This window comes from Mytilus galloprovincialis, chromosome 1 (genome assembly GCF_965363235.1).
Source record: "Mytilus galloprovincialis chromosome 1, xbMytGall1.hap1.1, whole genome shotgun sequence".
NCBI classification, from domain to species: Eukaryota; Metazoa; Mollusca; class Bivalvia; order Mytilida; family Mytilidae; genus Mytilus; species Mytilus galloprovincialis.
The window spans coordinates 56509293-56627972 of NC_134838.1; the positions used below are offsets into that span (position 1 = coordinate 56509293).

A 118680-nucleotide genomic window follows, 5' to 3' on the forward strand; every position below is an offset into this window, starting at 1 on the left:
AAGACTCCATTTCGCCTGAAGGGATGTTCTACGATGTGATACTAGTACTACATTTATCTTAATTTAAATGATGCATTATCATGCATATGATTTAAAATTATGTAACAACAATAACCCTCAATAGCAGACATACATAGAAAGGATCCCATGAGTTATGAATTAATTAATTGAGTGGGGAACAGTGGCGGATCCAGAAATTTTCATAAGTGGGGACCCACTGACTGACCTAAGAGGGGGCCCGCTCCAGTCAATCTTCAGTGATTCCCTATATAAGCAACCAAATTTTTTTCCAAAAAGGGGCGCCCCCCTCTAAATCCGCCTCTGGGGAATCCAGAGCAACCATTCAATCTAAAACCCCTTGAAGTCAAGAAAACTATACGCATGCGCATACTTTCCAAAGCAAGAACGTATATTAAATGTTTATTAAACGACCTAGATGGTTCTCTATTTCTTTATGGAAGTACAATCTCAAATATCAGTTTCGTGGTAACATATAAGAAAACTCCACTTACACTTGAATTTGGTAAAACAATATTTTCATCTAGATATTATTAAAAGAATTGGTTAACAGTACATCAACCTCCTAAGACTTTCTTCAATTGCTTGTAATTTCGAATAAAAATGACAAAATTGGTGTCATATTTATATATTTGTTCATTTTCTGTCAAAGTCTAAATCTACCGTGATTTCTATACTCGCTTTCCTATTTTAAAACAATTCCTTATGTACTTAGATTCGAAATGTGGTTTGCATTTTTTTTTATTATAACTGTGTAGATGTAGGTTCAGTATGTGGTTAAAGTTTTAATATATCAATAACTAAGTTTATGTCAAACTATCGTATAATTTTACGATAGCTGGACACAAACTGTTTATGGTCAAAAGAGCATCCAGTGCATCATGACGAAATTATATATGATTTATTTTCTCGTAATTTATGGATGTTTAAAAGGAATTTCTGGACGTATCTACATTCTGAGGTTAAAATTTGGTGCATATAAATTATTTGTAAACCCGTGGTCAAAGTTAATGAAACTTTCTTGGAGGAAAACGCGTATAGCGCAAGAATAAAATTCCATCCTGGTAATTATGATGTCGAGTTAATTTACATGATTAATTTATAAACCTCCATATTTTGTAATGAAACTTGTGCAGAAATTAAATGAAAATATTTGATTTGTTTAAATCCTGTAATGGACTGATATTGAATAAACATAAAAAAAATTACTATCTTGAATCTAAAGAATGTTGTTATTGATATGAGTTTTCAATATTAAACAGGAATGGTATGGCATTCTCAATAACTTTAAATCTTCAGAAGGCTTAGCACCCGCTCATCTACTACCAGCTGGTATGATTGGCCTGGATCCAATAGGGCCTTTACCGAGGTACGGGCGTACACTTGAAAATGACCTAGCTACGCCACTGGGCAATAACTCCAATAGAGTCGACTAACGATTTCTAGAACTTAAAAACTGTCCTGCTAATCATTTATACTTATTTAAGTTTCTATACCAAAATGTACACTTAATCTGTATTTTGTGGTTAATAAGCATTGTGTTTATTAAGTTTCATAACATTTGGTTCAGGCTTACCAAAGTAAGGGGAGGGATATAACTTTGGGACGAACAAGGGTTAAACTTTATGCTTCCTTTGTTATGGCAGGAGCATAAAGATACTCACATTTTACGCGTGTATGTATATAGATGAGTATATAGACGCCAGGGGCGGATCCAGTCATTTTAAAAGGGGGGGGGGGGGGGGGTTCCAACTATAATTCCCCATTCAAATGCATTGATCGTCAAAAGAAAAGGGCCGTTCCAACCCCTGGAACCCTCCCCCTGGATCCGCCACTGGACGCAAAGTTGAAAAGAGCTCATGTGGCCCCAGGTGAGCTAATAAAAAAGAATATTGATATTCGAACTTTTAATAATAATCCAAAATATTCTTCTCAAATAGTTTAACTGTTTATAATCAATCACTTTTAACATCCATACACCATACAATTCCCCTTTCACACTGTTAATGACCATCAATGAATTATTTTGAACAAAATATTGGACACAACTTTCTTAAAGTATTACACCATTAAACATGAACTGACAAGTGAATTATTATTAAAGAACACTTCTCAAACATTTACTGCATGATAGACTGTAGTCATAATATAAATGGGGGAAATGTATATAGATGAGTGCAACAAAATAAATAAAAACAGATCATACACATTAAACAACTGTAAAAACAAAAAAAAACAAAAGTGCTCAGTACCAACAGGAACTTATTTACACTGTTCCCAGATACCAATGAACATAGTGGCAGTCTCTAAATACAAAAGATGTTTCCTGCTTATTCATATGTATATATCACATCAATAAACATATAATTTGCATTTGTTTATATCTTTTTCTGGACATTCTCGTGTTTTGTCAAAGTAATAAAAACAACCATCTTTTCTCTGAAGTTTCTTAACGTATCCATTGTGAGGCCATCTGTCAATCTGAAAAAGAAATAACAATTGATAAATGGTAATATATAAGTGTGTATTTTCGTCAAAAGTGATAATTTACACCCAGTAGTGCGCTGCTCGATTATAACAACCACAGAGGTCCGTTTGGACATAATTCAAGCTTGCTACAGCCCTGAATTTGATTGTGATTTTGGAGATAGTGGTCTATGGCATGTAAATAATGTGACATCCTGATGTCAAACATAAACACTAGACATATAATTTTGTACGCTACTGAATGGATTTATTATTCACATAGGCGGATCCTGGGGGGCCCCGGGCCCCCCCTTTCGTGGGAAAAATTTGGTTGATTATATAGGGAATCAATCCGAATCATTGAAGCATGACTGGAGCGGGACCCCCCTTAGGTCAGTCAGCGGGCCCCCCCTTAGGAAAAGTTCTGGATCCGCCACTGATTCAAACCACTGAGGCACAAAATATGACTTTATATGTTTAATTTTTTTTAAATAAATTTAATAACCAGAATAAAATGATGTGATCAAATTTTTTCATAACATAGGTTTCTTATACAAAAAAATGTGGTTAAAGATCTTAACAAGAGTGCACACAATGAATCTTTACCAATCTTTGATATTATATTGATAGTCCTAAATATAAAGCTTTATTTCAACTGTCATATAAACTTAACATTAACCAAGGAAACTAAACATTGACCAATTAACCATGAAAACCAGGTCAAGGTCAGATGAACCATGCCAGGCAGGCATGTACAGCTAACTATTCTTCCATACAACAAATATAGGGAGGGTTGTTCCCAACCTGATAATAACAGACACAAGTCAAATTACGGCCTTCTACACAGGGCTTTGATCCAGACCAAACAGCAAGCTATCAGGGATCCCAAAATTATTAGTGTACACAATTCGAGCAGGAAATCCAACTATCTAATTTATATATCCAAACGGAAAAAATTATACCAATGACCCACATCAAAAAACGATAACTGCTGAACGACAGGCCCCTGAATCAATCAGGACAGGTGCATAAACATGCAGCGGCTATGGATAATTTTGTTTTGTCAGTATACAATATAATTGCAGTTGAAGGCAACTTCTTCAGAAGTTCTTTGTACTTTATTCTAACAACGAACATTTTTTGATAGGGAATATAAGTAAGGGGGAAAGTAACCAATGTTTTGTTCTGTACAGGTATTTCCGCTGTTATATATTTATATCAATTATCAGAGCACTCCCACGTGGGATAAATTGCTTTTATGCTGAAACAAATATTCTCACAGATATTTACACAGTGTAATCGGGTGCTTATAGGTTTAAAATCGTTATATACAGTTTAGACTGATTTAAAAAAAACAAATGTTGATATCTTTTAATAATATTTACAAAAAAACGGTGAGGGAAATAGACATGATTACATTTCTGGATGCGGGAAGCGGGAATATAAAAAAAATTAAAAAAAATATGTTTTGACAAAAATAGGTGCGGGCGGGTCCGTTGAACAAGGAATTTAATTGGTGTGGCCTTATAGTTTAAGAAAAACTGACAAAACACAAAAACTTAATACTGAGCAATGAACCGTGAAAATGAGGTCAAGGTCAAACAAAACCTGCGCAACTGACACATAGATCATAAAATATTTCCATAAACCAAATATAGTTGACCTATGGCATATTGTATTAGATAAAAAGACCAAAACACAAAACCTTAACTATAACCACTGAACCATGAAAATGAGGTCAAGGTCAGATGACACCTGCCAGTTGAACATGTACACCTTACAGTCCTTCCATACACCGAATATATAAGACCTATTGCTTATAGTATCTGAGATATGGACTTGACCACCAAAACTTAACCTTGTTCATTGATCCATGAAACGAGGTCGAGGTCAAGTGAAATTTGTCTGACGGGCAAGAGGACCTTGCAAGGTACACACATACCAAATATAGTTATCCTATTACTTATAATTAGAGAGAACTTAACATTACAAAAAATCTTAACTTTTTTTCAAGTGATCACTGAACCATAAAAATGAGGTCAAGGACATTGTACATGTGACTGACGGAAAGTTCATAACATGAGGCATCTGTATACAAAGTATGAAGCATCCAGTTCTTGCACCTTTTAAAATATAAAGCTTCTAAGAAGTTAGCTAATGCCGCCATAGCCGTAGGATCACTATCCCTATGTCGAGCTTTCTGCAACAAAAGTTGCAGGCTTGACAAAAAAATGGCTAAGTAATGTCCCTTAGACATTCAGATTTTTATACCAGCCCATAATTTTAATGGTATAATGGTATGATGTCGTCATCATCTGGTCGTCCGAAGACACATTTGGTGTCTGGACAATAACTTTAGTTTAAGTCAATGGATCACAATGAAATTTAAGAAGACGGTTTAATACCACAAAAGGAAGGTTGGGATTGATTGGGGATGAGGGTCCCAACCGTTTGGAATTAGGGACCCAAAAAGGGCCAAAACAAGCATTTTTCTACTTTCAGGTTAATTACTTGTGTATAAGTATTTTAATTGCTCAGAAATTGTACCACAATGTTTAATACTGTACCACAAGTAGAAGGTTGGGATTAATTTTTGGGGGTTGTGGTGCCAATAGTTTAGGAATTAAGGACTAAAAAAGGGCCAAAAACAAGCATTTTTGTAGTTTCTGGACAATAACTTGTTTGTAACTGAAAGTTTATGGATCTCCCTGGCATTGTAGTTTGTACCATAAGGTTCCATATCGCAAAAGGAAGGCTGGGATTGAGTTTGGGGGTAATTGCTCCAAGGGTGGGTTCAGTTTGGGGGGTTATAATTTTTTTAAAGGGTTCAAATTTTTTTTTCAAAATTTTTCAAAGGACTTGGGTTCAGTAAGACCCCTTTTTGGCCCCAAAATATAGCAGTTTTAGATACCTTAAGTTATATTTTTGAAAGTAAAATGCTTCTGCTACATAAATATGAGCTGTTTTTGACAAGACAATGCACAAATATTGCGTTCTAGCATCATTATGTTATGCTAAATTACTGAAATCTTCAAAATTTAAGCATTTTGGTTAATTTTTAGATGGTTTCCGTCTAAAATTAAAGTGGCCGCATTCGTGTTCATTCATAATATTGAAATATAAGTTGTATTTGATGATAATACAAAACATATATAAAGGTTGATGAACACGGATGCGGCCACTTTCATTTTTGACAAAAACCATCTGAAAAGTGACGTTTTTTGGCATATTTGATAGATTTTTCATATTTAAGCCTGAATCAGAGCGTTTTTAATGACTAAATCAGTTAAAATCTTTCACATAAACTAATCGAATCAATTGAAACAGACACTAAAGTGTTTAAAAAGTGTCCAAAAACTTTCGTTAGATGAACCTGAAATTTGAGTCCAAAATCGGCCCTTTCCCGAAGCTACTCCTTTCAAATTTTCAAGAAAATTGCATAGTATTGTGCAATAATTGCACAGAATAGGGCAAAAAACTTGTAAGATCTTGACATCTATTTTGTGTCAGAAAACTATACTATGTCAAAAATTTGATTACAATCCAAATGTTTTTACTAATCATTTAAGTGGAATTTCATGGACAATGAAAATCACATTTGTCTGTTATCTTCAGAACAATGCTCATTTAGCTCCCTAAGGAGCAATTTTTGAAGGCCTTGCGCAAATACTTTTAAGAGATCTTTGCGCAAACAGTTTCTTTGTGGAACTAATGAGTTGAAACATTGAACTCTAATAAAAAATTATGAGCTAGCCTGGGAAAAATCATTAAAGGCATGATATTACATTTCAAAACTTGAGAATTTTTGTGGGATTGTAAGAAAAAGGAGTATGTTCAGTAAGGTCCTAAAATGGCCCCCATTTTTAGCGTCAATTTCAAATTTGGATTTATTGACCAATATCACAATAAATTATAGCTTATACAGTGACTAGATAGGAAATAAGCCATTTTGTTGAAAATTTTACGTTTTAGCGTTTCATTATGACATCACAAGTTACTCATATTGATTATTCACGAAAAAATCAATGAAAATGGGTAAATTTACCATAGATTAATAGACAGGAAACATAGAGCTCATAAGTCGACAATAAAGATCTTTTAATATAATGTTTGTGAAGACATTTCACATGTTTTATTTGAATATTAAGTTTGTCGACGCCTGCGCTCTATCTTTCCTGGTCCTTAAATTGGTTGAAATCTAGCTGTTTTTGTCAAATTTCACCAAAGCCCTTTATTTTGACCTATTTGGGATGTAAAAATCAACGTGTTAGAATAAAATTTTGACAAAAACAGTTCTGTTAAACTTTCTCACATATCTTTAAGGCAACTTAAAACATTCATTGTCTTGTTACTTTGAACTTTATAATTGGGGCCAAATATGGCCCTTACCGAACTTACTCCTTTACTTATACAAGTGATTTTTTGAGAAAATTAAGGGGAGATTATTCAAACATTATAAATTAGTGTAATTTTGTTCTTCTTCTTCAAGTAAATAAAAATTACTTGTACAAGTAGTACCCTTGACTGTACTACCGAGATTCATATTGGAGTATTTGTGTACTCATTGACGTTCCTAAATGTTACTCGTACATCTTTTTTCTGTATTATCTGATATTCTATTGCATCTCTGTATCCAGCAAGCTGAAATCGATATGCTTCTTCCACTTCATCTGACCACTGTTTTGCACGAGTCATTGACTTTGGTTCTGCAATAGCAGCCATACCAACACCTACAAAATACCAATTTCTAGTTTTAAACATGTTTTTAAAATAATTAAAATAAACTTTTACAGGTAGCTGTAAATTTTAGTTATAAAAGAAACAAAAACACAGACTTTAACTTGTCCACTAAATTTAAACTTCATGGCTTTCTTTAAAGTTCTTGTCTCATTTTCAAGGCAATAGGGTTAGGATCTGTAATTGTTCATTTGGCTATCGTACCATATCATTTTCATATTAATAATAACATTTGCAAAAGCTATTTTCTATAATTATTGTAACCATTTTAAAGGGAGTGGGTACCACCCTCTGGCTCTGCTGTTGCATACAGGAAATTTGATCATTCAAACGATAATTTTTTGTAAATATTTTGTCTGTTGTGGTATGTAAGGAATAAAAGTATCTGTGTACATTAAATGCATTTGATTCTGTTATTAAGAAGGTCAACTACAAGAATCAAAATAACTGACAAGTCTTTATTCATCATGTTCATAAATATATCAAAATACCCTTTTCATATCTTTTTGACAGAAGACACCTTTAAGTAGCATAATCAGTAAACATTTGGTATAAACATGATAAAATGTAATTTGTCCATGTTATGTTCATACGGTATATCACAAACAAATGGTTTGGGTCCAGAAATAAAAATTTGAAATAAATTGTTATACATATAAATTATAAGTACATGGCATGCAAATTCTCTATGACTTTACCCGAAAAGTCTGTGTGATTGACATATGCCTTACACATTTAGGGCAAGACACGAAAGTTTATCTTGCAAAAATCACTGTCAACAAAAGTGTCACTGTATGCATCCTCTACTGGTCTTACAAGCCTATTCCATGATTATGGAACACGAAGCCCCCTTTGCATAATACATAAAGTTGTCAATACTTGGCAGAAAGGAGGTTTTACAAAATTTCTCAAAGTTGCCCTTTTGAGTCATTGTTATAAAAGTCAAGTATGCCCTGTCTACCAAGACTGTAGCGAGATATGGTTTATGTGTCATTTAAATTGTTCATGATTTCAATCCTTTCCCTAAAAACCCTTTGTCGTCTAAAGGTTCCACATTGGTTGTGCCTCAAAGTATGCAAGGCAACAGCCGTCTTTTATGTAACATGCTTCGCGACAGGATTACACGTAAATAATGTTTGTGATTCACACACTATGTACGACAATCTCAAAGTACAATTGTTGTATGAAACAGAATTATCATGTAACGTTTGGTTAACGATCGAACGTACACTAACAATTGTTTTATGAAACGGGAGCCAGATACCTAAAAACATTTTGACAGAACATGCTTTTAAAACTTGAGTACACAACTGAATAAAAACTCAACAGTGAAAAACGTTAAGCAGTAAAAATTGTTATTACGAAAGCACATCACATGGGATATATCCCTTACTGTCAGCTGGCGCAAAAAGGTATGCGTCAAAAAACTTTCAACTTGTACAAAAAAAACCTGTATAATTTATAATTTGTACAAACTTACATCTTGTATACAACATATATATATTTCCATGCCTATATGCATTGTTTCAATTTATTTATTATTGTTGCTCAGCTCTGGGTCTATTATACTTATAAATATAATTAGTCCCAGCATAACTTTTATAGATTTATATATCTGTTTCTGGTTCATCATAACAAACAAACAAATATGACCTTGTTTTCACCTCAAAACTACTCTGTGTAGACTTACCTACACTTTTGTATGCAGTTTGGAAAGTTTTAAGGCCTAGCATCAACTAGATATATAAAAGTTTTTTTTGCATATCAGAAATATAAAATCTTTATTGGTTTGTGATGGGCATTTTTTCCCTTTCTGTTGGGAAAGAGGTTTGAGAACTTCCCCACTGGTAATAATGGAAGTGAGCTGTTATAATTAATTGACATGGAAAATAGATGGACAATAGATACCCAACAGTAATTGGTGATTTAAACTGTGTACCTGAGTAGTCCAAATAATTATCATTATCTCTTGGAAGGCTATTTTAAATTTTTGCTTTGACACCTTCCTATCGATGTAAGGCATCAAAGAAAACTCAACTGTTAGTTTATTTTATCATCTTCTGCAGGGACAAAAAAGGGCACTGCAAAATCCAGTTAAGTTTTCATTTTTCTAAAACATACAAAGCATTTAAATTTTAATTATCTAAGGCATGTAAGGCATGCCATGCCTTAAAACATTTCCATATGCACATGCAGGTTTGTCTGTACTCTGAGTAAATTTTTAGGTGACTTTAATGAGAAACAATGAGTTTTATAACAGAGTATTTTTTAATTGAATCTTAATTTATATAACAAATTTCTTCCAAACAAGCACTTCTCTATAAAACCCGATATTTTTCTGTCTGCTTTGTCCATATATTTTCAACCTTCCCGTATTTTATTTTCCTCATTTTGACTTTTTTTTTTTAATTATTGGAGGGGGGGCGAAAATTCCAAATGATCAATAGGAAATATGAAGTGTATAAAAAAAATAAACACGAAGAGACAGCTGCAGATTTTTCGGTCTAAGGAAAGTCATAGTTTAATGACTACATGACACGTGTGTAGTAGAACATGTCGACTTGTTTTAATTGTGTGATGTTATGGGACACTTACTCAAGGTACTGTAATGAGAGTTTCGGACAACTAGGTTAAATGTTAGTTTCAACGATTTGTTATAAAATATAAAACACAATGTCAGGTTCGCTGTTGCTAGTTAACAATAAACGAATATTACCCTTACTGTGATTGGCTATGAGACTGAAGAGTGAACAGCGGAATCATCGCTGAGCACATTGATCCACGAAGGACGAAAGGAGAGAAAACTGTGTTATGTCTCAGGACCATCATATATGAGTATTAATTTGGACTGTCACCATACTTACATATTCAGTCATTTGTACTCAAAGATCTTCAAATAAATAAATATATTTCTCAAAACAACTGTAAAAACTAAGAGTTAATGTTATTCAATCAAACGTGTTTTAAAAAATAGAGAATTTTAAAAAACAGAAAACCGATAACTTACAGAGGCGGATCCTGGGCGTGGTCACCCGGTGCCATTGAACACCTGTCATAAAGTTGTCATTATACTTACCGGCCTTAATTAAGGCGAAATACATGTACCTTAATTATGTCACTTAGGTGAGTTTTTGAAACAAGTGTCAAATGTTCGGAATCCTTGGTGTTTTTCCATACAATGCAAGGAAAATATTTTGCCCCATAACACCTATTTATTTTTCAACATAAAATATATAAAAGGTCATTTTACAAAATTTAAGCAGATTCTTAATTTTCTTTCTTTTGATTTGAGACCCAAATAATACCAATGCAAATATAAGGTAAAGGTCCGAGTCAGCCTTTTCCCCGCCATGTTTTATAAATGAAATATGTCGAAAAGAAACTCCATGACCATCATTATTTTTAGCGTATTATTATCCTTAACTAATACTCTTCCAGCTTAAAGTATTAATTTTGATTTCTTAATTTCTTAAATTTTGAGGCCCCTCATGGGGGGGTCCTAGTAATCACATAATCACCATTTTTTTTGCCAATATAATCACATAATCATTAAATATTTGCTTATCTTTAGTAATCAAATAATCATAAACTAAAAATACAGTCCTAGGTAATCAAATAATCATGAAATATTTGGCTTAATAATCAAATAATCATTAAAAAAACGGCCAAGTAATCACATAATCAAAAACCCCATGAGGGCCCTCAATTTTAACTTAGACCACCTATAAAGTACATCCTTAACATGTATATTTATACAATGAACATGTGAATCTATAAAAGGGAATATCCGCCAAAATTATACAATTCTTAATTTGTGAAATGCAATTTCTTAATTTGTAAAATGTAATTAATTCTTAATTTGTAACATGTATTATTTAGAAAAAATACACAAGACGTAACAAATCAACATGTTACAATTTTTAACTAAAAAGGGGGATCAACCCACGGAACATCTCACCCCTTCCCGGCCGCCACTGACTAATGATCACTGATTAGATTATATTATATTATGTTTTAATATTATAGAAAAGAATATAACAACTTTAATGGATAGAAATCGTAAAATATTGGGTGTGAGTTGGTAGAAATACGAGTTACAATAGTCAGACCAAAACTAGAATACTGCTGTACAGTTTGGGATCCATACACCTCAGAAAATATATATATAAATTGGAACAAGTACAAAGAAGAGCTGCAAGATATACTTGCAACAGATATCACAATACCAGCAGTGTATCTGAAATGATAGAACATCTAAAATGGCAATCCTTACAAGAACGCAGACTAAAAACCAGACTCCAAATGTTGCACAAAGTCATCAACAATGAAATTGAGGTGCTCCTTAAAACATACTCTCATCTGAACCAAATGTGCTTATTGTTTTTTATCTTATAGATATAAAAAAAATATATATAAAAAATGTAAAAATTGAAACTTAAAAAATTGTAAATTTCATAAATAAATAAAAGTAATAAAAAAAATTAAATTAACTTAAATTAACTTAGTCCTCATACAGGCATGCGCCGGAAAGTAATCCTCAAAAAGTTGATGGTATTCCGTAAGGCAACAACCATTTTCTTATCTGGGGGGGGGGGGGGGGGGGCTGGGATTTTTTTGAAAAAAATATTTTGATGGCCTAGCTGAACGAAAAAAAAATTATGTTTTGCACTGTAGCTGAAAAAAAATTATGCTGTCACCTGCTTGAAAAAAAAATTTGCACTGCTGAATTTGAGAATAGTGAAAATAACAACAGTTGAGACAGTTGAACAGCAGATTATAAACATCTGTCCAGTCTACAGATTAAGCTAAGATTTATATTTATACCTTATTACTTTTTGTATTTTCCTGTAATAGTGTTTGATCCGGAAATATTTAAAAGCATTCCAAATCTCCCACATGTACTAGTATTCTACTACATTAAGACATACTTAAAACTGCAACTATTATAAAGATGATATGGTCATTTTATAACAGGGATAGATATGGTATCATATTAAAACAGTCTTTTAAAGTAGCCCTGATTGTGTATGACACAGACTTGTATACTGGTAGTATTTTCCTTTGTATCATTCTGTATCATTCTTTATACCTTTTTTTTCAGTGGAATGTCAATTATCATAGTTGGAAACAGTGGATGTTTATAATTTGGAGCTACTCACTCTTTGCCATTACATATGTCAATGGTGGCCACTTCAATTGCAGTATTAAAATTCAAGGACTGTGGTACCTGTGTGACGGACTCAGAGAATATCATAATGTAGAAAGTGGGCTAAAAAAACAACAGAGACTACAGCCAATGCCAGGATACAGACCGAGCCATGCACTTTACATTTTACATCAATTAAAAAATTAAAATGAGTTTTATGTAAATTTTATGGTTTTGAGAAAAAAAAATGTATTTCTGTTCCATATTATAGGAACAAAATTTTTGCTTTCCTTCTCATAAGAAAAAAAAAATTTATCGGAGGAAGGTTCTGAAAAAAAATTTATGAACATAATAAAAATCCCAGGCCCCCCCCCCCCCCCCCAGATAAGAAAATGGTTGTTGCCTAACTAAAGAAGAAGAGTTGGTAAATATTGGGTACGAGTTTTCGAAGGTACGAGTTGACATAGTTCCACATAGTTCCACAGCGACCTCGTGTGGAACTATTTTATTCTAGATTTGTAAAACTTCTAGACTTGTCAAACTTCTTAACATTTTGACTTGTAACTTGTATTTTTTCTTTAGAAACGGAACTTCTCATTGGCTGGCAGCGGTAACAATAACTCAGACGCGATCTCACAAAACGTGACTCAAGCAAAGTAACTACATTTTACCAGAGACATAGTATTATATCATGTATATGTCTCTGATTTTACAAATTAAGAAATGTATACGTAGAAATTCATGTAAAGAATGATCGAAGAAACTACGTTAACAAATTAAGAAATTGTGTTTACACATTAAGAATTTACATCACAAATCAAGAAATGTAGAAATTCATGTAACGGATGGAAAACATACATGTTAGCCCCACAGGACGCAATTACGGAATCCGGGTCCGTTCGCGCCCATTCACGTTCGCACCCACTCATGTTCGCCCCCTTTCACTTTCGCACCCTACATGTTCGCACCCAAAGTCTGTTCGCACCCTACATGTTCGCGCCCAATTTAATTTTTAATTAGGGCCCCGCCAAAGGCGGGTCGCCCTATAGTGATCAGTCTGTCCATCCGTCCGTCCGTCCGTCCGTCCGTCTGTCCGTCCGTAACACTTTGTGTCCGCTCCATATCTAGAGAACCATTATGATTTCATACTTTATACTTTACATGTTTATTAACCACCACCAGAGGGCGTGTCATGATGTATGTACAACTTCCTAGGTCAAAGGTCAAGGTAAAAAAACTTTGGTTTCAGTTGACAACCCTGTGTCCTGTGGTGAAGATCGTGTCCGCTCTATATCTTGAGAACCGTTATGATTTCAAAGTTTATACTTGATATGTATATGAACCAACACCAGAGGGTGTGTCATAATTTATGAACGACTGCCTAGGGCAAAGTTCAAGGTCAAAAACTTTGGTTTCAGTTGACAACCCCATGTCCTATGGTAAAGATTGTGTCCGGTCTATATCTTGAGAACCGTTATCATTTCAAAGTTTATACTTGACATGTTTATAAACCAACACCAAAGGGTGTGTCATAATTTATTTACAACTTCCTAGGTCAAAGGTCAAGGTCAAAAACTTTGATTTCAGTTGACAAACCCATGTCTTATGGTAAAGATACAATTTTTTAATGCACATTATTCACAGCGGGGCCCACAGAGATGGCTCCCATCTCAATGATATCTAGTTGGTTTTGTGTTTGATAACTTTGTAATCAAATTTTTGTCAAGTGTATTCTAATAAGTTAAATTGTTGTCATCGTCTCAAAAGAAAGTGAGACAGCATTTTTTTTGTGTTGAACAAATCTTAATCATGTTTTGGATAGTGTATTGTTAAAAAAATTAATAATCCTTTCTAAATAAAGTGGGATTCTGTCAACGTTTTATTTTGTGCTGAATAACTCTTAATCATGTTTTGGTTAGTGTATTCAGTGCTATAACTTTTGTTTCATTGACTTGTTTTAAAATGAAAGGAGATTCTGACTACGTTTTTTTCTTCTGTGTTGAATAAATGTTATCAAGTTTTGGTTATAATAGTGTATTGCTATATTTAATTGTGTTATTGTTTCAGGTCACAGGGACCAAGCTGTTAAAAACAATTATCCGGTTTTGTGTTTTTCATTTAAAATCTTCAAAGTTTTACTCATATTAAGCTATAAATACTTTCAGTATTTACACTAAAGCAATTTTAAACAACAATCATAATTTTCCAATTATTCAACTGGAATGTGAATTAAAATTGGGCGCGAATGTGTAGAGTGCGAACGGACCTTGGGTGCGAACGTGAAGGATGCGAAAGTGTTTTGGGCGCGAACAGACCTGATACCGCAATTACGACTGGACACAATATTACGAACGATTTCCAATGTTTGCCCTCTGAGATCATATTTATTGATATTTATCAATAAATGTTTTTATAAATAAAAACCCTATTAAAATTCCCTTGTTTTCATGATAATAAAAAATGGTGAAAGTTGATGACGATGACAAAATCATTCCGAGTGAAAATATTATAAGAACGGCAATCTGGCCTGCAAGTTATATAAAAAAAAATTAAAGGTAAGAGCATATTGCCTTCTATTGTTAATATCAGAGACATATAATACAATTGTATTATATGTCTTGGTTAATATATAGAAAGAAAAATATCTCCTAATTCTCTTCAATTGCGTGATGCCTTTTATCTTGCCCTAATAACCCCACAATTGACGTTTTTTAGACTCTTGTGACCATATTTATGGTCAAAAGAAAATATGTTAATTTTATTGAAAAGTGCAGAGAACTCCGAAAGAAATGTTGACCTATTTAAAAAAATCAATCATAGATGAATGATAAGTACACCACCGAAATGGATAGACTTGAATTTAGTGCTCCTTTAAAGGAGGAACTTACATAAAAACAATAAAATCAGAAATCGTTCCCTTACACATGACCGACATTTCGTCTGCAACCACTGCTGAAGTAATTGAAGTAAAAACAAACTTTTGCATCTTATTTTCCTATGAAAATGTGTTTGAGATAAAGATTAATGTATGCTTTATCAATCTAGACTGTTGTCATTGATTTCTTCTGCAAGATATATCAATATAATGCTGTTCAGAATTGCGTCCATATGTGGCTCTCTTGACCCTTAAAACGAGGTCACGCAAATCTTACTAAAGTATCCTAACGTGAATAAAAATTTATGTGGGATATGATGAAAAATGGAAAGCCTTCATACATCTTAAATTATATGGTATAAACAATTCAAGAAAAGTAGTCTACATAAAAAAAAATATTCATCACAGTTCAAAAATCGTTCGTAATTGTGTCCGGTGAGGCTACAAATAAAGAAATTACATTCTTATTAAGAAATTGCATTTGAGATCATTTCACAAATTAAGAATTTTATACTTATGGCGGATATTCCCTTCCATAGTAATCAACGATCGATATAATTATTTGGTATGCATTGTATTAGCATTGGCAAATGTCATTAAGGAAATGATTTACAGATTCCATCCCAGCTCCTTTGTTCTTCCAGGGTTGACCTGAGCCGGATCATCCCTAGTAGATCACCCCAGCTTGAGTTTTTTGTTTTGTTATATTTTGGCGAAACAATTCATTCTGACTGGAAGAGTTGTATATTGTCATAAAAGGCGTTGAAATGAACAGTGGTATAGCAAACATCGAATTCTCTCACACAATGTCATCACACACTTGCACAGCTGTTTCTCAAACCACGCCTCTTTTGGGGAGATATAAAATATTTTCATAAATATGTTAATTTGTTAACGTACTCGTTCCTATTTATGATCTCTGTGTTTCATCTCATAGAGACATCACGTACTAGGGAATGTAACCAGTATAGAAAATCATGGCTCGGTCTATATTTTAATTCTTAAGTGGTCCAAAATTGGAGGTAAGGGTAGTTTTAGTGTGAGTTTCTTAGTCATGTTAGTCTAAGAAGTCCACGGCAAGTATATTGAAAATATGCCGCACAGCCGTATATTTTGACCTATTAATAAAATAGTAGTGCGTATATATACTTTCTGTTCAGGTATATTATTTTTACGAAACTTCATAGTAAAAGTGTCACAGTTTTAGCTGCAAAGGGAGTTCCGATTAGAAAATGAATTGTCTGTATTTACAGAATTGCAACCTATAACTGTTTTTATGCGACCGCAAAATATTTTTTTTTGCGTCGTACAAGGTAGCACTCCACAGTTAGAAAATAGAATTAAAAATGAGCCACAAAATCTTTTATCATCTCCTATTCCTGGATTTCTTATACATTAACCTAACTGTTTGTGTTGTACATGTGCATTTTTATGTAATTAGTATCTTCCATAGATTTGATTTTCAAAAGTTAAAAGGGTGAAATTTTAAAATAATTCCTTTTATGTGTATCCATAGATATCTGCATTGATTTACCATAAAATATTGCAAAAAAGGGTGAACATGTCAAATACCCCCACACATTTGGATCAAACTAGAATTTCAATGCCTTTGAGTGATACCTTTTTATAAACTGTTGACATTAATCTTCCTAATGATCAAATAAAAAAATTGGTGTCTTTCGCCTCATTTTTTTTGTAAATTCTAATCACAAAGGTCGAGCGGCAAATAGTTGGAAAAAAACATTACAATAATTGCCGGACCAATGTCATATGATGGTATTGTCGTGAAAATCCATGGATGGTACCAGCAGGATTCGAACACTCAATCTCGGGATCAGCGCTCTAACCAATTGAGCCAAACAAGATCTTCCCTAACTCAACTAGTTAGACTACCTTTATATCTCCAAGTCTACAACACTCTTCCCCTATTTCTTCTTTTTCGGGCTGCGTACCATCCATCCGAGCAACCGGTCACAGGTCCACTGCTGTACAACCCTGAGACTTCTACTCGGAAACCCTCTGGCCAATTTCTTACATGTCACCTAGAATTGTTATGGTATCCTATGACCGGCTGGTCAAACCTCATGACCAAATCTAACAGCCAGGCAATATTCTATATACAATGTGTGTACCAGTAACGCTCGTAGCGCCATTGTTGTGAAATTCCATGGATGGTACCAGCGGTAGTCGAACCCTCAATCTCGGGATCTAATGGCAGCGCTTTTTTTCTCTTGATAATATTTTATTCAAATTTTATATGTACAATGAAACATTCACCAGACAGACAGTTACATATAGTCAGTTACAAACATATAGAAATTCAATGCATAAGTTCAGATACTAGTATGTTTATGGGTCATTATAAAAAAAAGTGCAAATTTCGACGAGGTAATATTTTGAAAAATGATGTCATTGTTTAAAACTTTTAAATGTGTCCCGCTATTCTATAGTATGGTAGCAACGATATTCAGAAATATGCAAAGGGGAAAATGAAGAGTTTCTTCAATTTTAACAATTTTAGGTCATCCTTTGAAAGAATCGTGTCAATGGTGTTACCAATTTAAAGCATACATTTAGGTACTAAATATTATTGATTAACATCAAACAACTGTTCCAATTTGTTGTTTAGGTTTAAATTACGACTTATTGACATTATTCATATAGCTGTGCATTCTATTTGAACATAAATTTCAGAATACATTGTCGTAAAAAAGTTGGCTGTCCTAATTATGGCCGTTGTAAATACTAAAAAATACACTTAAACTGAATATCTGTGAATTGTATAAGATTAAAGGATAATAATATACCTAATCCTTCGTACACGACCTAAAAACACTTTCATTTATGAATAAAGATAAAAAAAAAATGTCGCATTTTTATATAGTAACACCACTGACCCTTCAGTAACTCCAATGACACAAAAGTACCACCAATGACATCACATTTTAAATTTTACCTTAATCAAGTACTGAACACAAAGCCAAGATCACCGAGATGAAAAAGTAATTCTTAGGCTTAAAAAAATCAAATTATATAACATAACATCCATTACTAAAAATGTCAATAGTGAATACATCAGTTTGTGAAAACTGTGTAATACATGATATTGTTAAAACATTGTTAAATAAGTATTCTATATACAATGTGTGTACCAGTAGCGCTCGTAGCGCCATTGTTGTGAAATTCCATGGATGGTACCAGCGGTAGTCGAACCCTCAATCTCGGGATCTAAAGGCAACGCTCTTTTTTTCTCTTGATAAAATTTTATTCAAATATGTACAATGAAACATTCACCAGACAGTACCTGATGTCACAAACAGACAGTTACATATAGTCAGTTACAAACATATAGAAATTCAATCTATAAATTCAGATACTAGTATGTTTATAATTAATATAATATTTCTGTATGGTTATCTGTTACTTTGATAACGAGATTGTCAAATATAAATATTTTTCTAGTAAGAAATGTTCTTTTCTCTGATTTAAAAGATAAAAATAGTGAGAGATGTATTTTTCTAATAATGTTTTAAAATAGTCTACTAAATTGAGTTTAGCTTGAGGATTCAACAATATGAAATATCTTCTTTTATAGATACTAAATCTTGCTATACTCATAAAAAAATTAGCGAAATAAAAATTAAACTTCTCTTAAAAAAACCCATAAGCATCTCTTTGTCAAAATCAAGCGTTTTTACAAAGTAATCATCAACATTGCACATAAAATTTAATAAGAAATCCTTAAAAAAATCAGTAATTTGTGACAAATTGACACAATTAATAAACATGTGTTCTAAATCTTCTCTAGATTGTGCACACACTGGACAAGTGTCATTATCAGTCATGTTACATTTTAAAAGTTTAACTTTAGTAAACAAAGTTCTATGAAGTACTTGAAAATTAAGTGTCCTGCATTCACCAGGCAAGAAAATAAATTTTGAAAAAATACAATATTTTGAAAGTTCTAATTCTAGATACTTTTCGATCCAATAAGATTCTGATACAGGCGATTTTCCAACAAGTTGTATAAAGGCAGCGCCCTAACCAATTGAGCCAAAGAAGATCTTCCCTAACTCAACTAGTTAGACTACTTTTATATCTCCAGGTCTACAACAGTATGGACATGCAAATACGGACTGCCATACAGAAAACAGCCTATATTACATACATTACATAATCTTGATGTTCATATAAACCCAATACGAAGGCTATTTGAGTACTCAGCTATTCAAAAATGAGTTTTATTGCACACTAGCTCTCATATTTGAAAAATCCACAGGGACCAAAATGCAAAACTAAACACCTAAATGTGGAGTGCTACCTTAGGTATCACGTTGTCGTCGGCTGCGTCGTCAACGTCGTCGTCCGAAGACGCATGGTTTCCGGATAATAACTTTAGTATAACTGAAGAGACATGTATTGTCGAAATGCGTATCTGGTGCAAGAAAATTGGTACCGTTAATTTTATTACTACCACTGGGTTGATGCCTCTGGTGGTGGACTATTAGTCCCCGAGGGTATCACCAACCCAGTAACCAGTACTTCGGTACTGGCATGAAAATACGGATTTTTTGTGTTATTAAAATTTGCTGTTACAAAATGATAGAAATTATTATAAATTAAGGAATGTATCTCCCTCATGCAAAGCTCTGATTCCTTTCACGGATTTGGCTATACTTTTTGGACCTTTTGGATAATAGCTCTTCATCTTTTATATAAGCTTTGGATTTCAAATATTTTGGCCACGACCATCACTGAAGAGACATGTATTGTCGAAATGCGCATCTGTATAAGTTAATAGAAACCAATGAAATTTTAACACAATGTTTAAAACCACAATAGGAAGGTATTGATAAATTTTGGGGGTTATGGTCACAATGGCGTAGGAATAAGGGGCCAAAAAAGGGCCCAAACAAGCATTTTTGTAGTTTTCAGTCAATAACTTGTGTTTAGTGTATAAATATGTCTGAAATTATACCACAAATTCCATACTATAAAGGGAGGGTTATTTGGGCGTTATTGCTCAAATCTTTTAGCAATTAGGGGCATAAAAGGGAGGAACACGGGTTTTTTTTCTAGTTAAAGGACAATTTTGACAATTTAAAAGCAGTGTAACCTCTATTCCATTTAAAGAATACTGTTCTATAAAATGAACATGTTTTATTACCTCCCTTACACTGCTTGAAAATTATATATATTAAGAAATGATGATTGTCTGGAGATGATTACCTATAGCTGTAAAATTATTTTTAAAAGTTACTACATGTATTAATCAATATTAATTTTAATCATGACTGTATGCCATTTTATATTTAATAGTGTATGATGTTTTTAAATTAGTAGTAATTGTTGCATACTCCATTAGAAATTTGAATTGAGATTATTGTTGGAATAAGGGAAAGGGTAGATGAAAAAAATGGGGGGGGGGTAAGTTTTTTCACATTTGAGATTTCAGAAGTTAGAATGAAAGTTTCTTCATTAATATTTTTTCAGGGGATTAATATAACGCTAAAGAGCAAAAAAAATTATTTTTAAGTTCATTAGACCATATTCAATCTGTGTCAGAAACCTATGCTGTGTCATTTAATCACGATCCAACGCTGTATCAAGCTTGAATGTTGTGTCCATACTTGCTCCAACTGTTCTGGTTCGACCTCTGCGATGACCGTAGTATAAAGCTGCGCCCTGCGGAGCATCTGGTTAAAGCTTTTCAGCGTTTCGTTTAAAGTGTGTGTTGTAAAAGAAAATTCTAAAAAGATATTTAAAATTATTTCGATAGTTTAAATCGTCTGTGTACTGAAACTTAAAGACACCGTGACTTCTATTTACAAGATCATGTGCAGTATATACATAACAAAATTCATTGTTAATTCACTAATGAATTCATTGACAAACAAAGAACTTCAATGTTGCGTTACACGTTGGTTTTAGTTTTTTTATATTGATCTACTAGCTAAATCGAATGATTTCATTGAATACAATTTTAAAACATGGCCGGTGTTTTAAGGTATGCAGGTCCGCAATCGACACCGAATAAGGCTCTATCAGAACAAACATTGCCGTTTCTAAAAGAAGATCAATTCACAGATACCGTTTTAGTGGTGGAAGGTAGAAAAATGTACATTAATCGGGCTCTCTTGGGGTACGCTTCACCTTACTTTCAGAAAATGTTGGAAAATGCTCATAGATCGGTTTCCTCAGAGAAAAAGTCCAAAGCAGAGATTCGAATAAGTGAGAAGAATTTTCCTGACTTTGTAGACATGCTGGCTTTTCTGCACCCAGGGATATGTCGCGATTTGACAGGTAAGTTATTATCGGGATCCCCCCCATCAAGAAATTTTCTCAGTATTTCACCAGATTGACATTTACACAAAACATGGTAAAATTGCCACAACCATCAAGCAGTTATTTGATTTATCGAGATGATTGATCGTGATCGTGAATAAATTTGTAATATGGCGATGACATATTGCAATTGCTACGCTTCATATGAGTAACTTGTTTTTCAAGATTGTATTAATCACTCTGCCAGCATACGCTGAAACATCAGGCAAGCATATATATGCAATGCTTAAATGACAAACAAGACAAAGTGGGTGTACACGCCTAACGGACGAAAATAGATGTTGTCCGTTGACAAAATTGTTATCCGTTGGGAGTCCGTTGATGTACTGACCAAAATAAAACAAATTCACAACGGACACACACCGGATATGCAACGTACGAGCGGGAACGAAACGGACAGATTTAGGATTTCGAACGTACATGTCCAACGGAAGAGTATCGCATAAAGCGGACACCTAACGGAGGCGTACCGGATAAAACGGATATATATACGAGAAAATTAAAGGCGAAAATGATAGAGGGTAGTAATATGGATACCTTCATGACGTATAACGGTAAAAATTCTTGCCAAATGGCGTAAACAGTAATTTTTAGTGCATGACGATTGAAATGTACACTTTCTTTTAGACGAAAAAAAAAAACCAGCTGAATTTGACGAATCACGCCATTTTGTTTCCAAAAACAACGGTAACGATAATTATTTGACACATCTGACGAATCACGATAAGGATATTTTGACGAATCACAGTAAAATGTTAACCAATTAGACGCCTGACGGTAAAGGGCATTTAAAATTTTACCACCCTCGTGATAATACATGTAAATTGCATAAATATTCAAATGTTTCTGTGTAACTGGTTTTGGTTTGTTCTTTAAAATGCCGCCAAGGGCAGTGTCTGGCCTTGATAAGAGCTGCTTGATTGTGAAGACGTGTTCTTACTCTAAGACCGATTATGAATAAAAAGAATTCATAAACCTTTCAGAAATCTGACATACCAATAATTGGCATTTCTGACACGAAATTTTCAATAGGCATTTATCCGTTTCAGATCCGTTCATCATCCGGTAGAAATAAAAAAAAAAGATGTGGTATGATTGCCAATGAGAAAACTGTCACAAGAGACTAAAATGACACAGATATAAACAACTATAGATCACCATACGGCCTTCAACAGTGAGCAAAGCCCATACCGCATAGTCAGCTATAATAGGCCCCGATATGACAATGTAAAACAATTCAAACAAGAAAACTAACGGCCTTATTCATATAAAAAAATGAACGAAAAACAAATATGTATCACATAAACAAACGACAACCACTGAATTACAGGCTCCTGACTTGGGACAAGCACATACATAAATAATGTGGCGGGGTCAAACATGTTAGAGGGATCCTAACCCTCCCCCTAACCTGGGACAAGTGGTATAACAGTACAACATAAGAACGAACTATAAAAATCAGTTGAAAAAGGCTCAACTCATCAGATGGACAAACATACAATTGGACGTGGCCGGTTACTTGTAAATCCCGACAACAAAAAGACACTAGGAACATAGGGTGCTATAAACAGTTTCGTATAAAAAAAAAACAAACTAGGGGTTATTCCTCGACTAAAATTAACCATGGAGGGAAACCCCTGTTTATTTACTCAATTGGTGAAAAAGTATCATGTTTTTTGTATTTGATTGTAAAAATAAGTTAATAAGCTTTCAATTAAAACAGGTTGAATGATTGAAATAATTTAAAAAATTATAGTAACTTTACATGTATTGAGGGGAGACAACACTGTAAACATCCTGTTTTTTTGGCAGTGAAAATTAAAAACTTATTTGCAGCCACTGTAGCTCTTTTCGGAGCAGGAAACCGTACCCTGAAACAAGATTTTTTTGAAAGGCCAGGTAAAAACCTACAAATTTCATACAGTTTTGATTATGTAAAATGTGCATGGATCATGTCTTCATGGGTGTGCACATGACCTGGTTTCAAGTTTTTTATGTTCAAATTAGACCTTTTTTCCCCCATGTTCATTGGATGGAATATTTTTAATATATTAAAAGTACACATTATTTTTATTTCATTATAAACTAGAGAACATTCTGATTCCAGTGATATCTAGTTTTATACAAGTATCTTTATTAATCAGTCCACCACTAAGGGTCACTTATGCATGGTCCCTCAAAATGTGACGTCATAGAAAAAACTGTTGATTGCACCCATATCTGAGAGCACTCGCAGTTATCTGACAGCTAGTTCAAAGCCACTAACAACTAATAAAGAATCATGCATCTAAGACTAAACTATCAATCCGTACACATCCAACATCCAATGGATTTAGTGAAAAGACGTCATAAACAGTCAGAGAAAAACATGACCTTGTGCAATGCTAAGTTACAGGTATCGCCAGATTGCAGATCCATGAATGTGTATATGTATATAACATACTAGTAATATTTAGTTTGCTTTTAATTTACTGATAACAAAATCAATATTTATACCAATAAAAACAATATTCAATGATCTTATTACAGTGTTGAATTGGTAACCTTTTAGAATAAGTTTATTTAAAGGAGCGATAAGTTTACAAGGATCATTTCTAAATTTCCGGGCACGGTTAACAACCTTTCCGTAAAAACGAGGATGTGCTATCCCGTTTGAAATAAGTTTTCTACAGGTACAAAAATTTCAAAATCAAATTTTTATATCTATGGAAAAATTCAGTAAAGGTTTTAAGTAATTTATGGTAACGATATCCCTGGTTTAATAATTTACCAGTAATACATGGATTGCGTTCGTTGAAATTAAAAACGTCACAACAGACACGGGCATAGCGAACGAGCTGTGAAATATAAACACCGTAAGATGGTGCAAAAGGAACATCACCATCTAAAAATGGAAAATTAATAATAGGGAACGAAAACTCGTCCCTTTTGTCGTAAATTTTAGTGTGGAGTTTCCCGTTTAAAACCGAAATATCTAAATCCAGGAAAGGACGGTTATTACCGTATAAATTTGATTTATTTAAAGTAAGTTCCTTGGGGTAAATTTCAGTATATAGAGTAAATAACAGTATATAGAGATTATTTTTGATTATTTAACGAAAAAATATCATCACGATAACGGTAAGTGTTGTTGAATTTATTAATTAAATGCAATTTTGACGGGTCTTTACTGAGTTTAGTCATACACTGTGATTCGTAACAGTACAGAAACAAGTCTGCTATTAAAGGGGCACAATTAGTGCCCATGGGGATACCTACAACCTATCTATAATATTGTTGCCGAAACGTACATAATATTATCAAGGAGAAAATTAACAGCTTCAATCATCTCATCACACCTCCAGTAAGTATATCTAGCATATTTACCTTTCTCATTAGAGAAGAAGGCTTTAAATGAGTTGCAGCAAATATATTTGCATTCAGCTTTACCAAACGACCATTGGAAACTTTTGTTTTATAAGATAGTGTGGAAGTGTAGTGTAAAGAGTAGAAAAATCAAAACTGTTAACAGAATGAAAAGGACCATCAAAAGCACGTTATTTATCTAAAACATCCACAGAATTTTTTACACTCCAAAAAATGGTTTATACCGCTATGTTCATATATTTTATTACAATAGTTTATGATAAGATCTTTAATAGTAGTTAATGAACTTGTTAAAAGCACTGAAAGATTAGTTGAAAGATTAGTTGTAGAACACTTACTAAAGGCCGAGATGAAACGATATTTAAAATTGCTTTTTGTGTAGTTTAGGTACCCAATACATAGTAGGGACCTTCACATGCAGAAGAAGCCTTAAACTTTGATGTGGATGTGATATGTTTGTTTACTATATGACTCTCTGTGGAGCGGATGGACTTGAATGTAGATGAATTTAAAATTTCATTCTTAAGAACGTCCGTGTAGTATTTACGGCATACCACCACCACATTGTTGGACGTCTAACGGACATGATCGGATTGAACAAAAGTTATCCGTTATAAGCATCCGTTCGAGCTATCCGTTATGGTGTGACCGAGGCTTAAGGATTTAAGGATTATGTGCCCTTGTGTTGCTTCAATGCTAAATATGGAAATTTCGTCTGTACTTCTGCAAGGAGGTATAAAACATTGGTACCAAAGAAACAATCAATCAATCGCAAAGGTCTAACAGACACAGCCATAGTGAAAAACAAAAGCCGACGAGAGACAAACAGAAGTCTACATAACACAACATAAAAAAATAAAAACTTAGCAACACGAAACCCAATAAAACCTGGGATAATCGCAGGTGTTTCGGAAGGGAAGTAGTTCTGCATTTAAACCCCGCAGGATTTTTCAAATATGAAAGTAATTGTGCATGAAAATTCATTATATTTTTAGACAGCTGATGACTGTTGTAGCCTTCAAAGTTTGTTTTTAAGAACATCAATATTATATTTTAGCTGTTTAATGGGCTATTTTTGTTTGACTGTCCATATTTTCCGTATGTCCAGAAATTTTTGTAGTAAAAAAATAAGAAGCTGTGGTATAATTGCCAATGAGACATTGACAAATGACATTGAAATTAACAACTGTATGTCACCGCACGGTTGAATGTTAACAAACCTTTTTTTTCAGACGCTTTTTGATACAATTTTTTTTTTAAATGAGACGAAAGGCAAATGATTTTTATTTGAATTCGTGATATATATATGTAAACAGTTTCAGAAAAGGTATATTTTGCCAAATTTTTAGAAAAATATATGACGTCTTTACCCCCTTTTTGCAATATTATTAGTTAAAATGGCAGGTTGCTGCCATGGATACACAAAAAAGAAATATCTTGAACCATTTAACTACCGGGCATCAGATCTATGGAAAATACTAATTGCATGAACATACATATGCACATATATGACACAAACAGTAGACCTAATTTGTACGAAAGCAAGGAAAAGGGGATGGTAATATTTGTGCATATTGCTATCTAACATAAGTACTAATCTAGTGACAAATCTCATTTTGAAGAGCAGTAAAACTCCTATAACAAATCAGCGTCCTACTTTACTTTGAGAAAGTTTTTATAACCATTTGGGTCCTCTTTCTTCAGCTCCTGCAAGTCTCTCATACTTTTGATTTTTCCCATTTGAGTAGGGACTTTCTGTTTGAAATTTTCCTCGGAGTTGAGTATTTTTGTGATTTCTATTTATACTGCCCACACAGTGGTCGCTTTTAACCACTGCATTATCTAGATTTTTTCGGCACCCTTTGCTGTCTATCCCTTTTTGTTTGTTTTCTACGCTCCCTTGAAGCTCCGTCACAGCTATTAACCTGTCTTTCTAAGCTCTAACCAACTTGCCAAACAGTCCAACTGCTTTATTTCCATGTAGATAGTTAAAATGTATAATTTTACTCAGTCCTTCTGTGAACTACTAATTCTAACCAAAGAAACGGGGAACGTGTCCTCTTCAACTTTGTATTTATTTGGCTTTTTAACTATTTTGATCTGAGCGTCACTGATGAGTCTTAGGTAGACGAAACGCGCGTCTGGCGTATAAAATTATAATCCTGGTACTTTTGATAACTATTGGACACAGATAATGCCCCAGCTTGCATATAACGTTATAAAGCGTCATTACTCAACAACGGTAACAGCGACACTACCCAAATTCGCACTTGATCTGTGTTTTATGGAATTGCGTTTCATAAAATTTGGTTGAGGCAAAATAAAATTAGAGAACGGAAACTAATTGTTAGGACGTACGTATACGTACGTACTTACGGATGGACAAGGGTAACACTTAATGCCTCCTCCGGAGCAGCGGGTGATATAAAAATATTCAAATGTTTTATACTGAAATTGTTTATATCCAACCAATGCCCGACTATCACTACGACCCCTGTACGATTGAGTCGATCTGATCTAGCAGAGATCAGGGTGAGATAGAGTATAGTTGATTTAGTCTATCTAGTCGAGTAAAGACCGTATAGAGATCGTCAATTGGTCGTAATTATCGAATATGTATTCAATTAGTGGTCGAGTTTGAGTCGTGATGGAGTCATAAATGGTCGGGTTAAGGTCGCGTACAGTTGGACAGAAGTCGGGTAGAAGTCGTAAACAGGCCCGATCAAGAATTTGGTCACGCTTGGTCGTGGAAATTTGGACAATCGGGATCATTGAGGTGATCTGATCGGCAGTATGAACCTAGCTTTATTGGCATACGTTACAGTTTTGATCACATATTGAAATTTTTCTGACAATTTCCATAAATAGATATAGGAATATGTGGTGTGAGTGCCAATGAGACAACTCTCCATCCAAATAACAATTTATAAAAGTAAACCATTATAGGTCAATGTACGGCCTTCAACACGGAGCCTTGGCTCACACCGAACATAAAGCTATAAAGGGCCCCAAAATTACTAGTGTAAAACCATTCAAATGGGAAAACCCACGGTCTAATCTATATAAAAAACGAGAAACGAGAAACACGTACAAATTACATAAACAAACGATAAAGGCTATTTTTTGCCTTATTTATTTAAAAATCAAATAGCGACACCAGCATATGGAGTATATGTGTCTCAAGTGATACGTTACTCTAGAGCTAGCACAAAGTACGTTGATTTTGTTGAACGAGGAATACTGCTTTCTCAAAAGTTGCTAACACAGGGCTATGAATCAATCAAATTAAGGTCATCACTCGAGAAATTTTACGGTCGCCATCATGAGCTGATTGGCGATTATGACAAAAGTGTGTCAGAAATTATATCTGATATTCTTCCTCAGTCATAATAACCTTCCATCATTACCGAACTGAACAAAGAAATAATACGACAGGTGCCGTATACGGTTCAGGAAATGCTTACCATTCCGGAGCACCTGATTTCACTCCCGGTTTTTAGTGGAGTTCGTGTTGTTTCTTAATTATTATTTATAACTGTTGATGTAAATGTCCTTTAGTTTTTTGAGTCTTTGTTTACTCCTTGGTTTTGATTGTTATTGCCATGTAATAAAAAAATATACCTGCATGTGCCACCTTTTTTTTTTTAGTAAAATGAGGTCCAAATTTTATATATTTGCTCAAAATTCGGATTTGTGGACGTATTTTCCCTTTCGACAGAAAAACATAACTTTTTTGTTTTAAAAAATAAACACTTCTTGATATTTTTTGCTAAATTATTAGTAAATTCTGTTTTATATAAAAGTTCTCTAAATTTGTGAACTTTGTTTTTTTAAATAACTCATATTTATCAAATGTTCACGAATGTAGAAAAAATATTTATGTTTCAGTCATGAAAATTGGCAAACATGTTCTTCTTACGTTATAAAAACCAAATGACATTTAAAAAAAAAGAGGGGTCCATGAACTCGTTTTCAATTTAGATAAGTTTGAATGATAAACATCAGTCGAAAACTGAATCTTTTCCCGATAAGTCATAGTTTGACGTCGCGAAAATAGCAATCTACGTAAGAAACAATAGAGATTTCCAATAAAATGACTTTACTCGACATAACCGACCTAACTCAACGTATTTCGTCCTACTGCATTGAAGCATGACGGAGTGGAGCATACACTGCATGCATGTTTTGCTCTTTGAACACGCATTGTTTGCTGGAATATACCGTCAGTAAAAATCAACCCCAACTAATTTTTTTACTCTTTAAATATTTTCTCATTAAACTTTGAATGATTTTATTGACACAAATAATATAATGGAACAAGTAAATTAGCAACTTGTAATCAAACACACCCATCATTTCTTGTCATTTCACTTGACCCATATTTTAGTTCTTCACAATTATGAATTTTAAAAACTACCAAGACGAAAGTTAGCATGCAAATATTAAAATAACGAATTCCGAAGCGAGAAGGTTGCCTTTTTCTTGTTTTAAAAAGATTTAACGTTTGAAGTAGATTCCAACACACCCGAATGTAAAAGGTGTACTCGACTTTTAAAACAAAATAATATTTTTCTATAATTTAATTGAAGATAATTTGATATGGGCAGAAATTCATACTTTTTCGTCTTTACCTATACCAAATTATGAGGCGAGGTTTTTGTTTAAGTATTATACCTAAACTTGCATCCGAGGATACAGGGGTAGTACTAGAGGGCGTACTCCCCCTTTTCGATCGCACAATAAGTTTTAAAATCCATATCATTTTTAGCGTATAATTGTCCAAATTGTTTTTTGCATCGCTCCGCTCGTCAGTATAAATTCAATTATAGAAAACTACACCCTCTTTCAAATATCTTGGATCCGGTCATGATCACAAATTGTATTGCACGAAAAAAAAACTTAAATGATTGTCGTTTGACTTTGATAAATACTTTTTAAAAACAACAATGTCTGAACATTAGGCATCTCGCATGTGATTTAAAAGTTTAAGACTACATACTGAATTGGATTTTCCCCGTGATTTAGTAGCTCACTGAACACAGACATGTGATACTGACGTGTAATCTAATGGACACATGGGCACTACATAAAATCTCCTAAACAGTTATGACCACTAATGGTCCTACAGATACTCTGTACTTTTGACATGACAAAAGGTCTCCAGGGGCGGATGCAGGAATTTTCGAAAGGGGGGGTGCTAACCCAGGGCAAAGGGGGGGTGCAAAACATATGTCCCGATACAAATGCATTGATCGGCAAAAATAAAGGGGGGTGCACACCCCCGGAACCCCCCCCCCCCCCCTGGATCCGCCACTGGTCTCGCTTTTCTAGACTGTCTATGAATGTTTTATTCTTAATTTGTGATGTACAAAAAAAACAAGGTGTAGTATGATCGCCAATGAGACAACTCTTCACAAGAGACCAAATGACACAGAAATTTTAACAACTATAGTCCAACGAAGGGCTTTCAACAATGAGAAAAGTCCATACAGCATAGTCAGCTATAAGAGGCCACAAAATGACAAATGTAAAACAACTAAAACTAGCAGCCCAATTAATGTTAAAACAAATCAACGAAAACTCAACAACAAACGATAAGCACTGAATTAAAGGTTCCTGACTTGGGACAGTCACATCCTTACTAGGACAATGGTGTAACAGTACGACATAGTTGATCAATATTATAAACAGGATAATTATTCTTTATTTATTAGTTGTAGTTGTTTTTAAAATAGTGTTCAGCAGCTGTGGATACTATCATTTCGGTACATGAGCTGATTTGGAAATACTAGAAATGGCTAGCTGTTTTTATGCTTCGTTTCAGTCTTACGAGTCAATCCCTTTCTATCTGTTTTAATTGTGACATGATCATTTGATAAACGATCTCCATTGGCTTTAACTTGGATATTTATAAAAACTATGTATCATAGAGATGCATGCGTAAAATAAGTTCTCGACATAATCTGGCTAAAATATCAGATACGAATTAAGCCTCACGTTATACGTACGACGAAGAAGCCTACAGCTATATATAATACATGTACTTACGACGAAGATTAAGCCTCAAGCTATAGTACTTATGATGATGATGATACTGATGTATGTCTTATATCCAGCGACAAATATTACATATATATTGAGGATGATAAAAATTAATTATAATGATAAATACATATATACACCTTTTGAAACATGCCCGACAATTAAGAGTTGCATTTTCATATGCTAGGTAACAAGAGAGCGTAACCACTATAAAGACACACTAGTCTTTTTACGAGTAAACCAATACCTGCTCTTGCTCGTGAATGAATCATGCTTGGTGGAGAAGCCGAAAAATAGTTTTAAAGTCATTCGATCAGGGGGTCCAACAAAATAATTGAATTTGTATTCGAGGCTAGCCTGCTACCAGTCAATCCCATATATACAAGTATATTATTATGAATATAGAATGGTTTTTTTCAGTCGTGTAACACCTTCACTGGTGATCCTGTCATTGGATCTGTCGCATAGTTGTCACTTATATATATATATATATACCTCCAAAGCGGGACAAAAATTGAAACTTAAAATTTTCGCTAACTCAATCAATATATGCGATAGCTTTAAAATCTACTTCTAATCGGATGAATACGAGTAAAAAGAAAATTCCCGTAAAGACTGAAGTGACATTATAGTTGTCTCAAAAATGTAACAACTATGTAAATAGACATTCTCATCGACTTTTAATCAGAAATACTTGGCCTGGGTACAGGATATTTTTAGCCAATTACTATGTACTATGATAAGTTGATAGTTTACTATCCACAGTGGTCAATGCAGATTATTAGTCATCACTTGCTTATCAAGTACAACTTCCAAATTACAATCTATATAACGAATTGGTGTACACATTTATTTACACACTTTATTATCAACTACAATTTTCTTTTTTTAATGTTCGTTGACTTTCATTTGAAAGAAAAGCATATGTCAACTATTAAAATTAAAAGAAGTACATGACCTGTATTAATGTTTTTTTTTTTTAATATTCACTTCCCGTTGACGTACGTTTTCCCTGTTGATTTCTTTTTAGAAGATTGTAAATTGAGGAGATTAAGTGCAGAAGAAGAGAACGTTTAAAATAAAACTTAATAAAGTATGATGCAATCCCAGTTATCAAATTTAATAGAGACACGTTCTGATTAACATTTTGAGTTCATTTTTTTTCCTGAAATTACGACAAAATCTATATAAATTAATACCCACGGAAATTAAATATTATAAAACATTAAAAATCGAAAAGAAGAATCTATCTGATAACGACAAACAAAATCAATACAAATATCAAATAATAAAAGGTTCATTAAATTTTGCAAAGATAAGTATATCTGAAAATCAGTCATTGTCAAAGCCATGAAAGACAACTCAAATGAATCGTATGATAGGTAAAGATACGTATATATACGTGGTCTTATGACAGTGAAGATTAGGCGGGAATCTCAATAATCACGTGATATATAAAAATCATGATTTCTTTCGTTTTTCATCATCTTAGAAATATTTGATATTGATAAAATTTATTAGGAATGGATTTCATAGTTTAGGAAATCCGAATGCTTAGTTAAAACTTGAGTAACGCATTTAACAAAATTAATTGGTTAGCAATAACCGGTCCCGTTACGTGCGTACGTCGAGTTAGGTACGTATGTCATTTTATTGGAAATCTCTAATATTAAAACCTCCCCTGTAACTGTATCGTATGCCCTTAAGTTAGTACTCTTATCGACTTTTCCAAAGTGACCGCCTTTGTTATTTTATGAGAATATTAGAATTCGCCAACAAATCGATAGTATCTTTGCGTTTAATGAAAAGCTAAAAAAAAAACGTGCTGAAATTCAAGACTTGTTTTTATTGTTTCTTCAGTTCTTATGCTGAATGTCACACAAATGTCAGTTTAGGAGATGCGACTATGAACTGGTCCATCGTCTGTTATTGAGTTGATGTCGTTTTATCTTAAGCTAGGTTCACACTGCCGATCAGATCAAGTCGATCAAGCCCGGCGATCAAGGCAAATTACGTGATCGGGAGACTGGTCTGACTCAATCGACAAGCATGCTCGGGATAGTCTACCTTGCTCTTCATCGATCTGGCTTTCTACCCGAGAGTTTTTGACATGTCAAAATCATTCGAGTAAGGATCGAGAAGCAATTCACCCGAGAAGAGATCGGGAAATTGTCGAGTAACGGTCGAATTGATCGGGAAAGGATGGTATAGAGATCGAGTTTGGTGGGAATACAAAAAATTTACCAGTCAGACTCGATCATTTCGACCTTTGCTCGACTAATGTCCGATCATTTCACGGTTAACTCGACCAATGTCCGATCGCTTCCAGATCACTGCGACTTCTATATTTATTTTATCCTAGACCAATTTGACCAATACCCGATCCCTTCGCGACCACATTCGACCACTCTTCGATCTCTATTCGGCCATACACGAGAATACACGACTGCTACACGATTGTCTAAAAGTGTGTGCAGATCTGATTACCTCTTATAACTCTGCTTCCGCAAAAATATATTGGCAACATTTTTTTTTTATTGTACAAAAATTCTTCCATGCACAGTACGTGTCTTTACTTTTGCAAGGAGAGGTAACATTTTTAAAGAGAGGCAAAAGACACCAAAGGAACAATCAAACTCAAAGGTCGAAAACAAACCGACACAGCCATAGCCAAAAACGAAAACCAAGGAGAAAACAAACAGCAGTCCACATTACATAGAGACTAAAAACTTAGCAACACGTAACCCCTCAAAACCTGGGAAGATCTCAGTTGTTCCGAGAGGAAAGAAAATCCTGCAACTTTGGCACCGGCGGATTTTTCAAATATGAAAGTAATTGTGCAATAACATTCATTATTATTGAAAAATCCGCCGGTGCTAAAATTGCAGGATTTTCTTCCCTTCCGGACCACCTGAGATCTTCCCAGGTTTTGGTGGGTTTCGTGTTTCTATGTGCATGCGTTTTTGACAGTTCAAACAGGGTCAGCAAACTGTGATTAAACGATGCATTTGTTTCTGCTTCTGTAAAGTTTAACAAACTATAACAAACGGCACACAACGTTTACCAAAAATGCACTCTTGATCTCTTGATATATATAATGTCAAGTTGTAAACAGTTTCATAAAAGGTATCACTCCAGGGAATTGAAATTCTACTTTGGGTAAAATTTGGCGGAAATATGTGACATCTTTGCCCTCTTTTGCAATATTTTTTTAGCAAATACATGCAGGTTGTTGCCAACTTGTCATACAGCAAAAATAAAATGAATATCTTTAACCCTTCAACTACTGGATTTCAAATCTATGAAAAATACTTATTACATACTTATGCACAATATATGACACACACAGTACGCTTTATTTGTCAGATAGCAAGGGGTGGTAAAGTTTATGTACATTGCTGACTATCAGAAGTACTAATCCAGTGACAAATCTCATTTTGTGGTGTCATTTCCCCAAAAAGAGCAAAATAACTACCATTACATATCAGTGTCCACTATGAGTAAGTTTTTATAAGCATTGGGTTCCTCTTTGTTGAGTTAGTGCAAGTCTCTCATACTGCCCACATATGCAGTGGTCATCGTGTCAGCCACTGCCTCACCTAGATATCTCGGAGCCTGTTCCTCTCTTCATCATATTCTATGCACTCTTCAAGCTCCGTTACAGCTGTTAACCTGTTTCTCTGAGCTCTTACCACCTTGCCCACAAATCCATCTGCTTTATTTCTATGTAGATATTTTAAATGTATAATTTTACTCAGACCTTCTACTGAATATAACCAAATAAACGGAGAGTGTGTCCAGCTAGCATATATAACATTATAAAGGGTCATTACGCAAGAACGGTCAGCCAAATTCGCATATGAACTGTGTTTTATGGTAATAAGCATTGTGTATATGGCGTTTCATAAAATTTGGTTGAGGCAAAATATAATTAGAGAACGCAAACTAATATTGTTGGGACGTACGTACGGACAAGGGTAACACGTAATGCCCACTCCAACGCGGCGGGGGATAAAAATTTCCGGAAAATATGCATACCCGACCAACTCCATATTATCCCTCGACCCATATACGATCTGGTCGATCTGGTCTGGTCGAGATCAGGTTGAGACCGTGAATAGTTGATTTGGTCTAGATAGTCGAGTTAAGATCGTGTAAAGATCGTGAATTGATCGGAATTATCGTGATGGAGTCCTTAAGGAGTCGTGAATGATCGAGTTAAGGTCGTGTACAGTCGGATGACGGTCGGGAATAAGTCGTAAACAGGCCCGATCAAGAATTTGGTTGAGCTCTTGGTCGTGGAAATTTTGACAATCGGGATCATCGACCACCATCCCACTGTACACGACCTTAACTCGACTATTCACGACTCCGTAAAGACGCCATTACGACTCCATCCCGACAACAAAATAAATACTTATTCGATGATTACGATCAATTCACGATCTTTACACGATCTTTACTCGACTAGCTAGATCAAATCAACTATTCACAAATCTCAGCCTGATCTCTACCAGACCAGATCGACCTGATCATATGGGTCCTAGGGATAATCGGGACCCGGTATTGGTCGGGTGGGCACATTTTTAGTTTAAAAACGTCCGAATTGTTTTATTCCCCGCCGCTTTGGAGTGGACACTAAGTGTTACCCTTGTCCGTCTATACGCACATACGTCCAAACATGACACTTTATAATGTTATACTAGTATATGATAGCTGGGGCATTATCAGTGTCCAATGGACACATTCTGCGTTTATTTGGTTATATTTAGTAGAAGGTCCGAGTAAAATGATACATTTAAAATATCTTCATAGAAATAAACTTATTGGTTTTGTGGGCAAGGTGCATCTGATGGGACAAGGTGGTAAGAGCTTAGAGAGACAGGTTGATAGCTGAGACGGAGCTTGTAGAGTGCATAGAAGACGAACAAGATAGTGTAGACAGCAACGGGTGCCGAGAAATCTAGGTGAGGCAGTGGCTGACACGACGATAACTGTGTGGGAAGTATGAGAGACTTGCAATTACGCAACAAAGAGGAACCAAATGCTTATAAAAACTTCCTCATAGTGGACACTGATATATTATGGTAGTTTTATTGCTCTGTTTTTGGGAATTACACCACAAAATGTGATTTTTCACTGAATTAGTACTTATGTTAGATAGCCATATACATTAACTTTACCATCCCTATTTCCTTGATTTCTTACATATAAAGCGTACTTTTTGTCAAATATATTTGCATAAGTATGAAATCAGTATTTTTTCACAGATTTGATATCCAATAGTTGAATGGTTAAAGAGATTTATTTTTTCTGTATGGCAACAACCAGGCTGTATGTTATTGCCAAAAAATATTGCCAAAAGAGGGTAAAGATGTCACATATTTCCCCAAAATTTGACTGGAGGGATTACCTTTTCTGAAACAGTTTACAACTTTACATATATCTATCAAAAGATCAAGAGTGCATTTATTTCTTACCAAAGTTTGGTGAACCTTTTGTGCCATTTGTTATGGTTTGTTAAACGTTACAGAAATAGAAACAAATGCATCGTTTGGTTAAAGGGGATTGCAATTTTGAGTAATTTTAGACAATGTTTTGACAAGCAAGAACACGTTTAGATAATTCATTTAATATTAAAGCTAGAAAAAAATGCATCGTTTGAATTAACAAACGACGAACGACAAACGCATTTGCAGCGAGTGTATTTAGTTTGTCAAAGATTATGCACCAAGTGCAAAAGTATGTTAAGCCTCGGTCACACCTTACCGGATAGCACGAACGGACGCCTAACGGATGGAAATAAAAATTGTCCTTTGACAAAATTGTTTTCGGTTGGGAGTACGTTGATGTACTGACCAAATAAAACGGACGCGTAACGAATGCATAACAGACACACACCGGATATGCAACGTACGAGAAACGGAAATGTAACGGACAGAACGGATGTCGAACGTACATCCAACGGACGAGTACCGCATAAAACGGACACCTAACGGAAGCGTACCGGATAAAACGGATGAACAAGATATATGGAAAAATTAAAAGCGACAATAGTAATACATGTAAATCGCATAAATATTCAAAATGTTTCTGTGTAACTGGTTTTGGTTTGTTCTTCAAAATGCCGCCAAAGGGCAGTATCTGGCCTGAATAAGAGCTGCTTGATTGTGAAGATGTGCCCTTACTCTAAGGATCGATTATGAATAATAAGAATTCATTAACCTTACAAAATCTAATTGGCATTTCTGACGCGAAATTTTTTTATTGGCATTGATCCGTTTCAGATCCGTTCATCATCCGTTTTATCCGTTAAACGTCCGGTAGAAGTCCGTTTCGCATTCGTTCAACATCCGTTTTATCCGTTGGACGTCCGTTAGAATTCCGTTGGTGAATTATCTGCCAGACCTCCATCGGATATATATCGGACACGTAATGGATACAAAACGGAAACGAAACGGACAAGTACCGTACAAAACGGACGCCTACCGGACGTTCAACGGACATTTCATCTCATTTCATGCTCAAAATTTTCCACCGGACAAAACGGACGTCAACGGATAGAACGTACGCTACAAGGACATGCAACGGATATGGACGGACGTCTAACGGACATGAACGGGTTGAATAAAAGTTATCCGTTAGACATCCGTTCGAGCTATCCGTTAAGGTGTGACCGAGGCTTTAGAAAAATTTGATCAAAACATGTGCTCGCTGAACAGTTTTTATCATTATTGTTAAAAAGAAATTGGCACCAAATAAAAAAAAATATTTGTCTTTCGTCTCATTTTTGTGTGGAATTACGTCAAAAAGTTTCATTGGCAATTGTAACACATCTTCTTTTTTTTATGCTACAAACATTTCTGGACAAATGGAAAATACGGACAGACAAAACAGAAAATAGCCCATAAAACAGGTAAAATATAATCTTGATGTTCTTATACACCAACTTTGAAAGATAACTTAGTCATCAACAGTCTAACAATGAATATTATTGCACAATTACTTAAATATTCGCCGGTGCCAAAATTGCAGGATTTTCTTCCCTTCCGGAACATCTGAGATCATCCCAGATTTTGTTGGGTTACATTTGCTAAGTTTTTAGTTTTCTATGTTATGTGGACTGCTGTTTGTCTTCTCGTCGGTTACCGTTTTTGCTAAGGCTGTGTCGGTTTTTTTTTCGACCTTTGAGTTTGATTGTTCCCTTGGTGTTTTTTGCCTCTCTTTTAAAATGTTACCTCTCCTTGCAAAAATAAAGACACGTACGTAGTTGTTATTGGAGGAATTTTTGTACAGTTAAAAATAATGTTGCCAACATATTTTGCGGAAGCAAAGTAATAATAGTTAATCAGATCTGCACACACTTTTAGAGAATAGTGTAGCAGTCGTGTGTTCTCGTGTATGGCCGATTAGAGATCGAAGAGTGGACGAATGTGGTCGCGAAGGGATCGGGTATTGGTCGATTTGGTCTGGGATAAAATAAATATGCAAGTCGCAGTTATCTGGAAGCGAACAGGCATTGGTCAAGTTAATCTGGAAATGATCGGACCTTAGTCGAGTACAGATCGAAATGATCGAGTAGTGATCGGTAAAAGTTTTGTATTCCGACCAAACTCGATCTCTACACGATCCTTTCCCGATCGATTCGACCGCTACTCGACGAATTCTCGATCTCTTCTCGAGTGAATTACTTCTCGATCCTTACTCTAATGTTTTTGACATGTCAAAAACTCTCGATAGAAAGTCAGATCGATGACGAGTTAGGTACTAGACTATCCCGAACATTATTGTCGATTGAGTCATACCAGTCTCCAGATCATGTAATTTGGCTTCATCGGGCTTGGTCGAATTGATCTGATCGGCAGTGTGAATTTAGCTTTATATATTAATTGTTAAATGTCTCTCAAATATGCTACATACCTTTTATTGACGATTGTACGGTATGGGTTTTCATCAATTCATTGTTGGAGGCCGTACGATCGCCTATATTTGCTTACATCTACTTTACTTAATCTTTGATTAAAAGCTGTCTCATTGGCAATAATTCCATATCTCCTTATCTCCTTGTCGCTTATATATTGGTCTCGTAAGTCTCGTCATAAAAGGACCCCACTGGAAATAAGTTTCAATAACGTTTGTGGGTCCATCCTAAGGTATTTCTTATTTTCAAAAGTTTATAAAAACCGTGACTGGAACATACTCTAAACAGAACCAATTTATATATAAAGATATGTAGATATAAAAAGATACTATGAGTAAATTGTTGTACGCAAAACGCGAGTTAAGTCTGCAAAGAATCACCATTGATGCTCGAATAAAAAAAGTTTAAAAGGAAAATAAGGTACGAAGTTAAGTAATCTATTCCTTGGGTAGAAAATATTTAGCATTTCGAAAAGTATGGTCCAAGTTCTTGATAGGACAGTGACCCAAAGAAGAAAACAAAAAAGAAACAGCTAGAGGTCAGAATATTGAAGTTACATGTATAATGACAGTGTATAAAGTCGCATGTCAAGTTCTTACTGCCGTGCTCTGAATTTAGATAAGAAAAGCTAAAAATCGCATTCAAGAGTGAAATTAATATGTATGCACGTTGTATTTTTGCGCAAGACATTGTAGTAAGCATACGCACTGGTACTCTGTTTAAAAATACGAATTTACATCATCACATATATTAATTAAAAAGTTGAATTCGGATGTCAAACTACCTAGCTACCTCGAGTGTACTCTGGATTCGTTGACATTTTATCCGGATTTTTTGTGAATGAAAACCGATAGTATGCGAGTGAACAGAGTGATGTATAATGTAAAAGTATCAAGAGATGTAGAATATCTGGTCAACACAATGAATACAATTAGAACCGTACCATAGTACAAATATTCAAATCCTATAAGGTTGAAAGTCTACTATTCAATATGAAACCATTGCTATACAAAATATAAGCAGAGATTTATAAATCCATTCCAAGACAGTATAAAATAATTAACAGACCCATGTCGAATTTACCTTTTATTTCAAAAACTCTAGAAAAGGTGGTTGATATTGGACTCATTGTGTGATCCACTTTAGTCAGCATAAAGACCACGCCATTCAACTAAAACTGCATTATAGCTAGGGTACATCATGATATAAATGAGGCTTTTGATAAAGTCATAAGTGTTAATATTGCTCTTGAGCCTTTTCGGTACATTCGATGTCATAGATCACAGAATTCTTCTTAAACGTCTGTCACTTGCGTATGGCACAACTGATTTCGCTCCGAATAGATCAAGTCGTATTTGATGGATAGACATCAGCGTGTCGTGGTTGGAACAACATTTCAAAGAAATGTCATCATACATTCGGTGTTCCACAAGGTTCCGTGCTAGGCCCGACATTGTCTTATCTCGAAGCAAATAGGTAAAATATGCCGTCTTCATTGCATTACATGCCACTGCTATGCGGACGATACACAAGTGTACATGCATGGTTATCAAGCCGCTAGACAACTGGGAGAACTGCTTTTCAAAACTTGAACTGTGTCTTTCCGACATTAGTTTATGGTTGTCAACAAATATATTAATAAACATTATCAAAGGGAAATTCCGCGATTTTTTACTTATCATCTAAATATGTTCATCTTAACATAAAAATCACATTCACAAAGTTTTAAGTAAGCAAGTAAGTAAGTAGTAAGTAAGTAAATTTTATTTAGAGTCGGCATCTTCTATACTATAAAACGAGAAGACCTCATTTTGTGTGTCGCTTCTCTTCTTTCCACAATAAATTAATCAACACGTCTCTGTGTCCTATAGGTACAGTGCATAGTCGCATTTGTCATTCATTTATGTGATTATTCAGAATGAGTTATTTTTGGGAGAAAAACGAGAAAAAAGGCATCCGGATATTGTCCCGTCATTGGACGAAATTTTAAGTCAGATCGGTTTGCGTTTTTCTGTATACTTTGAAAACATACATATACTACGAATAAAGTGTATTTTAATTCTATCTGCTATCATTTTCAAGTTTACTATCCACGGCGGTCACAGAGTTTATTAAATGGAGAGGGTATGTATACTATATCAATTGACCACCATGGATCGATTAGTAAACTTGGAATTGAAAGTAAATACACTTTATTTATATAGTAATGAATGTTCATAATATACAGATAAGCGCTAAAATTATTCATGTAAACTTTTGATACCTTTTCTGAAATTCTCAAGTCATTAAATATTTTTGTTATATTCAATAAATGCATAAAAAGCAGAGCAAAAAGCCATTATAAAAAGAAAGAAAGAAATTTCAGCTTTGAGACAGCACTGGGTGGAAACGACATGAACTGCAGTAGCATTTTTGACCCCCACACCAGGAATTTATATAATTCCTAAACTGGTCAAAAGAAGTCATGAGTCTAGCCTCATTAGGAAGTGAGTTCCATACTTGTGCTGCCTCAAATATAAAGGATCTTTTACCATAACTTGAGGTTCTATAGGTATAGGTACCTCAGCAGTGTTTACATACCTGAAATTATATGAATTGTTTTTTATTACGACTAAATCTTGATAAATAAAGATTTGTTGAATTCTGGGATAAAACAAATCTGTCAAATTCTTATTGCGTATCGACAATTTACGTATTTAAAAGTGCATAGATGACGGATGGTCGTACATGTAGTTATTTACCACACTATAAGAATGAAAGAAAATGAAATGCGTGTACCCTTTTGTATTGATCGAATTAAACTTCTTATACGAAATTATCTAAATGTAAATATTTTAGACTTGATTTCATAAATTATTGCTGTTGATTTTTTACATAAAATACCTATTAAACATTTTTACTGATATTGAACTGAAAATATTTCCGTTTTATATTTTGATAACAATTTCAATGTAAATTATGTGTGAGCAGAGTGTGTTTATTATACAAATATATCATGCTTACAAGGGGTATTTGCCAAAAATACCGGTTGAGAGGTAAACAAATTTCCAGAGCCGTTAGGCGAGGGAAATTTGTTTACCTCGAAACCGGTATTTTTGGCAAATACCCCTTGTCAGCATGATATAATTGTTTAATTCCACCGAATGTCCTTTGTTTCTATTTTGACCTCAGAATTGACCTCGAAACCGGTGTTTCTTAAAACTACCCCTCGTAAGCATGATATAATTGTTTAATTCCACCAAATGCTTTTTTTGTATCAGTATCAGTCTTGACTTCAGATTTTTTTTGTAATCAGGTCCTGCTTGACTGTTTAATATTTGCTACACCAAATGCTTTTTTGTATCAGTATCAGTCTTGACTGCAGTTTTTTTTTTTGTAATCAGGTCCTGCTTGACTGTTTAATATTTGCTACTTGTATATGTATGTATAGTAATCAGTTGTTCCGTGTTCCTCACTGTACAATAATCCTGTTTCTAAACTAAACTGTTAATAGCCTGGTAGCAAGTTTTAATTGTATTACATAATGGATTTTTAGTGGGGCAAACTTATGACAAAGCCGGACAACAATCGTGACTTAAACAAATTAAACTTACTAACTACTGTGTGACAGGCTCAAATGACACAAAATCCTACCAACACAAAATGTGATTCAAGATGAAGAATAGCAAAAAAAAACCTTTAAAAACAATATTTTCAATGCACATGCTGGGGATACTATCTTGAAATTTTTGTTGGATATAGGTACTCCAAACTAACAGTGACATCTGGATGAAGAACAGCAATAAAAGATACATTCATGACTTTCTTTGTATATGTTTTATAAGTAAATTCGAGTTGCAAAAGACGAAATTTGGACTTTCTGATTTCGAATTCATATCTTGACACTTAGGCACAATATAACACAAATCATAATATATGTTTGATAATTGATATTAAATATTTCAAAATATTTTCAAAATATTTTCAACAAATTAAAATACATGTAACGAGTCAGTAACTTGTAAATGTAAAATTTAAAATTCCAACGATTTCATCAATAATTTCATCAGTTTGTGAAGCGGAAAGAACCAATTCATCCTCCGTCACACTGTTGTCGAATTCTACAGTCAGATTTTCACTTTGAGTTTCAGTAACGGTGGTAAATTCAGACACAAATTTAGACATTTCTCGTTTCTGTTTGTTTGTTGTGTCACGGCAATAAGATTTGATACTTTCCTCACTACGGTGGCCAGATATAGTGATAATGTGACGTCCTTCAAATCCTGCTTCATTCAAAAGCGTAATGCAAGTTGCACGAATACAATGGTTACTATAGACTTTGGACAAACTGGCAGCTTTAGAAATAGAAGTCATCATATCACCAAGTGTGTTTTTTTACCCAATGGCTTGTTTTGGAACCAACTATTACCACCCTCATCAAATTCACCCTTAGGTCTTTGCAATAGCGCAGAACAATTTGGGTTTCTTTTCTCTAAATATTTAACAAAGGATGCCAGTGGGCACATAGCAGTTTTTGTTTCATACATCCTACCACCTTCGGGTTCAAATTCCTCAGTTTGGTCACCCTGATGATTTTTAGTTAACTCTGATGTAACTTTACTAACATAGCGCTTACCAGAATCATCGGTTAAAATGTCAAAATCGGACACTTTCAGGTCTCTCAAGTTTTCTTGTCCACTACGACCTACGACAAAAATACAAAATGAGTTCAAAGAACACCTTGTTAAGAAGTCCAGTAGGTATGTTGGGATTAAATACACGAGGATGATTGTAAAGTTTGACTATATCACCTTTCTGTATACATGGTTTATGTTGAATCTTTCCCTTTCTTTCTTGTCTCATTTTTTTACACATGGCTTTGAATGCATTGTAAGCTTTCTCAAAACTTACCGTGGCGATCTTGCAAGTATACACTACTTTGGCACTATTTGGGAATCGGCTAGAAATCAGCGTTGCTTCACGTTCTGGTTCTAGGTTACGACTGCCGGCAGATCCGAAACGAGGCTCTCTCGTCTTCCGGATCTGCCTCCCCATCAGTGGAGCACCACCGATGACCCTGAGGTACTACACTCCCCCCAACTTTATACAAAAGGAGTAACCCCCGGGTAAAAACAAAAGATCATGCTAGGCAAATCAGTATGGGATATAATAAAAACATAGGATCAGAAACACAGTAGACCCGCCCCCTACCCATGCCCTAGGGAGACTGAACTACAGTTGCCCCCCCCTTTTTCCTCCAACACCCCCGGGATCCCCATGACACACACCCCCGGACTACACATATAGTCATATATACATCATTCCCTTTTGGCCAACGGGCCCTAAAATGCAATACTAGGAGCCAACTGGCTATAACTACGATTAATTCAGAAGCCAACGGGCTGTAAATTCATTTGCTAGAAGCCAACTGGCTATAACTTAAATTCAATCAAACATCTGTAACTGGCCAACGGGCCTTTATGTTGCTATTTACATTGAGAGTTGCCCACCTACGGGTTAACTCCGTACAGACGGCTACCATTGAGGTGGGCCACCCGTACAATTTCCCTCGGTGATGCTGCCCTCACTGTCCCCACCACCTTTGCCACCTCATAAAGGTAATGAGGGTGGCCATGCCGTGCATTTGATGAGGGAAAGTAAGGGGCATCACTCTCCAAGAGAATCCTGTAGGGGGGCACCGACCTTAAGGCCTCCTTCTGCTCGGAGTTGAAGGACCTGACACCCATCCCAAACCCGAAGTAGGCGTTGCAGTACGAGTCCTGCCACTCCCGCATCTGAGCAATCCCCCCTGGAAACAGTGGAGATGAATCAGCTGTAATGGATTAACTGCCACGCTCTTCAGGACCTCCAAAACCTCGCGATGGGCTCGGGCGTGAACCCTATCCAGTCTGCCACCCCGAATGTGCAGGACCACAGGCTGGTCAAAACGGCAGGACTGGAGTGCCCATCGCAAGGTCGATATCTGACGGGCGTGCAGTTTTTCCTCCACAGTGAAATCCACTCCCACCTCTCCAAGGGCGGACACACTCGGGTGGGACACCAGTTGGTGGAATCTGTGCTGAGTGGCATCCTCAAACTGCCCAGCACTCTTCGGGTGGATCCCCACTGCCCCGACCCACCCCGGTTCCAGCCTCAAAGGCACACGGGGCCAAGTCTTCGGGTCACAGAAAACTGCAACCCCTCCAGCCAGCTTGACTGGGTCCACAGGGACAGGGTCCAACCGCACCCTTAGAAAATCACCCAGAGATGTCCGAGAAGGCAGCCCCATCTTGGTCAGGGACCTATCCAGATGCATATGACTGTCAAATGCCTCTGGAAGATCCCTGCACAATTGGGACTCCACTCCCCTACTCCCTGAGGGATTCCCCTGGTGCTTTGATCCCTGTGCCCCACAGACGAGGGTGAGCCTCGTGACCCTAGACTCAAAAGTGACCTGCTGGGACTGGGAGAGACATGAGGTAGCACTCCACAGTTAGGTGTGTAGTTTCGCATTTTGGCCCCTGTGGATTTTTCAAATATGAGAGCTAGTGTGCAATGAAATTCATTTTTGGATAGCTGAGTATTAAAATAGCCTTTGTATTGGGTTTATATGAACATCAAGATTATGTAATGTATGTAATATAGGCTGTTTTCTGTATGACAGTCCGTATTTGCATGTCCCTACCATACCTTGGTCCGGCAATTATTGCAATGTTTTTTTCCAACTTTTTATCGCACGAACTTTGTGATTAGATTTTACGAAAAAATGAGGCGAAAGACACCCATTTTTTATTTGATCATTAGGAAGATTTATGAAAACAGTTTCTAAAAAGGTATCACTCAAAGGCATTGAAATTCTAGTTTGATCAACATTTTGGGGGGGGGATATGTGACATGTCCACCCCCCCCTTTTTGCAATATTTTATGGTAAATAAATGCAGAATGTTGCCATGGATACACATAAAAGAAATTAATTTTCACTCTTTTAACTTTTGAAAATCAAATCTATGGAATATACTGATTACATACATATGCACATGTACAACACAAACAGTTAGGTTAATGTATTAGAAATCCAGGAATAGGAGATGATAAAACATTTTGTGGCTCATTTTTAATTTTATTTTCTAACTGTGGAGTGCTACCTTATGGCACATCAGAAAGCACAGAAATGCACTTTTTAAGATAAAATTTACCACAAATCTTTAGTCTTTTATGTTCTTGTTTTAGTTCTAAAGGTAAAAAATCTGCTAGGAATGCAATTTATGTTTACTTTATTGTTTACTGTCCTTAGCAACCAAATATACACATTTTAACACTTAGACATGTTGCGGTCTTAAATTTGTACTCAATTAGCTTCACCATTGTAACAAAAGATTGCGCTTGATATGATATCCTCAGAATGTATCGCTTTATATTTTTGAATGCGAATAAGTCAAATAAACATTTTTAGCAGGATTTTATATTATAATTTGGCATTAATTAAATTTAATGATGCCAGTACTGCTAGAAATTTATACCCTGCTTGAGAGCTTCTAAACCAAGGTTAGGTATGCTATTTACAGCAAAATTGACCTATAAGTGCTTTCAAATACCTAAAAATTGTACAATTTGTCCTCTTTGAGGGTAATTTTATGATTTTAAATAAGATAATGGGAAAAGTTTTAGAAATTTACCCCAAAAATGAGACAGACTTGAAGTTTTTCATTATGATCCAGCATTTATTTTTAAATCACTTTTTGTCGTGTTTCAACATCAACTGCTAACCTTCATAAAATCTTTATTACTGAACCAATTTTAAAAACTAAGGTACCATTTTCATCGTAACAGCTAGTAGAACACAGAAAATATAATAAAAATTGAGGCAGGAGGGGAAAAATTTCACCTTAAGGTAGCACTCCACACCTTCATAAAATCTTTATTACTGAACCAATTTTAAAAACTAAGGTACCATTTTCATCGTAACAGCTATTAGAACACAGAAAATATAATAAAAATTGAGGCAGGAGGGGAAAAATTTCACCTTAAGGTAGCACTCCACAGTTAGGTGTGTAGTTTCGCATTTTGGCCCCTGTGGATTTTTCAAATATGAGAGCTAGTGTGCAATGAAATTCATTTTTGGATAGCTGAGTATTAAAATAGCCTTTGTATTGGGTTTATATGAACATCAAGATTATGTAATGTATGTAATATAGGCTGTTTTCTGTATGACAGTCCGTATTTGCATGTCCCTACCATACCTTGGTCCGGCAATTATTGCAATGTTTTTTTCCAACTTTTTATCGCACGAACTTTGTGATTAGATTTTACGAAAAAATGAGGCGAAAGACACCCATTTTTTATTTGATCATTAGGAAGATTTATGAAAACAGTTTCTAAAAAGGTATCACTCAAAGGCATTGAAATTCTAGTTTGATCAACATTTGGGGGGGGGGATATGTGACATGTCCACCCCCCCCTTTTTGCAATATTTTATGGTAAATAAATGCAGAATGTTGCCATGGATACACATAAAAGAAATTAATTTTCACTCTTTTAACTTTTGAAAATCAAATCTATGGAATATACTGATTACATACATATGCACATGTACAACACAAACAGTTAGGTTAATGTATTAGAAATCCAGGAATAGGAGATGATAAAACATTTTGTGGCTCATTTTTAATTTTATTTTCTAACTGTGGAGTGCTACCTTATGGCACATCAGAAAGCACAGAAATGCACTTTTTAAGATAAAATTTACCACAAATCTTTAGTCTTTTATGTTCTTGTTTTAGTTCTAAAGGTAAAAAATCTGCTAGGAATGCAATTTATGTTTACTTTATTGTTTACTGTCCTTAGCAACCAAATATACACATTTTAACACTTAGACATGTTGCGGTCTTAAATTTGTACTCAATTAGCTTCACCATTGTAACAAAAGATTGCGCTTGATATGATATCCTCAGAATGTATCGCTTTATATTTTTGAATGCGAATAAGTCAAATAAACATTTTTAGCAGGATTTTATATTATAATTTGGCATTAATTAAATTTAATGATGCCAGTACTGCTAGAAATTTATACCCTGCTTGAGAGCTTCTAAACCAAGGTTAGGTATGCTATTTACAGCAAAATTGACCTATAAGTGCTTTCAAATACCTAAAAATTGTACAATTTGTCCTCTTTGAGGGTAATTTTATGATTTTAAATAAGATAATGGGAAAAGTTTTAGAAATTTACCCCAAAAATGAGACAGACTTGAAGTTTTTCATTATGATCCAGCATTTATTTTTAAATCACTTTTTGTCGTGTTTCAACATCAACTGCTAACCTTCATAAAATCTTTATTACTGAACCAATTTTAAAAACTAAGGTACCATTTTCATCGTAACAGCTAGTAGAACACAGAAAATATAATAAAAATTGAGGCAGGAGGGGAAAAATTTCACCTTAAGGTAGCACTCCACACCTTCATAAAATCTTTATTACTGAACCAATTTTAAAAACTAAGGTACCATTTTCATCGTAACAGCTATTAGAACACAGAAAATATAATAAAAATTGAGGCAGGAGGGGAAAAATTTCACCTTAAGGTAGCACTCCACAGTTAGGTGTGTAGTTTCGCATTTTGGCCCCTGTGGATTTTTCAAATATGAGAGCTAGTGTGCAATGAAATTCATTTTTGGATAGCTGAGTATTAAAATAGCCTTTGTATTGGGTTTATATGAACATCAAGATTATGTAATGTATGTAATATAGGCTGTTTTCTGTATGACAGTCCGTATTTGCATGTCCCTACCATACCTTGGTCCGGCAATTATTGCAATGTTTTTTTCCAACTTTTTATCGCACGAACTTTGTGATTAGATTTTACGAAAAAATGAGGCGAAAGACACCCATTTTTTATTTGATCATTAGGAAGATTTATGAAAACAGTTTCTAAAAAGGTATCACTCAAAGGCATTGAAATTCTAGTTTGATCAACATTTTGGGGGGGGGATATGTGACATGTCCACCCCCCCCTTTTTGCAATATTTTATGGTAAATAAATGCAGAATGTTGCCATGGATACACATAAAAGAAATTAATTTTCACTCTTTTAACTTTTGAAAATCAAATCTATGGAATATACTGATTACATACATATGCACATGTACAACACAAACAGTTAGGTTAATGTATTAGAAATCCAGGAATAGGAGATGATAAAACATTTTGTGGCTCATTTTTAATTTTATTTTCTAACTGTGGAGTGCTACCTTATGGCACATCAGAAAGCACAGAAATGCACTTTTTAAGATAAAATTTACCACAAATCTTTAGTCTTTTATGTTCTTGTTTTAGTTCTAAAGGTAAAAAATCTGCTAGGAATGCAATTTATGTTTACTTTATTGTTTACTGTCCTTAGCAACCAAATATACACATTTTAACACTTAGACATGTTGCGGTCTTAAATTTGTACTCAATTAGCTTCACCATTGTAACAAAAGATTGCGCTTGATATGATATCCTCAGAATGTATCGCTTTATATTTTTGAATGCGAATAAGTCAAATAAACATTTTTAGCAGGATTTTATATTATAATTTGGCATTAATTAAATTTAATGATGCCAGTACTGCTAGAAATTTATACCCTGCTTGAGAGCTTCTAAACCAAGGTTAGGTATGCTATTTACAGCAAAATTGACCTATAAGTGCTTTCAAATACCTAAAAATTGTACAATTTGTCCTCTTTGAGGGTAATTTTATGATTTTAAATAAGATAATGGGAAAAGTTTTAGAAATTTACCCCAAAAATGAGACAGACTTGAAGTTTTTCATTATGATCCAGCATTTATTTTTAAATCACTTTTTGTCGTGTTTCAACATCAACTGCTAACCTTCATAAAATCTTTATTACTGAACCAATTTTAAAAACTAAGGTACCATTTTCATCGTAACAGCTAGTAGAACACAGAAAATATAATAAAAATTGAGGCAGGAGGGGAAAAATTTCACCTTAAGGTAGCACTCCACACCTTCATAAAATCTTTATTACTGAACCAATTTTAAAAACTAAGGTACCATTTTCATCGTAACAGCTATTAGAACACAGAAAATATAATAAAAATTGAGGCAGGAGGGGAAAAATTTCACCTTAAGGTAGCACTCCACAGTTAGGTGTGTAGTTTCGCATTTTGGCCCCTGTGGATTTTTCAAATATGAGAGCTAGTGTGCAATGAAATTCATTTTTGGATAGCTGAGTATTAAAATAGCCTTTGTATTGGGTTTATATGAACATCAAGATTATGTAATGTATGTAATATAGGCTGTTTTCTGTATGACAGTCCGTATTTGCATGTCCCTACCATACCTTGGTCCGGCAATTATTGCAATGTTTTTTTCCAACTTTTTATCGCACGAACTTTGTGATTAGATTTTACGAAAAAATGAGGCGAAAGACACCCATTTTTTATTTGATCATTAGGAAGATTTATGAAAACAGTTTCTAAAAAGGTATCACTCAAAGGCATTGAAATTCTAGTTTGATCAACATTTGGGGGGGGGGATATGTGACATGTCCACCCCCCCCTTTTTGCAATATTTTATGGTAAATAAATGCAGAATGTTGCCATGGATACACATAAAAGAAATTAATTTTCACTCTTTTAACTTTTGAAAATCAAATCTATGGAATATACTGATTACATACATATGCACATGTACAACACAAACAGTTAGGTTAATGTATTAGAAATCCAGGAATAGGAGATGATAAAACATTTTGTGGCTCATTTTTAATTTTATTTTCTAACTGTGGAGTGCTACCTTATGGCACATCAGAAAGCACAGAAATGCACTTTTTAAGATAAAATTTACCACAAATCTTTAGTCTTTTATGTTCTTGTTTTAGTTCTAAAGGTAAAAAATCTGCTAGGAATGCAATTTATGTTTACTTTATTGTTTACTGTCCTTAGCAACCAAATATACACATTTTAACACTTAGACATGTTGCGGTCTTAAATTTGTACTCAATTAGCTTCACCATTGTAACAAAAGATTGCGCTTGATATGATATCCTCAGAATGTATCGCTTTATATTTTTGAATGCGAATAAGTCAAATAAACATTTTTAGCAGGATTTTATATTATAATTTGGCATTAATTAAATTTAATGATGCCAGTACTGCTAGAAATTTATACCCTGCTTGAGAGCTTCTAAACCAAGGTTAGGTATGCTATTTACAGCAAAATTGACCTATAAGTGCTTTCAAATACCTAAAAATTGTACAATTTGTCCTCTTTGAGGGTAATTTTATGATTTTAAATAAGATAATGGGAAAAGTTTTAGAAATTTACCCCAAAAATGAGACAGACTTGAAGTTTTTCATTATGATCCAGCATTTATTTTTAAATCACTTTTTGTCGTGTTTCAACATCAACTGCTAACCTTCATAAAATCTTTATTACTGAACCAATTTTAAAAACTAAGGTACCATTTTCATCGTAACAGCTAGTAGAACACAGAAAATATAATAAAAATTGAGGCAGGAGGGGAAAAATTTCACCTTAAGGTAGCACTCCACACCTTCATAAAATCTTTATTACTGAACCAATTTTAAAAACTAAGGTACCATTTTCATCGTAACAGCTATTAGAACACAGAAAATATAATAAAAATTGAGGCAGGAGGGGAAAAATTTCACCTTAAGGTAGCACTCCACAGTTAGGTGTGTAGTTTCGCATTTTGGCCCCTGTGGATTTTTCAAATATGAGAGCTAGTGTGCAATGAAATTCATTTTTGGATAGCTGAGTATTAAAATAGCCTTTGTATTGGGTTTATATGAACATCAAGATTATGTAATGTATGTAATATAGGCTGTTTTCTGTATGACAGTCCGTATTTGCATGTCCCTACCATACCTTGGTCCGGCAATTATTGCAATGTTTTTTTCCAACTTTTTATCGCACGAACTTTGTGATTAGATTTTACGAAAAAATGAGGCGAAAGACACCCATTTTTTATTTGATCATTAGGAAGATTTATGAAAACAGTTTCTAAAAAGGTATCACTCAAAGGCATTGAAATTCTAGTTTGATCAACATTTTGGGGGGGGGGGGATATGTGACATGTCCACCCCCCCCCTTTTTGCAATATTTTATGGTAAATAAATGCAGAATGTTGCCATGGATACACATAAAAGAAATTAATTTTCACTCTTTTAACTTTTGAAAATCAAATCTATGGAATATACTGATTACATACATATGCACATGTACAACACAAACAGTTAGGTTAATGTATTAGAAATCCAGGAATAGGAGATGATAAAACATTTTGTGGCTCATTTTTAATTTTATTTTCTAACTGTGGAGTGCTACCTTATGGCACATCAGAAAGCACAGAAATGCACTTTTTAAGATAAAATTTACCACAAATCTTTAGTCTTTTATGTTCTTGTTTTAGTTCTAAAGGTAAAAAATCTGCTAGGAATGCAATTTATGTTTATTTTATTGTTTACTGTCCTTAGCAACCAAATATACACATTTTAACACTTAGACATGTTGCGGTCTTAAATTTGTACTCAATTAGCTTCACCATTGTAACAAAAGATTGCGCTTGATATGATATCCTCAGAATGTATCGCTTTATATTTTTGAATGCGAATAAGTCAAATAAACATTTTTAGCAGGATTTTATATTATAATTTGGCATTAATTAAATTTAATGATGCCAGTACTGCTAGAAATTTATACCCTGCTTGAGAGCTTCTAAACCAAGGTTAGGTATGCTATTTACAGCAAAATTGACCTATAAGTGCTTTCAAATACCTAAAAATTGTACAATTTGTCCTCTTTGAGGGTAATTTTATGATTTTAAATAAGATAATGGGAAAAGTTTTAGAAATTTACCCCAAAAATGAGACAGACTTGAAGTTTTTCATTATGATCCAGCATTTATTTTTAAATCACTTTTTGTCGTGTTTCAACATCAACTGCTAACCTTCATAAAATCTTTATTACTGAACCAATTTTAAAAACTAAGGTACCATTTTCATCGTAACAGCTAGTAGAACACAGAAAATATAATAAAAATTGAGGCAGGAGGGGAAAAATTTCACCTTAAGGTAGCACTCCACACCTTCATAAAATCTTTATTACTGAACCAATTTTAAAAACTAAGGTACCATTTTCATCGTAACAGCTATTAGAACACAGAAAATATAATAAAAATTGAGGCAGGAGGGGAAAAATTTCACCTTAAGGTAGCACTCCACAGTTAGGTGTGTAGTTTCGCATTTTGGCCCCTGTTGATTTTTCAAATATGAGAGCTAGTGTGCAATGAAATTCATTTTTGGATAGCTGAGTATTAAAATAGCCTTTGTATTGGGTTTATATGAACATCAACATTATGTAATGTATGTAATATAGGCTGTTTTCTGTATGACAGTCCGTATTTGCATGTCCCTACCATACCTTGGTCCGGCAATTATTGCAATGTTTTTTTCCAACTTTTTATCGCACGAACTTTGTGATTAGATTTTACGAAAAAATGAGGCGAAAGACACCCATTTTTTATTTGATCATTAGGAAGATTTATGAAAACAGTTTCTAAAAAGGTATCACTCAAAGGCATTGAAATTCTAGTTTGATCAACATTTTGGGGGGGGGGATATGTGACATGTCCACCCCCCCCCCCTTTTTGCAATATTTTATGGTAAATAAATGCAGAATGTTGCCATGGATACACATAAAAGAAATTAATTTTCACTCTTTTAACTTTTGAAAATCAAATCTATGGAATATACTGATTACATACATATGCACATGTACAACACAAACAGTTAGGTTAATGTATTAGAAATCCAGGAATAGGAGATGATAAAACATTTTGTGGCTCATTTTTAATTTTATTTTCTAACTGTGGAGTGCTACCTTATGGCACATCAGAAAGCACAGAAATGCACTTTTTAAGATAAAATTTACCACAAATCTTTAGTCTTTTATGTTCTTGTTTTAGTTCTAAAGGTAAAAAATCTGCTAGGAATGCAATTTATGTTTATTTTATTGTTTACTGTCCTTAGCAACCAAATATACACATTTTAACACTTAGACATGTTGCGGTCTTAAATTTGTACTCAATTAGCTTCACCATTGTAACAAAAGATTGCGCTTGATATGATATCCTCAGAATGTATCGCTTTATATTTTTGAATGCGAATAAGTCAAATAAACATTTTTAGCAGGATTTTATATTATAATTTGGCATTAATTAAATTTAATGATGCCAGTACTGCTAGAAATTTATACCCTGCTTGAGAGCTTCTAAACCAAGGTTAGGTATGCTATTTACAGCAAAATTGACCTATAAGTGCTTTCAAATACCTAAAAATTGTACAATTTGTCCTCTTTGAGGGTAATTTTATGATTTTAAATAAGATAATGGGAAAAGTTTTAGAAATTTACCCCAAAAATGAGACAGACTTGAAGTTTTTCATTATGATCCAGCATTTATTTTTAAATCACTTTTTGTCGTGTTTCAACATCAACTGCTAACCTTCATAAAATCTTTATTACTGAACCAATTTTAAAAACTAAGGTACCATTTTCATCGTAACAGCTAGTAGAACACAGAAAATATAATAAAAATTGAGGCAGGAGGGGAAAAATTTCACCTTAAGGTAGCACTCCACACCTTCATAAAATCTTTATTACTGAACCAATTTTAAAAACTAAGGTACCATTTTCATCGTAACAGCTATTAGAACACAGAAAATATAATAAAAATTGAGGCAGGAGGGGAAAAATTTCACCTTAAGGTAGCACTCCACAGTTAGGTGTGTAGTTTCGCATTTTGGCCCCTGTGGATTTTTCAAATATGAGAGCTAGTGTGCAATGAAATTCATTTTTGGATAGCTGAGTATTAAAATAGCCTTTGTATTGGGTTTATATGAACATCAAGATTATGTAATGTATGTAATATAGGCTGTTTTCTGTATGACAGTCCGTATTTGCATGTCCCTACCATACCTTGGTCCGGCAATTATTGCAATGTTTTTTTCCAACTTTTTATCGCACGAACTTTGTGATTAGATTTTACGAAAAAATGAGGCGAAAGACACCCATTTTTTATTTGATCATTAGGAAGATTTATGAAAACAGTTTCTAAAAAGGTATCACTCAAAGGCATTGAAATTCTAGTTTGATCAACATTTTGGGGGGGGGGATATGTGACATGTCCACCCCCCCCCTTTTTGCAATATTTTATGGTAAATAAATGCAGAATGTTGCCATGGATACACATAAAAGAAATTAATTTTCACTCTTTTAACTTTTGAAAATCAAATCTATGGAATATACTGATTACATACATATGCACATGTACAACACAAACAGTTAGGTTAATGTATTAGAAATCCAGGAATAGGAGATGATAAAACATTTTGTGGCTCATTTTTAATTTTATTTTCTAACTGTGGAGTGCTACCTTATGGCACATCAGAAAGCACAGAAATGCACTTTTTAAGATAAAATTTACCACAAATCTTTAGTCTTTTATGTTCTTGTTTTAGTTCTAAAGGTAAAAAATCTGCTAGGAATGCAATTTATGTTTATTTTATTGTTTACTGTCCTTAGCAACCAAATATACACATTTTAACACTTAGACATGTTGCGGTCTTAAATTTGTACTCAATTAGCTTCACCATTGTAACAAAAGATTGCGCTTGATATGATATCCTCAGAATGTATCGCTTTATATTTTTGAATGCGAATAAGTCAAATAAACATTTTTAGCAGGATTTTATATTATAATTTGGCATTAATTAAATTTAATGATGCCAGTACTGCTAGAAATTTATACCCTGCTTGAGAGCTTCTAAACCAAGGTTAGGTATGCTATTTACAGCAAAATTGACCTATAAGTGCTTTCAAATACCTAAAAATTGTACAATTTGTCCTCTTTGAGGGTAATTTTATGATTTTAAATAAGATAATGGGAAAAGTTTTAGAAATTTACCCCAAAAATGAGACAGACTTGAAGTTTTTCATTATGATCCAGCATTTATTTTTAAATCACTTTTTGTCGTGTTTCAACATCAACTGCTAACCTTCATAAAATCTTTATTACTGAACCAATTTTAAAAACTAAGGTACCATTTTCATCGTAACAGCTAGTAGAACACAGAAAATATAATAAAAATTGAGGCAGGAGGGGAAAAATTTCACCTTAAGGTAGCACTCCACACCTTCATAAAATCTTTATTACTGAACCAATTTTAAAAACTAAGGTACCATTTTCATCGTAACAGCTATTAGAACACAGAAAATATAATAAAAATTGAGGCAGGAGGGGAAAAATTTCACCTTAAGGTAGCACTCCACAGTTAGGTGTGTAGTTTCGCATTTTGGCCCCTGTGGATTTTTCAAATATGAGAGCTAGTGTGCAATGAAATTCATTTTTGGATAGCTGAGTATTAAAATAGCCTTTGTATTGGGTTTATATGAACATCAAGATTATGTAATGTATGTAATATAGGCTGTTTTCTGTATGACAGTCCGTATTTGCATGTCCCTACCATACCTTGGTCCGGCAATTATTGCAATGTTTTTTTCCAACTTTTTATCGCACGAACTTTGTGATTAGATTTTACGAAAAAATGAGGCGAAAGACACCCATTTTTTATTTGATCATTAGGAAGATTTATGAAAACAGTTTCTAAAAAGGTATCACTCAAAGGCATTGAAATTCTAGTTTGATCAACATTTTGGGGGGGGGGGGGATATGTGACATGTCCACCCCCCCCCTTTTTGCAATATTTTATGGTAAATAAATGCAGAATGTTGCCATGGATACACATAAAAGAAATTAATTTTCACTCTTTTAACTTTTGAAAATCAAATCTATGGAATATACTGATTACATACATATGCACATGTACAACACAAACAGTTAGGTTAATGTATTAGAAATCCAGGAATAGGAGATGATAAAACATTTTGTGGCTCATTTTTAATTTTATTTTCTAACTGTGGAGTGCTACCTTATGGCACATCAGAAAGCACAGAAATGCACTTTTTAAGATAAAATTTACCACAAATCTTTAGTCTTTTATGTTCTTGTTTTAGTTCTAAAGGTAAAAAATCTGCTAGGAATGCAATTTATGTTTATTTTATTGTTTACTGTCCTTAGCAACCAAATATACACATTTTAACACTTAGACATGTTGCGGTCTTAAATTTGTACTCAATTAGCTTCACCATTGTAACAAAAGATTGCGCTTGATATGATATCCTCAGAATGTATCGCTTTATATTTTTGAATGCGAATAAGTCAAATAAACATTTTTAGCAGGATTTTATATTATAATTTGGCATTAATTAAATTTAATGATGCCAGTACTGCTAGAAATTTATACCCTGCTTGAGAGCTTCTAAACCAAGGTTAGGTATGCTATTTACAGCAAAATTGACCTATAAGTGCTTTCAAATACCTAAACATTGTACAATTTGTCCTCTTTGAGGGTAATTTTATGATTTTAAATAAGATAATGGGAAAAGTTTTAGAAATTTACCCCAAAAATGAGACAGACTTGAAGTTTTTCATTATGATCCAGCATTTATTTTTAAATCACTTTTTGTCGTGTTTCAACATCAACTGCTAACCTTCATAAAATCTTTATTACTGAACCAATTTTAAAAACTAAGGTACCATTTTCATCGTAACAGCTAGTAGAACACAGAAAATATAATAAAAATTGAGGCAGGAGGGGAAAAATTTCACCTTAAGGTAGCACTCCACACCTTCATAAAATCTTTATTACTGAACCAATTTTAAAAACTAAGGTACCATTTTCATCGTAACAGCTATTAGAACACAGAAAATATAATAAAAATTGAGGCAGGAGGGGAAAAATTTCACCTTAAGGTAGCACTCCACAGTTAGGTGTGTAGTTTCGCATTTTGGCCCCTGTGGATTTTTCAAATATGAGAGCTAGTGTGCAATGAAATTCATTTTTGGATAGCTGAGTATTAAAATAGCCTTTGTATTGGGTTTATATGAACATCAAGATTATGTAATGTATGTAATATAGGCTGTTTTCTGTATGACAGTCCGTATTTGCATGTCCCTACCATACCTTGGTCCGGCAATTATTGCAATGTTTTTTTCCAACTTTTTATCGCACGAACTTTGTGATTAGATTTTACGAAAAAATGAGGCGAAAGACACCCATTTTTTATTTGATCATTAGGAAGATTTATGAAAACAGTTTCTAAAAAGGTATCACTCAAAGGCATTGAAATTCTAGTTTGATCAACATTTTGGGGGGGGGGATATGTGACATGTCCACCCCCCCCCTTTTTGCAATATTTTATGGTAAATAAATGCAGAATGTTGCCATGGATACACATAAAAGAAATTAATTTTCACTCTTTTAACTTTTGAAAATCAAATCTATGGAATATACTGATTACATACATATGCACATGTACAACACAAACAGTTAGGTTAATGTATTAGAAATCCAGGAATAGGAGATGATAAAACATTTTGTGGCTCATTTTTAATTTTATTTTCTAACTGTGGAGTGCTACCTTATGGCACATCAGAAAGCACAGAAATGCACTTTTTAAGATAAAATTTACCACAAATCTTTAGTCTTTTATGTTCTTGTTTTAGTTCTAAAGGTAAAAAATCTGCTAGGAATGCAATTTATGTTTATTTTATTGTTTACTGTCCTTAGCAACCAAATATACACATTTTAACACTTAGACATGTTGCGGTCTTAAATTTGTACTCAATTAGCTTCACCATTGTAACAAAAGATTGCGCTTGATATGATATCCTCAGAATGTATCGCTTTATATTTTTGAATGCGAATAAGTCAAATAAACATTTTTAGCAGGATTTTATATTATAATTTGGCATTAATTAAATTTAATGATGCCAGTACTGCTAGAAATTTATACCCTGCTTGAGAGCTTCTAAACCAAGGTTAGGTATGCTATTTACAGCAAAATTGACCTATAAGTGCTTTCAAATACCTAAAAATTGTACAATTTGTCCTCTTTGAGGGTAATTTTATGATTTTAAATAAGATAATGGGAAAAGTTTTAGAAATTTACCCCAAAAATGAGACAGACTTGAAGTTTTTCATTATGATCCAGCATTTATTTTTAAATCACTTTTTGTCGTGTTTCAACATCAACTGCTAACCTTCATAAAATCTTTATTACTGAACCAATTTTAAAAACTAAGGTACCATTTTCATCGTAACAGCTAGTAGAACACAGAAAATATAATAAAAATTGAGGCAGGAGGGGAAAAATTTCACCTTAAGGTAGCACTCCACACCTTCATAAAATCTTTATTACTGAACCAATTTTAAAAACTAAGGTACCATTTTCATCGTAACAGCTATTAGAACACAGAAAATATAATAAATATTGAGGCAGGAGGGGAAAAATTTCACCTTAAGGTAGCACTCCACAGTTAGGTGTGTAGTTTCGCATTTTGGCCCCTGTGGATTTTTCAAATATGAGAGCTAGTGTGCAATGAAATTCATTTTTGGATAGCTGAGTATTAAAATAGCCTTTGTATTGGGTTTATATGAACATCAAGATTATGTAATGTATGTAATATAGGCTGTTTTCTGTATGACAGTCCGTATTTGCATGTCCCTACCATACCTTGGTCCGGCAATTATTGCAATGTTTTTTTCCAACTTTTTATCGCACGAACTTTGTGATTAGATTTTACGAAAAAATGAGGCGAAAGACACCCATTTTTTATTTGATCATTAGGAAGATTTATGAAAACAGTTTCTAAAAAGGTATCACTCAAAGGCATTGAAATTCTAGTTTGATCAACATTTTGGGGGGGGGGGATATGTGACATGTCCACCCCCCCCCTTTTTGCAATATTTTATGGTAAATAAATGCAGAATGTTGCCATGGATACACATAAAAGAAATTAATTTTCACTCTTTTAACTTTTGAAAATCAAATCTATGGAATATACTGATTACATACATATGCACATGTACAACACAAACAGTTAGGTTAATGTATTAGAAATCCAGGAATAGGAGATGATAAAACATTTTGTGGCTCATTTTTAATTTTATTTTCTAACTGTGGAGTGCTACCTTATGGCACATCAGAAAGCACAGAAATGCACTTTTTAAGATAAAATTTACCACAAATCTTTAGTCTTTTATGTTCTTGTTTTAGTTCTAAAGGTAAAAAATCTGCTAGGAATGCAATTTATGTTTATTTTATTGTTTACTGTCCTTAGCAACCAAATATACACATTTTAACACTTAGACATGTTGCGGTCTTAAATTTGTACTCAATTAGCTTCACCATTGTAACAAAAGATTGCGCTTGATATGATATCCTCAGAATGTATCGCTTTATATTTTTGAATGCGAATAAGTCAAATAAACATTTTTAGCAGGATTTTATATTATAATTTGGCATTAATTAAATTTAATGATGCCAGTACTGCTAGAAATTTATACCCTGCTTGAGAGCTTCTAAACCAAGGTTAGGTATGCTATTTACAGCAAAATTGACCTATAAGTGCTTTCAAATACCTAAAAATTGTACAATTTGTCCTCTTTGAGGGTAATTTTATGATTTTAAATAAGATAATGGGAAAAGTTTTAGAAATTTACCCCAAAAATGAGACAGACTTGAAGTTTTTCATTATGATCCAGCATTTATTTTTAAATCACTTTTTGTCGTGTTTCAACATCAACTGCTAACCTTCATAAAATCTTTATTACTGAACCAATTTTAAAAACTAAGGTACCATTTTCATCGTAACAGCTAGTAGAACACAGAAAATATAATAAAAATTGAGGCAGGAGGGGAAAAATTTCACCTTAAGGTAGCACTCCACACCTTCATAAAATCTTTATTACTGAACCAATTTTAAAAACTAAGGTACCATTTTCATCGTAACAGCTATTAGAACACAGAAAATATAATAAAAATTGAGGCAGGAGGGGAAAAATTTCACCTTAAGGTAGCACTCCACAGTTAGGTGTGTAGTTTCGCATTTTGGCCCCTGTGGATTTTTCAAATATGAGAGCTAGTGTGCAATGAAATTCATTTTTGGATAGCTGAGTATTAAAATAGCCTTTGTATTGGGTTTATATGAACATCAAGATTATGTAATGTATGTAATATAGGCTGTTTTCTGTATGACAGTCCGTATTTGCATGTCCCTACCATACCTTGGTCCGGCAATTATTGCAATGTTTTTTTCCAACTTTTTATCGCACGAACTTTGTGATTAGATTTTACGAAAAAATGAGGCGAAAGACACCCATTTTTTATTTGATCATTAGGAAGATTTATGAAAACAGTTTCTAAAAAGGTATCACTCAAAGGCATTGAAATTCTAGTTTGATCAACATTTTGGGGGGGGGGGATATGTGACATGTCCACCCCCCCTTTTTGCAATATTTTATGGTAAATAAATGCAGAATGTTGCCATGGATACACATAAAAGAAATTAATTTTCACTCTTTTAACTTTTGAAAATCAAATCTATGGAATATACTGATTACATACATATGCACATGTACAACACAAACAGTTAGGTTAATGTATTAGAAATCCAGGAATAGGAGATGATAAAACATTTTGTGGCTCATTTTTAATTTTATTTTCTAACTGTGGAGTGCTACCTTATGGCACATCAGAAAGCACAGAAATGCACTTTTTAAGATAAAATTTACCACAAATCTTTAGTCTTTTATGTTCTTGTTTTAGTTCTAAAGGTAAAAAATCTGCTAGGAATGCAATTTATGTTTATTTTATTGTTTACTGTCCTTAGCAACCAAATATACACATTTTAACACTTAGACATGTTGCGGTCTTAAATTTGTACTCAATTAGCTTCACCATTGTAACAAAAGATTGCGCTTGATATGATATCCTCAGAATGTATCGCTTTATATTTTTGAATGCGAATAAGTCAAATAAACATTTTTAGCAGGATTTTATATTATAATTTGGCATTAATTAAATTTAATGATGCCAGTACTGCTAGAAATTTATACCCTGCTTGAGAGCTTCTAAACCAAGGTTAGGTATGCTATTTACAGCAAAATTGACCTATAAGTGCTTTCAAATACCTAAAAATTGTACAATTTGTCCTCTTTGAGGGTAATTTTATGATTTTAAATAAGATAATGGGAAAAGTTTTAGAAATTTACCCCAAAAATGAGACAGACTTGAAGTTTTTCATTATGATCCAGCATTTATTTTTAAATCACTTTTTGTCGTGTTTCAACATCAACTGCTAACCTTCATAAAATCTTTATTACTGAACCAATTTTAAAAACTAAGGTACCATTTTCATCGTAACAGCTAGTAGAACACAGAAAATATAATAAAAATTGAGGCAGGAGGGGAAAAATTTCACCTTAAGGTAGCACTCCACACCTTCATAAAATCTTTATTACTGAACCAATTTTAAAAACTAAGGTACCATTTTCATCGTAACAGCTATTAGAACACAGAAAATATAATAAAAATTGAGGCAGGAGGGGAAAAATTTCACCTTAAGGTAGCACTCCACAGTTAGGTGTGTAGTTTCGCATTTTGGCCCCTGTGGATTTTTCAAATATGAGAGCTAGTGTGCAATGAAATTCATTTTTGGATAGCTGAGTATTAAAATAGCCTTTGTATTGGGTTTATATGAACATCAAGATTATGTAATGTATGTAATATAGGCTGTTTTCTGTATGACAGTCCGTATTTGCATGTCCCTACCATACCTTGGTCCGGCAATTATTGCAATGTTTTTTTCCAACTTTTTATCGCACGAACTTTGTGATTAGATTTTACGAAAAAATGAGGCGAAAGACACCCATTTTTTATTTGATCATTAGGAAGATTTTTGAAAACAGTTTCTAAAAAGGTATCACTCAAAGGCATTGAAATTCTAGTTTGATCAACATTTTGAGGGGGGGGATATGTGACATGTCCACCCCCCCCCCTTTTTGCAATATTTTATGGTAAATAAATGCAGAATGTTGCCATGGATACACATAAAAGAAATTAATTTTCACTCTTTTAACTTTTGAAAATCAAATCTATGGAATATACTGATTACATACATATGCACATGTACAACACAAACAGTTAGGTTAATGTATTAGAAATCCAGGAATAGGAGATGATAAAACATTTTGTGGCTCATTTTTAATTTTATTTTCTAACTGTGGAGTGCTACCTTATGGCACATCAGAAAGCACAGAAATGCACTTTTTAAGATAAAATTTACCACAAATCTTTAGTCTTTTATGTTCTTGTTTTAGTTCTAAAGGTAAAAAATCTGCTAGGAATGCAATTTATGTTTATTTTATTGTTTACTGTCCTTAGCAACCAAATATACACATTTTAACACTTAGACATGTTGCGGTCTTAAATTTGTACTCAATTAGCTTCACCATTGTAACAAAAGATTGCGCTTGATATGATATCCTCAGAATGTATCGCTTTATATTTTTGAATGCGAATAAGTCAAATAAACATTTTTAGCAGGATTTTATATTATAATTTGGCATTAATTAAATTTAATGATGCCAGTACTGCTAGAAATTTATACCCTGCTTGAGAGCTTCTAAACCAAGGTTAGGTATGCTATTTACAGCAAAATTGACCTATAAGTGCTTTCAAATACCTAAAAATTGTACAATTTGTCCTCTTTGAGGGTAATTTTATGATTTTAAATAAGATAATGGGAAAAGTTTTAGAAATTTACCCCAAAAATGAGACAGACTTGAAGTTTTTCATTATGATCCAGCATTTATTTTTAAATCACTTTTTGTCGTGTTTCAACATCAACTGCTAACCTTCATAAAATCTTTATTACTGAACCAATTTTAAAAACTAAGGTACCATTTTCATCGTAACAGCTAGTAGAACACAGAAAATATAATAAAAATTGAGGCAGGAGGGGAAAAATTTCACCTTAAGGTAGCACTCCACACCTTCATAAAATCTTTATTACTGAACCAATTTTAAAAACTAAGGTACCATTTTCATCGTAACAGCTATTAGAACACAGAAAATATAATAAAAATTGAGGCAGGAGGGGAAAAATTTCACCTTAAGGTAGCACTCCACAGTTAGGTGTGTAGTTTCGCATTTTGGCCCCTGTGGATTTTTCAAATATGAGAGCTAGTGTGCAATGAAATTCATTTTTGGATAGCTGAGTATTAAAATAGCCTTTGTATTGGGTTTATATGAACATCAAGATTATGTAATGTATGTAATATAGGCTGTTTTCTGTATGACAGTCCGTATTTGCATGTCCCTACCATACCTTGGTCCGGCAATTATTGCAATGTTTTTTTCCAACTTTTTATCGCACGAACTTTGTGATTAGATTTTACGAAAAAATGAGGCGAAAGACACCCATTTTTTATTTGATCATTAGGAAGATTTATGAAAACAGTTTCTAAAAAGGTATCACTCAAAGGCATTGAAATTCTAGTTTGATCAACATTTTGGGGGGGGGATATGTGACATGTCCACCCCCCCCTTTTTGCAATATTTTATGGTAAATAAATGCAGAATGTTGCCATGGATACACATAAAAGAAATTAATTTTCACTCTTTTAACTTTTGAAAATCAAATCTATGGAATATACTGATTACATACATATGCACATGTACAACACAAACAGTTAGGTTAATGTATTAGAAATCCAGGAATAGGAGATGATAAAACATTTTGTGGCTCATTTTTAATTTTATTTTCTAACTGTGGAGTGCTACCTTATGGCACATCAGAAAGCACAGAAATGCACTTTTTAAGATAAAATTTACCACAAATCTTTAGTCTTTTATGTTCTTGTTTTAGTTCTAAAGGTAAAAAATCTGCTAGGAATGCAATTTATGTTTATTTTATTGTTTACTGTCCTTAGCAACCAAATATACACATTTTAACACTTAGACATGTTGCGGTCTTAAATTTGTACTCAATTAGCTTCACCATTGTAACAAAAGATTGCGCTTGATATGATATCCTCAGAATGTATCGCTTTATATTTTTGAATGCGAATAAGTCAAATAAACATTTTTAGCAGGATTTTATATTATAATTTGGCATTAATTAAATTTAATGATGCCAGTACTGCTAGAAATTTATACCCTGCTTGAGAGCTTCTAAACCAAGGTTAGGTATGCTATTTACAGCAAAATTGACCTATAAGTGCTTTCAAATACCTAAAAATTGTACAATTTGTCCTCTTTGAGGGTAATTTTATGATTTTAAATAAGATAATGGGAAAAGTTTTAGAAATTTACCCCAAAAATGAGACAGACTTGAAGTTTTTCATTATGATCCAGCATTTATTTTTAAATCACTTTTTGTCGTGTTTCAACATCAACTGCTAACCTTCATAAAATCTTTATTACTGAACCAATTTTAAAAACTAAGGTACCATTTTCATCGTAACAGCTAGTAGAACACAGAAAATATAATAAAAATTGAGGCAGGAGGGGAAAAATTTCACCTTAAGGTAGCACTCCACACCTTCATAAAATCTTTATTACTGAACCAATTTTAAAAACTAAGGTACCATTTTCATCGTAACAGCTATTAGAACACAGAAAATATAATAAAAATTGAGGCAGGAGGGGAAAAATTTCACCTTAAGGTAGCACTCCACAGTTAGGTGTGTAGTTTCGCATTTTGGCCCCTGTGGATTTTTCAAATATGAGAGCTAGTGTGCAATGAAATTCATTTTTGGATAGCTGAGTATTAAAATAGCCTTTGTATTGGGTTTATATGAACATCAAGATTATGTAATGTATGTAATATAGGCTGTTTTCTGTATGACAGTCCGTATTTGCATGTCCCTACCATACCTTGGTCCGGCAATTATTGCAATGTTTTTTTCCAACTTTTTATCGCACGAACTTTGTGATTAGATTTTACGAAAAAATGAGGCGAAAGACACCCATTTTTTATTTGATCATTAGGAAGATTTATGAAAACAGTTTCTAAAAAGGTATCACTCAAAGGCATTGAAATTCTAGTTTGATCAACATTTTGGGGGGGGGATATGTGACATGTCCACCCCCCCTTTTTGCAATATTTTATGGTAAATAAATGCAGAATGTTGCCATGGATACACATAAAAGAAATTAATTTTCACTCTTTTAACTTTTGAAAATCAAATCTATGGAATATACTGATTACATACATATGCACATGTACAACACAAACAGTTAGGTTAATGTATTAGAAATCCAGGAATAGGAGATGATAAAACATTTTGTGGCTCATTTTTAATTTTATTTTCTAACTGTGGAGTGCTACCTTATGGCACATCAGAAAGCACAGAAATGCACTTTTTAAGATAAAATTTACCACAAATCTTTAGTCTTTTATGTTCTTGTTTTAGTTCTAAAGGTAAAAAATCTGCTAGGAATGCAATTTATGTTTATTTTATTGTTTACTGTCCTTAGCAACCAAATATACACATTTTAACACTTAGACATGTTGCGGTCTTAAATTTGTACTCAATTAGCTTCACCATTGTAACAAAAGATTGCGCTTGATATGATATCCTCAGAATGTATCGCTTTATATTTTTGAATGCGAATAAGTCAAATAAACATTTTTAGCAGGATTTTATATTATAATTTGGCATTAATTAAATTTAATGATGCCAGTACTGCTAGAAATTTATACCCTGCTTGAGAGCTTCTAAACCAAGGTTAGGTATGCTATTTACAGCAAAATTGACCTATAAGTGCTTTCAAATACCTAAAAATTGTACAATTTGTCCTCTTTGTGGGTAATTTTATGATTTTAAATAAGATAATGGGAAAAGTTTTAGAAATTTACCCCAAAAATGAGACAGACTTGAAGTTTTTCATTATGATCCAGCATTTATTTTTAAATCACTTTTTGTCGTGTTTCAACATCAACTGCTAACCTTCATAAAATCTTTATTACTGAACCAATTTTAAAAACTAAGGTACCATTTTCATCGTAACAGCTAGTAGAACACAGAAAATATAATAAAAATTGAGGCAGGAGGGGAAAAATTTCACCTTAAGGTAGCACTCCACACCTTCATAAAATCTTTATTACTGAACCAATTTTAAAAACTAAGGTACCATTTTCATCGTAACAGCTATTAGAACACAGAAAATATAATAAAAATTGAGGCAGGAGGGGAAAAATTTCACCTTAAGGTAGCACTCCACAGTTAGGTGTGTAGTTTCGCATTTTGGCCCCTGTGGATTTTTCAAATATGAGAGCTAGTGTGCAATGAAATTCATTTTTGGATAGCTGAGTATTAAAATAGCCTTTGTATTGGGTTTATATGAACATCAAGATTATGTAATGTATGTAATATAGGCTGTTTTCTGTATGACAGTCCGTATTTGCATGTCCCTACCATACCTTGGTCCGGCAATTATTGCAATGTTTTTTTCCAACTTTTTATCGCACGAACTTTGTGATTAGATTTTACGAAAAAATGAGGCGAAAGACACCCATTTTTTATTTGATCATTAGGAAGATTTATGAAAACAGTTTCTAAAAAGGTATCACTCAAAGGCATTGAAATTCTAGTTTGATCAACATTTTGGGGGGGATATGTGACATGTCCACCCCCCCCTTTTTGCAATATTTTATGGTAAATAAATGCAGAATGTTGCCATGGATACACATAAAAGAAATTAATTTTCACTCTTTTAACTTTTGAAAATCAAATCTATGGAATATACTGATTACATACATATGCACATGTACAACACAAACAGTTAGGTTAATGTATTAGAAATCCAGGAATAGGAGATGATAAAACATTTTGTGGCTCATTTTTAATTTTATTTTCTAACTGTGGAGTGCTACCTTATGGCACATCAGAAAGCACAGAAATGCACTTTTTAAGATAAAATTTACCACAAATCTTTAGTCTTTTATGTTCTTGTTTTAGTTCTAAAGGTAAAAAATCTGCTAGGAATGCAATTTATGTTTATTTTATTGTTTACTGTCCTTAGCAACCAAATATACACATTTTAACACTTAGACATGTTGCGGTCTTAAATTTGTACTCAATTAGCTTCACCATTGTAACAAAAGATTGCGCTTGATATGATATCATCAGAATGTATCGCTTTATATTTTTGAATGCGAATAAGTCAAATAAACATTTTTAGCAGGATTTTATATTATAATTTGGCATTAATTAAATTTAATGATGCCAGTACTGCTAGAAATTTATACCCTGCTTGAGAGCTTCTAAACCAAGGTTAGGTATGCTATTTACAGCAAAATTGACCTATAAGTGCTTTCAAATACCTAAAAATTGTACAATTTGTCCTCTTTGAGGGTAATTTTATGATTTTAAATAAGATAATGGGAAAAGTTTTAGAAATTTACCCCAAAAATGAGACAGACTTGAAGTTTTTCATTATGATCCAGCATTAATTTTTAAATCACTTTTTGTCGTGTTTCAACATCAACTGCTAACCTTCATAAAATCTTTATTACTGAACCAATTTTAAAAAACTAAGGTACCATTTTCATCGTAACAGCTAGTAGAACACAGAAAATATAATAAAAATTGAGGCAGGAGGGGAAAAATTTCACCTTAAGGTAGCACTCCACACCTTCATATAATCTTTATTACTGAACCAATTTTAAAAACTAAGGTACCATTTTCATCGTAACAGCTATTAGAACACAGAAAATATAATAAAAATTGAGGCAGAAGGGGAAAAATTTCACCTTAAGGTAGCACTCCACAGTTAGGTGTGTAGTTTCGCATTTTGGCCCCTGTGGATTTTTCAAATATGAGAGCTAGTGTGCAATGAAATTCATTTTTGGATAGCTGAGTATTAAAATAGCCTTTGTATTGGGTTTATATGAACATCAAGATTATGTAATGTATGTAATATAGGCTGTTTTCTGTATGACAGTCCGTATTTGCATGTCCCTACCATACCTTGGTCCGGCAATTATTGCAATGTTTTTTTCCAACTTTTTATCGCACGAACTTTGTGATTAGATTTTACGAAAAAATGAGGCGAAAGACACCCATTTTTTATTTGATCATTAGGAAGATTTATGAAAACAGTTTCTAAAAAGGTATCACTCAAAGGCATTGAAATTCTAGTTTGATCAACATTTTGGGGGGGATATGTGACATGTCCACCCCCCCTTTTTGCAATATTTTATGGTAAATAAATGCAGAATGTTGCCATGGATACACATAAAAGAAATTAATTTTCACTCTTTTAACTTTTGAAAATCAAATCTATGGAATATACTGATTACATACATATGCACATGTACAACACAAACAGTTAGGTTAATGTATTAGAAATCCAGGAATAGGAGATGATAAAACATTTTGTGGCTCATTTTTAATTTTATTTTCTAACTGTGGAGTGCTACCTTATGGCACATCAGAAAGCACAGAAATGCACTTTTTAAGATAAAATTTACCACAAATCTTTAGTCTTTTATGTTCTTGTTTTAGTTCTAAAGGTAAAAAATCTGCTAGGAATGCAATTTATGTTTATTTTATTGTTTACTGTCCTTAGCAACCAAATATACACATTTTAACACTTAGACATGTTGCGGTCTTAAATTTGTACTCAATTAGCTTCACCATTGTAACAAAAGATTGCGCTTGATATGATATCCTCAGAATGTATCGCTTTATATTTTTGAATGCGAATAAGTCAAATAAACATTTTTAGCAGGATTTTATATTATAATTTGGCATTAATCAAATTTAATGATGCCAGTACTGCTAGAAATTTATACCCTGCTTGAGAGCTTCTAAACCAAGGTTAGGTATGCTATTTACAGCAAAATTGACCTATAAGTGCTTTCAAATACCTAAAAATTGTACAATTTGTCCTCTTTGAGGGTAATTTTATGATTTTAAATAAGATAATGGGAAAAGTTTTAGAAATTTACCCCAAAAATGAGACAGACTTGAAGTTTTTCATTATGATCCAGCATTTATTTTTAAATCACTTTTTGTCGTGTTTCAACATCAACTGCTAACCTTCATAAAATCTTTATTACTGAACCAATTTTAAAAACTAAGGTACCATTTTCATCGTAACAGCTAGTAGAACACAGAAAATATAATAAAAATTGAGGCAGGAGGGGAAAAATTTCACCTTAAGGTAGCACTCCACACCTTCATAAAATCTTTATTACTGAACCAATTTTAAAAACTAAGGTACCATTTTCATCGTAACAGCTATTAGAACACAGAAAATATAATAAAAATTGAGGCAGGAGGGGAAAAATTTCACCTTAAGGTAGCACTCCACACCTTCATAAAATCTTTATTACTGAACCAATTTTAAAAACTAAGGTACCATTTTCATCGTAACAGCTAGTAGAACACAGAAAATATAATAAAAATTGAGGCAGGAGGGGAAAAATTTCACCTTAAGGTAGCACTCCACACCTTCATAAAATCTTTATTACTGAACCAATTTTAAAAACTAAGGTACCATTTTCATCGTAACAGCTAGTAGAACACAGAAAATATAATAAAAATTGAGGCAGGAGGGGAAAAATTTCACCTTAAGGTAGCACTCCACACCTTCATAAAATCTTTATTACTGAACCAATTTTAAAAACTAAGGTACCATTTTCATCGTAACAGCTATTAGAACACAGAAAATATAATAAAAATTGAGGCAGAAGGGGAAAAATTTCACCTTAAGGTAGCACTCCACAGTTAGGTGTGTAGTTTCGCATTTTGGCCCCTGTGGATTTTTCAAATATGAGAGCTAGTGTGCAATGAAATTCATTTTTGGATAGCTGAGTATTAAAATAGCCTTTGTATTGGGTTTATATGAACATCAAGATTATGTAATGTATGTAATATAGGCTGTTTTCTGTATGACAGTCCGTATTTGCATGTCCCTACCATACCTTGGTCCGGCAATTATTGCAATGTTTTTTTCCAACTTTTTATCGCACGAACTTTGTGATTAGATTTTACGAAAAAATGAGGCGAAAGACACCCATTTTTTATTTGATCATTAGGAAGATTTATGAAAACAGTTTCTAAAAAGGTATCACTCAAAGGCATTGAAATTCTAGTTTGATCAACATTTTGGGGGGATATGTGACATGTCCACCCCCCCCTTTTTGCAATATTTTATGGTAAATAAATGCAGAATGTTGCCATGGATACACATAAAAGAAATTAATTTTCACTCTTTTAACTTTTGAAAATCAAATCTATGGAATATACTGATTACATACATATGCACATGTACAACACAAACAGTTAGGTTAATGTATTAGAAATCCAGGAATAGGAGATGATAAAACATTTTGTGGCTCATTTTTAATTTTATTTTCTAACTGTGGAGTGCTACCTTATGGCACATCAGAAAGCACAGAAATGCACTTTTTAAGATAAAATTTACCACAAATCTTTAGTCTTTTATGTTCTTGTTTTAGTTCTAAAGGTAAAAAATCTGCTAGGAATGCAATTTATGTTTATTTTATTGTTTACTGTCCTTAGCAACCAAATATACACATTTTAACACTTAGACATGTTGCGGTCTTAAATTTGTACTCAATTAGCTTCACCATTGTAACAAAAGATTGCGCTTGATATGATATCCTCAGAATGTATCGCTTTATATTTTTGAATGCGAATAAGTCAAATAAACATTTTTAGCAGGATTTTATATTATAATTTGGCATTAATTAAATTTAATGATGCCAGTACTGCTAGAAATTTATACCCTGCTTGAGAGCTTCTAAACCAAGGTTAGGTATGCTATTTACAGCAAAATTGACCTATAAGTGCTTTCAAATACCTAAAAATTGTACAATTTGTCCTCTTTGTGGGTAATTTTATGATTTTAAATAAGATAATGGGAAAAGTTTTAGAAATTTACCCCAAAAATGAGACAGACTTGAAGTTTTTCATTATGATCCAGCATTTATTTTTAAATCACTTTTTGTCGTGTTTCAACATCAACTGCTAACCTTCATAAAATCTTTATTACTGAACCAATTTTAAAAACTAAGGTACCATTTTCATCGTAACAGCTAGTAGAACACAGAAAATATAATAAAAATTGAGGCAGGAGGGGAAAAATTTCACCTTAAGGTAGCACTCCACACCTTCATAAAATCTTTATTACTGAACCAATTTTAAAAACTAAGGTACCATTTTCATCGTAACAGCTATTAGAACACAGAAAATATAATGAAAATTGAGGCAGGAGGGGAAAAATTTCACCTTAAGGTAGCACTCCACAGTTAGGTGTGTAGTTTCGCATTTTGGCCCCTGTGGATTTTTCAAATATGAGAGCTAGTGTGCAATGAAATTCATTTTTGGATAGCTGAGTATTAAAATAGCCTTTGTATTGGGTTTATATGAACATCAAGATTATGTAATGTATGTAATATAGGCTGTTTTCTGTATGACAGTCCGTATTTGCATGTCCCTACCATACCTTGGTCCGGCAATTATTGCAATGTTTTTTTCCAACTTTTTATCGCACGAACTTTGTGATTAGATTTTACGAAAAAATGAGGCGAAAGACACCCATTTTTTATTTGATCATTAGGAAGATTTATGAAAACAGTTTCTAAAAAGGTATCACTCAAAGGCATTGAAATTCTAGTTTGATCAACATTTTGGGGGGGATATGTGACATGTCCACCCCCCCCCCCCTTTTTGCAATATTTTATGGTAAATAAATGCAGAATGTTGCCATGGATACACATAAAAGAAATTAATTTTCACTCTTTTAACTTTTGAAAATCAAATCTATGGAATATACTGATTACATACATATGCACATGTACAACACAAACAGTTAGGTTAATGTATTAGAAATCCAGGAATAGGAGATGATAAAACATTTTGTGGCTCATTTTTAATTTTATTTTCTAACTGTGGAGTGCTACCTTATGGCACATCAGAAAGCACAGAAATGCACTTTTTAAGATAAAATTTACCACAAATCTTTAGTCTTTTATGTTCTTGTTTTAGTTCTAAAGGTAAAAAATCTGCTAGGAATGCAATTTATGTTTATTTTATTGTTTACTGTCCTTAGCAACCAAATATACACATTTTAACACTTAGACATGTTGCGGTCTTAAATTTGTACTCAATTAGCTTCACCATTGTAACAAAAGATTGCGCTTGATATGATATTCTCAGAATGTATCGCTTTATATTTTTAAATGCGAATAAGTCAAATAAACATTTTTAGCAGGATTTTATATTATAATTTGGCATTAATTAAATTTAATGATGCCAGTACTGCTAGAAATTTATACCCTGCTTGAGAGCTTCTAAACCAAGGTTAGGTATGCTATTTACAGCAAAATTGACCTATAAGTGCTTTCAAATACCTAAAAATTGTACAATTTGTCCTCTTTGAGGGTAATTTTATGATTTTAAATAAGATAATGGGAAAAGTTTTAGAAATTTACCCCAAAAATGAGACAGACTTGAAGTTTTTCATTATGATCCAGCATTTATTTTTAAATCACTTTTTGTCGTGTTTCAACATCAACTGCTAACCTTCATAAAATCTTTATTACTGAACCAATTTTAAAAACTAAGGTACCATTTTCATCGTAACAGCTAGTAGAACACAGAAAATATAATAAAAATTGAGGCAGGAGGGGAAAAATTTCACCTTAAGGTAGCACTCCACACCTTCATAAAATCTTTATTACTGAACCAATTTTAAAAACTAAGGTACCATTTTCATCGTAACAGCTATTAGAACACAGAAAATATAATAAAAATTGAGGCAGAAGGGGAAAAATTTCACCTTAAGGTAGCACTCCACAGTTAGGTGTGTAGTTTCGCATTTTGGCCCCTGTGGATTTTTCAAATATGAGAGCTAGTGTGCAATGAAATTCATTTTTGGATAGCTGAGTATTAAAATAGCCTTTGTATTGTGTTTATATGAACATCAAGATTATGTAATGTATGTAATATAGGCTGTTTTCTGTATGACAGTCCGTATTTGCATGTCCCTACCATACCTTGGTCCGGCAATTATTGCAATGTTTTTTTCCAACTTTTTATCGCACGAACTTTGTGATTAGATTTTACGAAAAAATGAGGCGAAAGACACCCATTTTTTATTTGATCATTAGGAAGATTTATGAAAACAGTTTCTAAAAAGGTATCACTCAAAGGCATTGAAATTCTAGTTTGATCAACATTTTTGGGGGGGGATATGTGACATGTCCACCCCCCCTTTTTGCAATATTTTATGGTAAATAAATGCAGAATGTTGCCATGGATACACATAAAAGAAATTAATTTTCACTCTTTTAACTTTTGAAAATCAAATCTATGGAATATACTGATTACATACATATGCACATGTACAACACAAACAGTTAGGTTAATGTATTAGAAATCCAGGAATAGGAGATGATAAAACATTTTGTGGCTCATTTTTAATTTTATTTTCTAACTGTGGAGTGCTACCTTATGGCACATCAGAAAGCACAGAAATGCACTTTTTAAGATAAAATTTACCACAAATCTTTAGTCTTTTATGTTCTTGTTTTAGTTCTAAAGGTAAAAAATCTGCTAGGAATGCAATTTATGTTTATTTTATTGTTTACTGTCCTTAGCAACCAAATATACACATTTTAACACTTAGACATGTTGCGGTCTTAAATTTGTACTCAATTAGCTTCACCATTGTAACAAAAGATTGCGCTTGATATGATATCCTCAGAATGTATCGCTTTATATTTTTGAATGCGAATAAGTCAAATAAACATTTTTAGCAGGATTTTATATTATAATTTGGCATTAATTAAATTTAATGATGCCAGTACTGCTAGAAATTTATACCCTGCTTGAGAGCTTCTAAACCAAGGTTAGGTATGCTATTTACAGCAAAATTGACCTATAAGTGCTTTCAAATACCTAAAAATTGTACAATTTGTCCTCTTTGAGGGTAATTTTATGATTTTAAATAAGATAATGGGAAAAGTTTTAGAAATTTACCCCAAAAATGAGACAGACTTGAAGTTTTTCATTATGATCCAGCATTTATTTTTAAATCACTTTTTGTCGTGTTTCAACATCAACTGCTAACCTTCATAAAATCTTTATTACTGAACCAATTTTAAAAACTAAGGTACCATTTTCATCGTAACAGCTAGTAGAACACAGAAAATATAATAAAAATTGAGGCAGGAGGGGAAAAATTTCACCTTAAGGTAGCACTCCACACCTTCATAAAATCTTTATTACTGAACCAATTTTAAAAACTAAGGTACCATTTTCATCGTAACAGCTATTAGAACACAGAAAATATAATAAAAATTGAGGCAGGAGGGGAAAAATTTCACCTTAAGGTAGCACTCCACAGTTAGGTGTGTAGTTTCGCATTTTGGCCCCTGTGGATTTTTCAAATATGAGAGCTAGTGTGCAATGAAATTCATTTTTGGATAGCTGAGTATTAAAATAGCCTTTGTATTGGGTTTATATGAACATCAAGATTATGTAATGTATGTAATATAGGCTGTTTTCTGTATGACAGTCCGTATTTGCATGTCCCTACCATACCTTGGTCCGGCAATTATTGCAATGTTTTTTTCCAACTTTTTATCGCACGAACTTTGTGATTAGATTTTACGAAAAAATGAGGCGAAAGACACCCATTTTTTATTTGATCATTAGGAAGATTTATGAAAACAGTTTCTAAAAAGGTATCACTCAAAGGCATTGAAATTCTAGTTTGATCAACATTTTGGGGGGGGGGGGGGATATGTGACATGTCCACCCCCCCTTTTTGCAATATTTTATGGTAAATAAATGCAGAATGTTGCCATGGATACACATAAAAGAAATTAATTTTCACTCTTTTAACTTTTGAAAATCAAATCTATGGAATATACTGATTACATACATATGCACATGTACAACACAAACAGTTAGGTTAATGTATTAGAAATCCAGGAATAGGAGATGATAAAACATTTTGTGGCTCATTTTTAATTTTATTTTCTAACTGTGGAGTGCTACCTTATGGCACATCAGAAAGCACAGAAATGCACTTTTTAAGATAAAATTTACCACAAATCTTTAGTCTTTTATGTTCTTGTTTTAGTTCTAAAGGTAAAAAATCTGCTAGGAATGCAATTTATGTTTATTTTATTGTTTACTGTCCTTAGCAACCAAATATACACATTTTAACACTTAGACATGTTGCGGTCTTAAATTTGTACTCAATTAGCTTCACCATTGTAACAAAAGATTGCGCTTGATATGATATCCTCAGAATGTATCGCTTTATATTTTTGAATGCGAATAAGTCAAATAAACATTTTTAGCAGGATTTTATATTATAATTTGGCATTAATTAAATTTAATGATGCCAGTACTGCTAGAAATTTATACCCTGCTTGAGAGCTTCTAAACCAAGGTTAGGTATGCTATTTACAGCAAAATTGACCTATAAGTGCTTTCAAATACCTAAAAATTGTACAATTTGTCCTCTTTGAGGGTAATTTTATGATTTTAAATAAGATAATGGGAAAAGTTTTAGAAATTTACCCCAAAAATGAGACAGACTTGAAGTTTTTCATTATGATCCAGCATTTATTTTTAAATCACTTTTTGTCGTGTTTCAACATCAACTGCTAACCTTCATAAAATCTTTATTACTGAACCAATTTTAAAAACTAAGGTACCATTTTCATCGTAACAGCTAGTAGAACACAGAAAATATAATAAAAATTGAGGCAGGAGGGGAAAAATTTCACCTTAAGGTAGCACTCCACACCTTCATAAAATCTTTATTACTGAACCAATTTTAAAAACTAAGGTACCATTTTCATCGTAACAGCTATTAGAACACAGAAAATATAATAAAAATTGAGGCAGGAGGGGAAAAATTTCACCTTAAGGTAGCACTCCACAGTTAGGTGTGTAGTTTCGCATTTTGGCCCCTGTGGATTTTTCAAATATGAGAGCTAGTGTGCAATGAAATTCATTTTTGGATAGCTGAGTATTAAAATAGCCTTTGTATTGGGTTTATATGAACATCAAGATTATGTAATGTATGTAATATAGGCTGTTTTCTGTATGACAATCCGTATTTGCATGTCCCTACCATACCTTGGTCCGGCAATTATTGCAATGTTTTTTTCCAACTTTTTATCGCACGAACTTTGTGATTAGATTTTACGAAAAAATGAGGCGAAAGACACCCATTTTTTATTTGATCATTAGGAAGATTTATGAAAACAGTTTCTAAAAAGGTATCACTCAAAGGCATTGAAATTCTAGTTTGATCAACATTTTGGGGGGGATATGTGACATGTCCACCCCCCCCTTTTTGCAATATTTTATGGTAAATAAATGCAGAATGTTGCCATGGATACACATAAAAGAAATTAATTTTCACTCTTTTAACTTTTGAAAATCAAATCTATGGAATATACTGATTACATACATATGCACATGTACAACACAAACAGTTAGGTTAATGTATTAGAAATCCAGGAATAGGAGATGATAAAACATTTTGTGGCTCATTTTTAATTTTATTTTCTAACTGTGGAGTGCTACCTTATGGCACATCAGAAAGCACAGAAATGCACTTTTTAAGATAAAATTTACCACAAATCTTTAGTCTTTTATGTTCTTGTTTTAGTTCTAAAGGTAAAAAATCTGCTAGGAATGCAATTTATGTTTATTTTATTGTTTACTGTCCTTAGCAACCAAATATACACATTTTAACACTTAGACATGTTGCGGTCTTAAATTTGTACTCAATTAGCTTCACCATTGTAACAAAAGATTGCGCTTGATATGATATCCTCAGAATGTATCGCTTTATATTTTTGAATGCGAATAAGTCAAATAAACATTTTTAGCAGGATTTTATATTATAATTTGGCATTAATTAAATTTAATGATGCCAGTACTGCTAGAAATTTATACCCTGCTTGAGAGCTTCTAAACCAAGGTTAGGTATGCTATTTACAGCAAAATTGACCTATAAGTGCTTTCAAATACCTAAAAATTGTACAATTTGTCCTCTTTGAGGGTAATTTTATGATTTTAAATAAGATAATGGGAAAAGTTTTAGAAATTTACCCCAAAAATGAGACAGACTTGAAGTTTTTCATTATGATCCAGCATTTATTTTTAAATCACTTTTTGTCGTGTTTCAACATCAACTGCTAACCTTCATAAAATCTTTATTACTGAACCAATTTTAAAAACTAAGGTACCATTTTCATCGTAACAGCTAGTAGAACACAGAAAATATAATAAAAATTGAGGCAGGAGGGGAAAAATTTCACCTTAAGGTAGCACTCCACACCTTCATAAAATCTTTATTACTGAACCAATTTTAAAAACTAAGGTACCATTTTCATCGTAACAGCTATTAGAACACAGAAAATATAATAAAAATTGAGGCAGGAGGGGAAAAATTTCACCTTAAGGTAGCACTCCACACCTTCATAAAATCTTTATTACTGAACCAATTTTAAAAACTAAGGTACCATTTTCATCGTAACAGCTATTAGAACACAGAAAATATAATAAAAATTGAGGCAGAAGGGGAAAAATTTCACCTTAAGGTAGCACTCCACAGTTAGGTGTGTAGTTTCGCATTTTGGCCCCTGTGGATTTTTCAAATATGAGAGCTAGTGTGCAATGAAATTCATTTTTGGATAGCTGAGTATTAAAATAGCCTTTGTATTGGGTTTATATGAACATCAAGATTATGTAATGTATGTAATATAGGCTGTTTTCTGTATGACAGTCCGTATTTGCATGTCCCTACCATACCTTGGTCCGGCAATTATTGCAATGTTTTTTTCCAACTTTTTATCGCACGAACTTTGTGATTAGATTTTACGAAAAAATGAGACGAAAGACACCCATTTTTTATTTGATCATTAGGAAGATTTATGAAAACAGTTTCTAAAAAGGTATCACTCAAAGGCATTGAAATTCTAGTTTGATCAACATTTTGGGGGGGATATGTGACATGTCCACCCCCCCCTTTTTGCAATATTTTATGGTAAATAAATGCAGAATGTTGCCATGGATACACATAAAAGAAATTAATTTTCACTCTTTTAACTTTTGAAAATCAAATCTATGGAATATACTGATTACATACATATGCACATGTACAACACAAACAGTTAGGTTAATGTATTAGAAATCCAGGAATAGGAGAAGATAAAACATTTTGTGGCTCATTTTTAATTTTATTTTCTAACTGTGGAGTGCTACCTTATGGCACATCAGAAAGCACAGAAATGCACTTTTTAAGATAAAATTTACCACAAATCTTTAGTCTTTTATGTTCTTGTTTTAGTTCTAAAGGTAAAAAATCTGCTAGGAATGCAATTTATGTTTATTTTATTGTTTACTGTCCTTAGCAACCAAATATACACATTTTAACACTTAGACATGTTGCGGTCTTAAATTTGTACTCAATTAGCTTCACCATTGTAACAAAAGATTGCGCTTGATATGATATTCTCAGAATGTATCGCTTTATATTTTTAAATGCGAATAAGTCAAATAAACATTTTTAGCAGGATTTTATATTATAATTTGGCATTAATTAAATTTAATGATGCCAGTACTGCTAGAAATTTATACCCTGCTTGAGAGCTTCTAAACCAAGGTTAGGTATGCTATTTACAGCAAAATTGACCTATAAGTGCTTTCAAATACCTAAAAATTGTACAATTTGTCCTCTTTGAGGGTAATTTTATGATTTTAAATAAGATAATGGGAAAAGTTTTAGAAATTTACCCCAAAAATGAGACAGACTTGAAGTTTTTCATTATGATCCAGCATTTATTTTTAAATCACTTTTTGTCGTGTTTCAACATCAACTGCTAACCTTCATAAAATCTTTATTACTGAACCAATTTTAAAAACTAAGGTACCATTTTCATCGTAACAGCTAGTAGAACACAGAAAATATAATAAAAATTGAGGCAGGAGGGGAAAAATTTCACCTTAAGGTAGCACTCCACACCTTCATAAAATCTTTATTACTGAACCAATTTTAAAAACTAAGGTACCATTTTCATCGTAACAGCTATTAGAACACAGAAAATATAATAAAAATTGAGGCAGGAGGGGAAAAATTTCACCTTAAGGTAGCACTCCACACCTTCATAAAATCTTTATTACTGAACCAATTTTAAAAACTAAGGTACCATTTTCATCGTAACAGCTATTAGAACACAGAAAATATAATAAAAATTGAGGCAGAAGGGGAAAAATTTCACCTTAAGGTAGCACTCCACAGTTAGGTGTGTAGTTTCGCATTTTGGCCCCTGTGGATTTTTCAAATATGAGAGCTAGTGTGCAATGAAATTCATTTTTGGATAGCTGAGTATTAAAATAGCCTTTGTATTGGGTTTATATGAACATCAAGATTATGTAATGTATGTAATATAGGCTGTTTTCTGTATGACAGTCCGTATTTGCATGTCCCTACCATACCTTGGTCCGGCAATTATTGCAATGTTTTTTTCCAACTTTTTATCGCACGAACTTTGTGATTAGATTTTACGAAAAAATGAGACGAAAGACACCCATTTTTTATTTGATCATTAGGAAGATTTATGAAAACAGTTTCTAAAAAGGTATCACTCAAAGGCATTGAAATTCTAGTTTGATCAACATTTTGGGGGGGATATGTGACATGTCCACCCCCCCCTTTTTGCAATATTTTATGGTAAATAAATGCAGAATGTTGCCATGGATACACATAAAAGAAATTAATTTTCACTCTTTTAACTTTTGAAAATCAAATCTATGGAATATACTGATTACATACATATGCACATGTACAACACAAACAGTTAGGTTAATGTATTAGAAATCCAGGAATAGGAGATGATAAAACATTTTGTGGCTCATTTTTAATTTTATTTTCTAACTGTGGAGTGCTACCTTATGGCACATCAGAAAGCACAGAAATGCACTTTTTAAGATAAAATTTACCACAAATCTTTAGTCTTTTATGTTCTTGTTTTAGTTCTAAAGGTAAAAAATCTGCTAGGAATGCAATTTATGTTTATTTTATTGTTTACTGTCCTTAGCAACCAAATATACACATTTTAACACTTAGACATGTTGCGGTCTTAAATTTGTACTCAATTAGCTTCACCATTGTAACAAAAGATTGCGCTTGATATGATATTCTCAGAATGTATCGCTTTATATTTTTAAATGCGAATAAGTCAAATAAACATTTTTAGCAGGATTTTATATTATAATTTGGCATTAATTAAATTTAATGATGCCAGTACTGCTAGAAATTTATACCCTGCTTGAGAGCTTCTAAACCAAGGTTAGGTATGCTATTTACAGCAAAATTGACCTATAAGTGCTTTCAAATACCTAAAAATTGTACAATTTGTCCTCTTTGAGGGTAATTTTATGATTTTAAATAAGATAATGGGAAAAGTTTTAGAAATTTACCCCAAAAATGAGACAGACTTGAAGTTTTTCATTATGATCCAGCATTTATTTTTAAATCACTTTTTGTCGTGTTTCAACATCAACTGCTAACCTTCATAAAATCTTTATTACTGAACCAATTTTAAAAACTAAGGTACCATTTTCATCGTAACAGCTAGTAGAACACAGAAAATATAATAAAAATTGAGGCAGGAGGGGAAAAATTTCACCTTAAGGTAGCACTCCACACCTTCATAAAATCTTTATTACTGAACCAATTTTAAAAACTAAGGTACCATTTTCATCGTAACAGCTATAAGAACACAGAAAATATAATAAAAATTGAGGCAGGAGGGGAAAAATTTCACCTTAAGGTAGCACTCCACAGTTAGGTGTGTAGTTTCGCATTTTGGCCCCTGTAGATTTTTCAAATATGAGAGCTAGTGTGCAATGAAATTCATTTTTGGATAGCTGAGTATTAAAATAGCCTTTGTATTGGGTTTATATGAACATCAAGATTATGTAATGTATGTAATATAGGCTGTTTTCTGTATGACAGTCCGTATTTGCATGTCCCTACCATACCTTGGTCCGGCAATTATTGCAATGTTTTTTTCCAACTTTTTATCGCACGAACTTTGTGATTAGATTTTACGAAAAAATGAGGCGAAAGACACCCATTTTTTATTTGATCATTAGGAAGATTTATGAAAACAGTTTCTAAAAAGGTATCACTCAAAGGCATTGAAATTCTAGTTTGATCAACATTTTGGGGGGGATATGTGACATGTCCACCCCCCCCCCTTTTGCAATATTTTATGGTAAATAAATGCAGAATGTTGCCATGGATACACATAAAAGAAATTAATTTTCACTCTTTTAACTTTAGAAAATCAAATCTATGGAATATACTGATTACATACATATGCACATGTACAACACAAACAGTTAGGTTAATGTATTAGAAATCCAGGAATAGGAGATGATAAAACATTTTGTGGCTCATTTTTAATTTTATTTTCTAACTGTGGAGTGCTACCTTATGGCACATCAGAAAGCACAGAAATGCACTTTTTAAGATAAAATTTACCACAAATCTTTAGTCTTTTATGTTCTTGTTTTAGTTCTAAAGGTAAAAAATCTGCTTGGAATGCAATTTATGTTTATTTTATTGTTTACTGTCCTTAGCAACCAAATATACACATTTTAACACTTAGACATGTTGCGGTCTTAAATTTGTACTCAATTAGCTTCACCATTGTAACAAAAGATTGCGCTTGATATGATATCCTCAGAATGTATCGCTTTATATTTTTGAATGCGAATAAGTCAAATAAACATTTTTAGCAGGATTTTATATTATAATTTGGCATTAATTAAATTTAATGATGCCAGTACTGCTAGAAATTTATACCCTGCTTGAGAGCTTCTAAACCAAGGTTAGGTATGCTATTTACAGCAAAATTGACCTATAAGTGCTTTCAAATACCTAAAAATTGTACAATTTGTCCTCTTTGAGGGTAATTTTATGATTTTAAATAAGATAATGGGAAAAGTTTTAGAAATTTACCCCAAAAATGAGACAGACTTGAAGTTTTTCATTATGATCCAGCATTTATTTTTAAATCACTTTTTGTCGTGTTTCAACATCAACTGCTAACCTTCATAAAATCTTTATTACTGAACCAATTTTAAAAACTAAGGTACCATTTTCATCGTAACAGCTAGTAGAACACAGAAAATATAATAAAAATTGAGGCAGGAGGGGAAAAATTTCACCTTAAGGTAGCACTCCACACCTTCATAAAATCTTTATTACTGAACCAATTTTAAAAACTAAGGTACCATTTTCATCGTAACAGCTATTAGAACACAGAAAATATAATAAAAATTGAGGCAGGAGGGGAAAAATTTCACCTTAAGGTAGCACTCCACAGTTAGGTGTGTAGTTTCGCATTTTGGCCCCTGTGGATTTTTAAAATATGAGAGCTAGTGTGCAATGAAATTCATTTTTGGATAGCTGAGTATTAAAATAGCCTTTGTATTGGGTTTATATGAACATCAAGATTATGTAATGTATGTAATATAGGCTGTTTTCTGTATGACAGTCCGTATTTGCATGTCCCTACCATACCTTGGTCCGGCAATTATTGCAATGTTTTTTTCCAACTTTTTATCGCACGAACTTTGTGATTAGATTTTACGAAAAAATGAGGCGAAAGACACCCATTTTTTATTTGATCATTAGGAAGATTTATGAAAACAGTTTCTAAAAAGGTATCACTCAAAGGCATTGAAATTCTAGTTTGATCAACATTTTGGGGGGGATATGTGACATGTCCACCCCCCCCCTTTTTGCAATATTTTATGGTAAATAAATGCAGAATGTTGCCATGGATACACATAAAAGAAATTAATTTTCACTCTTTTAACTTTTGAAAATCAAATCTATGGAATATACTGATTACATACATATGCACATGTACAACACAAACAGTTAGGTTAATGTATTAGAAATCCAGGAATAGGAGATGATAAAACATTTTGTGGCTCATTTTTAATTTTATTTTCTAACTGTGGAGTGCTACCTTATGGCACATCAGAAAGCACAGAAATGCACTTTTTAAGATAAAATTTACCACAAATCTTTAGTCTTTTATGTTCTTGTTTTAGTTCTAAAGGTAAAAAATCTGCTAGGAATGCAATTTATGTTTATTTTATTGTTTACTGTCCTTAGCAACCAAATATACACATTTTAACACTTAGACATGTTGCGGTCTTAAATTTGTACTCAATTAGCTTCACCATTGTAACAAAAGATTGCGCTTGATATGATATCCTCAGAATGTATCGCTTTATATTTTTGAATGCGAATAAGTCAAATAAACATTTTTAGCAGGATTTTATATTATAATTTGGCATTAATTAAATTTAATGATGCCAGTACTGCTAGAAATTTATACCCTGCTTGAGAGCTTCTAAACCAAGGTTAGGTATGCTATTTACAGCAAAATTGACCTATAAGTGCTTTCAAATACCTAAAAATTGTACAATTTGTCCTCTTTGAGGGTAATTTTATGATTTTAAATAAGATAATGGGAAAAGTTTTAGAAATTTACCCCAAAAATGAGACAGACTTGAAGTTTTTCATTATGATCCAGCATTTATTTTTAAATCACTTTTTGTCGTGTTTCAACATCAACTGCTAACCTTCATAAAATCTTTATTACTGAACCAATTTTAAAAACTAAGGTACCATTTTCATCGTAACAGCTAGTAGAACACAGAAAATATAATAAAAATTGAGGCAGGAGGGGAAAAATTTCACCTTAAGGTAGCACTCCACACCTTCATAAAATCTTTATTACTGAACCAATTTTAAAAACTAAGGTACCATTTTCATCGTAACAGCTATTAGAACACAGAAAATATAATAAAAATTGAGGCAGGAGGGGAAAAATTTCACCTTAAGGTAGCACTCCACAGTTAGGTGTGTAGTTTCGCATTTTGGCCCCTGTGGATTTTTCAAATATGAGAGCTAGTGTGCAATGAAATTCATTTTTGGATAGCTGAGTATTAAAATAGCCTTTGTATTGGGTTTATATGAACATCAAGATTATGTAATGTATGTAATATAGGCTGTTTTCTGTATGACAGTCCGTATTTGCATGTCCCTACCATACCTTGGTCCGGCAATTATTGCAATGTTTTTTTCCAACTTTTTATCGCACGAACTTTGTGATTAGATTTTACGAAAAAATGAGGCGAAAGACACCCATTTTTTATTTGATCATTAGGAAGATTTATGAAAACAGTTTCTAAAAAGGTATCACTCAAAGGCATTGAAATTCTAGTTTGATCAACATTTTGGGGGGATATGTGACATGTCCACCCCCCCCTTTTTGCAATATTTTATGGTAAATAAATGCAGAATGTTGCCATGGATACACATAAAAGAAATTAATTTTCACTCTTTTAACTTTTGAAAATCAAATCTATGGAATATACTGATTACATACATATGCACATGTACAGCACAAACAGTTAGGTTAATGTATTAGAAATCCAGGAATAGGAGATGATAAAACATTTTGTGGCTCATTTTTAATTTTATTTTCTAACTGTGGAGTGCTACCTTATGGCACATCAGAAAGCACAGAAATGCACTTTTTAAGATAAAATTTACCACAAATCTTTAGTCTTTTATGTTCTTGTTTTAGTTCTAAAGGTAAAAAATCTGCTAGGAATGCAATTTATGTTTATTTTATTGTTTACTGTCCTTAGCAACCAAATATACACATTTTAACACTTAGACATGTTGCGGTCTTAAATTTGTACTCAATTAGCTTCACCATTGTAACAAAAGATTGCGCTTGATATGATATCCTCAGAATGTATCGCTTTATATTTTTGAATGCGAATAAGTCAAATAAACATTTTTAGCAGGATTTTATATTATAATTTGGCATTAATTAAATTTAATGATGCCAGTACTGCTAGAAATTTATACCCTGCTTGAGAGCTTCTAAACCAAGGTTAGGTATGCTATTTACAGCAAAATTGACCTATAAGTGCTTTCAAATACCTAAAAATTGTACAATTTGTCCTCTTTGAGGGTAATTTTATGATTTTAAATAAGATAATGGGAAAAGTTTTAGAAATTTACCCCAAAAATGAGACAGACTTGAAGTTTTTCATTATGATCCAGCATTTATTTTTAAATCACTTTTTGTCGTGTTTCAACATCAACTGCTAACCTTCATAAAATCTTTATTACTGAACCAATTTTAAAAACTAAGGTACCATTTTCATCGTAACAGCTAGTAGAACACAGAAAATATAATAAAAATTGAGGCAGGAGGGGAAAAATTTCACCTTAAGGTAGCACTCCACACCTTCATAAAATCTTTATTACTGAACCAATTTTAAAAACTAAGGTACCATTTTCATCGTAACAGCTATTAGAACACAGAAAATATAATAAAAATTGAGGCAGGAGGGGAAAAATTTCACCTTAAGGTAGCACTCCACAGTTAGGTGTGTAGTTTCGCATTTTGGCCCCTGTGGATTTTTCAAATATGAGAGCTAGTGTGCAATGAAATTCATTTTTGGATAGCTGAGTATTAAAATAGCCTTTGTATTGGGTTTATATGAACATCAAGATTATGTAATGTATGTAATATATGCTGTTTTCTGTATGACAGTCCGTATTTGCATGTCCCTACCATACCTTGGTCCGGCAATTATTGCAATGTTTTTTTCCAACTTTTTATCGCACGAACTTTGTGATTAGATTTTACGAAAAAATGAGGCGAAAGACACCCATTTTTTATTTGATCATTAGGAAGATTTATGAAAACAGTTTCTAAAAAGGTATCACTCAAAGGCATTGAAATTCTAGTTTGATCAACATTTTGGGGGGGATATGTGACATGTCCACCCCCCCCTTTTTGCAATATTTTATGGTAAATAAATGCAGAATGTTGCCATGGATACACATAAAAGAAATTAATTTTCACTCTTTTAACTTTTGAAAATCAAATCTATGGAATATACTGATTACATACATATGCACATGTACAACACAAACAGTTAGGTTAATGTATTAGAAATCCAGGAATAGGAGATGATAAAACATTTTGTGGCTCATTTTTAATTTTATTTTCTAACTGTGGAGTGCTACCTTATGGCACATCAGAAAGCACAGAAATGCACTTTTTAAGATAAAATTTACCACAAATCTTTAGTCTTTTATGTTCTTGTTTTAGTTCTAAAGGTAAAAAATCTGCTAGGAATGCAATTTATGTTTATTTTATTGTTTACTGTCCTTAGCAACCAAATATACACATTTTAACACTTAGACATGTTGCGGTCTTAAATTTGTACTCAATTAGCTTCACCATTGTAACAAAAGATTGCGCTTGATATGATATCCTCAGAATGTATCGCTTTATATTTTTGAATGCGAATAAGTCAAATAAACATTTTTAGCAGGATTTTATATTATAATTTGGCATTAATTAAATTTAATGATGCCAGTACTGCTAGAAATTTATACCCTGCTTGAGAGCTTCTAAACCAAGGTTAGGTATGCTATTTACAGCAAAATTGACCTATAAGTGCTTTCAAATACCTAAAAATTGTACAATTTGTCCTCTTTGAGGGTAATTTTATGATTTTAAATAAGATAATGGGAAAAGTTTTAGAAATTTACCCCAAAAATGAGACAGACTTGAAGTTTTTCATTATGATCCAGCATTTATTTTTAAATCACTTTTTGTCGTGTTTCAACATCAACTGCTAACCTTCATAAAATCTTTATTACTGAACCAATTTTAAAAACTAAGGTACCATTTTCATCGTAACAGCTAGTAGAACACAGAAAATATAATAAAAATTGAGGCAGGAGGGGAAAAATTTCACCTTAAGGTAGCACTCCACACCTTCATAAAATCTTTATTACTGAACCAATTTTAAAAACTAAGGTACCATTTTCATCGTAACAGCTATTAGAACACAGAAAATATAATAAAAATTGAGGCAGGAGGGGAAAAATTTCACCTTAAGGTAGCACTCCACAGTTAGGTGTGTAGTTTCGCATTTTGGCCCCTGTGGATTTTTCAAATATGAGAGCTAGTGTGCAATGAAATTCATTTTTGGATAGCTGAGTATTAAAATAGCCTTTGTATTGAGTTTATATGAACATCAAGATTATGTAATGTATGTAATATAGGCTGTTTTCTGTATGACAGTCCGTATTTGCATGTCCCTACCATACCTTGGTCCGGCAATTATTGCAATGTTTTTTTCCAACTTTTTATCGCACGAACTTTGTGATTAGATTTTTCGAAAAAATGAGGCGAAAGACACCCATTTTTTATTTGATCATTAGGAAGATTTATGAAAACAGTTTCTAAAAAGGTATCACTCAAAGGCATTGAAATTCTAGTTTGATCAACATTTTGGGGGGGATATGTGACATGTCCACCCCCCCCCCCCCTTTTTGCAATATTTTATGGTAAATAAATGCAGAATGTTGCCATGGATACACATAAAAGAAATTAATTTTCACTCTTTTAACTTTTGAAAATCAAATCTATGGAATATACTGATTACATACATATGCACATGTACAACACAAACAGTTAGGTTAATGTATTAGAAATCCAGGAATAGGAGATGATAAAACATTTTGTGGCTCATTTTTAATTTTATTTTCTAACTGTGGAGTGCTACCTTATGGCACATCAGAAAGCACAGAAATGCACTTTTTAAGATAAAATTTACCACAAATCTTTAGTCTTTTATGTTCTTGTTTTAGTTCTAAAGGTAAAAAATCTGCTAGGAATGCAATTTATGTTTATTTTATTGTTTACTGTCCTTAGCAACCAAATATACACATTTTAACACTTAGACATGTTGCGGTCTTAAATTTGTACTCAATTAGCTTCACCATTGTAACAAAAGATTGCGCTTGATATGATATCCTCAGAATGTATCGCTTTATATTTTTGAATGCGAATAAGTCAAATAAACATTTTTAGCAGGATTTTATATTATAATTTGGCATTAATTAAATTTAATGATGCCAGTACTGCTAGAAATTTATACCCTGCTTGAGAGCTTCTAAACCAAGGTTAGGTATGCTATTTACAGCAAAATTGACCTATAAGTGCTTTCAAATACCTAAAAATTGTACAATTTGTCCTCTTTGAGGGTAATTTTATGATTTTAAATAAGATAATGGGAAAAGTTTTAGAAATTTACCCCAAAAATGAGACAGACTTGAAGTTTTTCATTATGATCCAGCATTTATTTTTAAATCACTTTTTGTCGTGTTTCAACATCAACTGCTAACCTTCATAAAATCTTTATTACTGAACCAATTTTAAAAACTAAGGTACCATTTTCATCGTAACAGCTAGTAGAACACAGAAAATATAATAAAAATTGAGGCAGGAGGGGAAAAATTTCACCTTAAGGTAGCACTCCACACCTTCATAAAATCTTTATTACTGAACCAATTTTAAAAACTAAGGTACCATTTTCATCGTAACAGCTATTAGAACACAGAAAATATAATAAAAATTGAGGCAGGAGGGGAAAAATTTCACCTTAAGGTAGCACTCCACAGTTAGGTGTGTAGTTTCGCATTTTGGCCCCTGTGGATTTTTCAAATATGAGAGCTAGTGTGCAATGAAATTCATTTTTGGATAGCTGAGTATTAAAATAGCCTTTGTATTGGGTTTATATGAACATCAAGATTATGTAATGTATGTAATATAGGCTGTTTTCTGTATGACAGTCCGTATTTGCATGTCCCTACCATACCTTGGTCCGGCAATTATTGCAATGTTTTTTTCCAACTTTTTATCGCACGAACTTTGTGATTAGATTTTTCGAAAAAATGAGGCGAAAGACACCCATTTTTTATTTGATCATTAGGAAGATTTATGAAAACAGTTTCTAAAAAGGTATCACTCAAAGGCATTGAAATTCTAGTTTGATCAACATTTTGGGGGGGGGATATGTGACATGTCCACCCCCCCCTTTTTGCAATATTTTATGGTAAATAAATGCAGAATGTTGCCATGGATACACATAAAAGAAATTAATTTTCACTCTTTTAACTTTTGAAAATCAAATCTATGGAATATACTGATTACATACATATGCACATGTACAACACAAACAGTTAGGTTAATGTATTAGAAATCCAGGAATAGGAGATGATAAAACATTTTGTGGCTCATTTTTAATTTTATTTTCTAACTGTGGAGTGCTACCTTATGGCACATCAGAAAGCACAGAAATGCACTTTTTAAGATAAAATTTACCACAAATCTTTAGTCTTTTATGTTCTTGTTTTAGTTCTAAAGGTAAAAAATCTGCTAGGAATGCAATTTATGTTTATTTTATTGTTTACTGTCCTTAGCAACCAAATATACACATTTTAACACTTAGACATGTTGCGGTCTTGAATTTGTACTCAATTAGCTTCACCATTGTAACAAAAGATTGCGCTTGATATGATATCCTCAGAATGTATCGCTTTATATTTTTGAATGCGAATAAGTCAAATAAACATTTTTAGCAGGATTTTATATTATAATTTGGCATTAATTAAATTTAATGATGCCAGTACTGCTAGAAATTTATACCCTGCTTGAGAGCTTCTAAACCAAGGTTAGGTATGCTATTTACAGCAAAATTGACCTATAAGTGCTTTCAAATACCTAAAAATTGTACAATTTGTCCTCTTTGAGGGTAATTTTATGATTTTAAATAAGATAATGGGAAAAGTTTTAGAAATTTACCCCAAAAATGAGACAGACTTGAAGTTTTTCATTATGATCCAGCATTTATTTTTAAATCACTTTTTGTCGTGTTTCAACATCAACTGCTAACCTTCATAAAATCTTTATTACTGAACCAATTTTAAAAACTAAGGTACCATTTTCATCGTAACAGCTAGTAGAACACAGAAAATATAATAAAAATTGAGGCAGGAGGGGAAAAATTTCACCTTAAGGTAGCACTCCACACCTTCATAAAATCTTTATTACTGAACCAATTTTAAAAACTAAGGTACCATTTTCATCGTAACAGCTATTAGAACACAGAAAATATAATAAAAATTGAGGCAGGAGGGGAAAAATTTCACCTTAAGGTAGCACTCCACAGTTAGGTGTGTAGTTTCGCATTTTGGCCCCTGTGGATTTTTCAAATATGAGAGCTAGTGTGTAATGAAATTCATTTTTGGATAGCTGAGTATTAAAATAGCCTTTGTATTGGGTTTATATGAACATCAAGATTATGTAATGTATGTAATATAGGCTGTTTTCTGTATGACAGTCCGTATTTGCATGTCCCTACCATACCTTGGTCCGGCAATTATTGCAATGTTTTTTCCAACTTTTTATCGCACGAACTTTGTGATTAGATTTTACGAAAAAATGAGGCGAAAGACACCCATTTTTTATTTGATCATTAGGAAGATTTATGAAAACAGTTTCTAAAAAGGTATCACTCAAAGGCATTGAAATTCTAGTTTGATCAACATTTTGGGGGGGATATGTGACATGTCCACCCCCCCCCCTTTTTGCAATATTTTATGGTAAATAAATGCAGAATGTTGCCATGGATACACATAAAAGAAATTAATTTTCACTCTTTTAACTTTTGAAAATCAAATCTATGGAATATACTGATTACATACATATGCACATGTACAACACAAACAGTTAGGTTAATGTATTAGAAATCCAGGAATAGGAGATGATAAAACATTTTGTGGCTCATTTTTAATTTTATTTTCTAACTGTGGAGTGCTACCTTATGGCACATCAGAAAGCACAGAAATGCACTTTTTAAGATAAAATTTACCACAAATCTTTAGTCTTTTATGTTCTTGTTTTAGTTCTAAAGGTAAAAAATCTGCTAGGAATGCAACTTATGTTTATTTTATTGTTTACTGTCCTTAGCAACCAAATATACACATTTTAACACTTAGACATGTTGCGGTCTTAAATTTGTACTCAATTAGCTTCACCATTGTAACAAAAGATTGCGCTTGATATGATATCCTCAGAATGTATCGCTTTATATTTTTGAATGCGAATAAGTCAAATAAACATTTTTAGCAGGATTTTATATTATAATTTGGCATTAATTAAATTTAATGATGCCAGTACTGCTAGAAATTTATACCCTGCTTGAGAGCTTCTAAACCAAGGTTAGGTATGCTATTTACAGCAAAATTGACCTATAAGTGCTTTCAAATACCTAAAAATTGTACAATTTGTCCTCTTTGAGGGTAATTTTATGATTTTAAATAAGATAATGGGAAAAGTTTTAGAAATTTACCCCAAAAATGAGACAGACTTGAAGTTTTTCATTATGATCCAGCATTTATTTTTAAATCACTTTTTGTCGTGTTTCAACATCAACTGCTAACCTTCATAAAATCTTTATTACTGAACCAATTTTAAAAACTAAGGTACCATTTTCATCGTAACAGCTAGTAGAACACAGAAAATATAATAAAAATTGAGGCAGGAGGGGAAAAATTTCACCTTAAGGTAGCACTCCACACCTTCATAAAATCTTTATTACTGAACCAATTTTAAAAACTAAGGTACCATTTTCATCGTAACAGCTATTAGAACACAGAAAATATAATAAAAATTGAGGCAGGAGGGGAAAAATTTCACCTTAAGGTAGCACTCCACAGTTAGGTGTGTAGTTTCGCATTTTGGCCCCTGTGGATTTTTCAAATATGAGAGCTAGTGTGCAATGAAATTCATTTTTGGATAGCTGAGTATTAAAATAGCCTTTGTATTGGGTTTATATGAACATCAAGATTATGTAATGTATGTAATATAGGCTGTTTTCTGTATGACAGTCCGTATTTGCATGTCCCTACCATACCTTGGTCCGGCAATTATTGCAATGTTTTTTCCAACTTTTTATCGCACGAACTTTGTGATTAGATTTTACGAAAAAATGAGGCGAAAGACACCCATTTTTTATTTGATCATTAGGAAGATTTATGAAAACAGTTTCTAAAAAGGTATCACTCAAAGGCATTGAAATTCTAGTTTGATCAACATTTTGGGGGGGATATGTGACATGTCCACCCCCCCTTTTTGCAATATTTTATGGTAAATAAATGCAGAATGTTGCCATGGATACACATAAAAGAAATTAATTTTCACTCTTTTAACTTTTGAAAATCAAATCTATGGAATATACTGATTACATACATATGCACATGTACAACACAAACAGTTAGGTTAATGTATTAGAAATCCAGGAATAGGAGATGATAAAACATTTTGTGGCTCATTTTTAATTTTATTTTCTAACTGTGGAGTGCTACCTTATGGCACATCAGAAAGCACAGAAATGCACTTTTTAAGATAAAATTTACCACAAATCTTTAGTCTTTTATGTTCTTGTTTTAGTTCTAAAGGTAAAAAATCTGCTAGGAATGCAATTTATGTTTATTTTATTGTTTACTGTCCTTAGCAACCAAATATACACATTTTAACACTTAGACATGTTGCGGTCTTAAATTTGTACTCAATTAGCTTCACCATTGTAACAAAAGATTGCGCTTGATATGATATCCTCAGAATGTATCGCTTTATATTTTTGAATGCGAATAAGTCAAATAAACATTTTTAGCAGGATTTTATATTATAATTTGGCATTAATTAAATTTAATGATGCCAGTACTGCTAGAAATTTATACCCTGCTTGAGAGCTTCTAAACCAAGGTTAGGTATGCTATTTACAGCAAAATTGACCTATAAGTGCTTTCAAATACCTAAAAATTGTACAATTTGTCCTCTTTGAGGGTAATTTTATGATTTTAAATAAGATAATGGGAAAAGTTTTAGAAATTTACCCCAAAAATGAGACAGACTTGAAGTTTTTCATTATGATCCAGCATTTATTTTTAAATCACTTTTTGTCGTGTTTCAACATCAACTGCTAACCTTCATAAAATCTTTATTACTGAACCAATTTTAAAAACTAAGGTACCATTTTCATCGTAACAGCTAGTAGAACACAGAAAATATAATAAAAATTGAGGCAGGAGGGGAAAAATTTCACCTTAAGGTAGCACTCCACACCTTCATAAAATCTTTATTACTGAACCAATTTTAAAAACTAAGGTACCATTTTCATCGTAACAGCTATTAGAACACAGAAAATATAATAAAAATTGAGGCAGGAGGGGAAAAATTTCACCTTAAGGTAGCACTCCACAGTTAGGTGTGTAGTTTCGCATTTTGGCCCCTGTGGATTTTTCAAATATGAGAGCTAGTGTGTAATGAAATTCATTTTTGGATAGCTGAGTATTAAAATAGCCTTTGTATTGGGTTTATATGAACATCAAGATTATGTAATGTATGTAATATAGGCTGTTTTCTGTATGACAGTCCGTATTTGCATGTCCCTACCATACCTTGGTCCGGCAATTATTGCAATGTTTTTTCCAACTTTTTATCGCACGAACTTTGTGATTAGATTTTACGAAAAAATGAGGCGAAAGACACCCATTTTTTATTTGATCATTAGGAAGATTTATGAAAACAGTTTCTAAAAAGGTATCACTCAAAGGCATTGAAATTCTAGTTTGATCAACATTTTGGGGGGGATATGTGACATGTCCACCCCCCCCCTTTTTGCAATATTTTATGGTAAATAAATGCAGAATGTTGCCATGGATACACATAAAAGAAATTAATTTTCACTCTTTTAACTTTTGAAAATCAAATCTATGGAATATACTGATTACATACATATGCACATGTACAACACAAACAGTTAGGTTAATGTATTAGAAATCCAGGAATAGGAGATGATAAAACATTTTGTGGCTCATTTTTAATTTTATTTTCTAACTGTGGAGTGCTACCTTATGGCACATCAGAAAGCACAGAAATGCACTTTTTAAGATAAAATTTACCACAAATCTTTAGTCTTTTATGTTCTTGTTTTAGTTCTAAAGGTAAAAAATCTGCTAGGAATGCAATTTATGTTTATTTTATTGTTTACTGTCCTTAGCAACCAAATATACACATTTTAACACTTAGACATGTTGCGGTCTTAAATTTGTACTCAATTAGCTTCACCATTGTAACAAAAGATTGCGCTTGATATGATATCCTCAGAATGTATCGCTTTATATTTTTGAATGCGAATAAGTCAAATAAACATTTTTAGCAGGATTTTATATTATAATTTGGCATTAATTAAATTTAATGATGCCAGTACTGCTAGAAATTTATACCCTGCTTGAGAGCTTCTAAACCAAGGTTAGGTATGCTATTTACAGCAAAATTGACCTATAAGTGCTTTCAAATACCTAAAAATTGTACAATTTGTCCTCTTTGAGGGTAATTTTATGATTTTAAATAAGATAATGGGAAAAGTTTTAGAAATTTACCCCAAAAATGAGACAGACTTGAAGTTTTTCATTATGATCCAGCATTTATTTTTAAATCACTTTTTGTCGTGTTTCAACATCAACTGCTAACCTTCATAAAATCTTTATTACTGAACCAATTTTAAAAACTAAGGTACCATTTTCATCGTAACAGCTAGTAGAACACAGAAAATATAATAAAAATTGAGGCAGGAGGGGAAAAATTTCACCTTAAGGTAGCACTCCACACCTTCATAAAATCTTTATTACTGAACCAATTTTAAAAACTAAGGTACCATTTTCATCGTAACAGCTATTAGAACACAGAAAATATAATAAAAATTGAGGCAGGAGGGGAAAAATTTCACCTTAAGGTAGCACTCCACAGTTAGGTGTGTAGTTTCGCATTTTGGCCCCTGTGGATTTTTCAAATATGAGAGCTAGTGTGCAATGAAATTCATTTTTGGATAGCTGAGTATTAAAATAGCCTTTGTATTGGGTTTATATGAACATCAAGATTATGTAATGTATGTAATATAGGCTGTTTTCTGTATGACAGTCCGTATTTGCATGTCCCTACCATACCTTGGTCCGGCAATTATTGCAATGTTTTTTCCAACTTTTTATCGCACGAACTTTGTGATTAGATTTTACGAAAAAATGAGGCGAAAGACACCCATTTTTTATTTGATCATTAGGAAGATTTATGAAAACAGTTTCTAAAAAGGTATCACTCAAAGGCATTGAAATTCTAGTTTGATCAACATTTTGGGGGGGATATGTGACATGTCCACCCCCCCTTTTTGCAATATTTTATGGTAAATAAATGCAGAATGTTGCCATGGATACACATAAAAGAAATTAATTTTCACTCTTTTAACTTTTGAAAATCAAATCTATGGAATATACTGATTACATACATATGCACATGTACAACACAAACAGTTAGGTTAATGTATTAGAAATCCAGGAATAGGAGATGATAAAACATTTTGTGGCTCATTTTTAATTTTATTTTCTAACTGTGGAGTGCTACCTTATGGCACATCAGAAAGCACAGAAATGCACTTTTTAAGATAAAATTTACCACAAATCTTTAGTCTTTTATGTTCTTGTTTTAGTTCTAAAGGTAAAAAATCTGCTAGGAATGCAATTTATGTTTATTTTATTGTTTACTGTCCTTAGCAACCAAATATACACATTTTAACACTTAGACATGTTGCGGTCTTAAATTTGTACTCAATTAGCTTCACCATTGTAACAAAAGATTGCGCTTGATATGATATCCTCAGAATGTATCGCTTTATATTTTTGAATGCGAATAAGTCAAATAAACATTTTTAGCAGGATTTTATATTATAATTTGGCATTAATTAAATTTAATGATGCCAGTACTGCTAGAAATTTATACCCTGCTTGAGAGCTTCTAAACCAAGGTTAGGTATGCTATTTACAGCAAAATTGACCTATAAGTGCTTTCAAATACCTAAAAATTGTACAATTTGTCCTCTTTGAGGGTAATTTTATGATTTTAAATAAGATAATGGGAAAAGTTTTAGAAATTTACCCCAAAAATGAGACAGACTTGAAGTTTTTCATTATGATCCAGCATTTATTTTTAAATCACTTTTTGTCGTGTTTCAACATCAACTGCTAACCTTCATAAAATCTTTATTACTGAACCAATTTTAAAAACTAAGGTACCATTTTCATCGTAACAGCTAGTAGAACACAGAAAATATAATAAAAATTGAGGCAGGAGGGGAAAAATTTCACCTTAAGGTAGCACTCCACACCTTCATAAAATCTTTATTACTGAACCAATTTTAAAAACTAAGGTACCATTTTCATCGTAACAGCTATTAGAACACAGAAAATATAATAAAAATTGAGGCAGGAGGGGAAAAATTTCACCTTAAGGTAGCACTCCACAGTTAGGTGTGTAGTTTCGCATTTTGGCCCCTGTGGATTTTTCAAATATGAGAGCTAGTGTGCAATGAAATTCATTTTTGGATAGCTGAGTATTAAAATAGCCTTTGTATTGGGTTTATATGAACATCAAGATTATGTAATGTATGTAATATAGGCTGTTTTCTGTATGACAGTCCGTATTTGCATGTCCCTACCATACCTTGGTCCGGCAATTATTGCAATGTTTTTTTCCAACTTTTTATCGCACGAACTTTGTGATTAGATTTTACGAAAAAATGAGGCGAAAGACACCCATTTTTTATTTGATCATTAGGAAGATTTATGAAAACAGTTTCTAAAAAGGTATCACTCAAAGGCATTGAAATTCTAGTTTGATCAACATTTTGGGGGGGATATGTGACATGTCCACCCCCCCCCTTTTTGCAATATTTTATGGTAAATAAATGCAGAATGTTGCCATGGATACACATAAAAGAAATTAATTTTCACTCTTTTAACTTTTGAAAATCAAATCTATGGAATATACTGATTACATACATATGCACATGTACAACACAAACAGTTAGGTTAATGTATTAGAAATCCAGGAATAGGAGATGATAAAACATTTTGTGGCTCATTTTTAATTTTATTTTCTAACTGTGGAGTGCTACCTTATGGCACATCAGAAAGCACAGAAATGCACTTTTTAAGATAAAATTTACCACAAATCTTTAGTCTTTTATGTTCTTGTTTTAGTTCTAAAGGTAAAAAATCTGCTAGGAATGCAATTTATGTTTATTTTATTGTTTACTGTCCTTAGCAACCAAATATACACATTTTAACACTTAGACATGTTGCGGTCTTAAATTTGTACTCAATTAGCTTCACCATTGTAACAAAAGATTGCGCTTGATATGATATCCTCAGAATGTATCGCTTTATATTTTTGAATGCGAATAAGTCAAATAAACATTTTTAGCAGGATTTTATATTATAATTTGGCATTAATTAAATTTAATGATGCCAGTACTGCTAGAAATTTATACCCTGCTTGAGAGCTTCTAAACCAAGGTTAGGTATGCTATTTACAGCAAAATTGACCTATAAGTGCTTTCAAATACCTAAAAATTGTACAATTTGTCCTCTTTGAGGGTAATTTTATGATTTTAAATAAGATAATGGGAAAAGTTTTAGAAATTTACCCCAAAAATGAGACAGACTTGAAGTTTTTCATTATGATCCAGCATTTATTTTTAAATCACTTTTTGTCGTGTTTCAACATCAACTGCTAACCTTCATAAAATCTTTATTACTGAACCAATTTTAAAAACTAAGGTACCATTTTCATCGTAACAGCTATTAGAACACAGAAAATATAATAAAAATTGAGGCAGGAGGGGAAAAATTTCACCTTAAGGTAGCACTCCACAGTTAGGTGTGTAGTTTCGCATTTTGGCCCCTGTGGATTTTTCAAATATGAGAGCTAGTGTGCAATGAAATTCATTTTTGGATAGCTGAGTATTAAAATAGCCTTTGTATTGGGTTTATATGAACATCAAGATTATGTAATGTATGTAATATAGGCTGTTTTCTGTATGACAGTCCGTATTTGCATGTCCCTACCATACCTTGGTCCGGCAATTATTGCAATGTTTTTTTCCAACTTTTTATCGCACGAACTTTGTGATTAGATTTTACGAAAAAATGAGGCGAAAGACACCCATTTTTTATTTGATCATTAGGAAGATTTATGAAAACAGTTTCTAAAAAGGTATCACTCAAAGGCATTGAAATTCTAGTTTGATCAACATTTTGGGGGGGATATGTGACATGTCCACCCCCCCCCTTTTTGCAATATTTTATGGTAAATAAATGCAGAATGTTGCCATGGATACACATAAAAGAAATTAATTTTCACTCTTTTAACTTTTGAAAATCAAATCTATGGAATATACTGATTACATACATATGCACATGTACAACACAAACAGTTAGGTTAATGTATTAGAAATCCAGGAATAGGAGATGATAAAACATTTTGTGGCTCATTTTTAATTTTATTTTCTAACTGTGGAGTGCTACCTTATGGCACATCAGAAAGCACAGAAATGCACTTTTTAAGATAAAATTTACCACAAATCTTTAGTCTTTTATGTTCTTGTTTTAGTTCTAAAGGTAAAAAATCTGCTAGGAATGCAATTTATGTTTATTTTATTGTTTACTGTCCTTAGCAACCAAATATACACATTTTAACACTTAGACATGTTGCGGTCTTAAATTTGTACTCAATTAGCTTCACCATTGTAACAAAAGATTGCGCTTGATATGATATCCTCAGAATGTATCGCTTTATATTTTTGAATGTGAATAAGTCAAATAAACATTTTTAGCAGGATTTTATATTATAATTTGGCATTAATTAAATTTAATGATGCCAGTACTGCTAGAAATTTATACCCTGCTTGAGAGCTTCTAAAACAAGGTTAGGTATGCTATTTACAGCAAAATTGACCTATAAGTGCTTTCAAATACCTAAAAATTGTACAATTTGTCCTCTTTGAGGGTAATTTTATGATTTTAAATAAGATAATGGGAAAAGTTTTAGAAATTTACCCCAAAAATGAGACAGACTTGAAGTTTTTCATTATGATCCAGCATTTATTTTTAAATCACTTTTTGTCGTGTTTCAACATCAACTGCTAACCTTCATAAAATCTTTATTACTGAACCAATTTTAAAAACTAAGGTACCATTTTCATCGTAACAGCTAGTAGAACACAGAAAATATAAAAAAAATTGAGGCAGGAGGGGAAAAATTTCACCTTAAGGTAGCACTCCACACCTTCATAAAATCTTTATTACTGAACCAATTTTAAAAACTAAGGTACCATTTTCATCGTAACAGCTAGTAGAACACAGAAAATATAATAAAAATTGAGGCAGGAGGGGAAAAATTTCACCTTAAGGTAGCACTCCACACCTTCATAAAATCTTTATTACTGAACCAATTTTAAAAACTAAGGTACCATTTTCATCGTAACAGCTAGTAGAACACAGAAAATATAATAAAAATTGAGGCAGGAGGGGAAAAATTTCACCTTAAGGTAGCACTCCACACCTTCATAAAATCTTTATTACTGAACCAATTTTAAAAACTAAGGTACCATTTTCATCGTAACAGCTATTAGAACACAGAAAATATAATAAAAATTGAGGCAGGAGGGGAAAAATTTCACCTTAAGGTAGCACTCCACAGTTAGGTGTGTAGTTTCGCATTTTGGCCCCTGTGGATTTTTCAAATATGAGAGCTAGTGTGCAATGAAATTCATTTTTGGATAGCTGAGTATTAAAATAGCCTTTGTATTGGGTTTATATGAACATCAAGATTATGTAATGTATGTAATATAGGCTGTTTTCTGTATGACAGTCCGTATTTGCATGTCCCTACCATACCTTGGTCCGGCAATTATTGCAATGTTTTTTTCCAACTTTTTATCGCACGAACTTTGTGATTAGATTTTACGAAAAAATGAGGCGAAAGGCACCCATTTTTTATTTGATCATTAGGAAGATTTATGAAAACAGTTTCTAAAAAGGTATCACTCAAAGGCATTGAAATTCTAGTTTGATCAACATTTTGGGGGGGATATGTGACATGTCCACCCCCCCTTTTTGCAATATTTTATGGTAAATAAATGCAGAATGTTGCCATGGATACACATAAAAGAAATTAATTTTCACTCTTTTAACTTTTGAAAATCAAATCTATGGAATATACTGATTACATACATATGCACATGTACAACACAAACAGTTAGGTTAATGTATTAGAAATCCAGGAATAGGAGATGATAAAACATTTTGTGGCTCATTTTTAATTTTATTTTCTAACTGTGGAGTGCTACCTTATGGCACATCAGAAAGCACAGAAATGCACTTTTTAAGATAAAATTTACCACAAATCTTTAGTCTTTTATGTTCTTGTTTTAGTTCTAAAGGTAAAAAATCTGCTAGGAATGCAATTTATGTTTATTTTATTGTTTACTGTCCTTAGCAACCAAATATACACATTTTAACACTTAGACATGTTGCGGTCTTAAATTTGTACTCAATTAGCTTCACCATTGTAACAAAAGATTGCGCTTGATATGATATCCTCAGAATGTATCGCTTTATATTTTTGAATGCGAATAAGTCAAATAAACATTTTTAGCAGGATTTTATATTATAATTTGGCATTAATCAAATTTAATGATGCCAGTACTGCTAGAAATTTATACCCTGCTTGAGAGCTTCTAAACCAAGGTTAGGTATGCTATTTACAGCAAAATTGACCTATAAGTGCTTTCAAATACCTAAAAATTGTACAATTTGTCCTCATTGAGGGTAATTTTATGATTTTAAATAAGATAATGGGAAAAGTTTTAGAAATTTACCCCAAAAATGAGACAGACTTGAAGTTTTTCATTATGATCCAGCATTTATTTTTAAATCACTTTTTGTCGTGTTTCAACATCAACTGCTAACCTTCATAAAATCTTTATTACTGAACCAATTTTAAAAACTAAGGTACCATTTTCATCGTAACAGCTAGTAGAACACAGAAAATATAATAAAAATTGAGGCAGGAGGGGAAAAATTTCACCTTAAGGTAGCACTCCACACCTTCATAAAATCTTTATTACTGAACCAATTTTAAAAACTAAGGTACCATTTTCATCGTAACAGCTATTAGAACACAGAAAATATAATAAAAATTGAGGCAGGAGGGGAAAAATTTCACCTTAAGGTAGCACTCTACAGTTAGGTGTGTAGTTTCGCATTTTGGCCCCTGTGGATTTTTCAAATATGAGAGCTAGTGTGCAATGAAATTCATTTTTGGATAGCTGAGTATTAAAATAGCCTTTGTATTGGGTTTATATGAACATCAAGATTATGTAATGTATGTAATATAGGCTGTTTTCTGTATGACAGTCCGTATTTGCATGTCCCTACCATACCTTGGTCCGGCAATTATTGCAATGTTTTTTTCCAACTTTTTATCGCACGAACTTTGTGATTAGATTTTACGAAAAAATGAGGCGAAAGACACCCATTTTTTATTTGATCATTAGGAAGATTTATGAAAACAGTTTCTAAAAAGGTATCACTCAAAGGCATTGAAATTCTAGTTTGATCAACATTTTGGGGGGGGGATATGTGACATGTCCACCCCCCCTTTTTGCAATATTTTATGGTAAATAAATGCAGAATGTTGCCATGGATACACATAAAAGAAATTAATTTTCACTCTTTTAACTTTTGAAAATCAAATCTATGGAATATACTGATTACATACATATGCACATGTACAACACAAACAGTTAGGTTAATATATTAGAAATCCAGGAATAGGAGATGATAAAACATTTTGTGGCTCATTTTTAATTTTATTTTCTAACTGTGGAGTGCTACCTTATGGCACATCAGAAAGCACAGAAATGCACTTTTTAAGATAAAATTTACCACAAATCTTTAGTCTTTTATGTTCTTGTTTTAGTTCTAAAGGTAAAAAATCTGCTAGGAATGCAATTTATGTTTATTTTATTGTTTACTGTCCTTAGCAACCAAATATACACATTTTAACACTTAGACATGTTGTGGTCTTAAATTTGTACTCAATTAGCTTCACCATTGTAAAAAAAGATTGCGCTTGATATGATATCCTCAGAATGTATCGCTTTATATTTTTGAATGCGAATAAGTCAAATAAACATTTTTAGCAGGATTTTATATTATAATTTGGCATTAATTAAATTTAATGATGCCAGTACTGCTAGAAATTTATACCCTGCTTGAGAGCTTCTAAACCAAGGTTAGGTATGCTATTTACAGCAAAATTGACCTATAAGTGCTTTCAAATACCTAAAAATTGTACAATTTGTCCTCATTGAGGGTAATTTTATGATTTTAAATAAGATAATGGGAAAAGTTTTAGAAATTTACCCCAAAAATGAGACAGACTTGAAGTTTTTCATTATGATCCAGCATTTATTTTTAAATCACTTTTTGTCGTGTTTCAACATCAACTGCTAACCTTCATAAAATCTTTATTACTGAACCAATTTTAAAAACTAAGGTACCATTTTCATCGTAACAGCTAGTAGAACACAGAAAATATAATAAAAATTGAGGCTGGAGGGGAAAAATTTCACCTTAAGGTAGCACTCCACACCTTCATAAAATCTTTATTACTGAACCAATTTTAAAAACTAAGGTACCATTTTCATCGTAACAGCTATTAAAACACAGAAAATATAATAAAAATTGAGGCAGGAGGGGAAAAATTTCACCTTAAGGTAGCACTCCACAGTTAGGTGTGTAGTTTCGCATTTTGGCCCCTGTGGATTTTTCAAATATGAGAGCTAGTGTGCAATGAAATTCATTTTTGGATAGCTGAGTATTAAAATAGCCTTTGTATTGGGTTTATATGAACATCAAGATTATGTAATGTATGTAATATAGGCTGTTTTCTGTATGACAGTCCGTATTTGCATGTCCCTACCATACCTTGGTCCGGCAATTATTGCAATGTTTTTTCCAACTTTTTATCGCACGAACTTTGTGATTAGATTTTACGAAAAAAATGAGGCGAAAGACACCCATTTTTTATTTGATCATTAGGAAGATTTATGAAAACAGTTTCTAAAAAGGTATCACTCAAAGGCATTGAAATTCTAGTTTGATCAACATTTTGGGGGGGATATGTGACATGTCCACCCCCCCTTTTTGCAATATTTTATGGTAAATAAATGCAGAATGTTGCCATGGATACACATAAAAGAAATTAATTTTCACTCTTTTAACTTTTGAAAATCAAATCTATGGAATATACTGATTACATACATATGCACATGTACAACACAAACAGTTAGGTTAATGTATTAGAAATCCAGGAATAGGAGATGATAAAACATTTTGTGGCTCATTTTTAATTTTATTTTCTAACTGTGGAGTGCTACCTTATGGCACATCAGAAAGCACAGAAATGCACTTTTTAAGATAAAATTTACCACAAATCTTTAGTCTTTTATGTTCTTGTTTTAGTTCTAAAGGTAAAAAATCTGCTAGGAATGCAATTTATGTTTATTTTATTGTTTACTGTCCTTAGCAACCAAATATACACATTTTAACACTTAGACATGTTGCGGTCTTAAATTTGTACTCAATTAGCTTCACCATTGTAACAAAAGATTGCGCTTGATATGATATCCTCAGAATGTATCGCTTTATATTTTTGAATGCGAATAAGTCAAATAAACATTTTTAGCAGGATTTTATATTATAATTTGGCATTAATTAAATTTAATGATGCCAGTACTGCTAGAAATTTATACCCTGCTTGAGAGCTTCTAAACCAAGGTTAGGTATGCTATTTACAGCAAAATTGACCTATAAGTGCTTTCAAATACCTAAAAATTGTACAATTTGTCCTCTTTGAGGGTAATTTTATGATTTTAAATAAGATAATGGGAAAAGTTTTAGAAATTTACCCCAAAAATGAGACAGACTTGAAGTTTTTCATTATGATCCAGCATTTATTTTTAAATCACTTTTTGTCGTGTTTCAACATCAACTGCTAACCTTCATAAAATCTTTATTACTGAACCAATTTTAAAAACTAAGGTACCATTTTCATCGTAACAGCTAGTAGAACACAGAAAATATAATAAAAATTGAGGCAGGAGGGGAAAAATTTCACCTTAAGGTAGCACTCCACACCTTCATAAAATCTTTATTACTGAACCAATTTTAAAAACTAAGGTACCATTTTCATCGTAACAGCTATTAGAACACAGAAAATATAATAAAAATTGAGGCAGGAGGGGAAAAATTTCACCTTAAGGTAGCACTCCACAGTTAGGTGTGTAGTTTCGCATTTTGGCCCCTGTGGATTTTTCAAATATGAGAGCTAGTGTGCAATGAAATTCATTTTTGGATAGCTGAGTATTAAAATAGCCTTTGTATTGGGTTTATATGAACATCAAGATTATGTAATGTATGTAATATAGGCTGTTTTCTGTATGACAGTCCGTATTTGCATGTCCCTACCATACCTTGGTCCGGCAATTATTGCAATGTTTTTTTCCAACTTTTTATCGCACGAACTTTGTGATTAGATTTTACGAAAAAATGAGGCGAAAGACACCCATTTTTTATTTGATCATTAGGAAGATTTATGAAAACAGTTTCTAAAAAGGTATCACTCAAAGGCATTGAAATTCTAGTTTGATCAACATTTTGGGGGGGATATGTGACATGTCCACCCCCCTTTTTGCAATATTTTATGGTAAATAAATGCAGAATGTTGCCATGGATACACATAAAAGAAATTAATTTTCACTCTTTTAACTTTTGAAAATCAAATCTATGGAATATACTGATTACATACATATGCACATGTACAACACAAACAGTTAGGTTAATGTATTAGAAATCCAGGAATAGGAGATGATAAAACATTTTGTGGCTCATTTTTAATTTTATTTTCTAACTGTGGAGTGCTACCTTATGGCACATCAGAAAGCACAGAAATGCACTTTTTAAGATAAAATTTACCACAAATCTTTAGTCTTTTATGTTCTTGTTTTAGTTCTAAAGGTAAAAAATCTGCTAGGAATGCAATTTATGTTTATTTTATTGTTTACTGTCCTAAGCAACCAAATATACACATTTTAACACTTAGACATGTTGCGGTCTTAAATTTGTACTCAATTAGCTTCACTATTGTAACAAAAGATTGCGCTTGATATGATATCCTCAGAATGTATCGCTTTATATTTTTGAATGCGAATAAGTCAAATAAACATTTTTAGCAGGATTTTATATTATAATTTGGCATTAATTAAATTTAATGATGCCAGTACTGCTAGAAATTTATACCCTGCTTGAGAGCTTCTAAACCAAGGTTAGGTATGCTATTTACAGCAAAATTGACCTATAAGTGCTTTCAAATACCTAAAAATTGTACAATTTGTCCTCTTTGAGGGTAATTTTATGATTTTAAATAAGATAATGGGAAAAGTTTTAGAAATTTACCCCAAAAATGAGACAGACTTGAAGTTTTTCATTATGATCCAGCATTTATTTTTAAATCACTTTTTGTCGTGTTTCAACATCAACTGCTAACCTTCATAAAATCTTTATTACTGAACCAATTTTAAAAACTAAGGTACCATTTTCATCGTAACAGCTAGTAGAACACAGAAAATATAATAAAAATTGAGGCAGGAGGGGAAAAAATTCACCTTAAGGTAGCACTCCACACCTTCATAAAATCTTTATTACTGAACCAATTTTAAAAACTAAGGTACCATTTTCATCGTAACAGCTAGTAGAACACAGAAAATATAATAAAAATTGAGGCAGGAGGGGAAAAATTTCACCTTAAGGTAGCACTCCACACCTTCATAAAATCTTTATTACTGAACCAATTTTAAAAACAAAGGTACCATTTTCATCGTAACAGCTAGTAGAACACAGAAAATATAATAAAAATTGAGGCAGGAGGGGAAAAATTTCACCTTAAGGTAGCACTCCACAGTTAGGTGTGTTGTTTCGCATTTTGGCCCCTGTGGATTTTTCAAATATGAGAGCTAGTGTGCAATAAAAGTCATTTTTGGATAGCTGAGTATTAAAATAGCCTTTGTATTGGGTTTATATGAACATCAAGATTATGTAATGTATGTAATATAGGCTGTTTTCTGTATGACAGTCCGTATTTGCATGTCCCTACCATACCTTGGTCCGGCAATTATTGCAATGTTTTTTTCCAACTTTTTATCGCACGAACTTTGTGATTGGATTTTACGAAAAAATGAGGCGAAAGACACCCATTTTTTATTTGATCATTAGGAAGATTTATGAAAACAGTTTCTAAAAAGGTATCACTCAAAGGCATTGAAATTCTAGTTTGATCAACATTTTGGGGGATATGTGACATGTCCACCCCCCTTTTTGCAATATTTTATGGTAAATAAATGCAGAATGTTGCCATGGATACACATAAAAGAAATTAATTTTCACTCTTTTAACTTTTGAAAATCAAATCTATGGAATATACTGATTACATACATATGCACATGTACAACACAAACAGTTAGGTTATTGTATTAGAAATCCAGGAATAGGAGATGATAAAACATTTTGTGGCTCATTTTTAATTTTATTTTCTAACTGTGGAGTGCTACCTGAGGGAGGGTACAGGCCGGGTAGGGAGGGACATGAGGGAGGGAATGGGCCTGGGAGAGGGCCCCGTGGAACTGAACGCCCCAACCTGTCCCATGGGCCTGGGAGTCCCCTGTGTGCAAACCGGAGCCCCCAGCCTGCTGAAAACTCCTGCCTTAGCTGGTGGACTCCCCTGCTGACTAGAGGAGCTCCCCTGGGACGGCTCACTGGAGCTGAGGTTAACCTTCCCCAGAAAGGCCTGACGCTGATGTCCCTGTACGAGTACCATCAGCTCCACCTGCGCCCTCCAGTGCATGAGGACTGCAGGTGAGTTGATTGGCGACAGCGTGAAGGTTGGCGGAACCTCCCACCGCGCCAATTGGCACACTGCTGCCATGGCTCCCCACTCAGCGGTCAAGTCCTCTGAAGTCAATCCCACAGTCTCCAGTTGGCTGATCACCCAATGGATGGGGTCCCCAACAGCAGCCCCTCCCCCCTAGGGCCCTGAAGAGTGTGCTCAGCGACGTGAGGCGCACCCGGGCTAACCCTGGGTCGGAAACTCCCAGGTCCCGGAACACCTCGGCCACGTGCTCCGCGAGAATTTGCCCTTCCAGGCCTGGTCCCCGGGCTTCACAGCCAGACACTGGACAAGACAGTCCAGTACCAACTGATTCACCCTGCACTCCATAGTGAGGTGTTGCCACCTCACAGGAAGCTGGGAAGCCAGACTGGCCCCGACACACCTCCTGACCCTGAGCCATCCCCTGAGGTGAGGTTGTCAGGAGAGGTGAGGTCGCTGCCATGGCCTTCTTCTTGGCAGCTCTACTCTTTTTGTTTGGCCTTGACTTCCTCTTCTTCTTGGTCTTCACCTCCCCCTTCCCCTCGACCCCTATAGACCCCCCCCATCCGACCCCCACCTACCTCTACCGCAGCCCCCGGGCTCCCCTGGACCTCAGGGTCTAGCTGCCTCAGCTCCTCCTCCGACACACAAACCACCAGTTCCTCCGTCTCTGGAGAGGATGGCTGGGCTTCATCTCCTGACTTGTCCGGCTTGTTCTGATTATTGTCCATCTGAAATAGATTTACCTTAGAGTGCAGGGAGATCCTGGACACGTGCACCCCTGTGGAGACCGAACATCCAGGACACTGATAGGCGTCCATTCTGTCAGCCTCCCCAGGAGTGATGTCCACGCATCGTCCATGGAACCATTCCCTGCACTCGTCACATCTAATCATGAGACCCCCATCATCTGGTCCCCGGCATGAACAATAAATGTTTTTACCCTTTTTTCTAGGGATGGCAACGAGTACCCGAGTACTCGGGTACTCGATCGGAAGGCCGAGTACTCGAGTACAGTTTTAGTACTCGGATACTCGTTTGCTTGTTATACATCTTCAGATACATGTAGTTCTCTTCAAATTTCCACTCACTTAAGTTCTGTTGAAATATCCCCTTCGTAATACTAAATAAGATCTATTAACAATTAAATTTTTTTCAATTCAAAGTTTTATTGCCATATAAACTATACAGTTTGTGACATATAACAACAACAAAAACAAAAAAAGACAATAACTAAGTAACTCAATATATATACACAAATTCAGGTAAATATTAAAGGGTCCCTTGTCCTCAGTTCCATTGACTTTTTTATAAAGGATCCTAGTTTATTCACTTGTGTTGGTGTTGATAGGTTAAGTATATATATAACTTTGTCATTGTCAGTGAGATTAGCAAATGAATCACTTTCTCTGTTAATGCAACTAAAATATGTTAATCTAATATTTGAATTATGAGAACAATTTATTAAGAAATGTTTCTCATCATCTAGTACTTTGCATTTTTTGCAAAGTCTCTCTTCGCGAGGAATTTTAAAATGCCTTCCTTTTTCAATTAATAATGAATGGTCACTGATTCTAAGTTTTGTAATTAATTTTCTAAATTCAAAGTTTGGGTTAGAGAGGTAAGGTTTCATCAATATATATACTATCGAACTGTTTTGTATGGTTTTACAACAACAAACTTTTTAACTGGGGATCAAGCTTATAAGTTGACCCCAGAGGTATGTATGTAAAGGCAAGTGTATGTGTGTGGGTTGTTTAAATTGACACTTACAATTTCTTCTTTCTGTTTACAACTGGAAGATTTGCAAATTGTGGTTGCAAATGGAAGTTGAACTGCGTAGGTCAACTGAGTGCAATACGCGGCGGAAATGGATTGGGGTTTACAAAATTCCCTACAAGGGTTTTGCAGAACAAGTAAGGGGTTCACACTTGTTCCTACAAGGGCTCCGCAAACTGCCAAGTATGGAAAAATCCCTCAAAAATAACAAACGGTGACTTAAACTTAGCCACACAAGGTTCCCTTCCCGGTGCTTTAACTTTCCCTCCCAATAAAACTAACCTAGCAAAGCTATGGTTAGCGAAAACTGAAAATAGGTGACCTGTCAGGGATCCCTAAAAACAAAATGGAGGTGCTGTTTTGGCCCCTTGAAAATTGCAATTTCGATGTATAATTCTACTCCTTGAGTGAATTTGTTCGAAAACGAATGCTCGCAGCGCCAATGTAAGCTTTCTCAAAACTTACCGTGGCGATCTTGCAAGTATACACTACTTTGGCACTATTTGGGAATCGGCTAGAAATCAGCGTTGCTTCACGTTCTGGTTCTAGGTTACGACTGCCGGCAGATCCGAAACGAGGCTCTCTCGTCTTCCGGATCTGCCTCCCCATCAGTGGAGCACCACCGATGACCCTGAGGTACTACAGCATCGTTGGCATTATTGAAAGTAGAATCTGCCATGATATCAAAAGATTTACTAACTGGCGGATTTCTGAGAAACCTATTCAAGCTCTGACGAACCACTAAGAAACTGCTACGAGTATAGAGTTCTCCGTTGTGGCGCCGCAAGTTGATATAAAATCCTTTCAAGAGTGTACACAATTCTGACACCGGCAAATTTTCAAATTCAACATCAAGTTCCTTTGCCAAACAATAATCCCGTAACAATTTAACAGCAAATTTTGTGGACTTTGCAGTGTTTTTAGAATTAATGTTGGTTAAAAGATGATAAACTTCATCTTCACAAGCATCTCCAAAGCGATTTTGATCTTGTTTTGTTGATGCGTCGTCTGCTATGTCTTCCATCTTGTGTATGTGTACTTATCGATATCGCAAGGTAAAGTCTAGAGGTCTTCGAAAGTCGCGTTATTTTTAGACAAGGTATTTTCCATCTGCCATGGTATTTGCTAGCAAATTCCCCGGCACATGGAATTCCCTAAGGACAAATTCCCCGGCAGAGAAAAAAATCCCAATAAATAGAAAATTGGTGAAAAATACCATGTCTTTAAACCAATCAAAAGACAGCATTAATACATGAGGTGGAATTATATTTTGTAAAGTCTGAATATTTCTCGGTTTGAGGTCAATTCGTTTACCTTGGAGCAAATTAACCACGTGTGAATTCAAGCGTACACAGGTATGAATGTTTTTATTTGGAAAGGATAAACAGAAAGAGTATCAGGCGGAAACTCAGTTGAAATAGAACAAAAGATTCGAAGCTCTTTGTTAGAGAAGGCGATAATTGCTTACTGTAATGTTTACTTTAGTAACAAAAATGTTAAAAGTTAATAGAAACAAATAAAATGACAATTTTCTTCTCAATCACGAAGTGTTTTATTTTATGTTTTTTTTTCTCTGTACAAACATTTTTTTTCGCCTTACCAATGAAGGTGTCACCGTCAAAAGCAATGACTGCCTGTAACAAACGCCAAAGTGATTTTCAGAAAGGTCAACCAATTCTGTTCGGCACGTTTTTGGTTCTGTTTTTCACCTTCTGAATTTACCGTTGTTCTACCCATTATGTAATGGTTTTGACAATTATGCGGTTGAACCTTTAAGGCTTTGATTGTTTTTCTGCAGTCGATTCTTTGGCAGTTTAGTGAATGGGAAACATTTATGGCATTTATGGCATAAACTTGTGCAAAATGGCATTCAGCAATTTGATTAGCAGTTGACGTTGTGGTCGTAGGTCTGTCTCGCAAATCACGTTGCGTAATCATTGTCACTACATGTTGATCTGGTCATTGATGATCTTCAACAAATCCCTTCTACCGGTATCATTGTCAAAACGACAGTAAGACGAGTGTCTGACGTCAAATTGTCTGGTTGCAGCACGTTCACGTTTTCCTGTTTGCAGTATTCTAATGGGTTGATTCAGTTTTTTTATTCCTCAGTCTTGGCAATATAGAGATGCAATATGTTTTAACTGATTTAAGTGTGACCAAGGATTCAAAGAACTATTTCACAAAGAAAAAAAAATGAAAAAATCATTTTTGATTCGAAATTTCGCTTTCTGAAATTCGTGCGATCTCAATAATTCGGCATGTTTAATAACCATAGGTAAGACAGATGTTGATTTTTTCGAAAGAAAAGAAGTATAATAAGCACGAATAGTAGTTGTATGAGAATAAAATTGAAACATGATTATGTAAAAAAAAATGAGTGTTGCGTTTTTAAAGTCAGTCAGTATATAATAAGTGCATATGTATGTAATCAGCATTTCCATAGATCTGATACCTAGTAGTCGAATGGTTCAAGATATTTCTTTTTGGTGTATCCATGGCAACAACCTGCCATTTTCGATAATAATGTTGCAAAAAGGGGGTAAAGATGTCACATACTTTCCCAAAATTTGGCCCAAAATAGAATTTTAATCCCCTTGAGGATACCTTTTCTGAAACTGTATATATATATCTATCACGAATTCAAATAAAAATCATTTGTCTTGCGTCTCATTTTTGTAAACATTCGACCTTATGGCGACTTATAGTTATTAATTTTTCTGCCATTTGGTGTCCTGTGGAGAGTTGTCTCATTGGCAATTATACCACATCGCCTTAATTTTATAGTACAAAAATTTATGGACATACGGAAAATACAGACAGTCAAAACAAAAATAGCCTATTAAACAGCTAAAATACAATACTGGTGTTCTTAAAAACTAGCTATCAGGTTTTATTGGGTTTCATGTTGCTAAATTTTTAGTTTTTTATGTTGTGTTATGTAGACTTCTGTTTGTCCTCTCGTCGGCTTTCGTTTTTCGCTATGGCTTTAACCTTTGAGTTTGATTGTTCCTTTGGTATCTGTGTTCTCTCTTTTGAAATTTAACATCTTCTTGAAAAAGTACAGACGCGTACTGTACATAGAGGAATTTGTGTACAGTTCAAAATAAATAGTGACAAAATATTTTTTCAGAAGTTATGAAAGTTAATCATAGCTGCGCACATTTTTAGAGAATCGTGTAGCAGTCATGTTTAATCGTGTATGGCCGAGTAGAGATCGAAAAATGATCGAATGTGGTCGTGTATAGATCGGGTTTTGGTCGTGTTTGTCTGGGATGAAAAAAATATAGAAGTCGCAGTGATAATGAAGCGATCGGGCATTGGTTGAGTTAATCTTGACCACATATCGTACTGTTTGTCGTTGATCGCGAAATGATCGGATATTAGTCGAGCAAAGATCGAAATGATCGAGTACTGATCAGTAATGCCCGCGTCACACTGTCCCGATTTTTACGCCGATGGCAACACGATAATGGAAATTTTCAAAATCGGGACTGATCGTGTCCAGATCGGGCTATTCGTAGTGCCATCTTTAACCATCGTAGAACCATCGGCCACTTTTTCTAGTCTTCGGGGACAACTTCGGGAATGGTTCTTAATTTTTTAACATGTTAAAAAATCCCCGAAGGTGCGTCCGATGTTGAGGGTTCGTATTGAGTTCGTATCACCATCCTCACCATCGTAATGTCACCGGGAATGCATCTTTGCACATCGTATTGCATTCGTGTTTCCATCGTTTCCATCGGGCAGTTTTGACATTACGATGTCTACACGAATGAATCACGAAGATACCCGAAGGTCTTACGATGGCAACACGACTTCGTGAAGACCTCGTAATCCCGTCGTGTTGCCATCGAATAAAAGTACGAAGGCGACAAGATGGAACTACGAAGGCAATAAATCCAGCTAAATGTAAGTTAATTTTCGCGCTAAAATACATTTGAAGTGCCATGCGCGATATGCACTGGTCAGTCTAATATGACAGTTAAGAAAGACTTTCACAAAACATGGAGCTCATATCATATGATTCTATGAGAACAAGAAAGGCGAAAGCGTTGTTTCTATTTATTCAAATGGATCAAGAAGAGCAGCTATTACAGGCTCAGGATTTACTTTTACAAGTAAAATATTATTTTTTTGTCAATTTTTCATATCAAGTAACATAATGAAAATCATAAACGCGCCTCGTACACCAACACTGCAGGTACACGTATATAGGGAAACCAACTTTTTCTCCATTATTCTGATTTTTTATGTATCGTCTGATTTGTTGTCACACGAATGTTTACTCCATAACCATTTTGTTTTTTATATGCCATATTTTGCCGCATTTGTTGCTTTCTCCACATCCTTCCTTTTGTCTATATAATTATGACATTCTCCTATATATATAGCTCTTTTTGAATAAAAGGGATCAACGAACCCATTACCTTACCTTTAAGATAGATCAGTAAACATGGGCATAATTATGGGTGATTATTCAGACTAGTGCACACATTTTACAGTTCAAACAAGGCAATGCCGAGCGTGGCATCCCTTCGTATGTAACATATTGGGGACAAATATGGACACTATATTTGTATATGACACATGCAGAAAATGGTAAATTGAATATGCATATTTGATACATAAACTATTGTTTTAGAAATCAACCAAAACATTCAGTAACTGGAAATACCTTTAATATTGTCTTTAGAACCAGCAGGTAAAAAAATGAGCAATCAATTTCCTGTGTATTATGCTATTTCAAGGAGAAAACGCAAGTCCATCTGCATGACCTTGACCTTTGGCCTTGAATGTAAAAAATGTCAGATCATTACAAGGAGGAACAATATACCAAATGTGGTTAAAATCTTTTGAAGCATATTGGTTTTAGAGTGTCCACAAGGGTGATATTGCCTTGTATTACAACTGCCACTGTGACCTTGACCTTTGAACTTTAAAGTCAATAGCGCTTAAGATATTCTTAACGAGTAACACCATACCAAGTTGAGCATTTTGGTTCTAGAGTGTCCATAACAATTTTAATCTACACGCAACTTACATGTAGTAGGCGATGGGATAATAAACTAAGTTTTATCAGAATTAGACAAAAAGATCGATTTCCCGCCATGCATGGTAGACTTGTACAGAAACGATATGTTGTCGAAATTCTGTTCGTATCTTTTAGACATCGTATGGCCATCGCGCCATCATCGTAATCCATCGTGTAGCCTTCGTAATCCATCGTGTAGCCTTCGTGATCCATCGTGTAGGCTTCGGCTAAGATATGAAGCTTAAATACCCGTCTTCGGTTAACCTTCGTATATCCATCTTTTGCTATCGTATATAATTTCGACACCATCGTATAGACTTCGTTATTCATCGTACTTGCTTCGGTCCCTTTTTGGTATTTTAACGAGATCGGGACAAACTTCGTACGAACTTACAATTTTCGCATTCGGGTGTCCATCGTATATAAAAATCGGGACAGTGTGACGCGGGCATTAACTATTTGTATTCCGACCAAACTCGATCTCTACACGATCGTTTCCCGATCAATCGTTCGCTACTCGACGAATTATCGATCTCTTCTCGAGTGACTGGCTTCTCGATCCTTACTCGAATGTTTTTGACATGTCAAAAACTCTCGGTTAGAAAGTCAGATCGATGACTACCAAGGTAAACAACCCGAACATTCTTGTCGATTGAGACAGACCAGCCTCCCGATCGCTTAATTTGTCTTGATCGAGTTGGTCTGATCGGCAGTGTGAACCTTGCTTATTTACAGAGGAGTATGCAATGTTAAGGGATCTTTATCAATTTTCTCTGTCTTTTCTGATATTTGATATATTTTTTTGGTGGATATGTGCTACATGTGCAAGCCACAATCCTTAATTTTTTTTCTTGTTCAAGTGACTTGCCAAATTCACCTAAAAACTAAAAGTCTGACGCCATTTCGGTAAAATATGACGTTTTTGTTACCCTTCCGGAGCACCTGATTTCACTCTGGGTTTTTAGTGGAGTTCGTGTTGTTTCTTATTTATCATTTGTAGCTGTTGATGTAAATGTCTTTTGGTTTTATGAGTCTTTGTTCACTCTTGGTTTTGATTGTTATTGTCTTGTTAACAAATCACATCGTCAATTTATAGTATTTTTGGTTTATTGAGTATTTTATTATGACTCTACGGGCGTAACTTGATTGATACATGTTTTGGGTACATGAACTACAGAAACTGGTATCAAATCTCCAGTCGGTCCCCGGAAGCAAATACAAATTCCTGGGACCCCTAGGCCTGGAACTGGTATATAATCATGTTTTATTGAAGAAATAATTCATATTGAAATTTTATCCCAAGCGCAAGTAAGGGATAACATATACGAATATAACGTCTTAGACCATGTAAAAAAGATAGCAAATCTATGAAATGCATGAATTATTTCGATTCTTATATGGTAATTTTTCCTATAGGAAAATCTGACGCAATATCAGTTAAATGTGGTGTTTTTGTGCATTGTGACGTCGTCGATTTATAGTGGGTGTGGGTTATAATTAAGTAAAGGTTGTAACATTCGGAAAGAGTGGACTGTCAAATTTTAATACAAACAATCAATTTATGAGTGTATTTGTGATATTGTTCATTGGTTGATTATTTATTTTTTTTATCTTCATTTACTTGCAGAGAAAATGGCTCTACGGTTATTACCTTTATCACATGAATATCAGATGGTTGCGTTAAAGGAAAGATGTGAAAAAGTGTTGATATCTGCGCTCAAAAAGACGAAGTTGACCGATGTGAAAGGCCCTCCACAACAAAGGAATAGACGGGATAATACACCGGAAATACTGCTTAAATGTATTAAAGCTGCCGATAAAGGAAGGTCGAAGGCCGTTCTTACGTATTGCTTAAAAATGTTTGCTAATCCCGGAATACCTCTCAAGGATTTAAAATCTAGTTTAGAGATATCAGACAACACTAAATCCAAAATTTTTGAAAGTCGAATGGATAACGCTGCACATAAACTTAATCGAGTGGCAAACGAACTTGATCGTGAAAAACATGAAAAAGAAATGCTTAAGAAACAATTGACCGATAAATATATTGCTCACAATCGAACAGCATTTGGTGCAGGACTTCCTGGCAGGGTTCTCGATAGAAGTTCTGCATATGCGATACCTAAAACTGATCCTACTCAATTACAGAACAAGATATCACATACGAGTTTGAAGAGCAGAAAACAGACTCAACACATTGTAAACGATATAAATCCTCAACGTTAATAAAAATCGTAAGTCGTGATAACTACAGTTGTCTTCTCTTAATAATAATAATAATAATCACAAACTGCCTAAAAAGAAAGAGAAAATGTGATCACATAGATATGTCTCGCCTATTTGTAATTTTAATGATGTTTAAATTAAAATAGCAATGCTATAACATGTAACTTATGCAAATATTCAAAGTCGATGAGACATGACAGAACATACATGGTTTAACAATCTCCATGAAAATCAAATGTGTCGATGTTAATACAACTGCATAACAAATACCATTGACTTATCAATAAGTCGTTCCCCTCAAGCAAACCTTAACACAAACATTAACTTTTAAACTATGTAAAAGTTTCAAAGTCAATGAACCATGATGAAGGGATGGGGCTTTATAATCACCATGGAGTTAAGACTTGCACTTGCCAAAAAAAAAATTGCATACCAAATATCATCGACTTAACATTAGCAGTTCATCTTAAACTGATCTAATCACTTATAGATGTAAGCTAAGCAAATGTTTCAAAGTCAATAGACCATGACTGAGGGAGCGGGGTCGAATATTCAGTTTCCATGGAAATAAGATGTGCTAATACTTATACAACTGCATACCAAATATCAATGACCTACCACTAGTAGTTTCCCATAAATTTACCTAATCACAAACTAATACATGTAAGCACAGAAAAAGTTTCAAAGTAAAAAGACCATGATTGAGGTGGTAGGGCCAAACAATCTTAATGGAAATGAGATGTACCAATGCTTATACAACTGCATACAAAAAATCATTGACCTTGTGGTTCACTATAAACTAGACCTAATCACAAGCTAATGCATTGTTGACGACGACGCCGCAAACGCCGGAAACAGCATACCTTTGTCTCGCTTTTTGACTCCGTCAAGGCGAGACAAAAACCTGATAAAATGTTGTAATTCAGCCTTTCTGTTCGTTGTTTTCAATTCAGACTTGTTTATTTTCATTTCGTTTGGGCTTGTATTATATTTTCCCTCCGGTTCATATAATCCGTTCATCCTATTTCGACTCTTTAAAATTCCAGGGTCTATCCAAAATTGATCTAAATTATATGGCCTACCAAATACTTTTTCGACCCCTAACATCATTGAAGTGACATTAATTGTCGAAATCAGGATATAATGCAAAAGAAAATTAAAGCACCTCATGTTTGTGGTTTACCATCTTTGTCGCAAGTTTATTTGTTTGTATCAAATTAATATAAGATCCATTTTGTTACGTATTTGTGATCAATTTATTTTGGCAATCGTTAATGGCAGTCAGCAGGGTAAAAGAACATCAGTTGTTCGATCTGTTTGTCAAATGCGTTTTGTTTAAAAATATTTTTTTACTCTTTTGGTCTTTTTGGAAAATGTTGTTTGTGCCCCTCTACAACGAAATTTGTTTTACATGCACACGTATAAAAACTTTTATCCAACGCAGTCATAGTTTGAACGTTGTTTTTAATTTAGACTTGTATTTATATATATCATTTACAAGTTGCCATTTTGCATATGTTATTATAACATAATATTTTCCTCAATAATATTTTCAAATATATCTTTTTTCTTTTTCTAAACAATGTCTTTCTTTCACTTTTCTTTGTTGTAATGGCAAATTACTCGGACCTATAGCAGTTGGCCTAGTATCCGTGTGAATACTGAATAACCAGGTAATTTATCCAGTGATTTCATATTTTGAAGTAGTTTGTTAGTTTTACAACTCATTGTAATTACAAACATTTTTTGCATGTGGCCTGGCCAAATAATCTCCATGGAAATGAAATGTGCCAATGCTAATGCAACTACATAACAAATATGATTGACATACAAGGTTTTGTTCAAATCTCATTAAAGTCTATGAAGGTTTTAGAATAAGTCTATTT

General features: G+C 33.4%; 2 protein-coding genes and 1 pseudogene across 2 annotated transcripts; 1 reads left to right on the top strand and 2 right to left on the bottom strand.

The window, feature by feature from the left end:
• Positions 1-1910: 1910 nt before the first annotated feature.
• Positions 1911-9950, bottom strand: LOC143079322 (meiosis expressed gene 1 protein homolog). Its single transcript, XM_076254582.1, has 3 exons — positions 9817-9950; positions 7075-7214; positions 1911-2499 (listed from the first exon to the last, which is right to left on the bottom strand). The coding sequence occupies exons 2-3, from the start codon at positions 7204-7206 to the stop codon at positions 2371-2373; spliced, it is 261 nt and encodes an 86-aa protein (XP_076110697.1). The 5' UTR covers positions 7207-7214; positions 9817-9950; the 3' UTR covers positions 1911-2370.
• An 11254-nt stretch (positions 9951-21204) lies between these two features.
• LOC143079333 (uncharacterized) lies at positions 21205-116958 on the top strand. The gene is made up of 2 exons (XM_076254591.1): positions 21205-21545; positions 116196-116958. The coding sequence occupies exons 1-2, from the start codon at positions 21233-21235 to the stop codon at positions 116792-116794; spliced, it is 912 nt and encodes a 303-aa protein (XP_076110706.1). The 5' UTR covers positions 21205-21232; the 3' UTR covers positions 116795-116958.
• Positions 42907-108175, bottom strand: LOC143059304 (uncharacterized; annotated as a pseudogene).
• Positions 116959-118680: the final 1722 nt, after the last annotated feature.

Excerpts from the sequence above, each read along its gene's own strand:
- LOC143079322 (XM_076254582.1), bottom strand. The coding sequence starts at position 7,206 with ATGGCTGCTATTGCAGAACCAAAGTCAATGACTCGTGCAAAACAGTGG. Across the intron at positions 2,500-7,074 it reads AGATAATACAGAAAAAAGAT|ATTGACAGATGGCCTCACAA; the intron begins GTACGAGTAACA and ends TTTCTTTTTCAG.
- LOC143079333 (XM_076254591.1), top strand. The coding sequence starts at position 21,233 with ATGGCCGGTGTTTTAAGGTATGCAGGTCCGCAATCGACACCGAATAAG. Across the intron at positions 21,546-116,195 it reads GATATGTCGCGATTTGACAG|AGAAAATGGCTCTACGGTTA; the intron begins GTAAGTTATTAT and ends ATTTACTTGCAG.